This window comes from Gouania willdenowi, chromosome 3 (assembly GCF_900634775.1).
Source record: "Gouania willdenowi chromosome 3, fGouWil2.1, whole genome shotgun sequence".
Lineage (NCBI taxonomy): Eukaryota > Metazoa > Chordata > Actinopteri > Blenniiformes > Gobiesocidae > Gouania > Gouania willdenowi.
In genome coordinates, this window is record NC_041046.1 from 10762069 (window position 1) to 10883381 (window position 121313).

At 39.9% G+C, this 121313-nt stretch overlaps 3 protein-coding genes across 3 annotated transcripts; 2 read left to right on the forward strand and 1 right to left on the reverse strand.

The window, feature by feature from the left end:
• Positions 1-17056: 17056 nt before the first annotated feature.
• Positions 17057-37520, forward strand: LOC114479843 (alcohol dehydrogenase 1-like). The gene is made up of 10 exons (XM_028473751.1): positions 17057-17251; positions 17357-17432; positions 21938-22039; positions 22123-22264; positions 22348-22435; positions 29771-29990; positions 30066-30326; positions 32047-32179; positions 32258-32396; positions 32491-37520. Exons 2-10 carry the CDS (start codon positions 17415-17417, stop codon positions 32522-32524), a joined length of 1137 nt encoding a protein of 378 aa, XP_028329552.1. The 5' UTR covers positions 17057-17251; positions 17357-17414; the 3' UTR covers positions 32525-37520.
• LOC114479813 (zinc finger protein 135-like) lies at positions 34857-37264 on the reverse strand. The gene has a single exon (XM_028473703.1). It carries the CDS (start codon positions 36987-36989, stop codon positions 35001-35003), a length of 1989 nt encoding a protein of 662 aa, XP_028329504.1. The 5' UTR covers positions 36990-37264; the 3' UTR covers positions 34857-35000.
• A 3214-nt stretch (positions 37521-40734) lies between the features above and the next one.
• vps35 (VPS35 retromer complex component) lies at positions 40735-75828 on the forward strand. The gene is made up of 17 exons (XM_028473630.1): positions 40735-41671; positions 46820-46915; positions 49855-49951; positions 50811-50934; positions 51092-51274; positions 54056-54275; positions 55170-55253; positions 55553-55662; positions 58639-58735; positions 60478-60626; positions 62191-62398; positions 62487-62642; positions 68389-68511; positions 68603-68782; positions 72548-72787; positions 74808-74951; positions 75038-75828. Exons 1-17 carry the CDS (start codon positions 41669-41671, stop codon positions 75215-75217), a joined length of 2394 nt encoding a protein of 797 aa, XP_028329431.1. The 5' UTR covers positions 40735-41668; the 3' UTR covers positions 75218-75828.
• The last annotated feature ends 45485 nt before the right edge of the window (positions 75829-121313 follow it).

Genomic DNA, 121313 nt, shown 5'->3' on the forward strand with positions numbered 1-121313 from the left:
CCGCAGCCCCCTTTCTCCACAACGGAAATTTGTTCCCTGGTCAGAGTATAACTGAATCGCCTGAGTGCCATTAAGAATGAGTCTGCATCAGTGACGTGCCGTGACCACTAGGGTTGGGTAGGCACGTTGCAAATCGAGACCACCAATGACAATTTCATATGTTTCTGCTGTCAAGTGTTAATTCAATTCAAATCAATTTTATTTGTATAAAGCAATTTCCAACAAAGTCATCTCAATGCGCTTATCAAAATATAAAATGCATAATAAGAAAGAAAAAACCCAATAAGATCCACATGAACAAGTATTTAGCCATCTAACAAAATCAACATCATAAACACCATTAAAGAAACATAAACAATTATTTAATATAGCCTCCATACTCTCCCAACAAGATATATCTCATGACACGGCAGCACATCTGTTGTTTGTGTTGGAAACAGAAACACGGAAAAAATGACAACTTAGAACAGCCTCAGTGAGGAGCATCCACAAAGTCAATCCTTCCTTTTGTTCCATTCACTGTGAAAAGTATGAAACATGTTCTAACCTTACCTTTGCTGAAGCTCTGGTAACTCAGATGTTGGTCTCTATCTTTTAAAAGCTGTTGTTTTTCCTCAAAACAAAGTTTCTCTATCATCTCTAGCGCTGTCATCCACACTGTAGTGTTGTCCCGCCCACTAGCTAGAGAACGTAGCAGCAGCAGTCATGTGTCATCTATTCACTAATGTGCTGTGAACTTACATATAGCATTTAGCATAGCGCAGTTACGTGAAAAGGCAGCTCTCTACACTGCCTTTACACGTAAATGGATGTCATATTGGGGACCTGACTGCGCATGCGCAAACACGTAAAATCACGCAATGGGAACGGAGGCAGAGGAGCGACGTGCCTTTGGGAGGGGGCGTGGCCTCCATCTGCCTTACAGCAGAGTGAAAAAAAAAAAAAAGACTGTGCAGCTGTTCCAGGAAATAGCGCTGTTTAGTAATTTGGGCTATGAAACGCACAAAATTCGGACGCTTTCAAACTTATAGGTACTGTAGGCTATTGGGAATGGAAAAATAAATAATTTATAATTAAGAAAAAAATAAATATATATATATATATAATCAAATAATCAAAATATAAATTCACCTTGGGTGGGCACTGCCTACCTTGCCTACCCTGACGGCACGTCACTGGTCTGCATCAAGGGTGTTTAGAATGTCTAATTGGACACCTCTAGTGGTGAGGCACTTAAATATTATTCCCCATCTCTTCTCTTTGCATCTCCCCACTTTGACTAGTAATGGCCCTAAACAGTCCATCTATGTCGAGTAAAAGGCTGGCTTGAAGAGACGCAGGTGGGCAGGTGGCAGGTCTGCCATTTTGGAGAACGAAGTTCTGGTTTTCCATTCAGCGTAGTTGTGTTGGAAACAACGTTCTTGTATTCTCAGGTTCTCAGTTTATGAGGTTCTAAACTGATTTACAGCGCACCAAAAGTCCAACAAAGGTTCCCCCTGGTCTCAGCTGCTGGCTGCCATTTTATAGGTGGAGGACCAATCACTGCAGCTTGTCTCCTCCAATCAGGCAGCACCACCTGGAACACAAAGATCCACTCACATCTCACACTCACTCACACTGGACAAAAGAACTCACAGACAAAGATCCACACAACGACAGAGCACTCACTCCCACCCCAAAACAAATTATCAGAGCACACAAACACGGATGTTTGAGGACGTGTTTGTGTGCTCCGGACAAGTGTTTGTTTATCTACTGCAGTATTTCCCATATCAAGCAGGACGTGCAGGCATACCTGTCAAGTATCCCGTTTTGGCCGGGAAACTCCCATATTTTACCCCTCTTTCCCGCCATCTTCCCGTAATATTATTTTCCCGTAAATATCCCGTATTTTATTGTAATAATAATTAAAAGATACATTACTAAACTGAACGCGAGAACTGCCACCTGAAATGGCCTGAGTGGCTGTTGTCATGGCAAATTTGCAGTTGACCTCATTTGGAGACATGATTTCTGCCCTGGTTGAACTAGGATGTCCAGTCAGAGCATGATGATTTTATAAAAAAGGATTTATTATAAAACTAAATGAAAAAGAGTAAAGAAAAGGAGAGTGTCCAATCCTGTATATTGGAAAGGCAAGCAGCCAGGTACTAAGCAGGATGGTTCAAAAAGGTTCTTCCCTGGCTCCGAATATGCAGGACTGACTAACAGTTTTTCACACATCACACATCCCTACACCCCTAGGCAGTTCCACCCCCAGACAGATAAGAAGAAAGAAAGAGGGAGGAGGTCAAGTCAGTTTGTTCTGTTCATTCGGAGATGGCGCCACCCGGTATCGGGGGTGATAGTCAGATGTGCGCAGATGTGCGTATGTGTGTGAATGTGTATGGGTGTGTATGTGAGAGTGTGTGCATGTGTGTGTGTGTGTGATTGTGTGTGTAAGTCAAAGGGCGTCGTTGTGTCTGGCCTTCAGATAAGCTGTGTTTTGGGATTGTGAGCAACTGACCTCCATGAGTCATGAGACAGCAGAAATGCAAAGTTACCACAAAGGTATTAAGTTGGACAAGGTCTATGAGCAAATATATGAGTAAATATAAGAGAAAATACATGAGTAAATATAATTAATTTTGCCAACACACTGTAATCACGAGATTAGTGCCGACAGCGGCAACAAATCCGGAAACAACTCAGAAAAGAGATGGATAGATGAAAACGTTCCAGCAAAAAAAACAAAAAACAAAGAACTGGTGAAATTACGTTGTGAAATGTGACAGAGAGTTTACCTTCTTAAAAAGCAGCAGGATGGGACACAGTTACACATTCTGTTAGATTAGTAACTGAGATTTTAACATCTCCCACAGCGGAAGGAACGATGTAAGTCAGCATGGAAAATCAGCCAATCACAAGCTCCACAAATATACACTGCTTTAAAAAAGCAGTCATTAATGAATACCAGAGAACCACATGAGTGAGCATGAGAAATTAAAAGAAAATATATAATGAAAATAAAATGTTAATGTCTAACTTAAAGACAAGCAATGTGAAATTAACAGTAAATATGCAACGTGTTGACTATTTTATATATAAACTGTAAGTACTGTATATTAAATAAACACATGTGCTTCATATACACATTTATGTTTTTATTTAAGCTGTTTTATAATTTAGGAATTAGGGCTGGGCGATATATCGAGATTCAAGGTATATCGAGTTTTCCATTTTGGTGATATAAATAAATATATATAATATATTAATTCATAATTCATAATTCTCTGGTCTTTGGAGACAGCAGACGTGTTTTCGTTTGCTCCGATAACACGACCTTGGCTACAGCTGGCTACAGCTGAACAGCCTGAACAGCCTGAAAAACTGGGCCCAAGACTGAAGGAAAATGGTGAAAAAACCGCAGGGAGGCCCTTCAGAACCCAATTCGGGTTTGGAAGAGGTCAAGGAGATGATACGCGAGGGTCTACAAAACCTATCTGCCGAGATAAAGTCGTTGGAAAAGACGCTGGAAAACTCACTGGAAAGACTACAAAGCGAAACAAAGGTACTGAAAGAAAAGAATGAAAGAAATGCTGAAGAGATAAAATTGTTGAACGCGAGGGTTGAACAGCTGGAACAAAAGGAAAGAGAGAAAGATGTCATCATCACAGGCCTAAAGATAAAACCCAGGAGTGACGAAGAAACAAAATCGATTGAACAACAGGTCATTGACTTCCTGAAGTCGAAGGACATTGTCCTGAACCCTGACAACATCAACTCCTGCCATCTCCTGCCAAAGAGAAATGATACCAGAGCTGTAAAAATAACCTTCACGAATATAAAATTCAAAGGAGAAATACTCAAGCAAAGAAATAAACTCAAGGGAACGAAGGTGTACATCAATGAAAACCTGACGAAACAAAATGCAAGCATTGCATGGAAGGCACGCCAAATAAAAAAAGAAGGAAAGATTATGAAGACTTGGTCAAAAAACTGCAGGATTTACATCCTGGAAGAAGAGGACGGAAAACCAGTTCTCATCAAAATGATGGACAACTTGGGAAAATACGAAGGATCCACCTAAACAACAACACTACTGATGGTAATCATGGATATGGACCCAGATCTATATAAACACTGGAAACAAAACTCAGACTGTGATTATTTTACGGAGACCGATTTAAATGTGAAACCAAGAGTAAAAAAGGTCTGTCATTTATTCATTTCAATTGCTAGGTGGTGGGGTGATTAAGGATTACATTAAATTTAAATTCAAAGTGTTTATTGTCATATGCAGTTAGAAACACGTTTTTTTTTTATACAATGAAATTACTGCCTTGCTTATGAGCTGGGATATAATAATGTGTTTATACAAGTTAAATCTAACAGTGGAAAATACAACACTGCCAATAAAACTAACAACAGCAGTTAGAAACACGCTTATGAACTAAGATATATTACATTAAAATACTGCCTTGCTTGTGAACTGGGATGTAGTGATGTGTTTATACAAGTTGGATCTGATCCCATCATCAGACAGTGGAGGATACAACACTGCCAATGGAACTAACAACAGCTGGATTACCCTTGATGTAGAGACAAAACAAGGTGACATTGTGGATGAAAAGGGAAAAACCTTCCAAACACCTTCGAAAGAGGAACTATTCTTGAACTGGAGGAATGCTAACAACGTCTGGCAGGGAACAAGGCCAACACAAACAAAGATAGAGAGGACAACACTGACTACAGATGGACGTTCAGAAGAAATCAAGAATGTCTGACCAGAGAGACATGTAAACCCATGTAAATTTGCGATGGTAAAACAGGGGACGGGACCCGGATAAGCAAACTGCTTCTCTCGTCTCCTTTTTCGGCATGTACAAAAAAAAGAAAAAAAAAAAAAAGTGAATGTAACCATGTCGGAAATAAACTGAATAAATAAATAAAAATAAATTAATGTAAAGCTCAGATAGATGGATTAATGAGTACACATATTGATCACCTGTTTGTTAATAAATGTCCCTGTGTGGCATTTTGCATCAGCAAATTTAACCCAGAATTGTCTTTCTGGTCAGACTTTATTTGATAAAATTATCAAGATTTACATCGTATTTCACCATTTTGGGAAAATATATTGAGATATGAGTTTTGGTCCATATTGCCCAGCCCTCGTAGGAATGTTCACAGCATTCCAATGTTAATAAAGGTCGACCTACCAGATTCTAATCACATAATTGCATTAAGTAAGTGGTTGATAAGTGGGTATTTTAGATTTCTTGTACACCTATCTTAAAATATAAGGGATACTGGAGCTTGGTTGGGTGGGTGGGACGGCCGGTAGTGGGCGCCAGAAAATTTCCCTTATTTTCAAATCCAAAACTTGACAGGTATGCGTGCAGGTGGGTCGCAGACCTGTACTGGGTGGGTTGTAGACAGCTGTTAATAAAATAACAAATAAGTAATGTCTCTTATGATGGACTTGTCTTTTATTTTAAAAGAACATTTTCTTTTGACAAGCAAGCTGTAAAATGCATGTTGCAAGGAAAAAATATATGGATTTATGTTTTAAAAAACATTATATATATATGTGTGTGTGTGTGTGTATGTTTTCAACAGCTATTTTGGAAAAACTCAATTTAATTGGTTGAATTCTAAAAAAATATATAAAGAAAACAAAAAGTGGGTCGTGATTTAATGACCGTGGAAAAATGTGGGTCCCAGGGTGAGAGAACCCCTGTTCTAAATCAACTTCTATCTGCAGATCTCACACACTTTATTTAGTAAGCAGCTAATATTTTACATGCTCTGCACCTGCAATGCCAACAAAATTAAGTTGTCATACTTTTCATCATGAAAAACATACATTTCAATCTGTGAAACTAAATGAGGAGAGTAAGCAATAAGGGTGCAGTTCCTAAAAGCACATTACTGGCCTTACTTTACAGCAATGTGGCACTTTTATTTTCTTATTTGTTAACATGCCTGTTGGGTATTTTAAGATGAGGCACAATTCATTTTTATATTAGACTATTTGATTTAATATTATTTCATCTTGCTTAGTCTAAATTAAATTTTCTTTTTATTTATTGCTTGATTGATCAAGCTATGTCACAGAAGTGTTCTGTTTAGGGTTGAATGTTAGAATAAGGTGAATAAAATCAATAACATCCTGGATCAGTTTTTTTGCTCTTCTTTAACTTTTTCATATATTATAGACGTATCGGATCGGGACTCGGTATCAGCCAATTCTCAAAATTAAAGGACTCGGACTATGGGGCAAAAAAACCTGATCGGGACATCCCTAGTATGAAGAGACGCTTCCTATTATTTATTATGTTCTACATGATATATCATACAATACGTGTGCTTTAATATGGGAGACGCACTTTAACATGGAGGAATAGACTTGCTGTCAGTTTTAAATCACTATTTTAAACAACAGGTAAGATAGAATAAAAGGACTCACCTACTGTGTCGGTCCCCCTCCCGCCCGGCCCCCTGCCCCAGTCTTCACTACAGGGGGAGGTTTTTCTTAATCTAAGCCTCAGTCTTGTAAAAACAACAGAATGTCTTTTTTTCATATTACTACACAGCTTGACTCTGATGTTTGGTTGTACTGTAAAATAAAACCTTCCATTACTCCCACTTTTTCCTCCAGGATGTTGATACTTCATGTTGAATTAACTGTTTGTACTCTGCTCTTCCACAATGCACTTGCACTGCGACCTCTTTGTTATTTAACACTGTTTTTGCTGCCTTGTCAGCCTTCTCATTCCTTGTCACTTTCACATGTGCTGGGGGACCCAGACAAAACCAACAACGCATCCCTATGTTTCTATTCTGTCCGAACATATGACTGCATGCTCTGGCTTGACTTCCTCCACCCATCAAAGTGTCCATATCATAGTCACTAATTCTGTAGTAAAAACTACCAATCTGAAACCTGTTTCCTTTACTGTTTATGCAAAAGTGGAATTCTCCCCCTATTGCCGCCCTCTCACTGCTCTCATTTTTAAGCCATCCCTATTAATCTGCAGGAAGCCAGCCCATTTGTCCTCCAGATGTTTGGCTGTAAACACTGCCGGATGCTTGAACACTTTATCTAAAACAAATGTGTCAAACTCATGGCCCAGTGCCCAAATCCGCCCCTTTGGAGCCTCCAATCCGGCTCGCATGAGAGAGTAAAAATGACAGAGAAAACATGAATCATTGTGTAAATGCAATAATTGTAGATGCTCACAGTTCTCCCAGTGCTTATATCACATGAATGCAGTCATGGTAAACAGTTGAAAAAACTCAAAATTCTTAAAAAATCCTTAAATTTTCCTCAAACTATTACATAATATTTCCCTTACTTAAATAGAAATTGGTCACAAAATCTAGGAAATTTAAAGTGACGATCCTTTTGGGACAGATATTTGTCACTTATTGCTTGGATATTGTCAGTGACGTGCCGTGACAACTAGGGTTGGGTAGGCACATTGCAAATCAAGACCACCAATGACAATTTCATATGTTTCTGCTGGCAAGTATTAATCAAACAAAATCAACATCGTAAAACATCATTAAAGAAACATAAATAATTATTCAATATAGCCTCCATACTCTCCCAACAAGATTTATCTCATAAAATGGCAGCGCATCCATTGTTTGTTTTAGAAACACAGAAACACGGAGAAAATGACAACAACAACTCAGAACAGCCTCAGTGAGGCGCATCCACAAAGCCAATCCTTCCTTTTGTACCATTCATTGTGTAAAATACAAAAAATGTTCTGACCTTACATTTGCTGAAGGTCTGGTAGCTCAGGTGTTGGTCTCCCATATTTTAAAAGCTGTCGTTTTTCCGCAAAAGAAAGTTTCTATATCGTCTCTACCGCTGTCATCCAGTCTGTGGATCAATTCACTAATGCACTGTGAACTTACGGATAGCATTTAACATAGCACGGTTCAAAGGCAGCGTAGAGAGCTGCCTTTTTACGTGAATAGTTTTCATCTTGGGGAACTGACAGCGCATGCACAAACACGTAAAAACACGCTATGGGGCAAGAGATAGAGCTGCAATGTGCTTTTGGGAGGGGGTGTGGCCTCCTCCTGCCTTACAGCGAGACTGTGCAGCGTCAATGCTGTACCAGGAAATAGCGATGTTTAGTCATTTGGGCTATAAAAAGCACAAAATGCTGACACTTTCAAACTTATAGGTACTGTAGGCTATCGGAATATCGAAAACATTTTTAACTATATTATAATTATATTATAATTAAAACAAATAATCAAAATATCAATTTTGTCCATGTGGGTAAGTCCCACCCATTTGCTCAGGCTGTTGCAGCTTTCAATTGTCAATCACTCTGCGCTCACGGTGAAAGACAGCTTTGGTGGATTGAGAGAGAGGATGGAGCATAAAAAACAAGCCCAAAAAAGTAAAGGTAGTGCTGAAAAGCTTAGGGACAAAAAGAAATCCCTTAAAGAAGTGGCAGCAACAAGTAGGAAAATTATGGACCTATTTGGTGGTTGTTCTGGTTTAGCCATCACTGGTGATCTTGGACAGCTGGATATGTCGAAACAATATGCACCTGAGTCCAGCAAAGATGATGAGTCTGACTCTGACATGGCAGACCACAAAATAATGGTAAGATATGTTTGGAACTTGGTGATACTTTAAGTGTTATTACTGAATGAAATGGTGTCTGTCTGATGATGAGCCCATGTAGGATAGGCCATGTACAGACATAAATAACTATTCATTAATTTATACTCATTTAGTATTAGAGTCAATTCAAAGACAATAACAGGTTGATTTAAACCAGACAATAACATTATCTATAGTTGGGGTGGGCAAACTTTTTGGGTCAGGGGCTACATGGACTTTTAAAAATTGACAGATGGGCCAGGCCAGTACCCAATGCATACATTCCTCTTATTCTTGTCTAAAGTTCAAATTTATAAAACTTCATAACAAATCAACCATATGTAAGATTTGCACCTAAATTTAGCCCCAATTCTAAAGAAACGTTTAATTCAATTCAATTCAACTTTATTTATATAGTGCAAAATACAACAAAGTCATCTCAAAGCGCTGAACAAAATATAAAGTCCATAGTAAAAAAGAAGAAAAAACCCAACAAGATCCACATGAACAAACATTTAGCGACAGTGGGAAGAAAAAACTCCCTCTTTTTCATAGGAAGAAATCTCCAGCGGAACCAGGTTCAGAGGTGGCAGACATCCGCTTCGACTGCTTCCGAGTGTTCCAGACTAGTTGAGCCGCGAACCATTGATCAGCCCATCCAAGTGTCCCAGATTAGTTGTGCCGTGAGCCATCGATCTATCTCCAGCATCAAGACACCTGAAACAGAAAAGAGAACGGAGGCCGAAGAGAAGACACACACTGCAGGAAATATATATATATATATATATATTATTTGGGGTGGATATCAGTGTAAATGGTGTGAAGCAGTGTGAGCAGTATGATGGGTATGCAACAAGGAACAGAAGTGGGGGGTTGTGTACAACCTGGTACAACCGTGTCCCTGGACAAAACATCTCTTTGCAGCCCATTGGAGCTATGTGTAGATGGTGGATCGTGTTTGAATATAATGTTGGTGTTCTACTATATAATCTTAGTTCTTTGTTCCTATTTTTAAGTTTAGAGCTTTTTCCTAGTGTTTAGGCTAACGCCAATATACGGTATATGCTTGGGACTGGGAGCTGGTTCCAAAGATGAGGCGCTTGGTAGTTGAATGATCTGCCTCCTGTTCTACTTCTAGATACTTTAGGAACTTCCAGGAGACCAGCAGACTGAGAGCAGTGTGATCTGCCTGGACGATAGGGCACTAACAGGTCTTTAAGGTACACAGGAGCTTGATCATGTAGAGCTTTGTATGCTAACAGGAGGATTTTAAACTCTATTCTAGATTTTACAGGAAGGCAATGAAGAGAAGCCAATACTGGAGAAATATGCTCTCTCCTGTTAGTACCAGTTAATATTCTAGCTGCAGCATTCTGAATTAATTGGAGACTTTTTAGTGAGTTACTCGGACATCCTGACAGTGGGGAGTTACAATAATCTAGTGTAGATGTAACAAATGCATGGATTAATTTTTCAGCATCACTCTGGGCCAAGATATTCCTGATTTTAGAGATATTACGGAGGTGGAAGAAGGCTGTTCTTGTGATTTGTTTAATATGAGAATTAAAGGATAAGTCAGTATCAAAGATAACGCCTAAGTTTTTTACTGTGGTGCTGGGTGACAGAGTAATGCCATCCAGAGACACTATTTGCTCTGATAATTTATCTCTGAGGTGTTTTGGACCAAATAAAATCACTTCTGTTTTATCCTGATTAAGAAGGAGAAAGTTGTAGCTCATCCAGGATGTGATGTCTTTAAGACAAGCGTGGAGTTTTAATAACTGATGAGTTTCATCTGATTTCATTGAGAGATAAAGCTGTGTATCATCTGCATAGCAATGGAAATTTATATTATGTTCTCTGATAATGTTACCTAGTGGAAGCATATATAATGTAAAGAGTATTGGTCCCAGAACTGAACCTTGTGGAACTCCATGATTAACTCTGGCGTGCGCTGAGGACAGATTATTAACATGAACAAAGTGGGTTCTGTTTGATAGGTAGGATTTAAACCAACCCAGCGCTGTTTCTTTAATCCCAAAAACACTTTCCAGTCTCTGCAGCAGTAGATGATGATCCACTGTATCAAAGGCTGCACTGAGATCTAAGAGCACCAGAACTGAGACCAACCCTCTGTCTGAGGCTAAGAGGACATCATTGGTTACTTTTACTAAGGCAGTATCTGTGCTGTGATGGGCTCTAAAGCCAGACTGAAAGCTCTCGTATAAATTGTTCCTATGTAGATGATCACATAGTTGACCTGCAATGACTTTTTCAAGAATTTTGGAAATAAAAGGGAGTTGGATATTGGTCTGTAATTGGACAAGTCACTTGGATCAAAGGCAGGTTTTTTAAGGAGAGGTTTGATTACAGCGGTTTTAAAGGCCTGTGGTACATAACCTGTTACTAGAGTTGCGTTAATCCAGTTAATCATATTAGTGCTAAATAAATGGAAGAACATCTTTAAATAGTGGAGTTGGGATTGGATCTAAAAGACAGGTTGTTGGTTTAGAAGCACTAGCTATTGAGGTCAGTTCAGATAGACCAATTGGAGTGAAACTATGTAAATAAAAGCTGCATGTTGGGGTCATTTCTGGAGCTGCTTTGTTTAATAAATTATTGAGCACCCCTGCAGGGGGGACATTAGCTTTGTTTCTAATTGTTAGAATTTTATCTGTGAAGAAGTTGATGAAGTCGTCACTGCTCAGGTTGACCTGATTTAAAACATTCATTTACTTTTTTGTTTTCATAAGCTTTTTGGCACATATTGCAAACAAAGTGTTGTTGTTTCCTGAATATTTGGACTGCTGTACTTCTATATTTGTTTTTTATGCAGGTAAATAATTTCACTTAGTGTTTCAGTTTTGATTTATTTATGAAATATACTTGCATTATGGAACATTATGATACTTGTTCCCTGTTAGTTCATTTCATGCTACTCAAAGACACTACAGCTTAAAAACGACAACAAGTACAGTGATTAAAGAAAATATGAATCAGAAAAAAGAAAAAAGACAGTAATTAGGGATCGACCAATATGGATTTTTTAAATGGTAAATGGACTTGATTTATATAGCGCCTTATCACCACACTGAAGCAGTCTCAAAGCGCTTTACATATCAGCTCATTCACCCAATCACTCACACATTCACACACCAGTGGGACAGGACTGCCATGCAAGGCGCTAGTCGACCACTGGGAGTAACTTAGGGTTCAGTGTCTTGCCCAAGGACGCTTCGACACATAGTCAGGTACTGGGATCGAACCCCCAACCTCTCGATCAGAAGACGACCCACTACCACCTGAGCCACGGTCGCCTGGGCCGATGCCAATCCTGTTTTTTTTCTATCAGCCTTAGCCGATGACCGATATAAACTGCCGATTTTCTTGAGCCGATATTTTTGAGCCGATACTACTTTTGCTCCCTCAATTTACATCATAAAAATTACGTAATGATGATAACAAATGGTACAAGTTTCAATTTTTTTAAAAAGGAACATTTATTGAAATTAACAAAGGTGAGGTAGAACGACACCAAGTAAAAAATATTTAACAAATAATAAAAACAGGTGATGTAGAACAAGAACAATTAAAAAATAGAGTGAGACATCGCATGAAATATTATGAAAGAAAACTGTTCGTCCATGTCCTGAAAATAGCTTTGATAAAAGTTGACCTGACTGAAGATATATTTAATTAACAGAATTATTGAGTTTAAAGATATATAAAATAGTATTAAACACAAAACAAAACCATGAATAAGAGTCCTTTCCAACACAACCTCAGAACATAAATAAGCAGAAGAAAATAACGTGATGTCAGATGCGCATTAAGCAACAAACAGTTCAAGTTTCTGTTCTAAACTGCATCAACATTGACATGAATAAATATTCAAACAAGTAATAAAGTGCTTCTCAAAGTTTTAAAGGGGGGGTATTATGTAAAATCAACGTTATCAAGATTTATATAATTTTACTATGTCATTCCCTCATTAAAAACATGCATGGAGTGTTGCCTTGGCTCATTCATGTTTGTTTGAGCAATCTTTAAAACCTCTGACGGCAGCCATTTTAGGAGTAGCTTCGCCAGAGTCCTCCGAGGAATGCCCCCACCTCCTAGAAACGCCTCGGATCTTTTGTCATCAGCCGAGTTACCGCCCACCGCTCCACAGCAGAGCGGCCCTCCCTATGTTGTCTTCCTTTGTTCAGCCAACAGCACCCGCCGCTGCAGATTTAGCTTTTCATTTACTTATTTTAAATACTTTTGTAAGAAACCCATGGCTTATGTTGTCTGTACTCATCAATGTACGCATTAAAATAAAAAAAAAATAAAATATAAATAAAACTCTTACCACTTCCCCGCTTCCAGCTCCATCAAAACAGCTGCAGTAACAGCAAACAGCTGAGAGATAACTGTGTGTCGATCGGTTTACTCTGCTCATCGCAGCAGCGAGCTGCTTTCAGTTTCAAAAAATGCCATCAGCGAGAAAATGTATTTTTGGATGCAAAAAAAAAACAGCCCTCTTTTGGATGAAACAATTCGTCAACAATGATTGGAGTTTATCCTATGAAGCGGCCCTCATCCCAAAAAGATCTGCTATGTTTGTTCCAGGCACTTTCCAATGACTGCTTTAAAATAAGAGCTTATTCTGGACTATAGAGCCAGCAGCAGCAGCGTGCGTGCGTGCGAGCATTCCTCACTTTGATAATCATTCTAATGTATTGTAGCAATGTAAAAATGTAGAAAGTAGCCAAATACAGCGCACAGAAGAACAGAAATAAACAAAATCCATGCGTGTTTGTTTGAGTACTGAAGGGGGAGTGTTCATGGGTCTGTCAGACAAGCTTGGAGTTTCTTAAAGAGACAGAGGCAAAATCGAAGCGTCATGAACGTGTGCTACAGCGGGAAATTTATGACGCCACTGAATTCTTTGTGGCATTCAGTGTGGATAGCAAAGTAGGAATTTCATTTTACAGGGAATCATGTTTCCTTACTGTGCACATGATAATAAACCAGTGGGAAGCTATTTTGCGGTGCCTGGGGAGCAGTTCGGGGTTAAGGGACTTGCTCAACATCCCACAGTGATGGCCCAGGTGAGGCTTGAACCAGCAACCCTCTGATTACAAGCCCAGCATCCTTAACCACTAGGCCACCACTCCCACAATTAATTACGTAAACACACACACGCAGGTACTGTACTTCCATATGGGCCGTGTTTTTCCAAGATGGCGCTGGGTCAATGCTCCGTGACGCCAGTCGCAAGGGTCTGTAGTATAGAATAGATAGATGAATCCTTTTATTCTCTCCTACCTGTGGTTTAACTTAGTGATTTACAACTGCCAGCAAGTATGTCCCTCCATGTTAAAGTGTATCTCCCATATAAAGCACCTGTATCGGGTGTTGTATGATATATCATGTAGAACAGTGGTCTCCAACCTGTCGATCGTGATCGACTGATAGATCTTTGAAACATTCCCTGTCGATCGCTTCTCCCGTTATGAAAGTGTGTGATTACTGGGACACCTTATCCACACAGAAGCTCCGGTCAGAGACCACACAGCCACAGCATGACAACAGTGATGAACTGTTCATTAGTTCACTGATGTAAAGGATAAACGATGTGATGAGATGGTATTTTCCTCATGAGGGCCGAATATTTGGCGGGGTGTGACCCTGGATTTCCACTGGATGGGTATCTGCACCAAAACTGCTCCGCTGCGTGACTTTAGCGCAATCTGCAGTCCAGCAATCCCCACCACCTCTGGTTGCTGAGCATCTGTTGCAGAGGGCAGCAAGGACTCAGGAGATCCCGCTAATTCATGTTTAATTGTGCGATACATATGTGTGATTCAAACGTGGATAAATGCAATATGTTTAAAAGTGCTCTGATTGGGCCAACCATGGTATCAAAGGAAAGGTCTGGTCCCCCCGAGTCCGAATATGTGCTGGGTTTTTGGGTAGAGTCCGACGCACAATTTTATTGCCAAAAAAAAGAAGTGTTAATTTTTTCAAAAATGTGGTATCAGCGGACAGGTTTTATTCCCCTGAGTCCGAATATGTGCTCGGTTTTTGGATAGAGATTATTGAATTTTTTTTTATTACTTCATCACTTCTTGTCTCAACCTCATTCTCAACACAGAGCATTCACAACTGGTTCAAAACGAGGACCGTAAATTTGCCATGACAAATGCCAGAGCGGTTTATCACCGCTTGCGGCTATATTTTAACACTGTTTTTGCTGCCTTGTCAGCCTTCTCATTCCTTGTCACTCCAACATGTGCTGGGGGACCCAGTCAAAACCAACAGCACATCCCAATGTCTCAGTGTTTAATTCCATTATTTAGTCAGATCTTTATTCTCTCTTCCAACTCTTGTCATTAGTGTTGTTTCTTGTGGTGTAGAAGTGATGACAAAAAGGTGGTGTGGAAAAAGTCTTCAGACCCATGACTTGTAAATAATATGCAGTTTATTAATACAATCAAAAGTCGAAACAGGTTACAAAAAATGAAGCCCTGCTGAGAGCTGCTGGCCAATTGATGCAAAACTCTGAGCTAGTCAGAGTCTGTGTTCACATATATGTTTCAAAATAAGTCCTCCCCTCCTTTGACATTAGCTCATCACCCTATGAGAAACAGCCCAGTTCTAGTTTGTGAAAGTACAGAGAAACAGTTTATCATCATGTGGAGACATAAGAAAGGAAATTTGAGCCTGGGGCCTCATCAGCTCAGTATCACAGATTTGGTAAATCATGTCTTACATTTGGAACAGATAATCGGTTCCCAAGTTTCTGATAATGACCAACACCGGTGTCAACGGTCTCATTGGCCCAAAACCTACTACTCCCCTCAATTGTCAAAATAGGTGCCCCTCGATTTATCACTTAGAGGGGCCCTACAGACACGAAGTCTGCAGGCCTGTTTTTAAACTTAACACCCCCAGATTCCTGTGAAATTACTCATAGAAGTTTAGGGCCTCTGTTTAACCAATAGTTTCACATATGCATCTTTTCTGGAATCAATTCTTTATTAAAAAGGACTATAAACCTTTAATATCACACGTTAAATGCTTTAACACACTTCCATATCATAGCCACTGATCCTGTAGTAAAAACTACCAAACAATCTGAAACCTGTTTCCTATACTGTTTTTGCAAAAGTGGAATTCTCACCCCTATTGCTGCTGTTGCATCTTGTGTGTGAATGGCGATGACAAAAAAGGTGGTGTAGAAAAAGTCTTCAGGACCACTGAATTGTAAATAATAGGTAGTTTATTAATACAATCAAGAGTCCTGAACAAGTAACAAAAAATGAGACCTGCTGAGAGCTGCGGCCAGATTGATGCAAACTCATCACCATATAAGGAATCAACTTGCTCTGGACACTAGTATGAAGAAAACAGTCTATTAATCAAATAGAAACTTGGACTGGAATACAAGCCTGTCTGGCGCTGGCAGACATTGTAGGGAGTTGAACCCCATCCACCTGATCTAAAGTCAATAGGTCCACATCTGGCTCTGGGAGTGTTTTTCTCTTTCTCTCTCTTTATTGCAAACAAAATATTCAAACCAGGCCGGCAAATATTACATCTTATAAAAAACATGGAAAGGAAAATTAAACATTTCAATAACACTAAGAATATATATTTTTAATGTAGGCACTTGTCTTACAGTATAGTTCCCTTTCTTTCCCTTGTTTATAACAGAAGCTCAGCTCTCTGTGAAACCAGTAATCAACTCATCCCCATTTAAATACCTTTTCAAATTTCTAGGACAACCACTGGATTTGGAATTCATTTTATAGTCATGAAGTTACAAATTTAATCAATTCCAACATATGTGATGATGGCATGTTTAACTTCTGTAAAGAAGTCATTAAAACTGCTTTAATATACGTGTTTAAACAGTTTGAATCTGTGAAACTTGTGTCAACATGCAGTAGGGAGTTAATTATGTCCCCTTTTTATTTGAATATATCTGACATTTGGATTTATACTCTTACCTTATTTACTCATAGCACTTTTTCTCAAATGGGGTACATGGATAGACAGACAGACATACGTACAGATACAGTCCTCTTCCTGAGACTCTTACATTATGTCACATGCTGTTCTGATTGATTCAGTTCCCTCCTCTCTGTTTGTGCTTGGTCAGAGTTTACAGACTATTATGGTTTGATTGTTTAGGATGTTGAGGGTTTAAAGTCAATTTATTTCTACAGTAGTATTAACCAATGTAAATAATAGTCGTCATCTAAGGTCATCTAAAGCTTTCTGTGTATTCTATGTCCAAAGGTTTATTTTACGTTTTCAGCATGAGATCAACTTGTGTTGTACAGACAACATATTCCAGTTAAAAGAAGACTGTCTTTATTGTATTTTTCATAAAAAATTTTTGATGTTACTTTTTAAAAATGAATTTCCACTAAAGTTAGTTATGTTATCTTTATGTTGAGGCAGTGTTGTTGGCAGCTGCCGAATGTAACTAATGAAGTAACTTGTATTCTAACGTAGTTACTTTTAGAGTGAAGTGATCAGAAAAGTAACCAAGTTACCTTTTAAAGGAGTTTTCAGGGTAACAGTGGAAAAACCGAGGGTTGGTTTAAGGACAGTGAGGAATAACAGACGACGCCCATGTTGACTGCTTCACTCTGAGCTGATTAATTCAGTGTGTTACTGCTTCACTCTGAGCTGATTAATTCAGTGTGTTACTGCTTCACTCTGAGCTGATTAATTCAGTGTGTTACTGCTTCACTCTGAGCTGATAAACTCATCTGTGACTGACCTGATCTCTGCTGCAGAAATGGCCACAGCTGGAAAGGTAAGATTAATTTGAGATATGTTACAAATATATTTTCACATCAAGTAATTACATTTTAATTCGTTAAAACTTAATTACAGATATCTTCAAATTCATTGTTAACAACAGTCATTCATTTTCTACTTGTGGGAATAACAATTATAGATATTGTGAGGTTTTTGTTACCTCTACCTTCCCAGTTTTTTGATGATCAGCTTCAAGGAAAGATGACAAGGGTATTTCTAATTATCTTTTATTCTAACTTAGTGTTAGAGTCAGGGTCCGCTCACTCCTGGGCCCCGGACGTAGATTTCTCAGCATTTTTATTCTATGTTGTCGTGTTTCTCCTCCTTCGGCTGGAACATACAGGCTGCATGCGTCTATTTTTGTTATGATACGTAAGATATTTGTGATTGTCAGGGTCAAACATGAGCTCATCAAAGATAAAGACATGCACAAAGAATACAGGTTAAAGCATAGATTTTCAAAAGTTAAAGTTTATATCTAACAGTAGTTTTTTAACTAGAAGATGTTTCACATTTACAAATCCAAGGATCAGTTATTATAGTTAGTTAAAAAGGACATTTTACTGTTGATTTAAAGCATTACAAATTATGTACAAGATTATTGATGTATTCCTTATTATTATTTATCATGTAGGGGCCAATGGTGTCTGTTTATTTGATTTATTTAGGTATATGAACATGAGTTGTTTAATTTGTATTAAGTTCAGTATTTACAATAGAATTATTCTTATTTGTTTATGATTTAGATTTTGTGCTTTTTGGATCAAATGGATATTATAGTGTTAATCTGAGTGTCCTAGTTATTTATATCTGATTTGTATCATCGCTTACATCCATTGTTGTTGTTGTTAAATTTAGATTAAGTAGAAATTAGATGTTCAAAAACTGTTTGTCCTTCTCCTGTGGGGCTTTTAAAAAAAGTTAGCCTGACAGAGAATGTATTATATTAACAGGATTATTGAGTATAAAGATATAAAATTATAGTATTACACACAAAAAGAAAATAATAATCCATTCTAACATTAGTCACAAGTAATATCTTACAACCAACCAGCCCCTACACACAAGCAGGCGGTTGGAAGCTGGGAGAATTCTGAGCTGAGGAAAGCATGCTGCTCTCCATGCTGCCAGTTTGCAGGCTTTAGGAAGACTTAAATACCAACTTCAAGCAGTACAGATAACTTCTTGTGTTTTTCCCCCGAACTTCAGCATGTTCGTGACGATTGGCTGGCTGTTGCTTGGGCTTACTATCATGTAAATCAGTGTCGATACAGCACAAAGGAAAAATGGAATATCACACTTCTCATGTGATACTCAGGAGTCAGGATAGGAACCTATTGTACCTAAAAATCCCTCAATATTTACAACTGAATTTCCACATATGAAACAATTGTTTCTTAACCTTCCTGGCTGCTATTGCTCACAATGAAGCAATAAAACAAATTAAACATTTTGCGTCATTGCAATAATAAAACAGGCAAATCTGTTGTAAAAAGATTGTACTACATGTACTGTTGACCATCAACAGCATGTGCAGACAAGGTTAAAAAAAAAGATGCAATTTTAAATGCTGGTACAATATTAGTTATTTTGATGTATTTTAAATGTATTGTTTAATTTGAGAATATTTTCTTAATTGGCAAAACTTTGTACCGTTATTATTTTTATCTGCATTTTTAAATATAAAACTGTCTTCATAGAAATTTTAAAGAAAGAACCAATGAATGATGTTTGTGCAAGTTCATAATAGCCATTACATAATAACCTGGCAACTCACCTCATTCCTGGGCAGGCCCTCAGAGCATGTGTGAATGAGCTGACAGACGTTCTCACTTCTCTTTTCAACCTTTCTCTGAGACAGAGAACCGTCCCCTGCTGCTTCAAAACTACAACTATTGTGTGTGTGCCCCCCCTTGCTTGAATGACTACAGGCCAGTAGCACTCACTCCAATCATTATGAAGTGCTTCGAAAGAGTGGTGCTACATGTACACTCAGCACCCCATCTTGACAGAAAAAACCAGGGTTGTATACAATACAATTTAACTTAGCAGAGGCTTTTATCCAAAGCAATGTTAATACAGGAGCAGTAGTGGTAGACTGGATTCAAACCACTGACCCTCTGATTACAACCCAGCTTCCTTAACCACTATTTGTCCACCGCAGAGTTAATCAACAGTTTATTATTTTCTGATAGAGCGCTGATATGAAGCTCTACAGACACAAATGACCCAAAAAATAATAAATTATTTAATTCTAAGTAGCTTAAAAGTAACTTTTTCCAGTTACCCATGAGTTTTTGGTGTAAGTAATCAAAATAGTAACTGAGTTACTTTGTGAATGAAGTAACTAGTAACAGTAACTAGTTGAGTTTTTTTCAGTAACTAGCACAACACTGCTCTTTATTGACTACAGCTCAGCCTTCAACACAGTCATTCCCCACATGCTCACCCAAAAAACATTTTCCCTTGGACTTCACTCCACCCTCATTGACTGGCTGCTGGACTTTTTACCTGGCAGGCCAGTCTGTCAGGATTGGGACCAGGACCTCAGTCACATCCGCACTAATGTTGGGACCCCACAGGGCCGTGTCCTCAGCCCATCCTCTACACCATGTTCACTCACGACTGTGACACCTCCCACAAGGATAACACTATCCTGAAGTTCGAAGAAGACACCGTGGCGATAGGATGTATCATTGGCGGAGACAAAGCAGCCTACAGGAGGGAGGTGGCCAGTCTGATGACGTGGTGTGAGGACTATAACTTCCCCCTTAACACGGACGGATGAAGGAGATGTAAGTGGATATGAGGAAGGAGATGAGCTCTCATCAGCCACTGTCTATCCGGGAGCAGGAAGTGGAATGGGGGAGCAGTATCAAATACCTGGGGCTCATCATCAGTGAGGACTTCACCTGGTCCCTCAACACCACACAGCTGGTGAAGAAGGCTCAACAGCGGCTGCATTTCCTGAGGAGGCTGAAGAAATTTGACATGCCACCAAAAGTCCTCACCCACTTTTACAGCTGAATTATTAAGTCCATTCTCACCAGCTGTATCACCGTGTGGTACGGCAACACCATGACCACGGACGCAAACACTGGCATTATAGATCACCAGCATTCCACTCCCCTCTCTGCAGAGTTCACAGGAGAACTGGCTCAATCATCAAAGACCCCACACACCCCCAACACGGACTGTTCACACTTACACCCTCAGGACGGAGGTACAGAAGTGTGAAATGAAGGACTCCTAGACTGAGGAACTCCTTCTTTCCTTCTGCCATCAGACTCCTCAACAGCTGATAGAACTGAATATGATTCACCTTCAGTTCCAATTTCACTCTATGCACAATACACTTTATATTTGGTTTTTCTATCTTTTCTACCTTGTGCATACATATTTATTACTTTTTAAATCATTATTATGATTATTATTACTATACTTTTCTTTGTTTTGTTCTGTTTTTTGTTTCAAATTTGTTTATTTTTTGTGGCATCCAGTGTGGACAGCAAAGCAGGAATTTCATTGTACACTGAAACATATTTCTTTACTGTGCACATGATAATAAAACTTCTGATCTTGAATCTTATAGCTTTTCATGGTCACTTTTTGCTGCCATAGATAATTAAAACAAACATTCAACTGATGTTTTACTTCTACAATCACTCCATCTTTCACAAGAGGCTCGTCTCATTAGTCCTGTGTTTCTAAAGCTGAGTTCATCACTTTAACCCCAACTTTTTAAGCTCCTTTATGAACCCTAAAATAAGGAGTTGTCTTCAATAAAAAGTAATATGTATAGTCTGGCTACAGCTGTTTTATATAGGGGGTATAGTTTGGCCTAAGGTGTTGTAACAGACCAAAGTCCATAATATACCTCGGGGTAGGATCAGGCCTAGGCCAATTGTATTAATGGCTTGGATTTATGTAGTGCTTTGTTCAAGGACACTCAAAGCACATACAGAAACCATTATTCATTCATATCAGTCAGTTACATCAGTCATACGGCCCCTCTGAACACCATCAACATTCATGTCCATTTATAGAAGGCAATGTGTGTAAAGTGCCTTGCTCAACAACACTGATTTCTATAGAGCGGGATTCGAACCCCCATCCCTTCAGTAATTAGACGACCCACTCTAACACTGAGCCTCACCTTGGTCACCTCAAAGTTTGACAATGATAGCAACATTAAACTATTTTATTCCGTTCAGCTAACAAGTCATTAAAAGGTTTTAATAAATAAAAGCTACATTCTAGACTTGGGTAGTAACAAACCCCAGTGTATGTTCTAAACTGCTGCCAAGACCATGACCTGATGTACACACCAAAGTAATTATTCTTTTTGACATTTGATGTAAATACAAAATCTTAGCATCAATGCACAGCTTATTGCTTTCACAACATGCCTTTATTGAAAGCTGGGAAAGGAAGAGTAGTGCACTATGTACACCACTAAAGGGCAGCAGAGGTAAATAGTTTGTCAATGGCTCCCTGCAGGTCATTGTGTGTAAGGCAGCTGTAGCCTGGGAGCCAAAGAAGCCTGTGAAGATCGAGGAGATCGAGGTGGCTCCCCCTCAGGCGGATGAGGTCCGCATCAAGGTAAGAATAATTGACTGTCAAATCTTTTAGAAATCATTGAAAGCATTTATTTACATTATTTATTTTAAATGTCTGTGATACAGATTGTGGCAACTGCAGTCTGCCACACCGACTTGTACCATCTCCTGGAGAGCACAAACAAAGACGGATTCCCAACTGTTCTTGGCCATGAAGCTGCAGGCATTGTTGAGAGTGTTGGAGAGGGAGTCACTGAATTTCAGCCCGGTCAGATGGGAAGCATACATGGTGGTGTTAAACTAGTTAACTTGTTTTTGTTTACATCTGTATACGTTTGTTTTGTCTGACAGGGGACAAGGTGATTCCTGTGTTCATTTCCCAGTGCGGAGAGTGTCGCTTCTGCAAGAGTCCAAAGACCAATCAGTGTGAAACAGCATGGTGAGCTTCTTTGATTGACTTTATCTACCTGTTTCTCATTGGCTATGATATGTATTTACAGAACTCTCTCCTTGCCAATACTGGTCAGACTGCCCTAAGCAGGCCAGATACCATCAAACACTGATAGCACACACCAAGGCCTATGCCTGAGGAGGCTCCGCTATGTTACAAATACAGATGTACTGAGGCACACATGCTGAAGGCTTGGTAATCTCTAACATCCCAGACCAATCTTGACCAAATAAACCCTGTGTCCACATCTGACCAGCAACCCTAAAACTTGACTCCATCTCATTCATTCAAACTGCCACAACAAAACAATTAATTCAAATCCACTTTTTTTTTATCACACCAAATACAATGTTTTTTCTCAAAGCACTGACCAAACAATATGAAATTAGTTTTCAATAAAGAAACAACCTCAGTGTAGATGGAAAGGAAAACACTGAAAAGGAAGAAGCAGACTCAGAGGTGGAAAACATCTGTAGGTCTGGTTGGACATAGTGGGTCTAAAGCCACACAAGAGTAGAGGAGAAAATGGTGGAGGAAGAGGTCTTATGAGTGGAGCAGGACCAGTTCTTCATCAAGGCAGTATCCCAGGGGAGACAAGGAACATGGATTCGCTGGGGAGACACAACCAATAGGGTCCTGACCTGGGCAGACATCTGGCAAACCCCACAGTCACGGCTCAGCTTTCTTGTGCAGCATACAACACCCTTCCTTGTCCCCAAAACCTCTTCCAATGGTTTGGATGTGAGGAGAAGTGCCCACTGTGTAGCAGAGTCAGCGTGGGGCTTCAGCAAATCCTGGCGTGGTGCAGTGTCACTGTAAGAAAGCCCTGTTTTATTAAGTGTTTAGTTTCACTTTCAGTTATGTTGATACTAGCCCTTTGAGAGGAACATATTTTAGCGGAGTTCTTCCTGCTGCATGCTTGAGCAGAGTGTGTTGCATGTTGACCAGCTGCAGAGCTGCATGTGTGTGTTTCTTTCTTGTTCCATGGAAGATGTGTGTACATGAGAAATGCAAGTAGCGGCTGATTCATGTTATAACTCATGATAATGCATCTTGGAGGATATATGTGTTTATATGTTAACTACTTTGTGGTAGTTGCTAACTCATGCATCCTGTTTATGCTCGCTATGCTCTCCTTATTTACATTGCTGTTTGCATGCATTGAAGAGGTTTATTTTCTGATTTACGTTTTTATTTCTCTTGCTAATTGGTCATTATATTTGCATTATAAAAGTGTTTGCTTGTGAGTTAAGTGCTTTTATAATGCTTTGTGTGTGTTATTACTTATGCAGCTTTATTCATATGTGTTAAATTACTGATATGCTATATACTGCTGCATTGTGTTTACAGAACCAAGTAAAGCCTTTATAAATCCTGAACTGCTTCCGTGACTCTCGAACCGGAGTCACACTTCCATAGTGTCGCCGGCTCTATTCCGCGCACCCTGTAGAGGCCCCGAACCTCTCTTTCATTGGTCCTTTGAGCCGGATAGAGCCCCTCCACGACGCTATGGATCTAACAAAGCATGATGTCACACCAGTATACCAGGACGCCACAGTGAGACGTGTTTGTTCCCAGAGAGAGCAACATCTACCCGGCCATCTAAGTGACTTCATGGTGGGCTATCAACCTCAACACTCAGATGAACCTCCAAAGGATCTAACCCCTCCCCTCCTGCGGGCTAGCAATTTGAGGGCCCCATTTGTGAGGAGCAAGCACGCTCACAAGTCACATTCGTTCAGACGCCAACCTGGTGAGTCACGGGCTCCATCTGAAAGCAGTGTTATGTCACTGTGCTCTGCTACACGGTCTATCTCCAAGGCGGGTCTACGTTCCTATCCGAGCTCCTACCATTCATCTGCAGGCGTAAACCCCCCACATGCTCTGTCACCAGTCCAGGAAGCTATACTCCAGGAGGGTATCCATCGCCTGGAGCTCAAGGAGTTACAGTGCCAGATCATGGAGGACAGCAAAGCTCACAGCCCTGTAGAACCGAAAGACCCGAGCACATAGCTACCATGCCCAAGTCTTCACATGTGGGACACTAACTCCAGCTGCCTCTCTTTGAGTCTCCTACACCACAGAACCAGCAGTCTCCATCAGCTCAACCAGTGATCAACACTCTTTGGTTCGAAGCACTGTCATCCTTCCTGCTATGCACCCCCTACCACAGGTGGCCATTCCTGCTGCACCCTCTGCATAATTGCACCCAACTCTCATTATGCCTGCTCACTCCGAGCCCCTTGTAGTTACTGCTGGTATTCAAGGCCCAAGACATTCTGCTGCAGGACCCACGGTAGAACCGTGTTTGACTTCTAGTGCTGTTCCCCTATACCAGCACATGAACTCTGCCGCACACTTTAAGGTCCCGGTTCTGCCTTCATGCACACCAGGGCATCCAGGTTTAGAGACACTGATTTCCTCTCCTTATGGTATTCCCCAGCCAATACTACCAGTATTCAAACGTGACCGCAAGAGTGACTTTGCCCTTCTCAAGATGGCCCTGGATAACCTGATGGGCAGGCATGGACACCTGAATGAACAATATAAGTACCAAGTGCTTGTTGGCCACTTGAAGCTCCCCAGTGCTTTACACCTAGCTAAGGCATATATGTATGACACATAACCCTACACTGCTGCATTACAGGCTTTGCAAGATAAGTATGGCCCTTTGAGTTGAGGTGTGGATCGCCTTTTGAGCAAAATGCCCCCATCCTTCAGAGACAGTTTTATCGAATATTGTCTGAACCGTTCAATCCTTCGAACAGGGTTTGATATGACTTACACCCTGCCAGACCTGGCAGCCTGGCTTCAGATGAAGTCACAAGCTTAGCGTCTCTCCTGTCAAGCTGTAGCACTCTACCAGCACAAGACACCTAAACCATTCAAGAAGGAAATTGTTCCCCACCATGAGGAGAAGAACACGACTATCTTTTTTAATGCTGGAGAGCCCCCTAGTGTATCAGAAACTGCTCATTCGAACGTCACCTTCAAGTCCAAGCCATATTGTCCTCACTGTGAGAACAAAGACCACTTGTTAAGTAACTGTGAGAACTTCAAGAAGCTGCCCACCAGTGAAATCGTGAAACGGATCATAGATGGAAACCGGTGTTTCAAGTATCATGCTGCACAAGACTGTAATTTGAAGCGCCCCTGCAAAACGTGCAAGGAACTGCACCTCACCATTCTGCATGACTCCATCCAGCAGACCAAAACCAATGTCAACATGATAACCACACCAACTGCAAGGATCTACCTCGATCGACCCAACCGATCACAACACGTGATGTTAAAGGTTGTCAAAGTTATCCTAAGGAATGGTGACCGATCTTTAGAGACCTATGCTGTCCTAGATGATGGCTTAGAAAGAAGTATCATTCTCCCTCAAGCAGTGTGGCAAGTAAACCTTTGTGGACAACCAGAGACACTCTACTTACAGACAATCCATCAGAATGTTGAAAAGCTCCAGGGCAGTTCTGTCTCCTTTGATCTTTCTCGAATGTGCATGCCTTCCCAGAAGTACCGGATCTACCAGGCCTTCACTGCCGAAGGTCTGAACCTTGCCAAACATTCTTTCCCAGTGGCTGCACTACAGCAAAGGTACAAGCACCTCAGCGGTTTGCCCCTACAGCCAATTGACCGCATTCACCCACAGCTCCTGATAGGTTCAGATATGACACACCTCCTAGTCCCCATTCAGCCAGTCCGTGCACTCCAGGGTCCTAACAGCCTTGTCCAGCCTACATCAACCTAACAATGTTTCCGCATCTCCAATATCTCTCCTGCTACCAAGCTATTCATGAATGTTGAGCGCCTCTGGCAAGTTGATGCATTCCCTTATAGTAGCGAGAAAGCAGTAACCCACTTCAAGCAGGATCAGAAAGCGATGACCATGCTCCAATCATCCACCACCAGAGTCGAGGTTGATGGAGTACAGCAATATGCCACCCCCTTTTTTAGACGAGCTAATGCTACACTACTTCACGTGACAAAAGAAGCTGTGCTACCTTGTCTTTGTAGTATAAAGCAAAGAATTGACAAGGACCCGAGGAGAGCAGAAGTTTGCTGCAACAAGATACGGAAACTGGAGAAAGTGGTACATTCCCCACCATATAGTGAACCATAATGGTAAAGACAGGATTGTCTTCAACTGCTCCTTTCAGCACCAAGGTCAGTCCTTAAATGAACTTCTTCTCCCTGGACCTGCACTTGGACCTACTCTGCTTGGTGTCCTCATCAGGTTTCGCCAACATGTCGTGGCAGTTAGTGGAGATATAAAGGGCATGTTCCATCAGATCCGCCTGCTACCCACTGACAAACCAGTGTTACGCTTCATTTGGAGGAATATGGAAAAAGAGCAGGAGCCTAGCACTCATGAGTGGCAGGATCTTCCATTTGGGACAACATGTAGTCTCTGCTGTGCAATCTACGCCCTCCAATGGCACATTCAAAATGGTTCAGAGTGCAGGCCCGATTTAGCAGAGACAGTTTAACGGTCCTTCTACGTGGACAACTGTCTGCACAGCACATCCTCTGCTGACGAGGCCAAGAATCTGGTTCATGACCTCCGCCATGATCTAGACTGGAGGTTTTGAAGTCCGCCAATGCAAGCAATTTGCCCATGGTAATTGAACATCTTCCACCTGAGGCCTGCTCTGAAGGCAGCAAGATGTGGCTCTCCAAGAGCAGGAGTGGCCTTCAGGAAACTACTACGTTGGAACTGCCTTAATGATTCATTGGGGTACAAACATCGCCCTTCAGAGGCATCAGTGCCCACGCTGAGGAACCTCAACCGAGTACTTGCCTGTCAGTACGACCCTCTCGGTTGTATTGTCCCATTCACTACCAGGGCCAAAGTTCTCATCGAAGACCTGTGGAAGGAGGAGATCGGATGGGACGATCCAGTTGAAACTCAAGCTCTACTCGATAGATGGAGCGCTTGGGAATAAGAGGTTCCTCACCTCATTCACTTAGAGTTCCCACGAGCCTATGCTCCGCCGCAAATGGACAATTCCACAGTAACCAGGGAGCTCAACATCTTTTGTGACGCGTCAGAGCGAGCATATGGCTCTGTTGCCTACATGCGGACCTTAGGTGACCAGCAACAAGTTCACGTCTCCTTTGTGCTTGCCAGGTCTCGAGTAGCACCCAAGAAGCAGTTGTCAATGCCTCGCCTTGAGTTGAGCGCTGCTCTAATAGGTGCTCAGCTCACAGATGTTCTCCAAACTGAGCTCACTGTACCCATTCAACGGATTGTCCTATGGTCCGACTCCACCACAGTACTTTACTAGATCAAGTCCGAGTCCTGCAGGTACAAGGTCTTTGTGGGCACACGAGTCGCAGAGATCCAGAACATGACTGAGCCTGATAGCTGGAGATATGTGAGCTCTGCCACCAACCCGGCAGATGAAATCACTCAAGGTTTGACCCTGCGTGGCAAATTCGCCCTCGATGGCATCAAGGTCCAGGATTTCTACATTTACCGTAGGACTATTGGCCCACTATGCCTTCTGTTAATCCTGAGTCAGATGAAGTTGAGCTGTCCCTTACCACCAAGTCAGAAATTATCTGTCCTGCTGGAACAGTGTTTGCGTCTCCCGTGGACTGTGCACAGTTGTTCCCAAGAGCCTGAGGCCTCGTGTCCTGGTCATGGCCCACGAGGGACACCTGGGCATTTTGAAAGTAAAATGTCGATGCAAGGTCCTGGTGTGGTGGCCAGGTATTGACCGCAACATAGAGGCGATGGTGAAAGATTGTACAGCTTGCCTGGTCAGTGGGAAGACTGGTCCACCACCGTCACCACCACTGCAGCCACTATAGTGGCCGACTGCACCCTGGTAGCACATCCAGATGGATATTTGTGGGGAGCTCCATGGCGTCCCACACCACCAGCGGTTCCTTCTGGTCACCTACGACCTCCACTCAAAGTGGCCAGAAGTTCTGGCAGCGGGGTCCTTCACCGACTTCCTCGCCTCCCTGTTCTCTCGCTGGGGTATCCCTAACTCTTTACAACAGATAATGGCCCACAGTTCATATCAGCAGAGTTTGCAGCCTTTCTTGAGTACCAGGGAATAAAACAAATTTACATGGCTTTCTACCACCCTGAGGCAAATGGGGGGGTTGAAAGATTAAACCAGACTCTGAAAAATGGAATCAGAGCCCACTTGGCTGATGGCCTGCCCTTCTCATCTGCGCTGCTCAGCACGCTATGCACTATAGGGCAAGCCCATACTCCACCAACGGCAGCTCTCCGGCGCTCTTAATGATCAGGCAGGAGCTCCAGCTTCCCCTGGATCGACTGTGGCAACCCGCTGTTGTGCAACCCGTTGCAACACCTCAACACAGCAGCCGGGTTAAGGAATGCCAACATTGTATGGAGCAGCAGTTTGACAGGAAATGGAAGGTGAGACCACCCGATGTCGGAGTGCTGGACTGGGTTTGTGGTCATCGTCCAAGTCGGAACCATAAGCTTCTCTCCTTCTGGTCTGCTCTAATGCAAGTCACTCATTCCTCCTGTCTGATGGATCCCGGTGGCATGCAAGCTGACTCAAAGGGGTGGCGGAACCCTACACGGTGCAACACAGGACGGGCATGAACTTTGACTCCTTAATTTATATTTATTTTATAGCATACATAATTAAATCAATTCAATGTATTTAATAACATAAATAAGTGTTTGTGCGGTTATCTGTTCAGAACAGAGAGCACCTGCATCTGCATGTCACCTCCAATTCAAATTTAATTTTGCACTTTAGCCCTCTCAGCTCTCTTACTTTATCCATTTCTCCACATTTTACACTAACAAAATTGTCATTTAAATACTCTTCTCAACCACGTCTGCTCTTGCACTGATTTGTGCATAAAGAAATAGTGTCATTCAAACATGCACGCACAAGATTGTGCATTCTTTACTTAAAATCTGATTAGAACAACCCAATGGTGGTATGGGGTGCTGATTGTAAAGTCGCACATAATAAACAGCAACTTTTGACCTCATTTACAGCAATATTAATGAAATTTGTGACACTTCTTTTCTCATAAAAATAAAATGGCAATTTTAAATCTAAATGTTGAACATTTATAATCAGATTTCCTATTTAACATTTAAATTTAGATTTAACATTTTAAATTGACATAATATTTTTTAGAGAAAATAAATCTGGTCAAAAGCAACATAAAAAAATGTGTTTTTTTAAACAAGGTTTGTTGCTAAATGTTGCTGTTTATTTTAGCATGCGCAACTTTACAATTGGCATCCCATATGGTGGAGAGAAAATTACAAAAACACTGAAAATTACAAATATGTTTCATATTCTATTTCAGGACTCGGATTCCTCTAGACCTGATGGTATCAGTGCAGTCCAGGCTCAGCTGTAATGGTAAAAGGCTGCATCAATTTTTGGGAACCAGCACCTTCTCTGAATACACTGTGGTTCATCAGACCGCTTTGGCTAAGATTGACCCGACTGCTCCACTGGACAAGGTCTGCCTCATTGGCTGTGGAATTAGCACCGGATATGGAGCAGCAGTTAATACTGCTAAGGTTAATATGGTTAAAGATATTAGAAAAAAATCAAGTACCCAAAGTATCCTGATAACTAAATGGATGTCTTTGCAGGTAGAGCCAGGCTCCACCTGTGCTGTGTTTGGACTGGGAGCTGTGGGTTTGGCTGCAGTCATGGGTTGCAAAAATGCAGGAGCTGAGAGGATCATTGCTGTGGACATCAACGCTGACAAGTTTGAAAAGGCCAAAGTGTTCGGTGCCACTGACTTTGTCAATCCAAAAGATCACAATAAACCCATCAACCAGGTGTTGGCTGACATGACCAACGGAGGCGTGGATTACTCCATAGAGTGCACTGGGAAAGTGGAAGTTATGGTAGGGATTTTTCTTCAATTGTTTTTTTCCTGCTCGTGTAACAGGTAGTGTTTTATGATGTTGGTAGATAAACTCACCTCTGAAGATGGTTGACCATCCCAACAGCACTAAACCATTTTTATTTACTGTTACTGTTTTAATCAAAGCTAGGGGATTTAGGCTCCGGTATAGGTGCCAGTTGTGGTTGCCACAGCAACCTACTGGAGTATTTTTTTTATAGCAAACGTGCATTACTTATTGAAATACATATTAAATGTAACCTTTACGTCCTGGTCTGACAGACAATGGGACAAAACACAGCGAAAAAGAAATGCCAAACTAAACCAAATAATCATTCTTTAATAATAAGTTGATGATCTTAGAAAGTTCTTTATGGGATAAAAGTTATTTAATATTTAAAGATAACACTACATAACAAAATAATAATTATCCAGCCCCAATGTGCTAATTACGAACTCCGTACCAACAGTTTAAATGAAAAGTAAAACCTTGAGGGTCAGATTTACTACAATCTCAAATACTTTGGATGTGCTATTCCTGTACCTGCCTGGACCGTGAAGGTCCACAACAGAGCACACGCTGGTGTGGCACATTAAAGCACATGCACCTGGTTCACTGTGTGTCAGGATAAATTAATGATGTGTTAATGAACAAACTTTGACAGTAGAGTCTGTCAGCATTAATTTTTACTGTGAACCATTGATCTACAAAAGCAAACAGTGCTTTTGGGCACATCAAAGGAAACCATCACACCAACACTCCTATGACTGTGAAACTCAAACCACCAATAGACCTCGTGTAAAGAAGCTGGAGCGCTTCCTTCACAGTTGTCTCCAGAAACGACAACGACGACTGGGGTATACAGTTATTAGCAACTATCATATTACTATCAATATTTCAGTCGATATCCTTCTGAAGCATACAAGTCTCCCAATCTATATTAACAGGCTTTGTTACCACTTAGCAGCTTTGATAGCTGCTATCTTATTAGCCTTAAGTCACCTGTAGGTTCAGCGAGCTCGCTGATGTAACAGTTTGTTTTATTAAAATCCCCGGTAACACTTTAGTTTAGGGAACACCTATTAACCATTAATTAGTTGCTTATTAGCATTAGTAACATAGTGGCTCTTAATTAGTCATCATTAAGTACTTTTTAATGCCTTATTATACACTTAACGGAAGTCTCGCAGTCCAAACAGGGTTACGGTTAGGGTTAGGATAAGGGTTAACGTTAACCCTAAACCTAGTACGTTGAGATCGTAATTCATATACAACAACTAAGTAAGTAAGGAACTTACTACTAATAAGTAATAATTCTGAGGTTATTGAGGGAAAATTCTTTATTAATGGCTGACTGGTTGTATAATAAGGCCATGCAAAATAAGGCATTAATAAGTACTTAATAATAACTAAATAAGAGTCAATATGTTACTAATTTGCATATGGATAAGCAACTAATTAATGGTTAAAAGGTGTTCCCTAAAAATGTAAATGCATTTACTGTATAAATACGCCATAATTGTAATTAATTCAATCAATCAATTACACAATTACAATTATAATTGACCTCAATCCTGCTTATATGCTCTTGTTTTTTATGGACCTTGTCTGCAATAAAGTGTATTCTTCTTTAGTAAAAGATATCCTGTATTAAAATGTTTAAATATGTCCAGCAGTAGTGTTCTATTAAACGCTACATAACGTTAACTTCTGTATTTAGAGAAGTGCCTTGGAGTCTTGTGTCGGTAGTTGGGGAGTCAGTGTGATTGTCGGCTGGACGGACCTGTATGACGTAGCTTTTCGATCGAGTCAGCTTGTTACTGGACGGACATGGAAAGGCTCTGTGTTTGGAGGTAAGATGATATGAATAGATGTGTCACATTATCTGTGTTACGGTATCTCTTTCTATTTGAGTGCTGTTTGTTCTTCAGGGTTCAAAGGTAAACATGGCGTGCCTGGGATGGTTAAGGCCTACCTGGACAAGAAGCTGAAGCTTGATGAGTTCATCACACACAAGATGACTTTAGACCAAGTCAACGATGCCATCGACCTGATGAAGCAGTGCAAATGGTAAGTTGATAATAGCGCACTGGTCACAAGCAGAAAAAAATAGTCAGAAACAAGTGCAACGTTTTTCACTGCTTTCACTGCTTTTTCTCTGCAGCATCCGGACTGTTCTGACTGTCTGCCAGGAGTAGAGCCATTGAGCTAAGGAACTCAACAAGGAAATACATTAAAATAATGAAGCAAGCATTATGAGTAAAATGTCACGGAATACATTTTGCGCCTTTTGCAAACTCAATGGGCCAATAATATCACGTCAACACAAATAATAAACCTAAATGTTTAATAAAAGAATGATGAATCGGCTTTTAAAAAAAAGAAAAGAAAAAAGCATGGTCAAATGCCTTTTAAGGTGCACTTCAGTCTCTCACTCTGAGTGACAGCTGTCTAAATCTGTCATGTTTCAGCACCAAGGGCAGCGCAAAATCACGACTAATTTATCCACTCATTACACCGATAATGAATCAGCAGCACAGAACAGCAGAAAATGAATATAAAATGTGTGCTTATCTTATTTGTCCAAAATAGCCAAAAAAATTTGCATTTGCATCTTCGCTACAGGTGCTGCTACTTGCTACGCTAACTGCTGCTGTTCTTTTCCACCATTTCCACAGAAACAACCTTGGACAACTTTACCAACTGCCTTTTTGTAATTATTTTCTACTGTCTTCCAAGCTGACAGAGAAACAATTTCTGCACAAAATCATACTTTGGACGTAGCGTGGGCATTGCCTGACTTTGCCCTCTCTTTCTCACTCGCACTCAGTTTTTACATTTAATTTTGTGTGTACAATGACATTTCCAGTTATTTCAACTGAATAAAAGACACAGCTGTCCAATTATGATACTTCAAACTTCTATCAAAAAACCTAAACGCAAATGAGGTGCTGAAAAAAAAAAATTAGGTGCTGGATCCAATGAAAAAAGTGCTGGTCAAAATCTGGGAGGTGTCAGATCTTGCTCTGGCAGGATCCAGTCCAAATTAAGCTCTGGTCATGCTTCAAGCTCAGGTTTTCTCATGAAACAGGCAGTTTGGTCAGAGAGTTGAAGGAAGGTTGTCACAGTGATGCATCTCTGTTGTTCAGTCCCAATACTCCAACAACACCTGGCTTGTAATAAAGTGTGTCTTTCATCCTTAAAGATCCATGTTATCTATCTCTGAAAAAATAGATACATTATCTTTTTTCTGATCGTCTTTGATGGTCTCATTAACCTCACGTTATACTTTCTGAGCAAGGCAATATAATGGAGACTTGGGCAATCTGAACTAACTTTGATGCTGCTCATTTTAGTATTTATATCTATTGAGTTCCTTTGGAGTTTTTGGTGAGTTTTTTTGTGCTTATTTTAATGGGCATAGTCCATATAGTATCCAGCTATGTAAATGTTTCTTACAAATGATGCACCATTTCAAACAGAAAAATAAAGGCTTTCCATATGGTTAAGAAATCATCAGGATTAAGAATAAGGCACCTGCCACAAACTTCACATGTAGTTTAATTTGCATTTTACACCACCCTAAATGAGTTTCACCAGCAGGTTATGGTGGTTTTGGATGAATTTGAGAAGACCAAGTCAAGCCTTAGAGGTTCGTTGGTAAGATATGGTCAAAGGGTTTATTGTCTAAGGTTGCATTAATGGACAGACCGGTCTGGGGTTCAAAGGTTAACCATCAAGGAGTGTATGTCCCTGTGTAACTGATGCAGTTTGGTGCTCTTTCTGTTTGTTTGTTGCTGATAGTGTTCTGGTGTAACTCTAAACCCTGTTTAAATGTATTTTCCCTGATTCAGATATAACTAGAATATTTGTGTGGTGCTAACAAAACAGTTTACATAGCTGAATTTGAGATCAAGGCGGAGCTTGTTTTGAAAGAGAACAACGGGCTCTGAATTCTTATATTTCATGAGAGTTTGAACCAGACCACCAGCAAGCAGCTGCATGTTTACATTTGTTTCTGGGACTAGGGACAAGTCCAGTTCAGGTACCTAGAGTTCCAGTTCATGGGGCACTCGATAGCATAGGACTTGGTGGCCAATATTAAATTAAGTAATTTATTAATATTATTCCAGAGCTGCCAACTTTTTAAAAACCTTGGAGTAAAATTCAGAAGGGAGGATCCCTCAAACATCAGAGGATTGGTTTAATGTTTTATTCGTATTTTGTTGGATTGTGGGGCAGCCTAGTGTGGAGACAGACAATACCTTAGTTACATTTAGTGCAAAGACATGACTAAAAGAGGTGTCTCTACTAGTTATTAATTATATCACTAAGAAAAATTAAATGCAGATTCAAGAAATATGTTTTTGTGCAATATGTGAAAAAATAAATAAACTGCATTAGTGTAAATTATTTAATAAAGAGCAAACTTTTTAATTTAACACAAATGAGGTTTTAATATTCAAAGATAAAACATTTAAAACAAGATATTTACAGTTGTACTTACAGTAAACAATTACACAAAAGAAATCAACTATAAATACAAACTGCCCAACTCTAAAACTGCCAAATTCTGTTATGTTAACTTAATGAAAAAAGTAAGAATTAACTTAGAAAACTCCACCTACACTTAAGACAATGTTTACTAAACAAATCACATTTGAAAGTTGTTTCTTATGTGTGGACTCTCTTATGGGCCTTCAGTTCAGACGTTTGTTTAAAACATTTACTACAAACATCACAATTAAATGGTTTCTCTCCTGTGTGGATTCTCACGTGTAGCTGCAGATTAGACTTTCGATTAAAACATTTACTACAAACATCACATTTAAATTGTTTCACTCCTGTGTGGATTATTGAGTGTAGCTGCAGATTAGACTTTTGATGAAAACATTTACTACAAACATCACATTTAAATGGTTTCTCTCCTGTGTGGATTCTCATGTGTGACAGCAGGTGATCCTTTTGAATGAAACATTTATTACAAACATCACATTTGAATGGTTTTTCTCCTGTGTGGATTTTCATGTGTCGCTTAAGGTTGACCTTAGAGGTAAAACATTTCCTACAAACATCACATTCAAAGGGTTTCTCTCCTGTGTGGATTCTCATGTGTGACTGCAGGTGATTCTTTTGAATGAAACATTTACTACAAACATCACATTTGAATGGATTCTCTTCTGTGTGGATTTTCATGTGTCGCTTAAGGCTGATGTGATAGGTAAAATATTTCCTACAAACATCACATTTGAATGGTTTTTCTCCTGTGTGGATTCTCATGTGTAACTGCAGGTAAGCCTTACGGGTAAAACATTTCCTACAAACATCACATTCAAAGGGTTTTTTTCCTGTGTGGATTCTCAGTTTTGAAGCCACACTGAGTGATGCTTTCTTACCACCCACACAATCAGATGTCATGTTTACCTGAATCTTCTTCTTTGAACAAATCTGTTGAAATGAACTAGTCTGTGTTTTTGAATCTTTACATCCCATTTCACCATTTTTCCTGGTGGAGTCAAAGTCAGCTTCAGTTTCAGACTCTGACAGAGGTTTCTGCCAACAGCCTTCATCATCATCGCTACTATATTCAGTCTGAGTCGAGTCTGTTTCTGTTCCATCAGGACCTTGTAGTACTAAACTGCTTGGATCTGGGTCCTGGGCTGCTTCTGGTCCTTTGTTGTTAATTCCCACAGTTCGTCTTTTCATGAATTCATTTAAACTGCAGGTTGAAGGTTCCTCCATTATGTTGATTTCTGTTAGTTGTCTCCAGTGTAGCTGGGAGGTCTGAGGCTTCTCTTCATCTTCACATTTAACAAAACAAACAGCACTGTTTGTCTCCTGCAGCACACAAAGCTGCTTTTCCTCCTGACCTTCACTGATGATCTCTGGTTCCTCCTTCATGGGGAGAACCTCTGGGAGCAGCTGCTCCACGTTCGTCCTGTCACTGAAAACACAATCAGTGACTGGCGGCTGCTGGAGCTGTAATCTGTGCAGCTGAACTTTGGGCGTGAAGGCAGCCAGCACAAGTTGTGCTGTTTCATCTGTATTTGGAACAGATCGAGAACCTAATTGTCTCCTGGTGTTATGGTGGAGACTCTCAGCATCCACTGGAACTTCCACTCCATGTTCAGTCTTGAAGGCTTGTAACAGAGTATTTTCTTGCTCTGAGGCTCTGCATATTTCTAATGCTCTGTGTAACGTTAGACCTCTTTCCTGGAACAGTCTCTTTTTTAGGTCACAGTCTGTGATGCTTAACACCAGCTTATCTCTCAGAATGTCATGCTCACTTATTCCAAAAAAACAGTCTTTGCTTTTCTGTTGCAGTTCTGTTATGAATGTGTTTACTGATGTCCCTGTTTTCATCTGATGGGACCAATATTGATATCGTTCAAAGACAACATTTTTCTGTGGACTACAGTAATCTTTAAAGGCTTGAAGAACATCCTCCATTGTCAGCTTACCTCCCTCAGCTCTAACCGTCAGTGTGTTGTACACTTCCAGTGCATCCTCACCGATGGCGTGGAGTAAAATGTCAATCTTTACTTTTTCATCTTTCTCCCCTGAGGCCGCTATATACCACCGAAAGCTTTGTTCCCAGCTGTGCCAGTTGTCAGCAGAGTTATCGGTGAAAGACAGTAGTGACGGTGCTTTGAACTGCTCCATTTCCTCCCCTTTTTCTATCCTGTCGTCTCGGTGGTGCTAGCTCCTCTGCTAGCTCGGTTAGCACTCTGCTCCAGCCTCTCTATATCTCTGCAACTCCGTCTTCTGACACCGTTCTGTGCTCTCTTACTTTCCAGTGGAGCTTTAAAGTACTATTATAGTTTGGCCTGACTGTCTGTAGGCTGGATATTAATATTATTCCCTAATAGACTCACAGAAACACTTGTTTTCCTCTGTTTTTTCTTCTTCTGCTGCTCTTTGTTATTCGTCTTTCTTCTTCTTCCTCTAATGGTTTCCGGCAGGCTATACACTAAAAAACGTAATGCTGCCCTCTTCTGTTCAATAGAATAACTCCACTTTAGATTCTCAAATAGAGGTTGGTAGAGAGAAGATGGCTCACGCCTGCCTTATCTATTCACTCATTCACTGCCAGACATTTTCAAAATTTCTACCCACTCAGTGCCAGCCGTTTTGACTCACAGAATACTTATGTACTATGACAAAGATTAAAGTCTCTAATGTCATCAGAAAAAACTATTTTGTTTCTAGCTTGTTTTGTTCTTCTGTAACCAGCAATTGAATAGAGGCAAGTTTCACACAAAAAACCAGTTGTGACAAAAAGCTGAGAAAAATGACTTTTTCTGAAAAACCTATTAGTGACTTTGAAGCAATTTCTTTCACTTTAGTGACACCTCAACATTGGGTTCCTTCTATAAAACTACAAAAACAACACTGAGACCGGGCTTTTGATGGCAACATTATTATTATTTTGTTATCTATGTCACAGTTTCATGGATTTCTTACTGTATTTTGGTATTCCTCCAAGTCTAGTTAGTTCCCACACACTCAACTTTCTCCTCATTACGGACATGCCCCTTGCCCCATTTTTTTGATCGTTTTATCTCACCATCGCGACACTCTCAATAGTCCACTTAGGTTCCACACATGCTCTGATCGAGTGTGCGCTGATGTAAGCTGCTGGGAACTTCAGCATCAACTCTCGTAGCCCCATTTCTTCTCCTCTCCCTCTGAGCTCTGCCCATCATGGGCGATCTCTCATCCTAAGGTGCGCTGCTGCCACCTACACGTCACCAGTTGGTCACTACATCATGGTACAAGTTAGATATTCACCGGAGAGCTTTGTCACACTGTCTCCTAGCAACCCCAGCCAAAAAACATTGATAGGTTGACAATTAAAATAGTGCCTCCCTCTAGACTCATTCTCCCACTCCCTTTGCCGTTGTTGATACATAGTCGTTTTAAAAATACTGACCCACTCAGCCTTCCCCAAACAACACACATATTCCATTTCCATCTCGAGAAGAGCCTCCTTAGCTAGAATATCAGCAGCTTCATTCCCCACAATACCTGAATGAGATGGGATCCAGGAAAAACCAATACTAGACCCAGTAGCGGAACAAATCAGAGCTGGGCCGGGGGTGGGGCAAATGACCGAGCCCTTTAAACCCAAATAATAAAACTCATTTTACAACATACACATGCCCGCAACAGCGAGGCTTACAAGCTTCGACACCACGAAAAGCGACTATTTCATTTTGAATTCCATCATACGGACATGAAGTATAACAAAACAAGAGAACAACAAAAACATTAGGATGGTCACTGCAACTTCAAAGCTGCTCAGCACCACGGATAGCGACCACTTTATTTTGACACCCACTTTAACTATTTCAACTCAGAGCCTGTATCAGTAACTATAAAAGTTTAGTAAAACTGGCACAGTGGTCCACATGTTCACAAACACAATTTCAATATGACGTACTATATATATGTACTATATACTCACTATATACTATATACTCACCACTATTTGAAGGGCATACGATGAGCCTTGTGCTCCATGAACTCGTCCACGATGCCCTGTATGTATATTTCCTTTGCTTTCTCATTCTCTATGGACAACTTGGCAAGTCCACTCAGTCTCTCCTGTCCCACTGTGCTCCTCAACTGGTTTTTAATTAGTTTGAACTTGGAGCGGGACACGTGACTGACGTGTGCTTGCATACTCAGTGCAGAAACCATGTTGTTTACATATATGACGCTTGAAAATTTGAAAAATGGCAATGAATGAACAGCTATTAAGGCTCGTAAATAGTTTGTAGTATGTAGAAAGCTTGTCACCTGAGGACACGCCCGCTTATTTAAGGAAACTCACTTTAAGTACAGATGAACGATTGAGGGACCCATGTAGCATTCCTGAAAACGAGTGGTCATCCAATGTGCGCTCCTGGCCTGATATTCAATGGCCAAACATTTATACATATCTGATAGAAAAACCCAGTGTAAATACTAAAGAAAACCTAAAAGTATTAAGTCTTTAGATGCTTAAAACTGTTATGAACTGGTAGGTAGGACGGCTGCCGTATTTCCACGTATTCTGATCAGTTTCAATGGATGAGTTTCCACCTCTACATTAAGTCTCCTCCTCACTGTCCCACATCTGCATATCAGTCCATTTACAGCTTTTCATGGTCACTTTTTACCCATGTGCACCATTGCCTCAACAGTCCTCCAGTTGTTTTGCACCAAGCCTGCGCGTGCATGCACCTAATTCAGTATGCATACGTCACACAACATGGGTCTATATAACCCCTGTATAATTTTGCTTTATGGGTGACTGCCTATACTCTGGGTGCCTCTGGGCACAAGTCATAAAGAACCCGCCTTCTCCAGCTCCCCTGAGCCATGGTAGAGGCCCAGCTCCCTTAAATCCGACCTCCTATCCGGGCTCCTTCCAGCCCCCCTACATATAAATGAATATACAACGCCTCAGGTTTATTTCGCTCAATCCAATCTAAAGCTTACAAAACTGAGAGCAGAGTGATCTGCCCGGATGATAGGACACTAACAGGTCTATAGGATACACAGGATCCTGATCATGTAGAGCTTTGTTGGCTAACAGGAGGATTTTGAACTGTATTCTAGATATTACAAGAAGCCAATGAAGGGAAGTCAATACTGGAGAAATATGCTCTCTCCTGTTTGTTCCAGTTAGTATTCTCGCTGCAGCATTCTGAATTACCAGGAGACTTTTTAGCAGTGATCAGCATTTTGTGCTTTTCATAGCCCAGCCTGTAAGGCTGGAGGAGGCCACACCCTCTTCCAAAGGCACATTGCTTCTGACTGCTGTGGATGCACCTCACTGAGGCTGTTCCAGGTTGTTGTCGCTGTCGTTTTCTCCGTGTGTCTGTGTTTCCAACACAAACAACAGATGCGATGTCATGTCATGAGATATATCTTGTTAGGAGAGTATGGAGGCTATATAAAATAATTGTTTATTTCTTTAATGGTGTTTTACGATGTTGATTTTGTTAGATTAACACTTGTCAATGGTTTGCAGCTCAACTAGTCTGGTATGAAATCACAGGAGTGCCAAAATAAAAGGAAATGCAAGTGGAAATATAAAGAGAATCAATCGTAAAAAAAATATACAAATGTAGTCATATTCTTTTTCCATTTTGTTTTTGCTTTTTCTATTTTGCTTTTGTTTTGTTTTGACAAATAAAATCAAGATTCAACTATTTGTTAACCTTCCTACTTCACCTCCTGCAACATCTACAGACCATCAACTTTCCTGCACCTGTGGCTAACCTTAAGTTTTAAATCCCTGGTAAGATAATTAAACCAACAAAAACGCTATTCTAGAAGTAAATAGAGATTTTAATTGTATGGGGACAGATTAATTTAACTGCCAATGTCTGCCAATTGCCTTTATTGAGAAGATATTTTTTTGGCTCCAGGAGGACTTTAATCCAGGTGAGATGAGGTTAAATGGCTCCTTCTAGAGTAAAGGGAGCAGACCCCCTGAGTTACCACTTTCAGGTGAAGTTACTCAATGTGTCATGAGCCAATATCATGTATGGGTTTGACTTTCTGAAATGAGTGACCAAAAATATTGAACTTTTTTTTAGATGTACCATATTCACCGTTATATATCATTAATCTAATGTTAAGGTTGTATCATTACATAAGTGCATAACTACATATGGGGTCCAACACACCAATAAAACAAACATACAATACATGTACAGTATAAGACTGTCTAATTGGCTATAGAATCTTGAAAAAAACTAAAATACCTAATAAAAAATAATAGATCATTCCTCTGACTTGTAGGGCTACAAATGGCTGTAAATTGTTATTTATTAATGTGAGCATCATGAGAGGGTCCTTTAAATTTTAAGTTGCATCATCAGAAAAGTGAGATGTTAGTTTAATGTTGACTTTATGCATATCATCTATGTGTGTTTAAGTGCCTTGTTATCTGTATACTGTGCACTTTTGCTCAAAAAAAAAAAAAGAAAGGTCTATAAATGAACGCCATTTTATCAAGGGTCACTATGCAACGCAACCAGCTTCTGCCCATGTAAATAATCAGGACAAATTTCTAATCCATCACATTAGAAATAGAATAAAATAATAATAATAAAATACTTGCAGCCTGTTTGTAAATAAAACCAGGTGTCTAGCATTGTCTTCGTTTTATTTTATTATGTATATTTAATTCCTATTTTGTTTGTTTGTTTTTAATTTACCAACAAGCCCCCCCACCCACCCATTTGACATTTGATCAGAACTTCCCACAGTCCGTGAACACAGCACTGATGTGAGTCACATGACAGAGCAGCCTCTCCGGCCGAGCTGAGACTCCTCTAAGAGCCATGGTGAGTGTCTTTGTGAACGCTGCATTGTGCACATATCCTGACCATTCTGAATAAATGTCATGTTAACATGAGTGACACAGTTTAGCAGCGTCAATGTTAATATAAACTAAAGCTGTTATAAAGTAGCTGTCAGAGCACTGAGGGCCTCGCGCTCCCGGCTAACATCTGACAGCAGCTAGCCGGGGCTAACCAACAGCTCTGTTTGCACCATTAAAACATGTAGAATTCCTTCATTTTATGCAGTGTATGTCCATTCTGCACCACACTGCTGTGTCTTAATCCAGTACTGTTGTGTGTGTGTGTGTCTGTACGCGGTGTGGGTGAAAGGATGACAGCTGTAGCTAACTTTGATAGCAGGGTGTTATATTGCTTATATCTTCTCCTTTGCAAGCTGTGGTTTGTTAGTTAATCGACGGGCTGTGGATATGTACTAATTTTACAATCTATTAAGTATAAAGTATAGGAAGGATACAGAGGCTCCTCGGTGTTTATAAACTGTAATGAATGTTATCATGCCAGTCCCGTTGGTTTAACTGGTGTTCCGGTTTAACTGGTGTCCATTTTACCTGATTACCGACTTCCGCAACATTAACGGAAGATGTTAAAAGCTTCGAAATCCGTTTTTGCTTCGTTTAGATAAACTTTTAACATTATAAATCCTCTCAGGAATTATGCGTTTTGTACCACAAACATTTAGACTCTGAGAGCACTTAGAATATGTGTGTTTTACTGTCTTGTTTACGGATTATCTTCTCTAGACAGGTTTAAACAAACTATTAAAAATGAAACTTAATACCTGATCTGTGAATCGATAGAAAATTAATTATAACTATTTCCATATCTTAAATTCTAGCTTTGCATCAACTAATAGATAACGTTGAGAGATGCAATTGGTGAATTGTAAACGTATCTACTTTATCTATTAATTGATAGTTAATAGGACAGCAATCCATCAATCAAATCACAGTCTGTATTATTGTAATTTAATTGAATGTAATTTGCCTATAGAGTCCCACTGCTACTTTTTTATTTGATTAGTTTTGATTAATTTTTTTAAAATTTTGAATAAATGGTAACAAAATCCTGCACGTGAAGTCTGTACATGTTTGAAAAGGAGTAGGAGGAAGTTCAACACATGTTGATGCTAAACGCAAGAAAATCTTAAATTCTGCGTGCATAAAATATTTTACAATATTATGAATTATTATACTTAAAGAGGAACTAATCCCCAAAACCTTTTTTTCTGCTGAATATATTTGTATTTGGGTGTTAAAGAGGGGGTATCATGTTTTTTTTTCAGGCATGCTATGTCCTCTGAATGATCAATATCATCTGATGAACATATACAGCAACTTGATTTTTCATCTCAACGTTTAATTTTGATATTAACTGGGTAGAATACGTATCGTATTGCAACATCCTTGCCAATACTCACCCCTACTGTTAATTGATCTTCGTCCAACTTTTAACATTTTTAACAAGTATTTTAAATTTGCGTATTTAGTTGTAAAATGTCAGAGTGACTGCCCTCTAAGGGTTGAACGCTGACTATTAAAATTTCATTTTGCTATTGACTGAGGCGGATTATTGTGACCAACGCGCGTCACCAACTTTCACTGTTGGCCCCGCCCCTCCTATAAAAGCTAAGAGGAGGGAGGATGGTGTTCCGTGCATTCCGGCAGTGATGTTTTTGACTCTTTGCTTCTATAAAGAGCAGATTCTGGTCTAATCAGAGGGTTCATCAAGCTATGTGTGTATGAACAGAGTCAGACACAGTTCTGAGGCTCAGTGAAAATGTGCAAAAACACTAATAATAAATAATAAATAAGATGTTTTGAAGCAAATAGTTTTGACTCAATTTTGTCCTCTGAATGATCAATATCTTCTGATGAACAGCAACTTGATTTTTCATCTCTACGTTTAATTGATATTAACTGGGTAGAATATCGTGATATATCGCAATATCATATGGTGACCCAAGTATCGCGATAGGTATCGTATTGCAGCTTCCTTGCCAATACTCACCCCTAACGGGAAGTGAGTAAGCCAACCGTCCACACGCTCCACCCTGTCTGTAATATATTAAGGATGTCCCGATACAACTTTTTTATTTCCGATATTATACTGATATTGCAGCCTCGCGGATCAGCCGATAGTGATCCGATACGATATCAGCATGAATCATACATACTTTTATTACTTTTTTATTTTAATTTTTTATATATATAAAAAGTGTAGTGTGGAATGTTAGAAGAGGCTTCATCAAGTGATGTTACTCAAACAAAGCAGGGTTTGAGACTGTGACCAAAATGGTCACACATGCAAGTATTTTTTCAGTGTATGCGAGTGAAAATTTGATCTGGTCTGTTAAGAATTTGAACATGCATGGTACTGTTTTACTTCTTAATGTCAATTTATTTTATGTTAAACTGTTTTAAAGTTTCTATTTACATGATCAATATAAATCAAATCAAATTAAATCAAACATTTTTCTATATCATTTTAACTGTATAGAATTTAATACACTGTATTGTCTTCGTTGAGAATGTATTTTTTTGGCTCCAGGAGGACTTTAATCCACGTGAAATGAGGTTAAATGGCTCTTTGTAGAGTAAAGGTTACAGACCCCTGACCAGGGGAAGAGGGTTAGGAGACCCCACTATAAGAGCGGGACCCTCTGACTTTAATTCTATGGGGTGAAGCAAGGCAGATGCTAAGCTGGTTATGCTACTATTAATTTAATTCAAGTACAGCCTTTCTGCAAAACATGAATTGCAAAAAAAATAAAAAATCGGAAGTTTGAATCCGATATTCGTTTTCAGGCTGATATCAGACCGATATCGATATTGGATGGAGACACCCCTATAATATATATTTGTCTAAATATGCAACAGATGTCTGTCATCACTGCTGTGTAAACCATAAAGTGTTGTTGAGCAGCAGCTATGTGGAGTGTGTGTGTTGCCAGGCTGGAAGGAATTAAGGGAGCTCTGCCTTATTACTGAGGAGACAGGAGTTGGTATCCTTCCTCTAGTTCATATCAATAAGGCTGAATGAGTCCTTTAAACTGAATATCTGTCTGCAGAAGTGAAGTGAACTCCAGAAATCAAAGCTTTGTGTTCTTCAGGCATTAATGTATGAGATGAATCTGGCTTAAATTCACTACTTCACTATTGGAGCCATCAATTCCCCATGTCTCCAAAACAATTGTGCGCCAGGGTCAGAGTTACTGCACCGGTGCTCACATTCTCACGCTAGAGCTGGCCGATATATCGAGGTTCAAGATACATTGAGTTTTTTATTTTGGCGATATATAAAATTACAATATTGCTTATATTAGGGCTGAATTGCGAGTTTTTTTTCAATATTGCGATTTTTTTTTTTCAATTGCCTCTTGTCATGTATTTTTCAATGAACACAAGCAATAAATTAATCTGTTTCATAATAAACAATTTCACATTTATTTAAACTTTAAATAAATATGAAATGCAAAATTTAAAGCGCAGATTACAACAATAAAGCAAACAAATCTGTGGCTTTACCTCTTCAACATTTGGGATGGGTATACTATAGTATACTACTACTACTCTTATCGATCCGGTACTTTATCGATACCTTACTTATTTTTAAATCAATGGAAAAACACAAAATAACAAATAATGAACATCAATCTGTTTATTTTTGAACATTTTGAACAATATGGCACAAAGTAAATGAAAAATACAAAATAAATAGTTCTGAATAAAACACTATAAATGTATAAATAAAACAGTAAAAAAAATACCATATAAATAACTTTTTTATATTAACAAAACACTAAACCAACTATCTAAACAATACAAATATTGAAATCAAGCATATCAATCAGCTTAACAATTTAAAATTGTGCAGAAGGAGAATTAGTGAGCTGCGCCACTAATGGCTGCTGCTACACTGGCTACACTTTGCCATAGTAACTCGCAACGTTTTAGTTGTAAGATGTAAGATAAGCAAACTGCTTCTCTCGTCTTCTTTTTCGGCATGGACAAAACAAACAAAAAAAAAAGGAATAACAAAACTTCTGTGAATGCAACCATGTCAGAAATAAACTGAATAAATTAAAAATAATCGCAAGTCAGTACTCAAACTAAATGTTGCTGGCAGCTGAGGCACGTAGCGGCCGATGTGTGGAGAAACCTACGCAGCCTAGGACTGCTACGCCGAGACAACCCAGCGGCCCACGAAGCAGCAGGCTGAAGGCTAAGCTGTGGAGAACCCCACACAGAGCACACACAACTCATCTGCTTTTGCTGCTCTGGTTCTGCAGTGGCACACACTTTTCTGACTCAAAATCACAACAGCCGCTTAAATAGCCATGTGTTTTACTGTAGTGTGCAGTTTTTTGGCTGAAAACAATAACAAGTGTGTGTGGATAGCGTCTACAGACACGCATACTCATGAAGCGAGGCGAAGAGGCGAGCACTGTCTACAGTAGCCCCTCCCATCAGTCAGCTACGCAAGCGGGTTGTTAAGGAGGACTGACAGGCAGCACGGCGTTATCAATGCTTGTCTGAGGCTTGAGGATTAACACGACCTTTGTGATTAGAAAATCGCATTTTATGATATCGCGAGAATATCGCAAATGCGATTAATTGTTCAGCCTTAGCTTATATCAATATACCGGTATATATTTCTTTTGTAGTTTATTTTGTTTTAAGATACTTGTTTTATCAGTTGCTGCTTTCACTGCTTCTCAGAACATCATGAAAAACAGTTAGATGCTTTCTCTGTGTCCTAACCCAGACCTTCCCCCAAAAAAGCCACATTTCAGAACTCACTCACACGTGCTGTCCCTTAGAGGAGAAAAAAGCAAAAGTGGCACATTTTGTGCAACTGTTTGTTAATAAATGTGCATCTGGCATTTTGCATCAGCAAATAACCCTGAATTGTCTTTCTGGTCAGACTTTATTTGAATTAGCCCTATCGCTTGCTTCATTTTTTTAAATAAATCACAAACGTTTGTGGAAAGTGTCATGCACATTTTTCAGCCCCTGGTTTGGGGCAAACACAACAGTTTCTGAATGAGGCCACAGCTCTGATTGATTGTGATATTTTAAAGAAGAATAAGTTCAATGATGAATATTTAAAAAGCCTCTCTCTCTCCCACAGCCAACCACACAGAGTCCTCAGGATGAACAGGAGAAGCTTCTGGATGAAGCTGTGCAGGCTGTCAAGGTCCAGTCTTTTCAGATGAAAAGATGCCTGGTAAGATTTCAGTCAGCATTGGCTTTAGTGTTTTTATTCTGATGATATTTTGGCTTTTGAGCAGCTCATAGCAGGAATCCCAGTCACACACATTCACCTGCACGAGGATTCGAAGCTTGCTCATGTCCAGCAGCTGTCTGAGATTTCAGTAAAGGTTTTACTGAACGGAACTTAAACCATAAAAGCAAATTGATGCACAAAATTTAGTTAAAGCTGCAGTAGTTTTAAGTTTTTTTTTTTTTTTTTTTTTAACATCATTTGGTCAAATACTCATAATCATCTTTGAGCATATTGTAATCCAAAATGTTCTGAGTGAACAGTGAATCTCTTCTCCTTCTCCTGGCTCTGTAAATGACATTTAGAAATCCAGGAGCATGATTTTGGATATCAGGCAATCAGAGATCTTTCTATAAACATGTGTGCTTCATGGGCTGTTTTGGACGTTAGTATTGGCTGCTCGACTGAAGTCAGGCGCATTCACGTACCAAGTGTAATGACTGACTTCCAAGCAGAAGTCTCCATTGCGGCGTTAGACACAACAGTTACACAGCAAATCAAGCGGAAAAAGGCAGACCAATGTGGAGAAGCCCCCTCTGTACTATGCATCTCTCCGTGGTGGTAGAGGGGTCGTCTTCTGATCGAGAGGTTGGGGGTTTGATTCCAGTCTGTACCTGTCTATGTGAGGAAGTGTCCTTGGGCAAGACACTAAACCCTAAGTTGCTGCCAGTGGTCGACTAACGCCTTGCATAGCAGCTCTGTCCCATTGGTGTGTGAATGTGAATGAGCTGATATCTAAAGCGCTTTGGGACGATTTCAGTGCGCTATATAAATCAAGTCCATTTATCATTTACAAACACTGAGGAGGAACGGACCGCTTTGCGTCCCAGCGGATCTCTGCCCCACACACACTGGTTTCAGAGTGAGAGTGATGTAGGAGGAGTTATTAATATTGGGTCATATGAATATTAATTATGAATATTAATATTACTTCAACTTTTTCAGGGTCCCACTCCTTTTAACAGGAGAATTATGTCTAAGTTTTTAGACTAAACCGATTAATGTGAAACCACGGGAAAGTGAATTCGAACAGCAATCTACACCATCATCACGGCTTTGAGGAATCAAAGATTACGTTTATCCTTTTATTAAGAATTCAACAATTGACACGGTAAAAATATCAATTGAAATGGGATAATTAAATCAGGATAAAATGCATTTCTAGGCTAATAAAAGTGAGGATTATATGTAATGAAGTGAAATCACTGTTCTAGGAGAATGCTAGTGTACTAAATATTGAATAGAAATGCAGGATACATATTCAAATAATAAGATCATAAAATCAGACCGGCTGTGACTCCAGTTTGCAGGCTGGGTTCATCTGAAATGAACGAGCTGGTGGTTCCAAAAATCTAACTTGTAAACGGGGTGAGTCTGAAAATGACCAGCACCCCAGGAACTGAAGAATTCCCAACCAAAATGTTCTTTAAAAGAAACTTTAGCGCACTCCTCCTAAAGGATGGGTTTTTGTTAGATATTCAAAAATCATGATTGTGACTGGTCAGTGATCTCCAGCATCTCCTCTTACAGCCGAATAGGTGTGGTCTTGTGTATCACTGAGACAGACAACAAAGGGAAGATTCTAAACATATAAAACCCTACTAATCAATTCAGCGTAATTCAAGTCTTCTCTTTGATATCAAAAAGGAATATATCGTCATTCATAGATTTTAATACCACACTTGGTTTATTAAAACACAATATCACTTCAAGAAATTAGCCGTGGGGTATTACCGGTGAAATATTATTCAAAAATCATGTTCTTCTTATTAGATGAGATTAAACAGAAGGTTATCTTTTGAGACAGTTTTGATGTTTTGGACCTTTTAAACCCTTTTACAGTAAACAGTTATAATATTCTCTGAGTATTGAGATTTTTACCTCAGAAAGGCTTTTCAGACAGTCATAACACATGTATATTTTAGAGCTTTCACATATGTCAGATGGGTCTTTTGTGACTTTTAAACATATGATAACAGGTTTCTGCAGGTGGTTCACGTCAGTTTGACAGTTCTCTCCTTGAAAGGTCAGAGGTCCTCAGCTTTAGGCCTTAGCCTCAAAGTGCAAAACAGTTCATCTTATCCTTCTTTGGGAACATCCTGCCTCCCCCTTCTTTGAAAGGGGTACGAGCTGGTACCGTGAAAGTTAATGAGTAGATAGTAGATAGTACTTTCCTTTCGATAGTATTTCTTAATAATAAGGTTGGTTTCCTACAGTGAGAACACATGGGATAAATCTTGTGTAAACCTAAGAGAAGTTTATTCAAGGTGAATTATTTTTACAGTCTGGATGCGAAGTGATGGTTGTCAGTCTGCCCTGAGCAGCAGTTGAAATCACAACCAACTGTGAGAGCTCTCTGTTTAGAAAGTTTAGGAAAAAACGCCCTCTGCACATGTAACACACTACCTGCTTCCGAGAAGGAACGCCTACGTACGTGAGAGTGTGTGCACGAGCCCAGTTTTCCTCGTGCACAGCTCTGTTTACAAGTTGGAGTCTGTTGCACTTTTCCCACTAAGTAAAAATCAATTTTCAAAGCACCCGGTGCGCACCGCGCACGTACGACGTCCTTACGTAAACATGTCACCAGAATGATTGACAACTAGGAGGACCAATAGTTAAGATGATCCATCCGGAATTAGAAGCCAAACAAACATCGTCCACTATACCTTTAATTAACACTATTTTAAACAATGGTCATTTTTTGTATGTAAGATGATTTGTCACTTATAGTTGTTTCATAAACATTCCTAATAGCTACCTCATTAAGGACAATGTAACAGTATGTTTAGATTGATAAGAGTTTAGCTCAGATCCCAGAGCTAAACTGTCTTGTTTTGTTTATTGATGTGCGATAAAGTTGATCTTTGCTGTTTGTCCCGCAGGACAAGAACAAGTTGATGGATGCTCTAAAGCACGCCTCCAACATGCTGGGAGAGCTGAGGACATCAATGCTTTCTCCAAAGAGCTATTACGAGCTCTGTATCCTTTCATTCTCATCTTGGAACACTGTTTGTGTTCAGATCAACACTAATTAATAATAAAGAAAGAAAAAGAAATGGTCAGACATAGAAGCGGAGGAGAAAATATATATCACTCTCCAAAGGATGAGCGTCTGTTCAACAGGGCGCACCGGAGCTCATCCTCACAGACAAAAGGCCGGAGGATCATTGGGGAACCCCTCTGTGTTATAACGGAGGCTGAGGGGGACATCGATACACTATATGTGCAAGCATGGGATTAAATTGTATTTCCTTGTTTGAAATAATAAAAATGAACAGGTAGTAAAACACCTTTTACTAAAAACACTTTTTACTACCTGTTTACGCCTGAGCTCGAACCCGTCCGACCCGAATGAAGCCGATGTCTCTTTGTAGCATGTAGAATGATCCCTGGTTGAAGCTCACAGCTATATTAGACGGTGATTAGGGTTCCACAGAGGCAGCATCAGGGGCAGCTAAGTAGCTGCAGAGGTGCTCGGGGTCCACACGTGAAGACGGGAGCATCTGAGCAAGTCACCTGTATTAAATAGACGATGCGGCTGGTGTATGTTATTCTCGGTTATTCAGATTAAAAAGAGACTTAAAGCAACATGGGCACGTTTGGAAGTCCAAGTGTGCAACAATTATTATGACTGTACCGAATAAAAAAGGAAGAAATAGCAGAACAGCTCCATAAGCTGGTTGAAACGCACCGTAGGGGATCAAGATTACACCGTAGGGGGCCCCTACGCTCAACAGCGCTTGTTTGATCATTAGCAATGACAAGGTTCTGAGTTTGTACAGCCTGAAGATAAGCCTGTGTTGTTCCCACGCTTTGGATCTTTAACCTTTCTCATCAGATATGGCTATCTCTGACGAGCTCCACTACCTGGAAGTGTATTTGACCGATGAGTTTGCAAAGGGACGTAAGGTGGCTGACTTGTACGAGCTGGTCCAGTACGCAGGCAACATCATCCCCAGACTGTGAGTAACACACTGATGTCATGACAGAGGCGGATGCGTTTCAGAATGTTCTCCCGATGACTTTTTCTCTCTTGTTTGAAAGTGTTGAAAAACAAGCTGCAGATTGTGCCACCTGTTGATAGTATTTTCCTGATGAAGTGCTCTCCCTTCTCCACAGCTATTTGCTGATCACTGTCGGTGTGGTCTACGTCCGATCCTTCCCTCAGTCTCGTAAAGACATCCTGAAGGACCTGGTGGAGATGTGTCGTGGGGTGCAGCACCCCCTCAGGGGCCTCTTCCTCAGAAACTACCTGCTGCAGTGCACTCGTAACATTCTGCCTGATGATGGAGAGCAGCCAGAGTAAGTGTCTTTGTGCACACAACACAATTATATTAGGCTGAACCTAGGCCTGCTTATAGTTTGACTCTTTAGCAGTGTCTGAGTGTGGTCTCTGCCATATTGAGGGACAGGACGTGTTGCACCACAGGGTAGGGGTTAGCAATATGGAAAAAAAAATCACATCACATTGCAAATTATTTACCATTAAAATAATAAATATTTACCTACTTAAAATCACAGCCTAAATGGAAAAATTTGATAAAAGATAATTTAAGTCAGTGTACTTTTTGAACGTTTAAAAAAAAAAAAAAAGCAATTCAGCAATTTAGCAAACTTGTTCCAAGTACAATTAACAAAGGGCCTTTCTATTAATTTCTAGCAGCAAAATATTAACATTTTGTGCCACTTTTGACTTTTTCTTCATTACGGATTACATGTAATTTTTTAAACGTCTCAGTGCTTCCAACACTCAGAACCGATGGAGTTTTACAGAGGACAGACGGACATCAGCACTGAGCCTCTGACTGGCAGCTGCTAACAGAGAAAACAGAACAACTCCTCACACACTGCGTGTTCTTGCACTAGGTGGGAGGGAGAGGAGGGGGAGCGGAGCATACTTCTGCTCTGATTGAGCTCTGAATAATTCTTTGTTGTGTCTATAGTGCTGACAAGAACTAGACTAGCAAATGGTATGATTTAGCAAAAAAAAAAAACAACCTGTGATTGTGCTGTGTATAGGCACACAGACATATGGCACAGCAAGGGATGAAATGTGCATTACAGACGGTTCTACGATCTCCATGATTGGGCAGATTGCCATCATGCTTTAATCCTTCACAAACACCCCTACCACAGGGGCTGTAAAGTGTTTAGTTGACTGGTGAGACACTTTGTGGCTACTTCCTACTTTTAAAAAAGGTATATGTGTCGGTATCTATTAATTAAAGTAACCAAACAAATGTATCGCCGTTATCTTTTTTTTTTTATGTCAAAGAGAAACATATTAGCTTTTTCAGCTTATTCAATCTGATCTAACACAAAAGATATCATATTCAGTAAAAATCAATAAAGACTTACAAACAAAACCTAAAAGAACTACATAAAACCCACACTCAGCATTTTGCTATGCATACTGGTGCCAGGTATGCACAGATACCTCTTGGCTAACTTTGAAATCATAGGAAACAGCACTTGATTCTTTCCACGCTGTCGTAAAATCTAAGCTTTGCACTTTATTGGCCTGGCAGACGCCACCCAAATATGTTTGAGCCTTTAAGAGTGAGCTGCAGCCATCACTAACTTCACCTGGTCCGTTCCTTCAGGTGTCCGGGCGGCATCTGCGACTTCAACTTTCGTTCTGCTCGCAGCGGACGTGTTACCGTCATTTAGTTATTATGAAAAACAATCGTTTTTGAACATTTATGAATCGTTATTGAATCGTCATGCTTTGAATGAAAATTCACCTTACAATCAATGTATTGGCACTAAGACTGCAATGATTAGTCAACATAATCTACGCGGTATTTGTATCATTGACGCGTTTAATCTTGTAATTTAATGATAAAATCAAGCCTGCGGTCGCTTCCTGCTTTTCTTTCTGCTGCAGTACCTTACCATGTGTTACACCGCCAACTTTGTGCAAGTAAACAGTGGGGAATAAGAAGAATGGCAGAGAAAGGAAAAAAACTAAATGACCCGAAGTTTTTAAAGCTTCAGAACTTTTCACCAAAAACTAAGCAGTAAAACACCTGAAGTGTAAACTCTGGAGTTTAGTTCTCAATCATTAAAGCATGACGGAGTTACACAGAGGGAGGGACCCCTCAAACAGAAACAGCGGACCACGGTTTGTACACGGACCGAGAGAGGAGTAATATCACTACCGCTGATATTTCTCCAATCTTTCATTTCTAATCACATGCAAATTTGTTTGTTAGCCGAGAGTAAATAGGTATTAATTAATAATAGGTATTATGTCTGTGTTTACATCTGAAAGCATGTTTATCCCTGTACTCATCAGTGAGTTAGTGTCGTACCTGCTTTTAAATGATTATTTGATAGCGCTTTGAGATGACTTTGTTGTAATTTATATATAAATAAAGTTGAATTGATTAAGTAATTTTTTTGGCTGATAGTGTAAATTTTGAACAGTAAATCTCTTTCATTTATTATCAACTATGTGATTTGGATAACATTAATTAGACATTTCTTAATTTGTAAGGATTCTTTCAAACAGATATCATTTATTTTATTTTATGTACTTGATTTAAACCTCATTACCTCCAGAACCTACAGGCAGGTTAGCGCAGTCTTTTTAAAGTTACTTATTTACACTCTTTGTTTACTAATATTACTTTGTTCATGTGAGGAATTACCTTGTTGTTTGTGATATTTAATTTTTTCATGATTTTATTGTAATTTCAATGATATTTTGTGTGTTAAATATAACAAATATACTACAAATAAATGTTTTCTGTCATTTTTTTAATTCCTTTCTGTAAAACACGCAGTCACAGTACAACAGGGACACTTTCACAGTTGGAAGGATTTAAGCAGGTGCGCTAAAAAAGCAGTCTAAAATATGTGTTTCAGAACCGAAAAATAATCATGACGAGTCGACTAATTGAAAGTCGACTACAAATGTGATTGTTAGTTGCAGCTCTAATTGGCACACTTCCATCACTAATTCACTTTGACTGTGTGACTCTCACTGTAACTCATTGGTGCTCGGTCAGGCTTTTTGATCTTTCTTATGGTGATCTATCTTAGGTTTTGTGTTTCTCTCCTTTAATGTTTGGTCCACAGGGGAACTGAGGAGATGACTGGTGACATCAACGACTCCATCGACTTTGTTCTCCTCAACTTTGCGGAAATGAACAAGTTATGGGTTCGAATGCAGCACCAGGGGCACAGCCGAGACCGAGAGAAGAGAGAGAAGGAACGACAGGAGCTTCGGATTCTGGTGGGCACCAACTTGGTGCGCCTCAGCCAGTTAGAGGGCGTCAACGTGGAGAAGTACAAACAGGTCAGTGTTGACTTGAGTTATTTGTTTGATTTTTATCAACATAATGGAATCTAAAGATTTAGATTAAAATCAGCAAGGACGGAACATTCCTCGCTAAGTTTCAGTTTGAAATGTAGAGGTAAAAAGCTGAAATTAATTTATTTTAGATTTAATTAAAAAAAATGTTGGACAATTTTTTTTTTTGGATTTTCAAAATAAACGACACTTACATTTACCATGTAATAATGAAATACACCATAGTAAGTAGTTCTAACCCACTGTACAGTTTGAAAATTATATTTTTAAAACACTCTCTTTATAACATAGAAGTCAACTATCTTTATTATGCATAAAATCTCTGAATCAATGAAACAATATCAGAAATTTTGCATTCTTGAAATTCACACTGAAAAAGGTAGCTTATTGAACAAATTGATTAAAAAAAAAAAAAGCTGCAGACACAGGAGCACATCAAGTCAAGTCATCTTTAATTGTCAATTTTTCAACATGTGCTGGACATACGGAAAAATTGGGGGGAAAAACGTTTTTCTCTGAGTTACAGTGTAAACTGACGGGAGAAAGATTTTTAAAATATATATACAGAATATATAAAGGATTTTGAGCGCTATTAATCAATTTCACAGTGATGCGGGGGGGTACGGGTTTGTGCGTTGTGAACAATGTAAACATGATATTCTTTATTTATATTGCACATTTTGTTGGTGTTCAGTGATGAAAATAATAAAGAATTATGTAATTTATTAAGCTCATTTGTTTTCATTGATTCAGTCATTTACCAAAATCCATTTAAATTGGAAAAAATTTAACAGTTTTTACTCTTTGTATGACCAGATAATTACTCCATTGAACACGTATGTACAGACACTGTATGGCATCACATGTGTTTGTTCACAGGTTGTTCTTCCTGGAGTCCTGGAACAGGTTGTAAACTGCAGAGACTCCCTGGCACAGGAATATCTAATGGAGTGCATCATACAGGTACATACTGTTTTTCTTCCTCACAGTGTTACAAGTTTCTAAAATTATTCTAAGACTGTCAGAACCAAATACAAAACATTATTGATGTTTAATATCAAGAAAACCAAGTGATTTTAGCTGTCATGAAACTAGTTTATAGTAGCATCGGGGCATATTTACCCAGATCTCAAATAAAGGGTGCAGAGAGTTCTCCTTCCTTGTTAGCAGAATTTAAATAAACATGTTGATTGTTTTTTTTTCTTGATGAGGTGAACATTTATGCTGCTGTACCCTAATGTAAATAAACGTTGTTTTTTAAGGTTTTCCCTGATGAGTTCCATCTTCAAACCCTTAACCCTTTCCTGCGCTCCTGTGCTGAGCTTCATCAACACGTCAACGTTAAGAACATCATCATTGCCCTTATTGACAGGTATGCTAGTGTTCACCAGGGCTGGGGTCAGTTATAATTATAATCACATAATTGATAATTTATTACAATTATGGCATAATTATAATTGTAATTTAAGAAATAGGTTGCTGTTGTAATTGTAATTGAATTGTAATTGAGTTTAGATAATTGACTTTGGAATTGTAATTGCCATGAAAATTCGAGAAAAAATGTCAATTATCATTTAATGCAAAACTGGGGAACCATGTTACAGTTTTTTTTACAGTTCTATATGTAGTTAACAATTAAGATATGTTTCATACCAAGCTTTTTCACATTTTACTGTAAAAAATGAAATCGAGCGGTATGCTGACACAGGAAAGCCTCAGATGTCCATGCCAAAAATATTAAAACCTATATTTTTATTGATTATGAAGCCTGACAAGGGAACCAAAAGACATGACATTTTTTTTTATGATAGATTTGTTTTTAGTGTATTTTACAGCCGATTTAGGACTCAGTACCATAAGAGATGCTAACACAAGAAGAAGGTTTTATTAGGTTATTTATTTCAGGCTCAGGAATTGTGATTAATTAAATTGAAAATGTAATTTTAACTGAAAATTGTAATTGACCCCAATGCTGGTGTTGTCTGTCTATAATATATATATATATATATATATATATATATATATATATATATATATATATATATATATTTATTTATTTATTTATTTGGGGTGGGAGATATAGAAAAAAATAAATCATATCATGATTTTTTCTTTGTAAAATCATGATCTTGATTTTATCGTGGTTTTATTCATTCAGATCATTTAGACTGTTTTAAAGTTCTTTATTAATAAAAACAAACCAATTCACCTACTTTAACCACCTTAAATGGAAAAAAGAGATAAAAGAGCATTTAAGCTTAAAATACAGGGGGGTAGGGGGGTTACAACCACCCCAATATTCAAACCTAACTAATTCAACCCCCCCAATATTTTTGTCCAAACATAAATTCAAAAACATTTAATTTTAAATGAACTACGTTGATGTGTGACGTATTTTACAAAATAAGTAACACATTTATATGTCGGGTTATAGTCTTCCTGGGGCTATCCCTGTGCTCGGTGTCTTTTACGGCGCCATTATGTCCAGGAAGGTGGTCATCACGGACGCCAGCCTGATAGGCTGGGACAGGGTTCACGAGGGCCGGTCTGTGAGGGGCCACTGGAATGTGTGAATTAATTGGAGCTTGGATCCTGTGGAGATGTGGTTGTCTCCTCTCACTGAGAGCGACGCACACCCCGGGATTCCTGAACACTAACGCGAACCTGTTGTTCACTACTGACTTAGCAAATTGAATCTGTGTGATTGACGGGAGGAGGCAGTCAGCAAAACATTCAACTGTGAGCCAGATAGCAGCACACGTTTGGATGAGAGATCATCCGTGATGGACAGAGATTAGAGGCAGAGGAAATGAGTTTACGAGACATAAAATGGCGCTATGAGAGTTTATGCTGAAGTTCCCAGCAGCTCACACTCTACCAGAGCATGTGTGGAACTCAGTCGAGTATTGAAGAGTGTGGTGATGGTGAGAGAAAACGATCAAAAAACGGGGCGAGCGGTGACACTTGGAGGAATGCCATAATACAGTAAGAAATCCATTAAACTCTGAGCCAGATAGCAAAATAATAATAATTTTGCCATCAAAAGCCCGGTCTCAGTGTTGTTTTTGTAGTTTTATATAAGTAACCCAATGCTGAGGTGTCCCTAATATAGTCATTAATAGGTTTTTTCAGAAAAAGCCGTTTTTCTCAGCTTTTTGTCACAAACTGGCGATTTGTGTGGAACTTGCTATTCAACTGCTGATTACAGAAGAACGAAACAAGCTAGAAACAAAATTATTTTTTCTGATGAAATTAGAGACTTTAATCTTTCAGAATCTGGTGTCAGAATTCAGATTGTCAAGATATTCTATGGGTCTTTAAAAATCAGTCAAAATGCTCAAAAACGGCTGGCACTGAGGGGGGTAGAAATTCTGAAAGCAGCTGGAACTGAATTAGTTTATATATATATATATAATCTTAGCCAGATTTTGTCAGTTATCTAGATCAGTGATCCTTAATCATGGTACATTGATCAAAGATCACACTTTAAAAGCTTGGAAGACATTTTATACAGTAGGTCCAAATGTATGGGAGACCCCACTTTTTTGAAAAATGGTGATGAAATGTGCTTCCTGGATCTTATGTCGATGGTGGGATAATTGTGGAACCAACCTTACAAAACTGAGTAATGTTTGACTAAGATCTATCAATTATGAACCAAATAATTTTTCAAATTTTGCCAATGATGAGAGAAAATGATTTTTAAAATTGATCCAGAGCTTTTTCGAAGTTTAATAGAACCTTCCATGGCGTAAGTTCCATCTTTGGTAGTAATTTGGTCTCTTTTTTTCCCAATTTCCTTTATTTATTTCCAAATTCTGTTTTCCACATTATTTTTTTATTTTTTTTAAGGAATATTTCATCACTTTTTACAGAAAATATTGTTTTTCAACTGCTATAAGAATTTATTTTTAAACAAATGTATTTCAAAATAAAAATGTAATTTAAAATCATGTGTAAACTACAATTAATATTTGTACTGACATGGATTATTCTGACTACTTCTTTTTAATTATTTATAATAATGAACATTTCCTCACGATAACAGCGTTTCATTCACATTATGTCACTTTCCACGTTCAACAGTGGATTTCGTTTTCATTGGCGGGCGATTTCATAATTTTTGACAGCGATTCCGTTAACGCGGAAATTATAGGGCCCTAATAATTTTGTAAGAATCCAATAAGAACTTCTGACAAAATCCTGCGAACAAAAAAAACACTGAAATTATTCCCCCCTTGGCAGAGGTAGAGAAAAGCTGAGGAGAGCAGGAATAAATATCATCAGAATAACAGCTGCTGTTCATGTTTTGTGAATTCTTGCATCAATTTCTGCTTTTATTTTTCAGACTTGCTCTGTTTGCTCATCGAGAAGACGGCCCAGGCATTCCTGCAGAGATCAAACTGTTTGACATCTTCTCTCAACAAGTGGCGACTGTCATCCAGGTTGGTTACAATACATAACCTTTAAACCCTGACCCTTACATACATGCAGTTCAGTCGCTTTTCAGTGAATTTTGCCATTTTTAACTAAAAGTAGGTCATTTATGTGAATCGTATATATCCGATGAGTTTTTTCAAGGGGGGGGTGGTGTCGTCGTCATCATAGGCTGTTTCCCGCTCTTTGCACGCTAGATCCATTCAACACATATCAGCCATCCGCAAACGAGTGTCATTTCCGCATATACTCCGAGACGGACTAATATATGAGCGCTTAGGCCTCAACGCTCGCACTCAGGACCTGCTTGGGACAAGTCACAGGAGTGGATTCACTAGATTGGTTTTACTTGACCGGGAAAACAAGCAGATGCTCATCAGATATGTAGGGCCCTATATCTTCAATGTTAGGGAATCATTTAATCGACCAATCTATAAATGAAATCTACTGAAAGTGACATGATGTGAATGAAACGCCGTCATCATATATGTTTTTACACATATATGAAATATGGTCTCTGCATTTAAACCATCCCTGAGGAGCAGGGGGCAGCTGTGGATTGGCACCGGGGGAGCAGTTGGGGGTTTAGGGACTTGCTCAACATCCCACAGTGTTGGCCCGGGTGAGACTCGAACTGGCGACCCTCCGATTATAAGCCCGCTGTCTTTAATGACAAGGCCACCACTCCTCATTCATTCCCCCGCCCACACCCCTCCCACTCCAGAGTTGAACACATGATGAATTGGCCACGCGCAGCACTGACTAAACTGCCAAATAAAACTATGCAACTCATCACGTACTCCAAAATACAGAGTCGAGCAGTTCCTGCTTAACTTTTTTGTCTGTGAAGCTACACCCGTTTTTGGTGAAGAGCTACAAATGGGGAGGGAGGGGCTGAGCAACCTCTGTCAGCTTCACCTGCTCAGAGTGTTTAATATGAACAACAGCTCATCAGTGCTACAGAAGATCTGTGGGAACAAGTTATGTGTTGTTGTGGACGAGACGGATTCCAGGGATCGGAGAGTCTGAAACATCGTATACGTTCATGTTAACTTGACAGTTTTTGAGATGAGATTTGAAGATGGTGAAAGTGGTGCATTCTCTGATTGTAGGTGGTATGGTGTTCCGGGTATTAGTACTCCTGACTGACAATATACATTGACTAAAGGTAGTTTGTTTGGTCCTCACAGGTGGCTCTTGTGATTGCACCAGTTTTTAGTTTGACGTATTCCTTCTGTGGCGGTGGTGCTAGTCCATTTAATATTTGATGTGTAGCAGGCAGATTTGAATGTTTTCTAGTTCTCAAAGGATAAGAAGTTTTATTTGTGAAGACAATGACAGCAGTGATCCGAGTAGCTTTTTCTGTCAATTACCAGCTGTATCAGATATGAGCTGGTAGAAATGTTTTTTTGGAGCTTTATCTGTCAGAAAACAGTTGTTGGTTGGAGACATGTTGGTGCAGAAAGTACATTTTTGTTTATCAATATCTTTGGCTTTAGTAATTTCAGCAACACATACTGACATTTTCACTTTAGAATTTTACAATAAAACTAAAAAATGTGTGAATAGGATTGTTTTTTTCCAACATGACATGTGTTATTAAAGTTATAAATGTCATTATATTTTTTTGTCCTGCCTTCCTTTAACCTAAGTGAGAGTCGATCCATTTACTGAAGGTATAGGATGTGTGTGCACTGTGCATTGCTGTTGGAGCTGATGATGATTTTCTTCACCTTGTTTCCTCCCTCAGTCTCGGCAGGACATGCCATCAGAGGACGTGGTCTCTCTGCAGGTCTCTCTGATCAACCTGGCCATGAAATGCTACCCTGATCATGTCGACTATGTGGACAAAGTCCTGGAGAGCACGGTGGAGATTTTCAACAAGCTCAACCTGGAACAGTAAGTGCTTGGATATCATACAGATTTTAGAGAATTAAGAAAAATAATAACGTTTTATGTAACAGTTAAAGAATCCAGTGCCAATTTTTACAAAGCATTCTGAGGCTAAAAGTAGCTTTTAGTGTCGTCATTCTTTGAAAAATCTTAGAATTCCTCAAATTTTAAGATTTTTCTTCGAATTTTTCCTTGTTAAGATAAAAGAGAGAAGAACTTTAAAGAAGCCAAAGAGTGTTTTAAACAGATAAGACAGAGCGGAAGGAGAGATATTAGCCATATGTTTGACAGTGATTTAATAACGCTACCAGCTTGATCGTACAGAGATAATGTTTGTGGTTAACTTTATCAGGGATGCGTGTACTTTTCTCACACAGCGTGGTAACGTACTAGCAGAGTACTCAGTCAGTCCATTACGGCTCGTTCAAGGCCTTGTATTGTTGCGCGATTTATTCGCTACCTGCAACCCTAAAAAGAGCAACCGGGTCAGAAAATAGACGCAATTGTTCTCTTTCCATTGCATTCTCCCTTGTAGCAGGCCAACAAATGAGCATTCATGGGTATAGTGGATTTCCCTGGAGTTGTTGGTGTCATTGATGTCTACATAACTGCACCATCACAATATAAGGCATTTATATGACCAGAAAGCTGGTGATTAACCCCCTAAACAGTTAAGTAAATGAGCATAAATAGTTCTAAAACATTCATATAATTATTAATATCAAAAGAAGTGACGCCAGCAGCCACAGCCTTAATGGTAGATGACAACATTCACCTGTTTGAGAAGAATTTTGCTTGTGTGCTGTAAACTCTACTCTGGTTAGCGTCTCACACTCGTTGCGTGTACACACAAGGAGGGAATGAGACATTGATGAGCTGACAATGAGCGCCCAAGTCTGTCCCTTCCCTTGTGCCATGATCCCAGGACCCAGTTTAATACTCTTTTATTTCACTTTTTAAAAGAGCTCCAGCAATCACTGACAGCTGTGTCTGCGTCTACCATTAATATCGAATACATAAAGCGGTAAAATCACCAACGTGCACAGTTAACAACAATAAGTAAATCAATATAATAATCAGCATGTGAATGAGGTTCAAACATTTTTAAGCTGTGTACGAATTAATTAAATTTAGCTGAATTCAATTCATTTCACGATTACACTTTTCTTAATGCAGTCCAAGTATAATCAGTTGATTTTACTCTACATTCATTACAAGGAGCACAGAAAATATAAATTTTTTATTTTTCTAACAACCAATCACTGCTCGTAGCATACTGCATCATACCAGCAACAGGTCAACCACACCTCCTCACTAAGATCAAAGCTTCTGTCCCAGGTTGATCAGACTTGCTCTCAGAAATTTTCTGAATCACTTTTAAGATAAGATTCCTTGCTAGGAATTTTTAGGCTAAGTTAGGAGCTCTTTGAGAGACTCCGAGAAGCTTCATAAATAAACATCATCACTCAACTAACATTGATTTGAAGAAGGGGATGTGATGGGGAAGGTAGTTGTCATCTTCTGCTGCTGGGAGGTAGATTTGAAACACTGACCCTGTCTCCTCCTGTAGCATAGCAACCAGCAGCGCTGTGTCCAAGGAGCTGACCCGCCTGTTGAAGATCCCCGTCGACACCTACAACAACGTCCTGATGGTGCTGCAGCTCAAACACTTCCCACCGCTCTTTGAGTACTTTGACTACGAGTCGCGTAAGACCATGAGCTGCTACGTGCTCACCAATACGCTGGAGTACAACACCACCATAGTGGCTCAGGAGCAGGTTAGAGTCCTCTGCCTCCAAACTCAGGATAACATTCCATACATTTCATTGATCATCTTTATAAAACATGTTATCTTGGTGTTTGTAGGTAGATGCCATCCTGAACTTGGTATCCACGCTGATCCAGGACCAGCCAGACCAACCTGCAGATGATCCTGACCCAGAGGACTTTGCCGAGGAGCAAAGCCTTGTGGGACGTTTCATTCATCTGCTCCACTCTGAAGATCCAGATCAGCAGTATCTGGTGGGTGCTTCTCTCATTTAGTTTCCATGCTTCAATTCATCTGCTGCTGAGTGACTGAGGTCGCTCTGTGGTTTTAGTTTTAAAAGAACAATTCGGTCTTTCTCCCAGATTTATACATTAAAGGATACCTGTAGAATATGTGTATCATTTGTTAATTCGTTTTTCATTATGTAACAAAAACATAAAAAACATTCATTATTTGATATTTGTTTCCAAAACGGAAAACACATTGTTTTTCAAATTCAAGCTCTTTTGCTTACGTACAGAAAATGAAAAAGAAAGACCGATTGGCCAAAGTACGTGACTCGGAAGTGTATTCTCATCCAACGTTAACGGCAATGCTAACGGCAGTATGGCAGAATAAGCCTTTTCACACCCTCGCACTGGTGCAGTTCGGCCGCATTAGGTCAAAGGTCAAGAGGGATATACTCGCCATGGCTGACGGTGTAGGAAGCGAGTCTGACAGAGATTTTGATTATTTTACCGAACAAGCGTTGATTCCTTGAAATAATTTTTGCGTAAACGTGGTATCGGTCTCCAAGGCATAAATTCAATTCAATTTTATTTGTATTGCGCAATTTACAACAAAATAATTTCAATGCGCTTATCAAAATATAAAATTCATAATAAGAAAGAGAAAACCCAACAAGATCCACATGAACAAGCATTTAGCGACAGTGGAAAGAAACAACTCCCTTTTAACAGGAAGAAATCTCCAGCACAACCAGGATCAGAGGTGGCAGCCATCTGCTTCAACTGGTTGGGGTTAGTAGACAGAAGGACCAACAGAACAGGATAGAGAGATAGAACATCAGAGTGTCTCAGACTAGTTGAGCCATGAACCACAGATCAGGAACTGCCATCTTCAGCTTCACGACACCTGAAATAGAGCAGAGAGAGAAGGCACTGAGTGCAGAAAAACATGATGCAGTATTATCAAGTCAGCCAGCCTTGGCCTTGGGCCTCACTTCCAGTGGCCTAGTCAACACTTATTATAAAAGTGACAAATCTCTTTCCGTTGATTGGTAAGCTAACAGCAATTCCAAGGTTTGTAAATGCGATTGTTCACAGACGAGCCCATGTCCGCTCTAGTGGTTAGGTTATGATTCAGTCATGTTTATGTGGACTGTAAATCATAACCAGCTACATCAATTTGAATTTGAATCTCTTCCCGTTTATTGAACCAGAAAATTTGACAGTTTACAGACAAGCCCATGTTCACTCTAGCAATCAGATTGTAATGATTAAAGACTGAGTTAGCTGCTAAAGCTAATGCTGTACACCAGCTGAAAATTCAGTTTTTTTCCGCTGATGGCGTTACTCCAGTTCACTAATTAACCTGTCCATCTTGTGCACTTCCTTCTCATTTGTAAATTGAATTAAAAATAATACCTTAATAAAAATAATCATGGACCTGGTTAGTGAATGGTGTTCATTGTAAATTTACCTTTTCACAGTGAGAACTCTATACTGTCCTTTTCACACTCAGAAATCTTGCTTGTCCCGTCAATTATATTAATACATTTTATTTATAAGCGGTTTTCAAAAACTCTAAAACACTTTACAGTTAAAACAACTACCAAGTCAGAAAAATAAATCAACAACAATAAAGTAAATACATAATCAAACGTTAAAAGCTTGTAGGAGTGTGGAAGCAGAGGAGGTCTGTCGCTTTGATACTGTTTCTCTCATCGGATTTGCTAAAGTGCTCAGATCAGCGGAAAGCCATCTTCTCCTTCAGTCCGAATATGTGCTTCATTCCCGGGTAGAGTTCACTGGAGACCATGGAAGTCGAGGCTTGTCGTTCAGAGTCCCATCAATGGGAGAGGAATGTGGAAGCTGAGGAGGTCGCTTTAATACTGCTTCTTCCATTGGTTTTACAAAAGTGCTCGGATACGTGCATCATTCCTGGGTAGAGTCCAAATCCGCCCGCTGGAGACCCAGGTAGTCGGTGTTTTCATTTACCAGGGATGCGAGCGAGTCCCCGAGGGGACTGCCCGAGCTACCACACCACTGCTCTCATCGGTTTTTAAAAGTGCCCGGATCGGCCGAAATCGGCATCAGTGGAAAACTTTGGACAGCTCCTCGAGTTTGAATATGTGTAATATTAATAATATGAACACTATTAAAACACTAACAATCTCTGGAATAACATTACCAACGCTGTAAGGTTTGAAATATCACAGAGTAAACAAGCTTGTTTACGTTTATATCCCTCTCGACCTATGACCCAGCAGAAAATGGATAGAGGTGTTAGTTTTCCATTTTCTGTACCGAAGCAAAAGAGCTTGAATTTGAAAAACAAGACTTTTTTTCGTTTTGGTTTTGGAAACAAATATCAATTAATGAGTGTTTTTTATGTATTTGTTACATAATGAAAAACGAATAAACAAATGATACACGGATTCTGGTGTGGAAATATATATAAGACAAATGTATTTAATGTATTACAAACAAACAAAATATGTGCACCTTTTTATACAAAAAAAAACACAATGAATTTTTAAATCAATTTTATACCTTGGGGCATAAACTATGCAGAGCAGTGCCTCTGGATTGGTAGACCGGGGTGGTGGTCCCACTTTTTACGAAGGGGGATCGGAGGGCGTATTCCAACTATAGAGGGATCACGCCCCTTAGCCTTCCCAGTAAGGTCTATTCGGGGATACTGGAGAGGAGGGTCCACCGGATAGACGAACCTCGAATCCAGGAAGAGCAATACGGTTTTCATCCTGGTCACGGAACTGGGGTCCTTGAGGGTGCATGGGAGTTTGCCCAACCAGTCCACATGTTTTGTGGACTTGAAGAGGCATTCGACCGTGGCCCTCGGGGACTCATGTGGGAAGTCCTCCGGGAATATGGGGTATCACACCCCATGATAGACGCTGTCTGTTCCCGGTACGACCGGAATTAGAGCCTGGTCTACATTGCCGGCAGTGAGTCGAACTCGTTTCCTTTTTTTTTTTTTTTCTTTTTTTTTTTTTAGAAAATAAATTGATTTATTTTATTGCTTAATTGTGACCATCACCAGCCCTCCCTAAGGAAGGGTAAGAAATCTTTTATGAGAGGGAGGATATAAAAAGGGAGAGCAGTGTTACACCTAAGTGGAGAGGGAAAGGGAGCAGGGAGGAGAGACTCAAGGTAGGAAATAGAAAGGGTGGGGAGAATAGATTGTTTTACAGTGAGGGTGAGATGTGAAGTTGTAGAATATATTGTGCTTATGTTGTGTAATCAAGCCAGTATAGTGACAAGTGTGAAGCTTAGCTATAATGGTGGTGGCTGTGGACAGGGGGAATGAGTGAGTGGTAGTACCTAAAGCAGGTATTTGGGATTAACGTGTCTAAAGTTAAGCCCAGTATGAGTTTTATCCCACATCCCAAGGCGTGCCAGTGCATCGTATACCAGTGTATGTGCAAAAAACCGCTACCGCAAACCCAGGAACTGCCCCGGGCCCGCAGATGCAGCTAGGCCAGCAGAAAGAGTGGGGGCCAGGGAGCCCACGGTCGAGCAACCCCCCCCAGACGCCCCCAAGATCCCAGGCTGAGAGGCACACATCCGAGGAAGCCCCAAGCAGCCGAGCACCCAGCGCATCCTGACGCCGACCCCAACCCCCAACCCCAAGGCCCCCCGCCAGCATCCCGCACTCTTCACCCACCCACACCCAAGCACCCAACCCCTGAGGGGAGGGCCCAGAGATCCCCCCGTCCGAGGCCCCAGCAGCGGAGCCAAGGCCCACGCCCAGCAGACGGCCAGAGCCGCGCCGAACGGGTAGCCAGCGGGCACTCGCTGGCGGGCCCAGAGCCAGCAGGGATCAGACCCCAGGCCAGAAGGACCCAGAACAGAAGCAGCACCAAGAGCAGCGCCCCCAGGGACAGCGACCACGCCCATAGTCGCCGAAGTCAAACTCGTTTCCAGTGAGGGTTGGACTCCGCCAGGGCTGCCCTTTGTCAGTGATTCTGTTCACAAATTTTATGGACAGAATTTCTAGGCGCAGCCAGGGCGTTGAGGGGGTCCGGTTTGGGGGCCTCGGGACTGCATCACTGCTTTTTGCAGATGATGTGGTCCTGTTGACTCCATCAAGCCGTGACCTTCAACTCTCACTGGATCAGTTCGCAGCCGAGTGTGAAGCAAATGAGATGAAAATCAGCACCTCCAAATCCGAGTCCGTGGTTCTTGACCAGAAAAAGGTGGAGTGCCTTCTCCGGGTTGAAGGATGAGATCTTTCCCCCAGTGGAAAAGTTCAAGAACCTCGGGGTCTTGTTCACCATTAAGGAAGGATGAAGCGAGAGATTGACAGGCGGATTAGCGCAGAGTCGGCACCGATCCGTCGTGGTGAAGTAGGAGCTGAGCCGAAAGGCAAAGCTCTCGATTTACAGGTCGATCTTGGTTCCTACCCTCACTTATGGTCATGACCGGCTATAATGAGTTTCCTCTGTATGGTGGCTGGGCTCTCTCTTAGAGATAAGGTGAGACGCTCAGTCATCAGGAGGGGCTCAGAGTAGAGCCGCTGCTCTTCCGCATTGTGAAGAGCCAGATGTGGTGGCTTGGGCACCTAATTAGGATGCCCCCCCAGATGCCAGAAAAAGATGGATGGATAAACTATGGAGAGCCGTCATTTTGGTCAGGATGTGAAGCACTGATGTTGTTTTGGCATGGGCTGTGGTTTTTTTAAAAAAAGGTGCATTGTGGGAGGTAGAGGCGCAACAGGTCTGTTTACATTGTGGGAAGTGTAGTTTTTCTGTTAGCTCTTGCCGTGAAGCAGCAGTGTGTATGCACTGCTTTAGTGATATAGTGTAGAATTTAGGTTGAGGATTAAATATCACCTCTCTCAGCAACTGCCTGCACCCTCTCAGCCTACAGAATTAGCCTAACAGACAGAGCTGTTGTTATCAGCAGAAACGAGTCACGGCTGAGTAGTTAGGAGTTGAAAGTGCACAAATATGGTTAGGAACTGAGATGAAAGCTGCGTGAATGGATATCTGTTGATTGACGGGATGATGCTCCACTACCTGATGGTTCACCTGACAGAGTTTATCATTTAGCCACAAGGAAATAAGAGATAGCAATGTGGTAGGGATGCAATTAGTGCCATGACAGCTACACATAGTGTCCCCTGTAAGCAGAAACGTAGTAGTGCTCTGAACAAGTACGCTAACAAGCTTCATTGTGAAGGAATAGTCTCTGGACAACGTCTGGTTGAAGCGGTCCTCGCATACCACCGGATTTCTCCAACCACAAACGTTTTAAGTGTGTATCCTGTACCAATATTGTGGAGCCAACGTCTGAATAACTCTGCCTCAGTGTGGTTATTTGGCTTAGAAACGCCAAAGAAAAATTTCTGCAGGTTTTTCCCTTGTTGTTATAGCAACCATTGACGTTACACTCCACCATTGTTCAGAAACTGTAGTTCAACGGAACACTGTTGCCTAGCAACAGCTGACAGGAATCAATTAACGTGCGTCATATCCTGCCCAAAATGGCGACTCCCCATAGTTTATGCCCCAGGGTATAATTTTTTTCTAAAAAGTTCTTTTAATGTGTGTTTTTTTTTTTTTTTTTTTAATTAAACGTTGCACTTTTTTTTTCTTTTTTTTTTTGGTGATACATTAAACACATTTTTAGTTGCATGCATCTCCACTACAGCTACCCTTTTAATGCATTTTAGTGAAACATTTCTATTCTACGTCATTATGTGTTCACAGTTTGACTTCCTAAAGGTATAACATTCTGATCTGTGAACATTCAGATTCTTAACACTGCTCGGAAACACTTTGGTGCCGGTGGAAACCAAAGGATCCGCTACACGCTGCCTCCCTTGGTGTTTGCTGCTTACCAGCTCGCCTTCAGATATAAGGAGAACGCGTCGACGGTGAGCGCACTCTCCATCGCACACGTCACACCTATTTCCTGCTTCCTGCTCTGCCTGTTTGGGATGTTACTGCTGATTTGTTTCTTTACAGGACGACAAGTGGGAGAAGAAGTGCCAAAAGATATTTTCCTTCGCCCACCAGACCATCAGTGCTCTTATCAAAGCTGAGCTTGCCGAGCTCCCGCTTCGACTCTTCCTGCAGGGGGCGCTGGCAGCAGGAGAGATTGGCTTTGAGAACCATGAGACGGTGGCCTACGAGTTCATGTCACAGGTAAAATAATTGGAAGTGAAAAATAAGCAGTTAAGTAAGTTTAATGAGGAGAATTTTTTTATATGAAGTTAGTGAAATTGAATGAATAATTGTTTTCAATAAGAAACTTAATATTATTTAAGCAATATCAGATGAGAGCGAGTGCTTTTGGCCTCCTGCCATAGATAATTACACCAGTGCTGATATTTCAGCACAATCTCGAGTGTGACATTGCTTTTATACAACAATAGAGATTATGATTTGTTTGTTTAGTTAATCATTTGGCTCCACCAACAAAAATAGTTCCATAAGTGGAGAGCACACACGCTCAACAACACAATCCAATTTTTTGCTTTGCGACTGCTGTCTGGATGGCCGAGTCGCTTTCTATCCGACTCCTACGTCTTTGCATCCAAACAGTCCGCTGTAAAGATGTAGCAGCATCACGGCAAACGGCTAGAGCTATAAACCTGGCTCTCTTCTTTCTCACTCTTTTTAAAGTCATGAAGTGTTGACTTGTGTTGGAAAGAACCTTTCTCAGCATGACACGCAGTCCTACACTGCCTCCATGTTTACTTCCATAAACACTAGGGGTGTAACGATACACAAAAATTATGGTTCAATACGTACCTCGGTATTGAGGTCACGGTTCGGTTAATTTTTGGTACAGTATGGAACAAAATGCAAAACATAAAAAAAACTACATTAAATATCATAAAAATAAGCTAACAGCTTTTAACAAACTAAAAGTACACCACAGTTCCAGCATGTAGCCCTTGGTTTAGACCTTCATATTTTTGGCCAGAAAAATTTACTAGTCCACATTGTCTGCAGTAAGTGCAGATCTGCACAGCAGTTACAAATGTACAGTGTTGGGAACGTTACTTTAAAAAAGTAATTAGTTATAGTTACTCACTACTTGTTCAAAAAAGTAACTGCGTTAGTAACTAAATTACTCTATAATAAAAGTAACTCATTACCAAGAAAAGTAACTATTTGCATTACTATTAAAAAAAAAAAGTTGTTCTATGTCAAATAATTCACATTTTTTCGATGCGTGAGTTGTCGTGAGGTGCTTCATTAATTTTGAGTTGCTTACAACGGATGTCGACAAAGTCTTCACTCCTGGATATAATGAACACTTCACATACACGTTCTTGCCTTTGACCACAATTAATTTAAAGTTGTGTGTGCGCGTGCGCGCGCGCTGGGACGTCACCTTAGCCAATCATAATCGCTCACCTTGTTTTTAACCCACCTCACAACAGCTGAGTCAGTAAATAAGTAAGTTTTATTTATAAAGAGCTTTTTGCAGATAAAATCACAAAGTGCTGTACAGAGTTGTGGTACAAGTGCAACACAATAGAATAATAAAACAAGAGTGCATAAACATAAGAACAGCAACATTAAAGGATAAATAAAAATTAAAATCCAGTTAACTAAAAGCTTTTCTGTAAAGTGTAGTCTTCAGCAGTTTTTTAAAAGTGTCCACACAGTTGAGCTCCCTGAGAGACTGGTGCAGGTTATTCCAGAGTCTGGGAGCTACAGCCTGGAACGCCAGGTCTCTTCTGGTTTTAAATTTAGTTTTTGGGGTCTTTAGGAGACCCTGACCTGAAGACTGAAGGCATCGCCCTGATGAGTAGGGGCACAACAAGTCCGAGATATATTTAGGGGCCTGACCATGTAATGCTCGGAACGTGAGAACTAAAATTTTATATTCTATGCGAAACTTAGCTGGAAGCCAGTGCAGAGTAGCAAGAATGGGGTGATGTGGGATGTTCGAGAAGCACCAGTTTAAAGTCTGGCAGCAGCGTTCTGAACGATCTGGAGTCTGATTAGGGTCGACTTATTAAAACAAGTAAAAACAGAATTACAGTAGTCAATACGAGATGATATAAATGCGTGTATGACCAGTTCCAGATTTGATTTTGATAAAAGATGCCGCACTTTAGAGATATTTCTCAGGTGGTAAAAACAGTTTTTCGTCAGACGACAATGTCCCTCCAAAGACATGGACTGATCAAAAACAACTCCGAGGTTTCTGAGGCTGGTTTTAACAGATGAGCCCAGATCACCAAGAGAGTTTTTAATCAGAGGGATCTTTTTATCAGGAGCAATGATCAGAGTTTCTGTTTTGTTTGAATTTATCTGGAGATATTTTGATGACAACCAGTTTTTGATACAGAATATACAATCTAAGAACTCTGATAAAAAGTGAAATTCTGAGTCATTAAAGGAGCAGTACAACTGGATATCGTCAGCATAAAAATGACAAGACACATTTTTAAAACCACGGATCAACCGACCAAGTCAGAAGCCAGGGATGCTTTCGGATCACAGTTTATTCAATCAATGCATGTAACGCAACGCATTTAACGTTCAGTAACGATAACGGCTTTTTAACGGCGTACAAAGTAATTAGTTAGATTACCCCGTTACTGAAAAACAAACGCCGTTGCATAACGCCGTTATTTTAAACGCCGTTATTCCAAACACTGCAAATGTAAAACAGAAATTTGCTTGTTCATTCAAAACTTTAGTAAACCAACAATGTATTTAACATTATACAGAATATGAAAATAAAGTTGTTTTTTTTTTTTTTTTTTAAATACTATACTGTTGTAAAGTGCTGCCTGGTAATAGAGCTGGGCGATATATCGAATATACTCGATATATCGCAGCTTGTAGTCTGTGCGGTGTTGAAAATGACCATACCGTTAAACTCGCGGACTTTTTTTTTGATTTTTTTTTTTTTTTTTTTTTTTTTAATAAATATCTTAGTGGCATTATGCACAAAAGGTGCACTTAAATTTAGTGTTGTTTTGAAATGTCATCTTAATGACAACATGCACAAAAGGGCACTATTTGTTTTAAAATATTGTAGTGGCATTATGTACAAAAAGTGCACTTAAATTTTGTGTTTTGAAATGCCATGTGAGTTGCATCCTGCACTAATGTCTTGTTTTAAAATGTCTCTGTGACAATTTTGCACAGAACGTGCACTTTCTGTTGACAATTTTATGTTTGAGCCACTCACTGTTTAATAAATACAGTTATGTCAACTTTGACTTAGTTGTGATATCCCCTTTTTTGCATGAAAGTTTAAAATTGGCATATATTAATGCAGTATGATCAAGAATGTTTTAATGTAGACATATAGAATCATCATACTGGTGTGATTTTGTGCATCAAAGTGTTAATTCAAGGGTAATGCAAAATATCGAGATATATATCGTGTATCGTGACATGGCCTAAAAATATCGCGGTATTTATAAAAGGCCATATCGCCCAGCCCTACCTGGTAATAATAATAATAATATTTTCAAACAAAAAATACATAAAATATTATTTAAAAAAAAAAAAAAAAGAAGCTCCTCACAGCTTGTTAACAGCTTTTATCCGCTGCTATAAAGATCTGAATATTGTTACACCCTTAATAAACACTCTGGGGTCATGGGTCACCTTAGGACCATTTCTGCACATGCGTCACTTCAGTTGACTGTTTTGAAGACGCATTTATTATGTAATATGAAAGATCACACAAAAAAAATTTGAATTGTGCTTTAAGACCTGCAGTGTGAACATAGTGACAGTGTACTGCGGTGTGTAGCCCAACATGTAAAGGTAATTAACAGTTTCCCATTTTGAAGTAAGTCACTAGATATGGAGTGTTGTAATTATTTCTAATCATTTCAGCTGAAAGTCTTCATTTAAAGACCTCATCCCTTCATGTCAGATGAAAAATGTCTTAATTCATTGTTTTTTTTCTCCCTCCCCCTCCATCAGGCCTTCTCTTTGTATGAGGATGAGATCAGTGACTCCAAAGCACAGCTGGCAGCCATCACTCTGATCATCGGCACGTTTGAGCGAATGCGATGTTTCAGCGAGGAGAACCACGAGCCCCTGAGGACGCAGTGTGCACTGGCTGCCTCTAAGCTGCTGAAGAAGCCCGACCAGTGCAGAGCCGTCAGCATCTGTGCACATCTGTTCTGGTCCGGACGCAGCACAGACAAGAACGGGGAGGAGGTGTGTGTGTGTGTTTAATCTACACTGAAGATAACATGGTTTCCTGCAGGGAAACTACAGTTAAAAGCAAAATATACACAACCTGAAAGTAATAACTCCTTAAATTAAGAGTTAGCAGGGTTGGGGTCAATTAAAATTGTAATTGCGCAATTGATAATTAATCACAATTATGATGTTAATATTTTTGTATTTGTAACTTGAAAAATCTGTTGCTGTTGTAATCGTGATTGAATTGTAATTAGGTTCAGATAATTTACTTTGTAATCGTAATTGGCATGGAAATTCTATTAAAAAATGTAATCTATAATTTCATGAAACGCAAACCTGTGGAACCATGTTACAGTTCTATGGCTTACACTCATTTAGTTAATAATTATTAAAATGTGTTTCAGATCAATTTTTCCCACTACCTGTCACTTCTCTTTAGGATAATTTTAGCATTTAAAAAAATATATAGATAAATCTAGGAGTAGACAAAAGGCTCAGATGCCACCAACAAAAATATTAATACCAATATTTTCACTGATTAGGAATCCTAACAAGGCAAACAAGAGATGAAAAACAAACTAGATTATGGAACATGATGGATGGATTATAGTAGTGTATTTTACAGCTGATTTAAGACATGGGTCACACTGAACCATTATCATAAGATATGCTACCAGAAAGCTAACACAAGAGGAAGGTCATGTTTTATGGGCTTATTTATTAAAGGCTGCGTAATTCTGATTAGTTGTAACTGAACTTTAGTAATTGAGAATGTAATTGTAACTGACTTTCAGGAGAAAAAATATTTAAGTTTTAATCGTAATTAGAAGATATGGCAGTAATCATAATTAAGTTGTAATTGAGCAAAACGTAATTGTATTTGAAAAATGTAATTGACCCCAACCAGATAGTTGATTATGAATAAAAGCCTCACCTTTATACTGAATAGTTTAATAGTGGTTAAAGACTGAAGCATCTGAAGTTTTAAAGGGGAGTATAAAGTAAAAATAACTTTTTCAAGCTTTATATCATGTTAGTGTGTCATTTCCTCCTGAAAAACATACCTCCGGTGTTTTTCAGATTGATTTACGTATTTTTGAGTAAAATTTAAATCTCCTGCTAGCATTCATTTACCTGCTGTTTAGCTCGAGGGGACGAGGCCCCTCCCCCTCCTATGTTCTCTTCCTTAGTTCAGCCTCCACAGATTTAGCTTTTCATTTACTATTTTTAAATACTTTTGTAAGAAACCCATGGCTTATGTTTTCTGTACTCATTAATGTATGCATTAAAATAAAAAATAAATAAAACTTGTACCCCTCCCCCACTTCCAGCTCCATCAAAACCGCTGCAGTCACAGCAAACAGCTAAGAGATAACTGCGTGTCGATAAATCTACTCTGCTCATTGTAGAAGCTGCCTGCCTTTAGTTTTTCAAAATGCCTTCAGCGAGAAAATTAATTTTTTGATGTGAAGAAAACAGCCCTGTTTTTGATGAAACAATTTGTCAACAATGGTTAGAGTTTCTTTGGAAGCGGCCCTCGTCCCAAAAAGATCTGCTATGTTTGTTCCAGGCGCTTTTCAGATGACTGCTTTAAAACGAGAGTTTTAAAGTGGATTAATAAGTACACTGACACTAAAAAACGATGCGATCCCTACTCTGGAGTACTACTTCAGAGCGAGCAGCGTGCGTGTGTGCGGGCCAGGGGAGAGATCACTTCTCCTCCGACCGTACGTTAGCATTCCTCACTTTCATAACCATTCAAAATGTAGAAAGTAGCCAAATACAGCACACAGAAAGACAGAAGTAAAGAACATCCTTGCGTGTTTGATTACTGAAGGGGGAGTGTTAATGGGTTTGCCAGACAAGCTTGGAGTTTTTTAAAAAGACAGAGGTGAAATATATATATATATATATATATATGCTGCATACCATAGAATGGACTATGTGCCTGAAAATATTGTAGTGATTGTAGAAAAACCTGCTAAATCTCTCACCACCCTTCCTCCTCCTCTTCTTCCTGCTGCACCTTCAGATCCGTGACGGGAAGCGGGTGATGGAGTGTTTGAAGAAAGCGCTGAAGATCGCAAACCAGTGCATGGACCCGTCTCTGCAAGTGCAGCTTTTTATTGAGATCCTCAACAGATACGTTTGCTTCTATGAGCGGGAGAACGACGCTGTATGTGACACATTCTCACTCCTTGCACACGGTCAACATACTGTACATGCGCGGGTGCTGATTTATTCCTTGGTTCTGTCTTTCAGGTTACAGTGCAGGTCCTGAACCAGCTGATCCAGAAGGTCAGGGAGGATCTCCCCAATCTGGAGGCCAGTGAAGAGACCGAGCAAATCAACAAACACTTCCACAATACGTTGGAGCATCTGCGTCTGCAGAGAGAGTCCCCAGAGTCAGAGGGGCCGGTCTACGAGGGCCTGGTCCTCTGAAGCAGTGCAGCATACACACACCTACACACACACACACACACACACGTTACTCTGTAGGCCAGAAATAAAAAGTCAATGTCCAGAAGAGCTAAAGTCACTCCTTGTATCCTTTGTCTGTCCTGCTCTGCTTTAATCTCACACGTTCTCTCTCAGTGGATGTTTAGCTGCATGAAGTGATGAATCACACACAGGGACTCACTTCCTGTCACATCAGAGGAACGTTGGACACTTCTTGTCGCACTTCAATCTGCAGAAACTCCAAAACAATTCAAATATTTTCCTGTTCTTTACAGAATTCCTCTATTTTATTTTTTTTTCTTCTCCACACATTCCTGTTTGTTGGTGACTTTGACGAGTGCTCTCATCCTCTTCTTCCTCCTTTGATGATGATTATGAATCCCACCTTTTTGATGGAGGCGCTCTCTGAGGCCTGTGTGTTGGCTCTACACATACACACTTTGTACTGATGTATCACATACTTTGATTTCTTTTTCTTAGCTGCTGTTGTTGATTGGAGACGGAGGGATTTGTTTTTTCTTCTGCTTTTCAAACCATGTTTAAACCTACTTGTAAATCTGATAAATGCAAATTAAAAGAATTTATCACTGTCATCTACTGAAATAAAATAATTAACAATACAGTGACTTTTGGTGGCTTAAGACAATAACAAAAAATCACCACATAATGCACAGATGGTCATTGGAACGACATCCATTGGAAATATCTTTTTTATTATGTAAGCCAATGTTTTGCGGATGGGGGTACGCGATGGCACTACAGGGAGTACTTGAGAGTGAAAAATTAACAAATGAAAGCATTTAAAATGTTATGTTAGTTAAAAATGATAACACTAAATATTAATGGCAACTCACACAATATAAGAAAAATATACTGAACTAGAAAAGCTCTTGAGAGCGCAGACCTCTGCCAAAAAAACACCCCGTAAATATTGACCAGCAGGTGTCCTCAGTGAGCAATGGCTGTAACTGAGTTATAAAAAAAAAGGCTTTCGCCAAATGTTACAATTTCCTGACCTGCCTTCGTGAAAACAAGGCAGGTCACAATAAGCCTGTGGATGTTAACATGTCTAAAACAAAGAGAACAAAAACGTCAGCAATTCGCCTTGCACATTATGCTGAGTCAGCTGAAGTACTACCTAATACTATGTTACTATGAATACCTGTCAACATTGAGTTGTGTTACCATGACTACTAGTCAACATTGCGCTTTGTTACCATGACTATCTGTCAACATTGAGCTAATTGTCTGAGAGAACCTATGACAAGATATCCACAAGTGTTATTTTCTCATTTTTAGTAAGCCAGAGCACCACCAAAATATAATCACCTGTTCTTTGTCCCATTATCATTATTTCCTGAATGTAGCGCAGACCTTAGAAAACGGCCAATCGGCAAACTTCAACCTGCTGTCAAATCAACATTCTTGATCAGATCCGTATGGAACTCAACACTTTGATAGAGGTCACAACCCGGCATCAATCCACCTAATTTGAATGAAATCAAAACGTATTTAAACTGTATAGAAGTTTTTGAAAGTCATAAATGGGCTTTCCAATGTTAATTTAAAAAAATATCCTGCAAAATCATGAACGAATCGATGAAAATCTGACAGAGATTAATGTTCCAATTGTCTTCATGGAAACAATAGTGGAATCAACAGTGATGTCAGAATTCCGAAACGTTATTTTGGTAGCCAGAACATCACCGAAATTGAATCACCTGCTCCTGGTCCCATTTATCAATTTTCCTGAAAATTTCACCAAAATCCATTCATAACATAAACATATATAGTTGATATTAGTTGGGAAAAAAGTACAGCAGCATGTTACATATGTATTCAGCAAAATAAAGTGGTTTTACTGGTGGTGACTTTAAACATTGGTTGATTTCCATTTTCTGTTTTTTAAAACAAAAACATTTTATTTGCTTTCAGGATCAGAAAATGAAATTCAACTGTTTTTTTAACACTTGGTTTATTCATTCTTCACCCTTATGAATAAGAATGTCTTGTTTTTTTAATTAAAAAAAATTCAATCCAGCACTTATTTATTTATTATTTTTTAAATATCCTTTTCTTAACGGAAAAAATCCAATGACTAAAACATAGTAAACTCAGACTTGTTATCTTTATTTGTGTAATGTTGAGCCTGTTCAACAGCTGAATAATGATGATTTTGTTAAACACAAATCTAAATGTTATTGTAGTTTATGAAACACCACTGTTATTTTTGTTGTACCACAGTAATATGAACATGCAAGAGATTGTGCATCTGTGTTTTTTGTTTTGTAATCATGAGGAAAATCATGTTGGACATTAATTGCTTTCAATACTTATATAATCTTCAAGCAAATACTGAAGTACTTTTAATTATTATTTTGACTGAGTTACTTTTGCTTGTATTTGGGTCCTTTTTTACCAGTACCATCCCTACTTTCACTCAAAGTTTTTGTTCTTATTAAAGAGCCCCAGTAGCTGGTACCTTAGTAACCATCTAGTCATCCTGGAAGATCAGAATCTATGCTTATCAATGATGAAAGATTAGAATGGATGTCACGCTGCTTGGAATGAAAATATGTGTGGGATAGAAAATAACTACTTTGGGAATCAAACCGCAGCTGCCTTTGTGAAAATGGAAGCCTCGAGTCATGTAAAATAGCTTACTAAAGCTAACAAAAAGGGGTCGGTAAATCATGTCACATTAAAAGGAGAAATCGATGTAATCATTAGTGTTGTGTTCAAGACCACGCTATCCAAGACCAAGACTTGCCCGAGACCAGAATGCACCGAGACCAAGACAAGACCAAGACTTCCGGGAGCCGAGACCGAGTCAAGACCAAGACCATAAACATTTTTTTTAATTAAAAAAAATAAATAAATAAATACAATTATGACAAGATTTGACAGTTAAATAACATTCTCTCTTTAGTTTTAGTTAATTTAAATACATTTGATGGACAAAAAAGGTGCCTGCAAAAAAACAACTAAAATATTAAAACTACTACTGCTACTGATAAATTCACAATTATTGTACATATTTGAAAACAAGATTTTTATGTCAGCCAAATGTACAGCAAGTGTTTAAAAGCATTTCTGCAAAGAAAGAATATGGTGAAACTAAATAAAACAAACTCAAACCCTGGAACAGTCATGTGACAAATCAACAGTTCTTGTTGAGAAAGATTATTATTATTCTTTCTTATCGTGGTGATTGTTTTCCAGAGTTTATACTGGGGCTTTTTACCGGTGATTAGTTTCTATCTCCCTTCCACACACACACTAGGGATGGGTGATATAGACAAAAAAATGTATCCCGATAATTTCTAGTATTTATCATGATAACGATAAAAATCACAATAAATAAAAACTATAAATTAAAAAATTCACAACTTTGTGTAAACAGGTTCCTTACAAACACAAATAAATCTGAATACATCAACACTAGACACATTTAAAAAGGCTACAATAACTGCTGACTCAAAAAGCTCATGAGCTGATATGTTATGGAATATATTTGTGCATGTGGATTACTATTAGTGATTGTATGTAATTCATTTATTTCCTCACTTGAAATAAAATTATTAAATATATATATATATATATATATATATATATATATATATATATATATAATACACATAGCACATTTACTGTTAATTTCACGTTGCTTGTCTTTAAGTTAGACAATTACATTTTATTTTCATTACATATTTTCTTGTAATTTATCATGCTCACTCATGTGGTTCTCTGGCATTCACTAATGACTTATTAGACACATTTTTTGCAGAAATTACATCCTTTAACACTTTTTTTTAAAGGAGTGTGTATTTGTGGTGCTTGTGATTGGCTGATTTTCATGCTGACATGGTTCCTTCCCCCGTGGGAGATGCTAAAATCTCAGTTACTAATGTAACGTCCGAGTTATAGGGGCTCGAACTTGCTGTCGTAGACAAGAACACACGACTTATGCTCTTGGAGAATCAGGACGGACGCCTCCATTTATATATCTTTTACACAACATTTAACCACAGGACACATACTGATGACATCACCCACATACAAGGCGCATCATAACAGCACAGCACCAATTGCAGCGCTCACACTAATCTTATAGAATGTGTAACTGTGTCCCATCTGCTGCTCTTTAGGAAGGTGAACTCTCTGTCCCATTTTCCAAGGTATTTACACAAGTTCTTTGTTTTTTTCGCCGAAGCGTCTTCTTACATCCATCTCTCTTCTGAGTTATTAAAATGAAATTTATTTTCTGATTATGTTTAGGCCAGCAGAGAAGGCCTTGCTTTGTGTGACACATGTTCTGCGTGAAAGCTTCCACAGGATCAAAAAACTTCATTTGTGCATCTGATGTGAATATAAAAGTGTTTGGTGATTTTTCAGTGATAGGTGGACTGAACTCCTCCATTATCATTAAATGGACTTTGCAATTCCGGAGCAGTTTGTGGTGGTTTCATTATTATGTCCAATGATCCATGTGTTGGTCCTAATCAGCCATGGCTGGGCCTCTAATAACAGGTAAACTGCACACCTCAATTCTTCCAAAATCATTAGATCGATTTTGTGGTTCTGCATTAGAGTTTGGTGGTTCAACAACTGGTCCAATGATCCATGTTTTGTACCTTATCAGCCGTGTCTGGGCCTCTTTAGTAACATTTGGACTGCACACCTTAATTTCTCCCAAATCATTAGATGGACTTTGTGGTTCAACAGCTGCTCCAATCGTCCATGCGATGGATCTCTTTGAGTCCTGCCTGGCCTTTTCAGTAACAGTTGGACTGCACACTGTTTTTTCTTTGTGCTAATTGTTTTTCTTGGTCACAATTATTTTTCTCCTCTCTGGGTGTGTCTTTAAGCTGTTTGGTCAGTGTCACACATTTCTGTTTGTATTTTGAAAGTTCTTCTTTTAGATGTTTCTGTTCTTCGTTTACAGTCGAGAGCTGCTGACTTTGAGCAAGATAATTCTTCTTAACCAACTTATTTTCTTTGCTTGCAACTTCTTCATTTTAGCAAGTAATGATGTACTTTGCAGAGTAAGATTTTGAACTTTCCCATTTGTCTGGCAAATGTAAATTCAATAATTGCCTCTTAATGTTTTGGAGCCCATGCTGGACGTCATCAAAAATTATTTGGCATCTGGTTTGAAATGCTGCTCAAATCTTGATTTCCTGTATGTGTTTGCCATGCTGGAGTTTGTTTCCTTTTCCCGGGTTAAAAGTAAAGTAAGGATTATCAGTTAAAACCCTCTGGATGTCTCTGCAGTGTCTTCTGTTCGATCACTGGGTGGAGTTCTAAATATAAAACTTGAATGACATTACCTGCCTTTCAAGTGTTTCACTGAGTGATATGAAATGACATCATCTCTGTTGCTCACGGCAACACAACACTCATGGATTTTGAACTATCTAGAACTTCAAAGGTTCCCATATCATATATATATATCAAATAAAATATTATTCATAGTTGTTATGGCAATCATTATATTCATCATCATATCGTCAAATGTGTGTTCATGGTACAATTTGCCATGTTTTAATACATGATGACTGCATTACTCTTTGCACTTTTGAACAGCTGAGTCATGTTACATTAAACAGTACAGATCGGATTGTATCCACAGTGCAACTCACTGTGTCTGCTGAAGGCCAAACTCAAACTCACATGCAGATATAGACGCACACACACACTATCAAGGACAGATAACATTGGCGCCCAACCTTCCTCATAATATACACATCTTCATCATCCTCCAACATTTCCACTGTTGGGAGCATCTGACTCCCTCCTTTTCTTTCTTTCAAGGTTGGGACCTTTTTCTCATATCTGTATAAAGCTAAAACTGTGAAACTGTTGGGGAGTCATGAATATCCTGAGCTGGACACAAGACCTTTTGAACCAATCCTGCTTAGTACCTGGCCGTCTTTACTCCAAACAGGATGGGACACTTCTTCTTTTTTCACTCCCTTTTTAATTAGTTTTAGAATAAATCTTTATACAAAATCATCATGCTTCGACTGGACTCCATCATTCAACCAGAGCAATAAATCATGTCTCCAAATGAGGTCAACCGTAAATTTGCCGTGACCATAGTTTAATAATTTGAAGTAATAATAGGCTTGATTCAAGTCTGGTTTAAAATCCGTATTTGAATGTATCCAAATTTTTGTTCTGCACAATAAGGGCATGCATTTCATTTCTGTAAGAACCAGTCATCACCACCCATCCCTCCTTAACGGCACCAGGCCCAAAATCACTCTTATCCTCAGGCCAGCTGTGTTCAACTTTAGAGCGACACATGTCTGATGTGTGATGGGTCTGGACTGCAATACCTCTACTTGTCAGAACAACCAGAAACAGTCAGGGCCTTGTGGAGTTAATGCAGCTTTCTTTTATTCCTGTGTGGGTGTGTCTCATTGACAGCTTGTTCGTCCAATCATCCTGGTTTGCATCCCTGCTGAGCTGGGAATTATAAGGAGACGGGTGCATCAGGATTGGTCGAGGCTCTGCTCGCTGACCACTGAAAGGAGAGATGACGCTGCCTGACTCGCGGCAGGGCAGAGAGAGGGGTGTGTACCGGTGCCATCCTTCACTGTGTCTCAACCAGGATTCAGCAGTTAGGAAATTGTGGGACAATTGTTCATAAGAAACATTTGAGCGGCCATATTTTTTGTTTGGTTTGTTTGGCCTACAACTCCCTCTTTCAGTTGATCCTATTATAACGTTTGCAGGGGCGGATCTACCAGGGTGGCATAGGGTGGCATCTAAACAAAGCCTTGCCCACCTGTTGCCACCCTAATTTGTACACACGGGTACAGAACTATACGGCCGCGGTCCGCCGACCGGTAATGCCCCGCTGCCGCTTCCAGACTAAATATTAACAGTGTCCCGGGCTAGTCCAGGGGTCTGCAACCTGTGGCTCTGGAGCCTCATGTGGCTCTTTGACTCTTTTTGTGATGCTCCCAATATTTTCAAAAAATATATTAAAATAAGGAATTGTTATTTCTTACAGTGGGTATGGATGATTAATGACAATGATGATAAAACCATTTGTTAACCTAAAATAAATCCTATTGTGCAATAACTCTGCCACCTTCCTACTTCACCTCCTGCAACATCTACAGACCATCAACTTTTCTTGCACCTGTGGCTAACTTTAAGTTTTAAATTCCTTTTAATAAAACTAAACTAACAAAAAGGCTATTCTGGAAGAAATAGAGATTTTATATATAAATTAATGTCTGTCAAAGAAAACATGGTGAAGATACTTTGTGAATCTCACATAAATGAAGAGGATATAATCATTGTGCTTGTTAAGCAGCACTGATGTTTTCAGAGAAGTTGATAATATTAGCACTGAAATGACTATTTTCTGCATTCATTTTGTTTTTAATGATTTAAAGTTATTTTGCACAAACATTAACAATATTTTGGTGAAGCAATATTTTGTATCAGGCTTTCCTTAAAGACTTAAACATAACACAAGGACATGTGACTAGTTGTGGTAAGTGTGTGTTAAGAAGAGTCACTGTTGCAGTGGTTCTTCTTAACTGCAAATATTGCACAGGCTCATTTTAACCATGCCATAAAACTGCATTCAGACTTCTTATACTGTGCTGAATACACTTGGCTGTCATTCAAGTGAAATTGATTGACAATGTTTTGTAATTCCTGTGAAACGGATTCAGTGCAGTAGATAAATTCTGAATTTCTTCAGTCACAGTTATCTTGATGGATTGTGGATTAATTTTCCTATTGATTATCGCAATTATAAAGTTATCACAGCGAAAAAAAATCACGATGTATTGCATCGCGAGGTACCTGACGATACCCGGCTCTATAATTCAGTATGCTTTATGTACGTCTGCTATATGTTGCCACCTCTAAAAAATTCCTGCCCCCCTCTTGCCACCCCATTGAATTTTTTCTAGATCCGCCCCTGAACGTTTGTAATTGTAAATAAATAATTGCAAATTGTAGGTTTGTGTCCGTGTGTCTGCTCGAGACCAGGGATGGAATCGCGGACGGAATCACAAAATCAAATTTTCTCTTTTTTTTTTTTATTTAATCAATGAAAAATTCAATTTTTTTTTTTCTATTTAGAGAGTAGGGTTGGGCATTGTTTGGATTTTACCAAATCTGATTCGATTCTCAATTTTGATTCCTGTTCTAAACGATTCTCGATTACGATTTTTTGAGTTGTGCAGGTCAAAAGGTCACAGATTTCACAAGATAGTTTTTTAATTTGAAAAAGCCTTTTAAACATGTAATTTTTATTAATTCACTTAGTTGATAGTTTAATTTGGCTGCTGTACTGTAACTAGAGTATTTAATTACAAAGGTCCCCAACTGTAACTGTAAAAGTGAAACTTGCTGAAATAAAACTACAAACAAGTTTGCAGCAGTCTAAAAAACAAAGAACTGCAGCCCTGGAGCAGTCATGTGACAAACAATTCTTGCTGAGAAATATTATTATTATTCTGGATACAGTGGAAACGGAAACAATAAAAATTAGTTGTTTTGTGATCCTGTTTATATTGTGGGGAACATATTATATACAAATATGCAATTGAAGTCTAAAGCAACAAAAACACCACTTTAAAAAGAAAATAGACTAATATAAGACCTCAAAAGAATTGAATTGCAAACATATTCGTAACGGTTCTGGAACCGGACATTAGGAACAGGTTCCTTTTTGGAACCGGTTCTCGGTGCCAACCCTATTAGAGAGTGCATGGCTTATTAGCCAGAACATTGTTTTGTTGTTTTCCTAAAAAAGACGTTTTGTTTTCTTTTGTTTTTTTAACTTCAGTGTATTGCGTTGTGGTACTTTTGTCCTGACTATGGGGGACAAAAGTAACTAAGTAACATCTAGTCAACATCAAATTCCACATTACACAGATAGGATCATTTAGATTAGGTTAATTTAAACTAAGTTGATCGTAACTTAATCAATAAACATGATCAGATTCAGTAAACCATTGATCCCTGAGAGGAAATCAGGTGACATTAATGCTGTTCTCATTCATCTTTATATGACATATAAATAATCAAAAAGGAGCGGTCAGAATTATCCATGTCACTACAACTTATATCTATCTACCTTTTAATTGTATGTACTTTATTTTTGACGTACATTTTTGTTTAATTATGAGTTTTTTTATTTATTAGTATTTAATTTTGTTTCCTCACAGGAGTTAAAAACTAATATTTTCTTTAAAAAATGATAAATAATTCTAAAAAACAGAATTTAAAAAATGAAAGTGGAAAAAATGGAAAATGGAAAAAAATAAAACTGATTTTATATGGCCCTATATACGCTCCAGTACTCCTAGGCTGGGGCGTCACATTATTTATTTCTATAAGTGTTGTATACTTGCAGGAAAGGTGGTGGAGATGCTGCCATTTTTAAATCAATATTTCAGTGCAAAGAAATAACATTTGGTGATTTTATCTCCTTTGAATATATGTTGTTCTTATGGAGTTTGTTTTGTCGTTTATAGACCCCCAAAATATTCTGGAGAATTCATGGATGAGATTAGATTAGAATGGATGTCACGCTGCTTGGAATGAAAATATGTGTGGGATAGAAAATAACTACTTTGGGAATCAAACCCCAGCTGCCTTTGTGAAAGATGGAGCCTCGAGTCATGTAAAATAGCTTACTAAAGCTAACAAAAAGGGGTCGGTAAATCATGTCACATTAAAAGGAAATCGATGTAATCATTAGTGTTGTGTTCAAGACCACGCTATCCAAGACCAAGACTTGCCCGAGACCAGAATGCACCGAGACCAAGACAAGACCAAGACTTCCGGGAGCCGAGACCGAGTCAAGACCAAGACCATAAACATTTTTTTTTAATTAAAAAAATATATAAATAAATAAAATTATGACAAGATTTGACAGTTAAATAACATTCTCTCTTTAGTTTTAGTTATTTTAAATACATTTGATGGACAAAAAAGGTGCCTGCAAAAAAACAACTAAAATATTAAAACTACTACTGCTACTGATAAATTCACAATTATTCTACATATTTGAAAACAAGATTTTTATGTCAGCCAAATGTACAGCAAGTGTTTAAAAGCATTTCTGCAAAGAAAGAATATGGTGAAACTAAATAAAACAAACTCAAACCCTGGAACAGTCATGTGACAAATCAACAGCCTTGTGAGAAAGATTATTATCTTTCTATTCGTGGTGATTGTTTTCCAGAGATACTGGGCTTTTTACTGGTGATTAGTTCTACTCCCTTCCACACACACCTAGGGATGGGTGATATAGACAAAAAAAAGTATCCCGATAATTCGATATTATCTGAACGATAAATAAAAATCCAAAATAAAAAACTATATAAATTAAAAAATTCACAACTTTGTGTAAACAGGTTCCTTACAAACACAAATAAATCTGAATACATCAACACTAGACACATTTAAAAAGGCTACAATAACTGCTGACTCAAAAGCTCATGAGCTGATATGTTATGGAATATATTTGTGCATGTGGATTACTATTAGTGATTGTATGTAATTCACTTATTTCCTCACTTGAAATAAAATTATTAAATATATATATATATTATAATAATACACATAGCACATTTACTGTTAATTTCACGTTGCTTGTCTTTAAGTTAGACATTTACATTTTATTTTCATTACATATTTTCTTGTAATTTATCATGCTCACTCATGTGGTTCTCTGGCATTCACTAATGACTTATTAGACACATTTTTTGCAGAAATACATCCTTTAACACTCTTTTTTTAAAGGAGTGTGATTTGTGGTGCTTGTGATTGGCTGATTTTCATGCTGACATGGTTCCTTCCCCCGTGGGAGATGCTAAAATCTCAGTTACTAATGTAACGTCCGAGTTATAGGGGCTCGAACTTGCTGTCGTAGACAAGAACACACGACTTATGCTCTTGGAGAATCAGGACGGACGCCTCCATTTATTTATCTTTTACACAACATTAACCACAGGACACATACTGATGACATCACCCACATACAAGGCGCATCATAACAGCACAGCACCAATTGCGCGCTCACACTAATCTTATAGAATGTGTAACTGTGTCCCATCTGCTGCTCTTTAGGAAGGTGAAACTCTGTCCCATTTTCCAAGGTATTTACACAAGTTCTTTGTTTTTTTCGCCGAAGCGTCTTCTTACATCCATCTCTCTTCTGAGTTATTAAATGAAATTTATTTTCTGATTATGTTTAGGCCAGCAGAGAAGGCCTTGCTTTGTGTGACACAGTTCCGCGTGAAAGCTTCCACAGGATCGAAAAATCATTTGTGCATCTGATGTGAATATAAAGTGTTTGGTGATTTTTCAGTGATAGGTGGACTGAACTCCTCCATTATCATTAAATGGACTTTGCAATTCCAGAGCAGTTTGTGGTTGGTTTTCATTATTATGTCCAATGATCCATGTTTGGTCTAATAGCCATGGCTGGGCCTCTAATAACAGGTAAACTGCACACCTCAATTCTTCCAAAATCATTAGATCGATTTTGGGTTCTGCATTAGAGTTTGGTGGTTCAACAACTGGTCCAATGATCCATGTTTTGTACCTTATCAGCCGTGTCTGGGCCTCTTTAGTAACATTTGGACTGCACACCTTAATTTCTCCCAAATCATTAGATGGACTTGTGGTTCAACAGCTGCTCCAATCGTCCATGCGATGGATCTCTTGAGTCCTGCCTGGCCTTTCAGTAACAGTTGGACTGCACACTGTTTTTCTTGTGCTAATGTTTTTCTTGGTCACAATTTTTTCTCCTCTCTGGGTGTGTCTTAAGCTGTTTGGTCAGTGTCACACATTTCTGTTGTATTTGAAAGTTTTCTTTTAGATGTTTCCGTTCTTCGTTTACAGTCGAGAGCTGCTGACTTTGAGCAAGATAATTCTTAACCAATTATTTTTCTTTGCTTGCAACTTCTTCATTTTAGCAAGTATGATGTACTTTGCAGAGTAAGATTTTGAACTTTCCATTTGTCTGGCAAATGTAAATTCAATAATTGCCTCTTAATGTTTTGGAGCCATGCTGGACGTCATCAAATTATTTGCATCTGGTTTGAAATGCTGCTCAAATCTTGATTTCCTATGGTTGCCTGCTGGAGTTTGTTTCCTTTTCCCGGGTTAAAAGTAAAGTCAGGATTATCAGTTAAAACCCTCTGGATTTCTCTGCAGTGTCTACTGTTCTAGCACTGGGTGGAGTTCTAAATATAAAACTTGAATGACATTACCTGCCTTTCAAGTGTTCCACTGAGTGATATGAAATGACATCATCTCTGTTGCTCACGGCAACACAACACTAATGGATTCTAAACTATCTTAGAACTTCAAAGGTTCCCATATCATATATATATATCAAATAAAATATATTCATAGTTGTTATGGCAATCATTATATTCATCATCATATCGTCAAATGTGTGTTCATGTGTACAATTTGCCATGTTTTAATACATGATGACTGCATTACTCTTTGCACTTTTGAACAGCTGAGTCATGTTACATTAAACAGTACAGATCGGATTGTATCCACAGTGCAACTCACTGTGTCTGCTGAAGGCCAAACTCAAACTCACATGCAGATATAGACGCACACACACACTATCAAGGACAGATAACATTGGCGCCCAACCTTCCTCATAATATACACATCTTCATCATCCTCCAACATTTCCACTGTTGGGAGCATCTGACTCCCTCCTTTTCTTTCTTTCAAGGTTGGGACCTTTTCTCATATCTGTATAAAGCTAAAACTGTGAAACTGTTGGGGAGTCATGAATATCCTGAGCTGGACACAAGACCTTTTGAACCATCCTGCTTAGTACCTGGCCGTCTTTACTCCAAACAGGATGGGACACTTCTTCTTTTTCACTCTTTTTAATTAGTTTTAGAATAAATCTTTATACAAAATCATCATGCTTCGACTGGACTCCATCATTCAACCAGAGCAATAAATCATGTCTCCAAATGAGGCCAACCGCAAATTTGCCGTGACATAGTTTAATAATTTGAAGTAATAATAGGCTTGATTCAAGTCTGGTTTAAAATCGTATTTGAATGTATCCAAATTATTGTTCTGCACAATAAGGGCATGCATTTCATTTCTGTAAGAACCAGTCAGCACACCCATCCCTCCTTAACGGCACCAGGCCCACAATCACTCTTCTCCTCAGGCCAGCTGTGTTCAACTTAGAGCGACACATGTCTGATGTGTGCTGGGTCTGGACTGCAATACCTCTATTTTCAGGAACAACCAGAAACAGTCAGGGCCTTGTGGAGTTAATGCAGCTTCTTTTATTCCTGTTGTGAGTGTGTCTTCATTGACAGCTTGTTCGTCCAATCATCCTGGTTTGCATCCCTGCTGAGCTGGGAATTATAAGGAGACGGGTTGCATCAGGATTGGTCGAGGCTCTGCTCGCTGACCACTGAAAAGGAGAGATGACGCTGCCTGACTCGCGGCAGGGCAGAGAGAGGCGGTGTACCGGTGCCATCCTTCACTGTGTCTCAACCAGGATTCAGCAGTTAGGAAATTGTGGGACAATTTGTTCATAAGAAACATTTGAGCGGCCATATTTTTTGTTTGCCACCCCAAAACAAAGCCTTGCCCACCTGTTGCCACCCTAATTTGTACACACGGGTACAGAACTATACGGCCGCGGTCCGCCGACCGGTAATGCCCCGCTGCCGCTTCCAGACTAAATATTAACAGTGTCCCGGGGCTAGTCCAGGGGTCTGCAACCTGTGGCTCTGGAGCCTCATGTGGCTCTTTGACTCTTTTTGTGATGCTCCCTATAGTTTTCAAAAATATATTAAAATAAGGAATTGTTATTTCTTACAGTGGGTATGGATGATTAATGACAATGATGATAAAACCATTTGTTAACCTAAAAATAAATCCTATTGTGCAATAACTCTGCCACCTTCCTACTTCACCTCCTGCAACATCTACAGACCATCAACTTTTCTTGCACCTGTGGCTAACTTTAAGTTTTAAATTCCTTTTAATAAAACTAAACTAACAAAAAGGCTATTCTGGAAGAAATAGAGATTTTATATATAAATTAATGTCTGTCAAAGAAAACATGGTGAAGATACTTTGTGAATCTCACATAAATGAAGAGGATATAATCATTGTGCTTGTTAAGCAGCACTGATGTTTTCAGAGAAGTTGATAATATTAGCACTGAAATGACTATTTTCTGCATTCATTTTGTTTTTAATGATTTAAAGTTATTTTGCACAAACATTAACAATATTTTGGTGAAGCAATATTTTGTATCAGGCTTTCCTTAAAGACTTAAACATAACACAAGGACATGTGACTAGTTGTGGTAAGTGTGTGTTAAGAAGAGTCACTGTTGCAGTGGTTCTTCTTAACTGCAAATATTGCACAGGCTCATTTTAACCATGCCATAAAACTGCATTCAGACTTCTTATACTGTGCTGAAAACACTTGGCTGTCATTCAAGTGAAATTGATTGACAATGTTTTGTAATTCCTGTGAAACGGATTCAGTGCAGTAGATAAATTCTGAATTTCTTCAGTCACAGTTATCTTGATGGATTGTGGATTAATTTTCCTATTGATTATCGCAATTATAAAGTTATCACAAGCGAAAAAAAATCACGATGTATTGCATCGAGGGTACCTGACGATACCCGGCTCTATAATTCAGTATGCTTTATGTACGTCTGCTATATGTTGCCACCTCTAAAAAATTCCTGCCCCCCTCTTGCCACCCCATTGAATTTTTTCTAGATCCCCCCTGAACGTTTGTAATTGTAAATAAATAATTGCAAATTGTAGGTTTGTGTCCGTGTGTCTGCTGAGACCAGGGATGGAATCGCGGACGGAATCACAAAATCAAATTTTCTCTTTTTTTTTTTTATTTAATCAATGAAAAATTCAATTTTTTTTTTTCTATTTAGAGAGTAGGGTTGGGCATTGTTTGGATTTTACCAAATCTGATTCCGATTCTCAATTTTGATTCCTGTTCTAAACGATTCTCGATTACGATTTTTTGAGTTGTGCAGGTCAAAAGGTCACAGATTTCACAAGATAGTTTTTTAATTTGAAAAAGCCTTTTAAACATGTAATTTTTATTAATTCACTTAGTTGATAGTTTAATTTGGGCTGCTGTACTGTAACTAGAGTATTTAATTACAAAGGTCCCCAACTGTAACTGTAAAAGTGAAACTTGCTGAAATAAAACTACAAACAAGTTTGCAGCAGTCTAAAAAACAAAGAACTGCAGCCCTGGAGCAGTCATGTGACAAACATTCTTGCTGAGAAATATTATTATTATTCTGGATACAGTGGAAACGGAAACAATAAAAATTAGTTGTTTTGTGATCCTGTTTATATTGTGGGGAACATATTATATACAAATATGCAATTGAAGTCTAAAGCAACAAAAAACACCACTTTAAAAAGAAAATAGACTAATATAAGACCTCAAAAGAATTGAATTGCAAACATATTCGTAACGGTTCTGGAACCGGACATTAGGAACAGGTTCCTTTTGGAACCGGTTCTCGGTGCCAACCCTATTAGAGAGTGCATGGCTTATTAGCCAGAACATTGTTTTGTTGTTTTCCTAAAAAGACGTTTTGTTTTCTTTTGTTTTTTTAACTTCAGTGTATTGCGTTGTGGTACTTTTGTCCTGACTATGGGGGACAAAAGTAACTAGTAACATCTAGTCAACATCAAATTCCACATTACACAGAAGATAGGAATTTAGATTAGGTTAATTTAAACTAAGTTGATCGTAACTTAATCAATAAACATGATCAGATTCAGTAAACCATTGATCCCTGAGAGGAAATCAGGTGACATTAATGCTGTTCTCATTCATCTTTATATGACATATAAATAATCAAAAAGGAGCGGTCAGAATTATCCATGTCACTACAACTTATATCTACCTTTTAATTGTATGTACTTTATTTTTGACGTACATTTTTGTTTAATTATGAGTTTTTTTATTTATTAGTATTTAATTTTGTTTCCTCACGGAGTTAAAAACTAATATTTCTTTAAAAAATGATAAATAATTCTAAAAAACAGAATTTAAAAATGAAAGTGGAAAAAATGGAAAATGGAAAAAAATAAAACTGATTTTATATGGCCCTATATACGCTCCAGTACTCCTAGGCTGGGGCGTATTATTTATTTCTATAAGTGTTGTATACTTGCAGGAAAGGTGGTGGAGATGCTGCCATTTTTAAATCAATATTTCAGTGCAAAGAAATAACATTTGGTGATTTTATCTCCTTTGAATATATGTTGTTCTTATGGAGTTTTGTTTTGTCGTTTATAGACCCCCAAAATATTCTGGAGAATTCATGGATGAGATTAGATTAGAATGGATGTCACGCTGCTTGGAATGAAAATATGTGTGGGATAGAAAATAACTACTTTGGGAATCAACCCCAGCTGCCTTTGTGAAAGATGGAGCCTCGAGTCATGTAAAATAGCTTACTAAAGCTAACAAAAAGGTGTCGGTAAATCATGTCACATTAAAAGGAAAAATGATGTAATCATATTGTGTGTTCAAGACCACGCTATCCAAGACCAAGACTTGCCCGAGACCAGAATGCACCGAGACCAAGACAAGACCAAGACTTCCGGGAGCCGAGACCGAGGCAAGACCAAGACCATAAACATTTTTTTTTAATTAAAAAAATATATAAATAAATAAAATTATGACAAGATTTGACAGTTAAATAACATTCTCTCTTTAGTTTTAGTTATTTTAAATACATTTGATGGACAAAAAAGGTGCCTGCAAAAAAAACAACTAAAATATTAAAACTACTACTGCTACTGATAAATTCACAATTATTCTACATATTTGAAAACAAGATTTTTATGTCAGCCAAATGTACAACTGTTTAAAAAGATTTTTATGTCAGCCAAATGTACAGCAAGTGTTTAAAAGCATTTCTGCAAAGAAAGAAATGTGGTGAAACTAAATAAAAACAAACTCAACCCTGGAACAGTCATGTGACAAATCAACAGTTCTTGTTGAGAAAGATTATTATTATTCTTTCTTATTCGTGGTGATTGTTTTCCAGAGTTATACTGGGATTTTTACGGTGATTAGTTTCTATCTCCTTCCACACACACACTAGGGATGGGTGATATAGACAAAAAAATGTATCCCGATAATTTCTAGTATTTATCATGATAACGATAAAAATCACAATAAATAAAAAATTAAAAATAAATTAAAATTAACACAACTTTGTGTAAACAGGTTCCTTACAAACACAATAAATCTGAATACATCAACACTAGACACATTTAAAAAGGCTACAATAACTGCTGACTCAAAAAGCTCATGAGCTGATATGTTATGGAATAATTTGTGCATGTGGATTACTATTAGTGATTGTATGTAATTCATTATTTCCTCACTTGAATAAAATTATTAAATATATATATATATATTATATATAATACACATAGCACATTTACTGTTAATTTCACGTTGCTTGTCTTTAAGTTAGACATTTACATTTTATTTTCATTACATATTTTCTTGTAATTTATCATGCTCACTCATGTGGTTCTCTGGCATTCACTAATGACTTATTAGACACATTTTTTGCAGAAATTACATCCTTTAACACTTTTTTTTAAAGGAGTGTGTATTTGTGGTGCTTGTGATTGGCTGATTTTCATGCTGACATGGTTCCTTCCCCCGTGGGAGATGCTAAAATCTCAGTTACTAATGTAACGTCCGAGTTATAGGGGCTCGAACTTGCTGTCGTAGACAAGAACACACGACTTATGCTCTTGGAGAATCAGGACGGACGCCTCCATTTATTTATCTTTTACACAACATTTAACCACAGGACACATACTGATGACATCACCCACATACAAGGCGCATCATAACAGCACAGCACCAATTGCAGCGCTCACACTAATCTTATAGAATGTGTAACTGTGTCCCATCTGCTGCTCTTTAGGAAGGTGAACTCTCTGTCCCATTTTCCAAGGTATTTACTTACACAAGTTCTTTGTTTTTTTCGCCGAAGCGTCTTCTTACATCCATCTCTTCTGAGTTATTAAAATGAAATTTATTTTCTGATTATGTTTAGGCCAGCAGAGAAGGCCTTGCTTTGTGTGACACATGTTCCGCGTGAAAGCTTCCACAGGATCGAAAAACTTCATTTGTGCATCTGATGTGTATAAAAGTGTTTGGTGATTTTTCAGTGATAGGTGGACTGAACTCCTCCATTATCATTAAATGGACTTTGCAATTCCGGAGCAGTTTGTGGTGGTTTCATTATTATGTCCAATGATCCATGTGTTGGTCCTAATCAGCCATGGCTGGGCCTCTAATAACAGGTAAACTGCACACCTCAATTCTTCCAAAATCATTAGATCGATTTTGTGGTTCTGCATTAGAGTTTGGTGGTTCAACAACTGGTCCAATGATCCATGTTTTGTACCTTATCAGCCGTGTCTGGGCCTCTTTAGTAACATTTGGACTGCACACCTTAATTTCTCCCAAATCATTAGATGGACTTTGTGGTTCAACAGCTGCTCCAATCGTCCATGCGATGGATCTCTTTGAGTCCTGCCTGGCCTTTTCAGTAACAGTTGGACTGCACACTGTTTTTCTTTGTGCTAATTGTTTTTCTTGGTCACAATTATTTTTCTCCTCTCTGGGTGTGTCTTTAAGCTGTTTGGTCAGTGTCACACATTTCTGTTTGTATTTTGAAAGTTCTTCTTTTAGATGTTTCCGTTCTTCGTTTACAGTCGAGAGCTGCTGACTTTGAGCAAGATAATTCTTAACCAACTTATTTTTCTTTGCTTGCAACTTCTTCATTTTAGCAAGTAATGATGTACTTTGCAGAGTAAGATTTTGAACTTTCCATTTGTCTGGCAAATGTAAATTCAATAATTGCCTCTTAATGTTTTGGAGCCCATGCTCGACGTCATCAAAAATTATTTGCATCTGGTTTGAAATGCTGCTCAAATCTTGATTTCCTGTATGTGTTGCCATGCTGGAGTTTGTTTCCTTTTCCCGGGTTAAAAGTAAAGTAAGGATTATCAGTTAAAACCCTCTGGATTTCTCTGCAGTGTCTTCTGTTCTATCACTGGGTGGAGTTCTAAATATAAAACTTGAATGACATTACCTGCCTTTCAAGTGTTCCACTGAGTGATATGAAATGACATCATCTCTGTTGCTCACGGCAACACAACACTCATGGATTTCTAACTATCTTAGAACTTCAAAGGTTCCCATATCATATATATATATCAAATAAAATATTATTCATAGTTGTTATGGCAATTATTATATTCATCATCATATCGTCAAATGTGTGTTCATGTGTACAATTTGCCATGTTTTAATACATGATGACTGCATTACTTTTGCACTTTTGAACAGCTGAGTCATGTTACATTAAACAGTACAGATCGGATTGTATCCACAGTGCAACTCACTGTGTCTGCTGAAGGCCAAACTCAAACTCACATGCAGATATAGACGCACACACACACTATCAAGGACAGATAACATTGGCGCCCAACCTTCCTCATAATATACACATCTTCATCATCCTCCAACATTTCCACTGTTGGGAGCATCTGACTCCCTCCTTTTCTTTCTTTCAAGGTTGGGACCTTTTCTCATATCTGTATAAAGCTAAAACTGTGAAACTGTTGGGGAGTCATGAATATCCTGAGATGGACACAAGACCTTTTGAACCATCCTGCTTAGTACCTGGCCATCTTTACTCCAAACAGGATGGGACACTTCTTCTTTTTCACTCCCTTTTTAATTAGTTTTAGAATAAATCTTTATACAAAATCATCATGCTTCGACTGGACGTTAGTCCGACAGCAACATCACAGTAATATAACATGCTCTGTTAAAAGCATATTACTGCAGCGCTTCTCTCTGTCTATGTTCCACACCTCAGTAGCAGCAGCAACAACACGTGTCACTTACAGCAGCCCACGGAGGCTGTTGTGCGCACACAAACAACACATGCACCACAGAGTTCTAGTGTAACAATTACAAATCAAACAAAATGTAAATCAAACAGCAGTAATTACCTTTCAAGCAGAAAAAGTCACCAATTCCATCTTCTACTCCTCCAGACCATACACTGTAAAATGGACGGCGCTCAAGCCCGGGAAAGGGGCAGGGCCTGTGAGCGACTGCTGTCAGACAGCCCATCAAACACAATCTGATTGGTTCTTTTTGCTCGGTCGCGGTGCATTCTAGCAATCTGCCAAAGGCTGCAGCAGCAGGGGGTGCTCAGTAAGTCTGTTTTTTTCACACCAACTACTAGTTTGATGTAAAGCTGTCTTTACATAGTGACAGCTTTAGCAAATATGACATAAAGTTACTTTTATAAGAGGTGCAGACTGTACCTGCAAACAGGTCATTGATACAATAAAATTTGGCTGACCCACCCCCCAACCAAGCCCCAGTACTTTATATTTTAAGAAAAGTGTAGAGGAAATCTAAAATGGACAATTGTCAACCACTTACTAATTAGGTGATTAGAATCAGGTAGGCCTACCTTTGACATTGAAATGCTGTGAACATTCCTACTAGGGCTGGGCGATATGGATCAAAACTCATTTCTCAATATATTTTCTCAAAAAGGTGATGTACGATATAAATCTTGATAATTGTATTTCAAATGAAGTCTGAGCAGAAAGACAATTCTGGGTTAAATTTGCTAATGCACAATGCCACACAGGCTCATTTATTAACAAACAGCTGCACAATATGTGCCACTTTTGGCTTTTTCTCCTCTAAGGGACAGCACGTGTGTAAGTAAGTGCATTTTATTTCTATAGCTCTTTTCACAGATAAAATCACAAAGTGCTGTACAGACAAAAATGAAAACAGCAGCAGCAACATCACAAAAGGATAATAAACACAAGATAATTTAAAACAACAGGAGGAACGTCATAAAAACAATAATAACAATTAAAAGCAATTTAATCAAAAGCCTTTCTGAAAAGCGCGGTAATCGGTGTATCATTCGTTCATTCGTTTTTCATTATGTAACAAAACATGAAAAACGAAAAAAAACACTCATCATTTGATGTTTGTTTCCAAAACCAAAATGAAAAAACGCAAAACGCCTTGTTTTTCAAATTTAAGCTCTATTGCTTTGGTACAGAAAATGGAAAGTTTACACCTTTGTTTGTTTTCTCCATTATCAATTGGCCAAAGTACGTGAACCAGAAGTGAAGCGTTACCCGTGTCAGTTACCTGTCCGATAACACAAGCTGTGTCATGGAGGAATATACGGAACACATTCCGAGATATCTTTAGCTCTGCAACACTTAAGTGTCTCTAAATCCTCTGAAATGTCCGTGAGGAGGTTCTGTGCCCAACACCAGCTAAAGTGAAAACACGGTTTGGATGCACCGTTGGAAGCAGCAATCTTATCATCAATAAGCCTTTTCACACTCTGGAACTGTGCATGCGCGACCTGGGTGGGTCAGAGGTCGAGAGGGATATAAATGTAAACAAGCTCGTCCACTCTGTGGATATTTCAAACCTAACAGCATTTTTAATGTTATTCCAGAGATGGTTAGTGTTTTAATAGTGTTCATATTATTAATATTACACATATTCGGACTAGAGGAGGTGTCCAGGGTTTTCCGCTGATGTCATTTTCGGCCGATAGGAGCACTTTTATAAACCGATGGGAGCAGCTCAGCAGCAGTTTGGAAGCGACGCAGTCCCCTCGCTTCCACACCTGGTGAATGAAAACACCGACTATCTGGGTCTGCAACGGATGAATAAGGACTCTACCCGGGATTGATGCACATATCTGAGCGCTTTTGTAAAACCGATGAGAGAAGCTGCATTTAACCAACAGACCTCCTGTGCTTCCACACTCCTCTCCCAAGCTTTCAACTTTTGATTGTTATGTATTTACTTTATTGTTGTTGGTTTCTTTTTCTGACTTATGTAGTTATTTTAACAACTGTAAAGTGTTTTTGAAAAGTACTTATAAATAAAATGTATTATTATTATTATTGATGGGACAAGAGAGATTTCCGAGTGTGAAAAGGACAGTATAAGTTCTGACTTTGAAAAGATAAATTTACGAGATACACCATTCACTAACCAGGTCCATGATTATTTTTATTAGGCTATTATTTGAATTCAATTTACAAATTTGAAGGAAGTGCACAAGATGGACAGGTCGATAAGAAGAACTGGAGTAACCGCCATCAGCTGACAGTTTGAAAAGTCAGGAAAAAAACAGATTTTTTAGCTTGTGTGCAGCGTTAGCTTTAGCAGCTAATTCGGTCTTTCTGCCTCAGAGACCAATACCACATTTATGTAAAAATCATTCGAGGAATCAACACTACAATGGGAAAAATAATCTAAACCTCTGTCAGACATCGCTTTCTACACAGTCCCATGGCCATGGCGAGTTTATCCCTCTTGACTTTTGACGAAGAACCGAACCAGTGCGAGGTGTGAAAAGGCTTATCTGCCGCACTGCTGTTAGCATAGCCGTTAGCGATGAGAGTACACTTCCAGATCACGTACTTTGGCCAATCGGTAATGGAAGAAAGTTGAATAAAGGTGTTCGTTTCCGTTTATTGTTTTTCTGTACCGAAGCAAAAGAGCTTGAATTTTAAAAAACAAGGCGTTTTCCGTTTTTTCATTAAATATCAAATAATGAGTGTCTTTTAAATTTGTTTTTCATGTTTTTGTTACATAATGAAAAATGATGAACGAATGACACACGGATTCATGGTCTTCAGATGTTTTTTTAAAAGAGCTCACACAGACAAGCTCACGGAGGGACTGGTGTAGGCTGGTCCAGATTCTTGGTGCCACCGCCTGGAATGCTAGGTCACCCCAGGTTTTAAAATGCATTTTGGGGGATCATGAGGAACCCTGGCCTGATGACCGAAGGGTGCGCCCTAAAGTGTCGGGCACGGAAGTAAGGACTAGGATTTAAACTCAATACGAAAATTAACTGGAAGCCAATGAAGACTGAAAAGAATGGGGGTAATGTAGGCTGTTCTGGGAGCACCGGTCAAAAGTCTGGCAGCAGCATTCTGAACAGTCTGAAGTCTCTTTAGAGTCAACTTGTTAAAACAGAAGAAAACCGAATTGCAGCAATCAATGGGTGACGAAATGAATGCGTGAATGATTATTTATATATTTGATTTGGACAGCAAATTCCTCACTTTGGAGATATTTCTCAGATGATAAAAACAGGTTTTCGTCAGTTGACGACAGTGACCCTCCAAAGACATTGATTCATCAAAACAACTCCAAGGTTTCTGAGACTGTTTTTCACAGATGTGCCCAGAACACCAAGGGAGTTCTTGATTGGAGGGATCTTTTTATCTGTCGGTCTCAGGTTTATCAAGCTCATTCGAGATGAGCCAGAACGGACAGTTTTGACAGCCGACCGCAGACAGACAACAGTCAACTGCTCAAGATGGCAGCTTGAGCGAGAGCGGGAGAAGACTGCGCACCAAAACTTTCCAAAGTAAAGGAACGTTTGTTTCACTACAAGTTGCATCGAAATGTATCACTGCAACCAACGAGTTGGAGCTACGCTGCACCGACGCTCGCCACAGCTGGACATGATTACAAGGACAACGTCGAGGTTGAAGTGAGTGACTCCATGCTTTGCTCAGTTTGAATGCTAAAGACTCTGATAACGACATCTAATGTTATTTTAGCTAGCGAAAAAACACTACATATTATACCTGTCAACAAGAAAACACACCTTACACTAACTGTTATTAAGTTGATAAACACTCATCTATTAAAAGCAATCAGCCACTAACGTTTTAAAAGTTCGAAAACAAAACAGGGGAAATTAGATACTGTCTCATATCTTGTAGTGGCTCACATGCGAAAGGTTCTCGGTTCGAAACCGGGTGGAATTAATTTTTGTTTTTTGTTATTTTGCTTCATGAGTGAAAGTAACTAGTAACTTTTACTTTGAGTACTATTTAATTGAGATACTTTGTCTTGTACTTGAGTATTTTATGTATGATTTACTTGTACTTGAGTAGTTATATCAGTAGTATTTACACCTCTGTGTAAGGATTAAAGAACACAAATTACCGTGATACATGGAGGATGCAACGCGATGCTCCTGTCGTGCGCATTTTGGTTTGTTATGCTAGTAGCATCGTGTTAGCAGGACAATCATTAGTTGAAGCTAATGGAGCAAAAAGGAAAATAACAAAAAGAGTTGTTTTTGCCCGGTTTGGAACCAGGGACCTTTCGCGATGTTAGTGTTCGATTCCCGGCCAAAGCAACTTCCTTTTTCACTTTGGGTTCACTTAACATTTTATTTCTTATTGTTTTTACTTTAAACGGTAAAAAAAAAATCCGAAAAACAGTAATTGCTTACTGTGGCACTACATCACTTCATAATAACTTGCACTGGCTTTTCTAAATTGCCAAAATATAATTTATTTCACGTATGTATTGTTGAGTTTAAGCTGACCGAAATTTGAATTTTTTTGCAACTTCATATTTCACATGTTTAATCAGAGTATACATTAACATTTAATATAAAATCACCAAATACGATGAGATTGAGTATTATTTCTTATTTCATTACTTTAAACGGTACAAAAAACAAAAACAAAAAAACAAAACAAAAAACAAAACAGGAGGTTTTTAACTCTGGCACTACATCACATTTCAGAATCAAAAAGAATTAATTTATCCCAGGGGAAATTACATTTGTTACAGAGGCTTGATACAGAAGAAAAAAAAAGAAAACGAATCAAACAAATTAATTGTACATTTTAACACAAAAATTCGATAGTTTACAGCCATTTACTTGTTGGAGTTTTCTTAATTTTAGAATAGAATACTCCTTTATCGATCCCCAGAGGGGAAATTCACTTTTGCAGCAACATAATAATACAAAAGCAAACAGTAAAAACACAAATAAATATTTACATAGATAATAAATAATGTAGAGTTTTAGGTCAAACATGAATTAGAAGAAAAAACAACAGAAACAATAAAATAAAATAAAAATAATTTTGGTCCAATTATCGATGTCACAAAAATGTGTGAAACTGCTGCTGCTTAAAATCGAGTGAAATCCTGAATAAATAAAAGCAAAAATCTAGTTTAACTGTTCTAAATTGACTTGGTGGAAGCTAAATATGGTGTTTTCTGTGTTTAAAAAAAACGAAATGTTTTGGAGAAACGAAGGACAAACTTTCTACAAAGAGGCTGTAAATGTAGTGTTGCACTTCTCCCTAGCGGTAGATGAAACTACAAGAAATTAATAACGTTCCACTCTCTATTGTCATTGCTAATACATCTATCTATACTATGATTCAAGGGAGGTCTGTGTGTGTGTGTGTGTGTGTGTGTGTGTGTGTGTGTGTGTGTGTGTGTGTGTGTGTGTGTGTGTGTGTGTGTGTGTGTGTGTGTGTGTGTGTGTGTGTGTGTGTGTGTGTGTGTGTGTGTGTGTGTGTGTGTGTCTGTGGAGCAAATATCTCCCCGACGTGATGCCAGTTGGACCTGAAACTCGGTCGACGGGTTCCAAATACCCCGAGTGCGTGTATCTGTTATTTTGGAGTCATTTGGTCATTTCCAAATGTTTATTTTAATTTTATTTCACTTCTGGACGGCCCCGAAATGAAACCTATTCAACTTTTGACCTCAGGGTGTGAGGGGGCGCTAGCGCACCATCTATATCTATTTCCTCACACAGCCAAGCAGACACGGACTGTAAACACGAGTGAGAGAGAAGAAGATAGTTTTATACCGGAGAGGAACGTCTGAGCAGCCGTGTTTGTACTGATAAACTAGCAAAACTCTTAAGTCTCACTTATTGGGCCTGATGTTAGTCACTGATGTTCGTGTGTGTGAGCCACGGCAGACGCCACATCCTCCTGTTGCCATGCTATTGTTAGCTTCTCAAACACGGAGCTCTCTGAATAGATACTTTGAAACCGCCAGCCACTGGTGAGTCTTTTGCAGACACGTTTCCCATTGTTTAAACCATATAACTGTTGTTCAATAACGCGCTGTTTCACTAGAGTCGATATTGATCTCAACCCGTTCAATTCTCCATCTGGAAAACTGCGGATTCTGTGTCATGCTGTGCTTGGAAGCTAAGCTCTCACCACTCGGTTCAAAGGTAAAAAAAATATTTTTGTTTTTTTTAAAAAGACAGCCGAATTGTACATAATATTTTAATTTACTTACTCACTCATGTAGTTTGGAGCTTTACGCTTTGTTTTGCGCAGTTGGGTTGTTTTTCTGATTGGCGCTACAATGTTATGGAGTTTGGTTATCAGCGTCTCAAACCATACGTATTTTATTTATTTAAATGTACTAAACAGAAAGATACACATATTGACTTCAAAAAACATACATTACAGAAAAATACACCAAACAAAAAAATATAAAAGTGAGTTAAAAAACAACAACCACAAACACATTTATCATGTTCATATCCCATAGAATTAAACCAGGGAAATCGCACACGCTGTTTTATTTTTACCAAGCATATAAAGGCTAACAGAAGGGGTCCAAGAACAGATCCCTGAGGAACCCCACAGGACATTGGTAATCTGTCAGATTCAAAGTTTCCAATTCTTACAAAATAGCTTCGCTCCTCCAAGTATGACTTAAACCATTGCATTACTTTTCCATTTAGTCCAACCCATGTTTGCAATCTGTGCAACAAAATTGTATGATCTACAGTGTCAAATGCAGCACTTAGATCCAACAGAATGAGAACAGATACTTTTCCTGAATCAGTGTTCAATCTTATGTCATTGATCACTTTGATCAGAGCAGTTTCAGTGCTGTGATGAGAACCAAAACCTGACTGAAATTTATCAAATATTTTGTTGAATGTTAAGAATTGACTCAGTTGGTTGAAGACCACCTTCTCAATGATCTTGGCCATTAATGGAAGGTTGCTGATTGGTCCTATTGTTAGCCAGTATAGAGGCATCCAGTGTTCTCTTCTTTAACAGAGGTTTCACAGCAGCTACTTTCAGGGATGTTGGTACGGTGCCTGATTGGAATGAGCAGTTAATTATCTGACACAAATCAGTGACAATTGACTTTACAACAGTTTTTAAAGAAGTTTGAGGGTATTGTGTCAAGGCAACACGTTGATGGATTCAGCTGCTGAACAACCTCCTCTATTGTTTTTGGGTTCACTGTAATAAACTCTAACATTGTAGTTGACTCATCCCTCAGTGGTTGAAGCTGTTCAAGCTTTTTGTGATTTTGCTGGTTTGTTCTGATGTTTGACCTTATTGATTGTATTTTTTCATTGAATATACAGCAAATTCATTGCATTTTCCAGCTGACAGTAATTCAGGGGCTATCTGATCTGGGGGGGTTGTGAGCTTTTCAATTACAGAAAACAACGTGCGAGAGTTGTTGACATTTTTGGCAATAATTTCAGAAAAGTATTGCTGCCTTGCTTTGAACAAGCCATCATTGAATTTTCGCAGACTTATTTTGTATAGTTCTAGATGAATTTGGAGTTTTGTTGATCTCCATTTACGCTCAGCTCTTCTACAGTCAGATTTCAAATTCTGCATTATCTCGGTCCTCCTCCAAGGTGTTTTCTGTGTGTTTGGTTTTCTCTTAGTTTTGATTGGAGCCACCACATCTATGACATTACAGACTTTTCTATTATACTCATCTAGAAGATCATCAACTGTCTCAGCACTCAATGTTGGTGTCATTGCTATGGCTTCCATAAACTGTGCACTTGTGTTGTCATTTATGTACCTTTTCTTTAAACACACATAACTAGGGGGAACAGATGTTACAGTCTCTAGATCAAAAAAGACACAGAAATGATCAGATAGAGCTAAGTCTCTTACATCAACAGCAGAGATATCAACACCTTTAGAGATAACCAGATCCAAAGTGTGACCTTGAGTGTGTGTCGGATCAGTCACATGTTGTGTAAGACTAAAAGTATCCATTAAAGCATACAGTTCTTTGGCAGTATTGTCCATGTTATTGTCTACATGAATATTTAAGTCACCTGTTATTATTAAGAAGTTGTATTCAGTGCATAAAACTGACAGCAGTTCAGCAAACTCATCCATGAATTCTCCAGAATATTTTGGGGGTCTATAAATGACTGAAAACAGAACTTTTGAATCACCCTTCAGTAAGAATGACATATATTCAAAGGAGATAAAATCCCCAAACATTATTTCTTTGCACTGAAATATTGATTTAAAAATGGCAGCAACTCCACCACCTTTCCTGCAAGTACGACACTTTTTTAAATAAATAAAGTCTTGTGGTGTGTACTGAACTCACACAGAGCTGTTTAGAGAGTTGGTGTTGCAAAACGTTTATTTTTTTGTGGTACTTCTGTGTCTCTCTTAACAGATTATGTGTAAGACACGCGCGAGAGATAACACACGGAGGAGATGGATGGAGAGACACACACACACACAGTATTTATAATAAAAATAAACTAAATGAGTAACACAAAACAAAAAATAAACAATGATTATACAAAAAATGCACAAAAAGACAACTGAAAGATAAAAAAAAACACAATGATGACATTAAACCAGGAAAATTGCACCCACATTTTGCACCCGCAAATATACCCCTTATGCTCCCACATTAATGCATACTTCCGACGGGCACTGTACTCGACTTAAAAAAAAAACATACATTTACAGAAAAATTAACAAAAATATGAAAATGGCTCAAAATACACAAAACTAAATATTTATACAAAAAATACACAAAATTACTCCTGGAAAACACTACTATAGCAACAAAAACAATAATTATACAAAAATACACATGACCAAAAAAACATACATTACAAAAAAAATTACAATAAAAAAAAAACAGCAAACATTTATGCACAATAAGACAACAGAAAGATACACAAATACACATGGCTCCAAAAAACATATGTTACAGAAAAATACACCATACAAAAAAATATAAAAGTGATGAAGTCATGCACATGACCCATAGAATTAAACCAGGAAAATTGCACCCACATTTTGCACCCGCAAATATACCCCTTATGCTCCCACATGAATGCATACTTCCGACGGGCACTGTACTAGTCTATACTATAATTCAAGGGAGGTCTGTGTGTGTGTGTGTGTGTGTGTGTGTGGAGCAAATATCTCCCCGACGCGATGCCAGTTCGACCTGAAACTCGGTCGACGGGTTCCAAATACCCCGAGTGTGTGTATCTGTTATTTTGGAGTAATTTGGTCATTTCAGAATGTTTATTTTAATTTTATTTCACTTCTGGAAGGCCCCGAAATGAAACCTATTCAACTTTTGACCTCAGGGTGTGAGGGGGCGCTAGCGCACCGTCTGTTGAGAGACGACTTCCGGCATCCATTTTGAAGGCGAAACAGATGAACTGTGAATCAACTGCTATTCATCCACGTTCCAAATACCCCGAGTGTGTGCATCTGTTATCTTGGAGTAATTTGGTGACGCAAAACGGTCAAAACATTAATTTTATAATTACGGCTCCCTCGGTAAGAGCACGCCACTTCTGGTTCCGGGTTCATGACGTCACCGTGTCGCTGTTGTGATGGTCGTTACCTTATCGCAAACATTCTGCTTCTTCAGTCAGAGGAATGTAACGTTTTTGTGAGTGGATGGGTCCACTATGGTTATTGTTTGTTCTGCGCAACGGTGAGTGTTTATTCTCATATTCTACTATGTGCTAAGAAAGATGCTAGCAGCTACAATGTAAGCAAACACACACACACGGCTGATGCGCTTGCGTGCGTGCACTACATCGGGATGTACGTGGTGAACTCACACAGAGCCGTTGAGAGAGATTTGCGACTTTGGTGTTGCAAAACGTTTATTTTTTGTGGTACTTTCGGGTCTTTCTTTTTTACACACACACACACACACACACACACACACACACACACACACACACACACACACACACACACACATACACACACACACACACACACACACACACACACACACTATTTATAATAAAAAATATACTAAATGAGTAAAATAAAACTAAAAACCAAATACTATTTATACAAAAAGTACACAAATGACAACAGAAATGCATAAAAATATACGAAAAGGCTCCAAAAACACACAAAATTACTCCAAAATACATACATTACAGAAAAATACACCAAACAACAACACACATATGAAAATGGCTCAAAATACACAAAACTAAATATTTATATGAAAATACACAAAATAACAACAGAAATGCACAAAACTACATTAAAAAAGATACAAAAATACACAAAAAGATTCCAGAGTCACACTGCAATGGCAAAAAAATGGACAAAAACACAACAGAAAGATACAAAAATACGCAATTATACCCCTTATGCTCCCACATGATCAGATCAGATAGCCCCTGAATTACTGTCAGCTGGAAAATGCAATGAATTTGCTGTATATTTCAATGAAAAAATACAATCAATAAGGTCAAACATCAGAACAAACCAGCAAAATCACAAAAAGCTTGAACAGCTTCAACCACTGAGGGATGAGTCAATTACAATGTTAGAGTTTATTACAGTGAACCCAAAAACAATAGAGGAAACTGTTCAGCAGCTGAATCCATCAACGTGTTGCCTTGACACAATACCCTCAAACTTCTTTAAAACTGTTGTAAAGTCAATTGTCACTGATCTGTGTCAGATAATTAACTGCTCATTCCAATCAGGCACCGTACCAAAATCCCTGAAAGTAGCTGCTGTGAAACCGCTGTTAAAAAAGAGAACACTGGATGCCTCTATACTGGCTAACTATAGACCAATCAGCAACCTTCCATTCATGGCCAAGATCATTGAGAAGGTGGTCTTCAACCAACTGAGTCAATTCTTAACATTCAACAAAATATTTGATAAATTTCAGTCAGGTTTTCGTTCTCATCACAGCACTGAAACTGCTCTTATCAAGTGATCAATGACATAAGGTTGAACACTGATTCAGGAAAAGTATCTGTTCTCATTCTGTTGGATCTAAGTGCTGCATTTGACACTGTAGATCATACAATTTTGTTGCACAGATTGCAAACATGGGTCGGACTAAATGGAAAAGTAATGCAATGGTTTAAGTCATACTTGGAGGAGCGAAGCTATTTTGTAAGCATTGGAAACTTTGAATCTGACAGATTACCAATGTCCTGTGGGGTTCCTCAGGGATCTGTTCTTGGACCCCTTCTGTTTAACCTTTACATGCTTCCTTTAGGACAAATTTTACAGAACTGTAAGGTTGATTATCAGAGCTATGCAGATGACACACAACTATATCTATCACTGAACCCAGATGACCATGGTCCCATTGAGGTGTTGTGTGACTGTTTAGAAAAAGTAAACTGCTGGATGAGTGAAAACTTCCTTCAACTAAACCATGACAAGACGGAGGTGATTGTCTTTGGTAACAAGGAAAAGAGGACTGCTGTCAGCAATTATCTTGAGTCTCGATCTTTAAAAGCTAAAGACCAAGTCAAAAACCTTGGTGTTCTGATTGACTCAGATCTTACATCAGCAGTCAGATCAAATCTATCACAAAAACAGCCTTCTACCACCTAAAGAACATCTCCAGAGTGAAAGGATTAATGGCTCAGAAAGATCAGGAGAAACTGGTCCATGCTTTTATCTCCAGCAGACTGGACTATTGTAATGGTCTTCTGACAGGAATCCCCCAAAAGAGCATCAAACAGCTACAGCTGGTTCAGAACGCTGCAGCTCGGGTCTTAACCAGAACAAAGAGGTCAGAGCACATTACTCCAGTTTTAAAGTCTTTACACTGGCTCCCAGTCAGCCTCAGAATAGACTTTAAAGTTTCTGCTTGCTGGTGTATAAATCTGTGAATGGGTTTGGTCCAGAATACATCAGTGACATGTTGGTCAGGTATGAACCCAGCAGGTCTCTCAGATCTATGGACACAGGTCAGATAGTGGAGCCCAGAGCTCACAGTAAACATGGTGATGGCTGCTTTTAGTTGTTATGCTGCAAAGAAGTGGAACAAACTGCCAGCGGAGCTGAAGTCAGCATCCAATGTGAACATTTTTAAATCAAAGTTAAAGGCACTTTTTTTCTCTACTGCATATGATTGAGAGAGAGATTTTTTGTCATGTTGTTGATGTAATGATGATTTTACTGATGATTTTAATTGATTTTACTGATGATTTTAATTGTTTCTTATTGATTTCAATGTTCTTATTGATTTTAAACGATTGAATGTTTTATCATGTAAAGCACATTGAGTTGCCTTGAGTATGAAATGCGCTATATAAATAAATTTGCCTTGCCTTGCCATGAATGCATACTTCCGACGGGCACTGTACTAGTATTAATAAGGTGGAAACAATATTTAGTAATATCGTTCTTTAAATCAGTGGTTCTCAACCTTGGGGTCAGGACCTCATTTGGGGTCGCCTGATGCCTTCCAGAAACTTATATTTTTTGGAAAGTTTGAGCCCATTTTTGCTTTTTTTTTTTTTTTACCATTTTTCTGCAACTACACCAAACTTGCCACAGTTTAACCTATTTTCATCATCACTTTTTCTTGCCGTATTTTTGCTCCTTTTAATGCATTTTTGCTACATTACTCCATTTCTGCCACTTTTCCAATCACATTTCAATGCCTTGTCTGCATGCTTTCCACCTGTTGGGCAGAATAATTAGTTATGCTTAATAATATAATTACTTATATATTTTAATCCTTAAGCCTTGGGGTGTAACTTTCCATTGTGTGACTTTCATGTCTTAAAACCTTGCTGGGTCAAACTGCCTTGTCAAAAGCACACAATATCTCCCCAAAACAATAAACGCACAAGGACGCATAGGCATTCTGTGTGCGTACTCACATGCTCACACAGTCACATGTCACATAGCACACCCCATACACATTCATTCACACACACAAACACAAACGCACACTCCTCCGTCTCTAAGACAACCGACAGATAACAGAACTGGTTGTTTAGACCCAAAAGAACAAACTGTCTTTCTTTTTTTCACCCTCTGTCCTCACCTCCTCCCGCTGCCTCTGCCTCTGTCTCAATCTCGGGGGGGGAGGAGGGAGGGGGGAACTAAGGAGAGATATACGTGGCTTTAATATTGTGTCTCGTCACTCTGTCTTTGGATCGCCTGGCCAGGGGGTCACCATTTTTGTTTCCACTTTGTATTCTTTTATTTAGTTTAGAATAAACTATTTTTTATATAAAATCATCAATGCTTCTCCTGGACTCCATCATTCAACCAGAGCAATGAATCATGTCTTCAAATGAGGTCAACCGTAAATTCAGCCGTAACAATTGGCGATCACGAACAGGACCATCTTCTGTCCACCCCTCGGACAGAGACTGGATCACGAACCATCGGTTGAACCTCAAACACCAATTCGGACTAAGGTAAAGCTGCCTTTATAAACATATACATATAAATTTTCATTTACATATATATTCGCTCTGTGTTGATTTTTTTGGAACCAGTCAAGCATTGTATTGATTTTCAGCTTTGAGCTTTGATTTTGATCCTCAGCTGTTCTGTGTTTTGACAGTGAATAGAATGCCATGAGAAGGGCTCAAATGGTTGAGGTTCTATGCTTCTTAATGCTGTAGGTTCTCTCGGGTTTTCTTCGGGCTCGGATATTTTGTTTAGGCATAAAATACGGCTGGTCATTATTTACTTTGTTTTGTTCGGACACCCACAGCCTGTGAGGTCCTGACCATAGATAGACGGGCAACCAAAGTTTTCCAAACATCCCAGCGGTGCCATGATCTGAGTTCACCTCTGTACCGAAAGATTAAAACCCCGAATCTAACCTAAATTGTGTTTCTGTGAATCAAACAGATGAACAACCCAATAAACAAATAATATATGCATACGCATATACATCTTGGTATGATGTGAACTCAGATCATGCTTTCAGGCGAGTTTTACTTTTTTTATCTTTGTTTTTATTTTGTTTAAACGTGGAATCAGATTTCTTCCCTTTGGCTTGGTGCGCCTTGGTTTTTTCTCTCGCAAAAGCCACACACACACACACACACACACACACACACACACACACAAGACAGAGAGCGAGAGGGAAGCACGCGCACGCACACGCACAGGCACGCGCACGTACAGAGAGCCACACCCAACAGAGAGAGAGAGAGAGGTGGCGCCCCTCACTGGCCAGTTTAGTGCACTACACACTTGTGACACAACATTGTGATTTCTCACCTTGCCCCCTGCCGATAGAATAGTGCCATTACACACAGACACTATTTTTATTTTTATTTAAATTTTATTTTGATTTCATGTTTGATGGGTTCACTCTAAAATGAATATGAGCAACACACACTCAAACACACACACACAGATGAATACAGTATTTCATTTTATTTTATTTTAATATTACTGTTACCATCATTATCATTTTTTATTATTTAAATTGTTAGTTTCTGTTGGCTTTGTGGTTGCCCCCCCTGAAGAAACGACATCTTCAATGAAAGAATGAAATCACCTTCAACTCTTATGCTAATAAAATGTCAACATCATTCAAAGGACCAAGCATCAGAAGGAAATGGACAATCAAAGGTCGGTGACCTTTCAGGACTCAAGGACTCAACTCCCATTCAACAAAGCAATGCTGAAATAACTCGCTCAGTCCCAAGTCAACTCTTCATCGTCTATGAATGGGCCGCATGCCCCATCATCAAAGACTGAGAACCTGTGGGCGTCGGAGTGGACACTCCCCCACCAATGAGTTGCGAGTTAAACGCCACGACTACTGCCTGAATGATGGGCAGCAACTGCAGACTGGTCACACGTCTGCTGGATATCTTCACCAAAAAAAGACACTGTTTCAAAAGCCACAAGGATACCAAGCCACAAGAAGTCCACCACAGCCTTTGGTGGTAGTGCTAAATCACTTTAGCCTTGAACTTTGGCATGGAGGGGGACAACTAGCAAATAGCCAACAAGCTTCTCCTTCGCACAATACTAACCCCTCTATCTTCTGACTGTGCACTAGATTATTTTGTTTTCATTTATTCTCTCACACGCAGACAGACCAGACATACAGTCACACACCCACATTCATAACTATGAGAACTTCACACAGAACCCTTCTGTTTGCCACATGAGATCAAGTGTGCCCATCATTTATCTTTGCTTTTATTCATTATGTTGCTCATTTATTTACACTGCTTTTGCCTTTATGAGAAAAGAACAAACAAAGGGGAAGAAAATAGTGTTACTGATAAGGTTGTTTTCGTTTGCTTTTCTTTCATTTATTTTCTTGATTGAGGGGAGGCCCCCCACAATGCAAGATATGGTTACATCCGCTGAAGAAAGAGCCCTCTGTTGCCTCAGCTTTTGGAGCTGAAGTTTTAATTTTTATTGGCCATGATTTTTTGAGCTCACACGTTTTTCTCCTTTGTTATTTCTGAACGATTCTTCTTTTTCTCTTTTGTTTTTACTCAATTTCAGGAAAATTGAGACAGAGATTGAGGACTGCAGCCTCAACCAAGTTTAAATTTTGACATTTTTTTGACCGATACCCTCGTAAACAATCTGTACCTTACCCTTTTTGAAGCTGCTTGCGACAGACAGCCTAGTTCAACATTCATTGTTTTCATTTTGCGCGCCTCCCCCTTACCGCGTCGGACTGTCTGGCTGGCCCAAAGCCACTCGACAGCATGGGGGGGGTACCAAATTTTTCCTGAGAAAAAAAAAAAAATGTCCCATTAGTTGCTATGAGTACATAGGCAATTACTTTTCAAACAAGAAGTCCTGGTTTAATGTGCAGAAAAAGGATACACCTTGCTAGGGAAAGCACTCTTCGGGGGATAGTGGTCCACCTGATTTGATACATGCTTGGTAACCGAATACCGTTCTGAACAAATTTCTACGTTCCCTTAGAGTGAGGGTTATTAGAGGTTGCGTGCTCCGTTCAATCTTAGAGGTGCCCAATAAAGTCCTGACAGTTGAGTTTCCCCCAGGTTTGGTACCGGGGTTGAGTTTGTTTCCCTCAGGTTGCAGACCGAGGTTGAGTTATTCCCAAACTCTTATTTTCAAGAGCGCTGGTTGAGTTTCCTGCCGATTCAGAGGTTTTTCTTAGTGTATGGTGGTTGAGTTATTCCCAAACTCTTATTCTTCAAGAGCGGTGGTTGAGTTTCCTGCTGATTCAGAGATTCTTTTTTACATTTCTGGAGATGGACAGCGGTTGAGTTTCCCCCAGGTTGGGTACCGGGGTTGAGTTTGGTTATTGTGCACGGCTGTGCGATTGCTGCCTGATCAGCAGCTAGTAGACTGTCAGTACTGCAAGGGACAATACTCTAAGTGTAGACTCCGCCAAGGCGGAAGTAAAAAGGAGCGTACCTCTTAGTAATCAGACGATAGGGAGGTAAGGAGAGTAAGGAGACGCGAGATGTTCTGAGAGTCACGTGACAGTCTGTGAAAATTCAACATGGCGGCTAGCTGCCTTGACTAGCATACCAACTTTGTTTATTTGTAAATATTAACACTTCTTACCGTTAAATCCACGCCACAAACGAGAGCCGACCACGCGCCCTCTCACCAGCCAGAGTGGAGGACCTCGAAGACTTCATCGACCGATATTACGCCGAGTACGTAATGGAATCCGGACCGAAAGCCGCGAGCACATCAGGTAAGTCCGCTAAACGCCGAAAAAATGAATCGACATCAACAGACACGTCAGATCTGGAGGCAGAATCCCACACCGAGGTCCTAAAATCCATCAATAAGAGGCTGGGTGTGGTCGACTTGCTGCACCAAGATTTTCAGGAAATGAAAACCAGCCTGGAATTTGCATACCAACAAATTCAGGACTTACAGAAAGTCAATCAAGATATCCATTTGGCTTTATCTGCGGTGACCACGGAGGTAAAAGAGCTGAAAAATGAAAACAGGCTTCTTAAAGAGACAGTCCTGGATATCCAATCTCGCAGTAATGCGAGACAACGTAATATTCTCAGGTATTCCAGAAACCCCCAACGACGACCCAGAGGCTCTGCTGAAAACTTCATGTCGTCTGCGCTTAAAATCCCAGCAGAAACCGTGAAAAACATCACCTTTCACCGTGTCCATCGTCTCGGTCCACGCAGAGGTAATCACCCACGCCCTATCATTGCCAAATTTGAACACTTTCAACAGAAAATCCAGGTTAAAAGTAAAGGTAGGGAACTTAAAGGTACGCAATTCGGCATGAATGATCAATTCCCTCGAGAAATAAATGAACGCCGAAAAACCTTATATCCTATCTTCAAAGAAAACCGACAGAGAGGCCGTAATTCCAAACTGGTCGTAGACAAGCTTTACATAGATGGCCAACTATTTAGGGATTCTAACATCACCCCCTGGCTCTACTAAGAAAAATAAAATAAAACATGTAAAGAAAAAAAAAGAAAAAAAAAAAAAAAAAAAAAAACACACAGATGATTTATGAGTTAATATTGAAAGGATAATTCTCCACTCATGGTGTAGTTCAGGTAGCACTATTTAAAAGGTAAAATGTGTATGTGTGTGTGTGTATATATATGTACTCTATGTGTATGTATATCTATATATATGTATGTTAACAAAACTTAAAAAAAAAAAAAAAAAAACCAAATTAAAAAAAAAAAGAAATATAAACAATAATAATTAAATATGTATGTATGTGTGTATATATATATATATATATATATATAAAATAATTGAATAATTCAAAGATAATAAAATAAAATAATGGATATGTGTATATATACTAAATGTGTGTGTATGTATGTATGTGTATGTTTGCTCAGATGTTGGAAACACGTATAGGCTCGTACAGTTTTCACATGAACACGCTCTACCCCCATGTCACCCTCGTTCTTCTCCAACCCCTAACCTTTTTTTTTCTTTCACATCCACTCAATACACCCCCCCCTTCCTACACTTTATATAATTACCCGTTGCGTGTTTTATTCTTTTGGTACTGGTTGTTGTTGTTGTATGTTTGTGCTTCTCACTAACCTTCTCAACCCAGCCCCTTACCTTGTGGTGGTATCCGCATGATAAGCATTTCTTCTCCTTCTTTCTTGCATTGAAGGTCTATCACGACACAGCTGTGCACAAATGCTCTCAGACTCTTGGTTATGCTCACATTCGTAAGGACTAAACCGCACTCCTTTCCATGTCTCAGTTATACAGTAACATCTTGGAATGTGCGTGGCATTCGCTTCGCAGGCTAAAAAGATCAAGATATTTGATTATGTATCAAGATTAATGCAGACATTGTTTTCTTTCAAGAACCTCACTTACTTCAATCAGAAGAAAAATCTCTGACAGACTTAAATTTTAACAAAATTATAAACTCGTGTTTCAATTCCAGGCAAAGAGGAGTCTCGTTCTTTCAACAAAAGGTTGCTCTTTAACATATCAACTCACCATAGACCCAGAGGGTAGATATATTATTATCAAAGTGGTAATCTATAATAAATGTTTCACAATTCTAAACCTCTACGCCCCCAATAACGACGACCCTGAATTCTTCCATAGAGTTTTTTCGAGCTATTCGGACCTTTCTGCAGATTCATCTGTAATCATCGAGGTGACTTCAATCTGACCCTCAACACATCATTAGACAGATCCAGTAAGTGCCCAAATACAAAACCGTCTCGATCTACTAAAGTATTAATGAATTACATGGATGATCTTGGAATAGGTGACGTATGGAGACTGAACATCCACTAAAAAAGAATACACCTTCTTCTCCCCTGTGCATAAATCCTTCTCGACTTTTTTCTCTCAAATAAATCCATGCACATAAGATTTCCTCTAAAATACATCCTATAATCATTAGCGATCATGCCCGATATCCCTCACCCTGAAGTGTGACCCTAATCAGAAATTATCCTCTCTGTGGCGCTTAATACTTCCTTACTTAATGACAGTGAATTTGGTAATATGATAAGAAAAGAAATGGGAGGACTTTCTATTAACAAACGATTCTCTGGAAGTGTCACCGTCCTTACTCTGGGAAACCGGCAAGGCTGTCATCAGAGGGAAGATTATATCATACTCTTCTTATAAGAAAAAACAGGAACAGATAGCAGAAAAAACGATCGAAGAAAAAATTAAGAAACTTACGGAAGAATACGCAGCTAACCCGTCTGAACTTTTATGGAAAAAACTCCAAAATACAAAACTTAATCTGGACATAATTTTATCTAAGAAAACGGATTTTATTTTACAGCAACTACGGTACAAAACTTTGACTACAATAATAAATCAGGCAAATATTTAGCAAATCAGCTTAAACACAACAAAGAAAACTATTTCATAGCGGCAATTTCTGATAATTCAGGTCAAACTTTAAACTTACCTCAGGACATTAATAAGGTTTTTCATGATTACTATCAAAACCTATACTCATCAAACTTAAACCCTGACCCTGAAGATATGAAAACCTTCCTCAATAACTTAAACCTACCACAGCTCACCATAGAGCAGAAAACCACCTTAGACTCACCATTAACCTTACAAGAACTACAAAATGCTTTGGATAGCATGTCAACAGGCAAAGCACCAGGTCCAGATGGGTTCCCTGCTGAATTCCTAAACACTTCTGGTCAATGCTGGCTCCGCTCTTTTTTCAGAGTAGTAACAGAGATTAAAAATAAAGGTTATGTAGGAGGTCACATGAATACAGCAAACATTAAATTACTACTTAAACCAGACAAAAACCCCATGTTACCCTCAAGTTACCGTCCCATCTCACTTATTAACACAGACATAAAAAATTATTTCCAAAGCACTCACTTCCAGGTTAGAGAAAGTCGTACAGTCAATTATATACCAAGACCAGACAGGATTTATTAAAAATAGACACTCCACAGACAATGTTAGAAGACTGTTTAATTTGATCAACATGGCACAGAACTCTAAAAAGAAAACAATAATCTTGTCACTAGACGCAGAAAAAGCATTCGATAGAGTCAACTGGTCGTTCCTCCTTGCTGTCCTTGACAGATTTGGCTTTGGAGATTCATTCATACAATGGATCTCCACCCTATACTCTAAACCTAAGGCCTCAGTAACCACAAACAAAATAACATCCAAAGCTTCACACTGCAGAGGGGATGACATTTTACTCTATTTAGAAGAACCCCAATCTTCATTAGAAGAAATTATTTAAACTAATAAACAGCTTCTCTAAACTATCAGACTATTCCATTAACTGGTCAAAATCATCAATCCTTCCTTAACGAAAATTCATGGAACCCAGCAATCCAAAACCCACAATACCCCTCCCCCACAAATATAATTAAATATCTAGCTTAAATATATCACCAAACCTAAATGAATTAATTAAACTGAATCTAGACCCTCTGTTGGATAAAGTCACAGAAGACCTGCGGAGATGGAACAATCTCCCATCTCACTCCTTGGCAGAATAGCCTCAGTTAAAATGAAAATCTTACCTAAAATAAAACTATCTGTTCTCTATGATCCCACTGAAACCACCAACGCAATGGTTCAAAAGATTAGATTCTGCAATTACAAAATTCTATGCTAAGAATAAAAACCCAAAATAAGCCTTTCAACTCTTCAAAAAATAAAAGCGAGGGAGGGTTGGAAGCCCCTAATTTCACGCATTATTACCTAGCAAACCAAATTCTATATTTAACAGAATGGTTAAAACCAAAAGAATACCACAACACCTGGCTAGAATAGAACAGCTAGACTGCAAACATATTAAACTCTCTGATCTCCCTTTTATCACTATGACCCTGAAACATCATAACTGCTTTAAAAAACCACTGATTGCCTCCACCCTGACTGCGTGGTGGAAAGCCCTGACATAACAAATGTTCAATTAAAAACTAACATGCTGTCTCCAATCTGGCACAACCCTGACTTTAGAAACAAAAAAACACCACTCTATCTAAAAACATGGGAAGATAGCGGAATTATTCATCTCCAAGACCTCTTCGAAATGATAAGCTCAGGACATATAACAATCTAACCCAAGCATTCGAGATAAATAAAAGTAACTTTCTACAGTACTTACAAGTAACAGAGACAATAAAGAAAACTACTCCACTAGACTTAACTACTTTACAACCTCCAGAACTGGCTATATATATGAAAAAAATTTCAACAAAATCAAAAAAACTCTCAAAAATATACAGAGCGCTCTCGAACACTAACTGTAATTACTTACCAATCGCGAAGTGGGAGGCTGAACTCTCAATCACCCCGAGCACTGATTTCTGGACAGAAATTTGTTGTAATACTTTTAAGATGACAAAAACACAAACCTTCAGCTAATTCAATACAGGTCCTCCACAGATCCCACATTACCCAACAGAAAATGCATAAAATGGGCTTCTCAGCAACAGACATCTGCTCTCAGTGCACCCAGAATACAGCGGATTCCTATCTACATGCCTTATGGCTTTGCCCCCAGTTCAACACTTTGGATTCTAATCACTGAAAAACTGTCCTCCATTTTGGACTGCAGGATTCCTTTATCTCCAAATCTTTGTTTGATTGGAGACCTGACAATGCTTCACTTCCAGCAAACCAATCACAATCAATCCTTGCGGCACTAGCCATAGCAAAAAAAACAATATTACTAATTGGAAAGACAAAAAATCCTTAAACATAAACCCAATGGCAAAATCTCCTCACAGAATTTATTTCCATGGAAAAGATGTCTGCTCTCAGAAAACAAAAAAAAACATGTGCTTTGAGGAGCGTTGGACTCCTTTTTTAAATTGCATTAAATCTAAATTTTTTAAAAGCCTGATGATCTAGCCTGCAAGCGACTGCCAGCACCACTCTTTACTAACGCACTAGCCCAACTGTAGGCCTGGGCCGCCTTGGGCCTCTGGGGTGGTCTTGGCCGGGATGGCTGGGGTGGGTTTGCCGGGGTGTCCTTGTTGCCTCGGCACGGGTGTGCATTCCTTCTGGGTGTTCACGAGGTCCCGGGGCTGTTTGATTGGCGCTGTTGCCCCTTGCATACGCATCTGGTTGGTCTCTGGGGCTGGGGCCCTGCGTGCTCCCCTGCCGCTCCTTCCTCCTGCTCTCCTGTCCCCTGTCTCGTCCTCCCCCCCTCCTCCTCCTTTGCTCTTGCGCCCGCCATCCTGTTGGGTTGGGTGTGGGGGGCTCCCGTTGGTCTGGGGCACTGGTGGGGGGGCTGTGGCTCCCGCCTGGGGGGCGGGCGGTGCCGTGCCGGGTGGGTTGGCTGGGGGGTGGTCTCGTTGGGGGGGCCTGGGGTGGTGGGGTCCTTGGCTCCGGTCCGGGGGGATCCGGGGTGGGGGTAGCTTTGGGGGTGGCTGCTGCCCGGGGTCGGCGATTGCCTCCTGGGTCGCTGGGTGGCGGGGTGTGGCTGTGGGTTGCTCCGTCGGCCCTTGCGGGTCCTCGGCTTGGCTCCCTAGGGCGCGGCCCTGGCCAGGGATGTCGCTTGCGCGACGAGCCAGGCGGGGCCCCCTCCGGGGCTTTTGTTTGGCCGCAATGGTTGGGGTGTGGCCATTACGGCTAGGGGTGTGGGGGGGGGGGTGCTATGGGGCCTCCCCGGGGGTCGTGTTAGGTGGGTGTGCGGGGGCGCGGCGCGTGGCTCTTGGCCTGGTGGATCCGCGTCGGGATTGGCTGGTCTGCTGGCTGGGTGCACCGGGCGCCGTGGGCGCATTCCGGGGCGGGGGCGTCCCGGTGGTGGATCCGTGGTCTGGGTGTCCGGGGGCGTGCTCTCCTGTCATCTGCCCGGGGACCGGCCGCGGCGCGTGGCGGCGCTGCGCAGCCTTGGGCGGGGCGGGGCTGGTGGCCTGGGGCCCGCTGTAGTCCGGGGTGTGCTGGCGTCGGGGGGGTGTCTCGTGCCGGTGCGTGGGTCGTCGGGGATTGCCTCTACTGGCGCCGTTGGTGTGGGGATGGCGGTACCGGGCTGGGGGTGCTTTGGTACTCGGGCTTGCCGGTCCGTGGCTGGCGGGGTGGCCCTGCTTGGCGGTAGATGGTGTCCTCTTTCGTCGGGGGGGCCGGGGCCGCCTCCCGGTGGAGAGTGTTATATCGTGGCGCCGGGTGGGCCTGTGCTGGCCCTGGTGCGGGCACGGGCCTCCCCCCTGCTCGGCCGCCCTCCTTGGCGGCGGGGGGGGCGTCGCTCTGGGCCGGCGTGCGGCGGGGGTTGCCCCCTGGAGCACCGGGGATGGGGTTGGTGCCTGGCTGCGCCCGGGGGTGGGGGGTGCCGCCGTGCTCCGCGGGGCCGTCGCGGTCTGGGGGGGTGCCGTGGGGGGGGTCTCCGGCTTTGCTGCTCCGGGGCCCGCAGTGCCGCTTGCCCGTCTGCACCATCTACCCTCTCGCGTGGCCCGCCATGCGGACGGGCCCGGCTCGCACCAGACAGGCTCGCACCAGACAGGCCTCCTACATGTACACTTCACCTCACTCCCAGCTGGTCTGGCTCACTCACATAATGCACCACACAACCCATACCCAACCCTTGGGGGCTGGATGGTGGGACTGGGGGTGGAGGGGGCCGCCACCTGTGTCACTATGTAGTGGCGTGGGGGCGGCACTCCCACCTCTAGTTACCATACTAATCCCTCCAATTTTAATCGCACTTCAACATGCCACCCCCCTGAGGGTGTACTCACCTACACCCTCCGGCCTATTACACCACATACACATATATCCACAGAGGCAGGATGGGGAGCACCGCTCCCCTCCTTCCCCCTTCTTTTAATTACACCCCATACATTCACTAAACACACATTCACACAGGAGATAGGGAAGTGCCTCTCCATTGGGGAATGAGAGGCACCATAACAGGGTGGTGGGTTGGTTCACATATTTGGGCCTCTCCGGTGGGGGCCTGGCTCCTCTGTTGGTGGCTGGGCCACTGCTTAGAGTAAAATACATCAGGATGGTGCGGTCGGGGCGTGGCGGTGGGTCTCGGGGGGCTTTGCTGGGGTCTCTCCTTGCGGGGTCTTTCCGGGCGGTGTCGGCCTGGTGGGGCGCGGGGGTGCTTCCTCCCCTTGGTGTGGCTGGGTGCTTGTTTCGTCTCCTGGTGGCCTTGGGGGCGGGCCCGCGGTGTGCGGCCCGGGGCGGCCTGCCCTCGCCGGTTTTGGGGGGTGGGTGTGCTGGGGGTGTGCTGGGTCCTCGCCGGGGTTTGGGGCGGGGTTGCTTGGCGCCTCGGGGTGATGCTTTTTATTGGGGGCGCTAGCTGTTCCGGTGGTGGAGGTTGCTGTCGCCGCCTGGTGGGTCTATCCTGCCGTTGCGGACTGGTGGGTGGGTCCGGGGCATCTTTGGCTGGGGTCGCTGTCCCGCACTTGATGTGTGCCATTGGGGTGCCTCCGTCCCCGCGGGGGGATCGCCGTTGCTCGCGGCCGGCGGGGGGCGCTGCTCCGTGGGGCGCTGTCCGGGGGCGGCGGGCCCTGGGCCTGCTGGCCGTGGGCTGTCCGGGGCTGTGCGGTCCTGCTGGGCCGTGGCCGGGTCCCCGGGCGGGGGTGGGGGATGCCGTCCCGGGGGGCTTGGCCCGGGGCTTGCCCTTGGGGGGTCCTGGTCCCGGGGTGCTCCTGGGGCCCGGGGTGCTTGGCCTGCTGGCCGGGGCCGGTCCTGGGGGGGTCTTTCGGGCGGGTGGCGCGTGCGCGCCCTTGCGTACCTACTGGTACGGCCCCTGCTTGGCGTGCCCCGTGAGGTAAGGGTGTCGGGGGCCGGAATAGGGGCCACACATCCCGGCGGGGCGGTCTGGCTTGGCCCTTGGGAGGGGGCCCTGGCTTTTAAAAAAAAAAAAAACTGAAGCTCGTGCGCGGGCGGCATCAGTGAAGGGTGATCTGGGGCGCCGTGGGGGCTAGGTTGGGGTGCCTGGGGGCCCGGCGGGAGACTCCCAGCGGCCCCCTGGTGCCTTATCTGCTTGCTGGGTGTGGTGCTCTCCCCTGGGCGGGCGGCTCTGTGCTGCATCTGTTCCGGGTCCTTCTGGCCTGGGGTCGGGCCCCTGCTGGCTCTGGGCTCGGCCGGCGGGTGCCCACTGCTGCCTGTTCGGCGGCGGTTCTGGTTCGTCTGCTGGGCGTGGGCTTCGGCTCCTCCGCTGGGGCCGGGGTCGGGCAGGAGTTCTCTGGCCCTCCCCTCGGGGGTTGGGCGCGGGGGTGGGGTGGGGGGTGGGGGGGTCGATGGGTGGGGGTTCTGGGGTTGGGGGTGGGATCGGTGGCGTGGTGCGCTGGGTCCTTGGCTCCTTGGGGCTTTCTCGGGTGTGTATGGGGGGGCGATGGCTGCCTCTCGGCTTGGGATCTTGGGGCGTTCGGGGGACTGCTTGGCCGTGGGTGGTCGCCGGGGGCCCTTAGGCTGCCTGCTCTTGCTGCTGGCCTGACTGCTTCTTCGGGCCCGGGGCGGCTCTTGGGTTTTGCAGTGCGTACTTGGAAATACATTTGTCATGGATGCACTGGCCTGGTCGGTGGGATAACACTCATACTGGGCTCAACCTTAGACACGTTGTTCCCAAATACCTGTTTTATAATGGATTTCCACCACCTCTTCCTCTGTTCACAAGCCACCACCATTATTCCTAAACCACACACTGGTCACCAAACTGGCTTGACAACACAACCTAAAACACAATATACACACCACAATTTCACATCGCATCACTTAAAACTATTCCCCACCCATTCCAAATCCTATTTTGTATCCCTCTTTTTCCCTGTTAACTTCCCCACCCCCCCTCCAACCCCTCACCTATGGTGTAACACTGCCCTCTCTTTTTTTACATCCCCCTTTAATAAGTAATGATCTTTCTTTCTTACCCTTCCCTCGGGGGCTGGTGACGGTCACAATTATCAATGAAATAAATACATTTATTTAATTGCAATAATAAATATGCATTGCTGTCAAAAGATTGCACTTCTTGTTAGTGTTAACCTTCGACAGCATGTGCAGACAGGTAAAAAATAATTTTAAAAAAGAAAAAAAAAAAAAAAAAGTAATAACAGACTATACCAGTAAAAAGCATTATTACACTAAAGGTTGCCCAAGCATGGTGTGGGGCAATAAGAGCTCATTGACCCCGAGAGAGAGGTGGACTGGTTATCGCCGCT

What these genes read in the sequence shown, in the direction of transcription:
- LOC114479843 (XM_028473751.1), top strand. An exon ending in CTGGGAAAGTGGAAGTTATG is followed by an intron (nt 30,327 to 32,046) that starts GTAGGGATTTTT and finishes TTCTGTATTTAG; the next exon opens with AGAAGTGCCTTGGAGTCTTG. An exon ending in CTGATGAAGCAGTGCAAATG is followed by an intron (nt 32,397 to 32,490) that starts GTAAGTTGATAA and finishes TTTTCTCTGCAG; the next exon opens with CATCCGGACTGTTCTGACTG.
- LOC114479813 (XM_028473703.1), bottom strand. Translation starts at nt 36,989, where the DNA reads ATGGAGCAGTTCAAAGCACCGTCACTACTGTCTTTCACCGATAACTCT.
- vps35 (XM_028473630.1), top strand. An exon ending in ACGTGGAGAAGTACAAACAG is followed by an intron (nt 54,276 to 55,169) that starts GTCAGTGTTGAC and finishes GTTTGTTCACAG; the next exon opens with GTTGTTCTTCCTGGAGTCCT. An exon ending in AAGTGGCGACTGTCATCCAG is followed by an intron (nt 58,736 to 60,477) that starts GTTGGTTACAAT and finishes TTCCTCCCTCAG; the next exon opens with TCTCGGCAGGACATGCCATC.